Genomic DNA, 101,424 nt, shown 5'->3' with positions numbered 1-101,424 from the left:
CCAGTTTGTAGAAGTGGATGTTGATTTAGATGATGATGGTTATGATGAGGTACATAAGGAGGGAGATAATGAGGTAGATGACAGGGAAGATGATGAGGCTGAAGATGATGATAGTGTAGAAGAGGCTGAAGATGATGATAGTGTAGAAGAGGCTGAAGATGATGACAGTGAGACAGACATTGAGTTGATTGACTCCGAGTTCGAGCAGTCAGATGAAGAAGGGTTGAAGAGAGTCTTGGAAGAGGATGATAACTTGTTTGATAAACATGTAGTTGATGAAGAAAATGATGAATACAATGAAGAACCTGGTGAGGTTGACAGTGAAGACTACAATACCGACGATCTTGTAAGTCTTGATGAAGAATCTGATGAGGGTGAAGGTGTGAAAAACCGTAATCGCAGAAGAAAAGCTCCTAGATTTAAGCAGTTTAGAAGAGAATCTGATTTGCTGAAGCCAACATTTCATTTGGGAATGGAATTTACCAACATGGAGCAGTGTAGGGAAGCAATAAGGTATTATGCAGTTTCATGTGCAAGGCCATTGAAGTGGGTGACGAATGATTCGAATAGGGTGAGGCTGAAATGTGAAGGAGATAAAAAACAAAAGGTTCCATGTCCTTGGATGCTATATGCTTCTCATGTGGGGAAAGGTCCAAGTACAAGGATTAAGACATATGTTCCAAGGCATACATGTGGAAGGAGGCAAAGAACCAAGTATGCCACTTCATCATGGCTGTCTAAGAGGTTTGATGAGGAGTTAAGAGATAATCCCAAAATGAAAGTGACAGATTTCATGAAGTTAATAAGGAAACATTATGCCATAGATGTAACTGAGGCTCAAGTTTATAAAGCCAAGAGTTTTGCAAAAAAGAGAATTCAAGGCAGTATTGAAGAGCAATATGGTAAGTTGTGGGATTATTGTGAAGAGTTAAAGAGCAATAACCCTGGAAGTACTGTTATTGTGAAAACTGAATTGCAAGGTGAGAATCCTATTTTCAAGAGGATTTATGTATGTTTTGGAGCACTTAAAAAGGGATTTGTGGAAGGATGTAGACAAGTGGTGGGTTTTGATGGGTGCCATGTTAAGGGGTCTCATCTAGGGCAGATTCTAAGTGCAGTTGGGATTGATGGAAATAATGGGATGTATCCAATTGCTTTTGCGGTTGTTGAAGTTGAAAATACAGAGACTTGGGGTTGGTTCTTTGACATATTCTTTCAAGATGTAGGTATTGAAAATGGCAATGGATGGGTTTTCATTACTGATAAGCAAAAGGGTTTGGGGAATGCCCTTCATGCTTTGATGCCCAATGCTGAGCACAGGCATTGTGTGAGGCACTTGCACAATAATTTCAAGCTTGCAGGCCATACTGGTGCAGCTTTCAAGCAGAGGTTGTGGGCAGCAGCTAGGGCAACAACAATACCTGTATTTGAAGCTGAAATGGAGCAGATGTTGGGTCAATCTCAGGCAGCTTATAAGTGGCTTCAGGAGAGAGCAGCTGCTCATTGGAGTAGATCACACTTTAGTACAGTCCCAAAGTGTGATATACTTCTAAACAACTTGTGTGAGTGTTTTAATGCTGCAATTCTAGAAGCAAGAGATAAGCCCATTGTTACTCTTTTGGAGAGAATTAGAACCTACTTGATGCTTAGAATGGCTAGACTTAGAGAGACAGTGTGGCCCCATGAGGTTGGTCCAAGAATATTTGGTATTGTGGAGAAGAATTCAATTGAAAGTGGCCACTGCATAGCTTTGTATGCTGGTGGGGGGAAGTATCAAGTTAATAGCATGTTGGGAGCTATGTTTGTTGTGGATTTAGAAAGGCATACATGTACCTGCAGAAAATGGGACTTAAGTGGAATTCCTTGTCCACATGCCTTGGCTTCAATAGCAAAGAGTGAGCACAGCCCTCTGGATTTTGTGCATGCACTTTACAAAAGGCCGGCATATGATAGGGCTTATGAGGGCTATATATCTCCAATGCCTAGTCAAGCATATTGGAGAAAAATAGGGCATGTACCTATCAAGCCACCTGTTTATCGCATCCAACCAGGAAGGCCCAAACTTAGCAGAAATAGAGAAGCTGATGAAATACCAAAAGGGGCAACAAAACTTAAAAGGTATGGCATTGTAATCACGTGCCGCAACTGTGGACAAGAAGGTCACAATTTTGCTGGCTGTCCCCAACTTCGACAGGTTTTAATTGTTCTTAATTTGTTTGTTTACATATTTCCTTTTGTTGAAAATGGCTATGTTAACATGTGATTGGACTGTTTTTACTATATTAACATGTGATTTGTTGTTCTTGACAATGAAGGGGCAACCTAGAGGTAGAGCAAGATGCGGTAGAAGGGGAAGAGGAGCTGTGAGGGGAAGAGGTGCAAGGGGAAAAGGAGCTGCAACTGCTAATGGAGATGTTGATACTACAAGTGTCAATGCAAGTGGAACAACTGCAAGTGGAACAACAACTGTCAGAGGTGTTAAGAGAGGCAGAGGTGTTGTCGGTGAACAACAACAAACTCAGGCCAGACCAAAGTTTAATGTAAGTACTTGGATTATTGTGGTGTGCTTTGAATCAATCATTGCATTATTGAAGGCTTAAGGGATCTATGCTTGGAACAGGTGAAAAGAGGAGCTCAGGCCCCCTATGTCATAAGGAAGACCAATGTATTTGCTGATTCACAAGCTGGCCAAAGTTCACAAGCTCCTTCAGGACCTGCCCCAAGGTCACAAGCTCCTTCAGGACCTGCCCCAAGTAAACAAGCTCCTTCACAATCTGTCCCACATTCACAAGGTCCTTCACAACCTGCCCCAAGGTCACAAGCTCCTCCACAACCTGCCCAAAGTTCACAAGCTCATCAAGGTTCAAGTTCACAACCTCAACCTATGGTAACTTCTCCAAAAAGGCCTAGGTTAAAATCTCCAGCAAAACGAATAAGGCCATGGAGAGTTTAGTCAGTAATTTGAAGTGAATGGTTCAAGAGTTGTTATGTTTATTTTGGTGTTCTAGATCATCTTGGTTTGCAATCTATTTGCTAGTATATTGTTGAACTGATTTTGATATGAAGTGAATGGATGAAGATGTATTTTTGAAACAGAATTTGGACAAGCTTTTATGTAATCACATGTGAATTCAAATGTTGTATATTTTGGCCTTTGAAGTGCAGTTCATTTGGTGTGATAGTTACTATTTCAATGGTCAAAATGACAGCTTGCATTTTCATTCACCAAAACAGTTCTTACATTGTCAATTACACACCCTTTCTTACCCTTACAAAAAGTCAATCACCCATCTCTTTCTCACCATTACAAATTGCCAATTACCCATCTTTCTAACCATTACATAATGCCAAGCACTCATCCCTTTCTAGCCCTTACAAAATGCCAACTACCCATCCATTTCTACAGCTGCCCATTTGTGCCTTTATCTTCATTCAAAATCAAGCACAAAATAACCCCAAACATGTACAATGACACCCAAAACCATGGGTTTTTTAGCTTCGAATTCCCTTTCTTTTTTTCTGCTTCCAAACTGTTAATTCTCCTCAGCAGTCCTGGAATTATTTGCTTAGATCTATTGCACATAACAGGGTCACCCCACTCCCACATTTGACAACGTTTCTGCAAACACACAGTTTTCAAAGGTGGAAATTCAAAACTGCAAATTTGAAACCCAAACTTCAAAATTCAACTCCCCTGTGCACAAACATAAAATCTTCGTCCTGGATGTGAAGAGGTCCACGAAGTCTGAATTTTTGCAACCTTCCCACAGTAGCAGACCTGTGATGGCAACATCCATGGATTGCCATCTTCCAACTCTGAACTCCCTCTGTGTGCGTTCGTCCTCATCTATATATATATATATATATATCTCTCTCTCTCTCTCTCTCTCTCTCTCAGCAACCTTCAATTTCGTTCTATTCCAACCTTCGATTTCGTCCTTTTTTCCGCCCAATTTCCGGTCCCTTTCTAACCGATTTCCACCAATGTGAAAGAGAAGTGCGAAGTGTGTGAGAGAAGAGAGGTTGCTAATTCAACCCGCGCCTAATGCCGAAAATAACCCTCAATCAAGCGTCAACGTGGGTCAAATAGACGGACTAATGGATGAAATGTTCGAATTTTGATGGTGGGGGTAACATTGATAATAAAATTTAATTCGAGCCTTTAATTCGCTAAAAAAAAAGGTCAGGGGGTAAATTGAGAATTATGTACAAGTTAAGGGGGGAATTCAGCAGAATACCCAAGAAAGAAAAAGGTGCATCTTTTTGTCCTATTTTTTTCTTTGGGTTTGTTTTCTTTCCCTATGCACTGATCAAACGATTGTGTGATGATAAATTCTTAGAATATAGTGTGCAGTTATCATCACAAAATATAAGTTATAACAAAAATTCCCTGCCCTCACATTCCTTGCTAGCCACGCCCTCAGTATATTTAACACTCTTTGAAAATCCTGATCCAATTTGGTACATTCAATTTGAGTTTGGTTTTGTATCACACCACTCTCTTCAATTCGCTTGATCACCGTTTCTGTTTCATGGCACTTCCTCACCTTCCGTGCTTGCCGCATCATCAGGATATCTAATAGTCCTTGAAAATATTGATTCAATTCAAAAAGTTTGTTGGTATATTCGTACTTTTTGCATCTAGCTTGCTTGGAGCACTTGCGAACGAGTTCTACACCCTTCTCTATTTGTATTTTAACAAATTCTAAGTCTTGGTTCGGGAGATTCAGCTCTGCTGTCCCTATATATGGCCTTAAGAAGTCTAGCGTCAATTTTATATGTTGGAGGGGGCATTTGAACATGTTATTCTTGTGTTTCACTTCTACAACGGTATCGAACATCACCCAGAATAATTCTCCTACAGTTTGCCCATGCACTTTGGTTTCTTCTTCATTACTTGCTGAAAATTCTTGCACATTCCCTGCCGTTTGCACTCTCAGCAAATCTAAGAGTCTTCTTTCCCATTCATCTTGTTCATTGTCCGAAAGCGAGCACTCCTTAACATCCCTTGCTTCTTGCAGCAGCTTTAGCGTTTCTAACAGTATGGTGAGAGACTTATTCAATGGGACAAGTTGGTCCATGTAACTAAGCTCTGTGTAGTTGCACCAATTGTACCAGATGCAACAGTTCCATAGACTAACAGGCTTTGATAACTTGACAAGAAGCCTTGTGCCCTCCTTCATTTGTCTTCCAAGGCTTTCTAATTCGTCTTTGAACAGACCCAATTTGACGTTGTTTTCATCACCCATCTGTTGGCTAATACGTGGTAGTAGAGAATCTAGTGTGAATTTGAGATTTTTGAGAAGGGGTTTAAACTTCTCATTCAAAACAGTCCTCCTCTTGCCCATCGCAACCTACTATCTAATCCAACGGCAAGAAAAACAAAAAAAATCAGAAAACTATATACTCAGTTTCAATCTAGAGCTTACTCGTACACATTGTTAGTGATTAAAATTGTGCTAAAGTTTGAAATAAATACTACTTCAAACCCTAGAATTACAAGGACTTCTAGTATAAAAATGAAAATAACAAATCCTAGCATCACTAGGAGAAAATTAAACTCTAGGAATCCTAGTCCAAAAAATAAAATAACAAACCCCACCATCACTAGGAGGAAATTAAACTCTTGGATGACTAGGAATGACAGGACCCGACCCAATTTTCGCTTTGGAATTCGAGCCAAGTCCGGTGCGTGTCCGACACCTGGCGAATGTCGGGCACAAAAGACCTTTTTACACCTCTTGCTTCAAATTTTCTTTAAAATTCCCTTAGACTTCTGCCGAAGTTTCGGCAGAGTCTCCCCTGTATTTTGACCAATCCCAAATTTTTCCACCTATTAAACAATCAGTACATCCATTCCAACAGCCAGAATATCTCAAGTAACAGATCTCATCTCCAGTTTTCCACTAATACTAGATATCAGAGCATACTTTAAAGTTTTCAAGTTTAAAAGATTTTCTACAAACTCTACCTTGGTGCGGAAGCTATAATTGGCCCGGTGGTGGATCTCGCGTACTTCTACAGCCTGGGGGCGAAAACAATTTGAAGATGTGAGTGGACCAAACATAAGAATTCTTGAAAACAGTTTAACAATCATAATAACCCCCACTATAAAAATTGTTAAATAAACTGAATACGTACATTCCATTTAAAGCCTTCTAAACTCAAAGCCTTCCATGTAAATCATAATCAGGCTCGATAAATTTTATTCAAAAGCACTGAAATCAAAGCTTGTATAAAACACTGAAATCAAACTTATATAAAAGCACTGTACTCAAACCTTGTATAACTGAACAAAACTGTATAAATCTATCAATGCCTGAAAAATTGGAGAAGCTGATATAAAATAACTGAAAATCATAATTAAATAAGAGAAAACCCAAAATCCTTTGAAAATACCACCTATTTGTACCCCTGTCATAACCGTCAATTCCCTGGCAGGTCTAGGGCGTCACACAGGCTACCCGAGCCGCAAACTGGCGAAATCAGGGGACTATGATCAGCCTGTCCCGCCGGCAGATTCCTCGATGACACCAAGTCGGCTCGAGTCGCTCTGGCAGGATGCAGGGGACCGTAGTCAGCCTGATCCGCAATCTGGGCAGGTCTCGGGGACACAGAGTCAGCCGAGCCGCAATCCTGGCAGGTCTCGGGACACCAAGTCTGCCGAGCTGCAAATCCTGGCACTCACGGTCCGAGCGTCCCCGAAACTCGTGAGGCAAGTCAAGTGCACTGACTAACTGAAATCGGACTGGATGTCCGCAGACATCGGTCCAACTCTGGGTGTTGAAGGAAAATGGTGATCTTCCTAGTATAATTTCAATTCCATCATAAAGAAACAGAACGTGTGTGTTTGATTTTGCAGCTGCTCCCAAGTCCAACCTCAGGGTGCCTGCGTATCCTTTGCAGGAATCAAGCCACTCGTAGTTCAAAGATTCATGATGAATAAATGACTCATCACAAAACGAAGAATTTGAATGGGTTTGATTGAGGAGTTTGAGTGAATTTAGCTGAATAAACCAGGGATTCGATATGGAAATATGTTTGGGATGGTTGCATCTAGATTAAATCTCTAGATTGCCTACGTACCCTTTTAAAGGGATCAAACCAACGTAGTTCGAAAATTTAGAAATTAATGGGTAAGTGTGGCCCAATAATTTAGAGTTGGTGTCTTTGAGACGATTTGGAGATTTTCATAGGTAGATGACCTATGGGAAAAAAAATTAGAAATTAATGGGTATGTATGGCCCAATAATTTAGAATTTGTATATTTGAGATAATTTGGGGATTTTCATAGGTAGGCATCCTATGGGAAAATTTTGAAATTGACGGGTAAGTGTGGCCCATTAATTGAGAATTTGTGTTTGAGATATTTGAACTTAATCTCATTGGAATTTCCATGGATGGATGACCCATGGGGAAATTTGGATGGTTTTGTACCACTTTCCTTTTTATCAATGTATTAGAAAATTAATGAGCAATTTTGATTAACCCACTAATTTTCTAAAATTGACATTATTTGCAATTAGGCCCAAATATGGCTATGAGGGTTGTTGAATTAAACCATTAACCATATGATAGAAATTTTGGGCCTTAGGAAATTTAATGGGTAATTATTTGGGTTACCCATTAATTATATGAGCTTCTGAGAGTAAATGAATAATTATTCTCTGACAGCCCATGATCCTATTTTGGGCTTTTGATGTTTGTTGATAGTTAGCCCATGAGCATGGGGCCCAAAAACAAAATCTGGTCCAGCAGGCGATTAGCTATCCAACTTTTTACAGGGTTTGTTTCCAAGTAAAAGTCAGACCTTGCAATCCTATCTTTATCTGGAATACTTGTGATCAGTCCAAATTGAAAACAAACACTGTTACTGTTCAATCTTTAAAAGAAATAATATACAGTCTTTGCAAACAAACAAAAAAAAGAAAGAAAGCCAGAGGAAAGAAAAAAAAAAGAGATTGCCGCAACATCAAAGAGGTATCAAATTTTTTTTGTCTTTTTCCGCCTTTTTCTTCTCTGCAACAGCATGGTCTTTGTTTTTTTTTTCTTCCCATTTCAGCAAAGTGGCTGACGCCACTTCTCTTTTCCCTTCTCTTTTATTATATTTTTTTTGGTTGACTTTTCTTCTTCTCTTTCTCTGCAACACCAAGCCTTTTTTTCTTTGTTTTGTCTTTTCCTTTCAACTTCAACAAGGTGGCTGACGCCACCTTCTTCATGGCCCTTTTCTTTTTTTTTTCTTTTGCTTGTATGCAAACAGCACCAAACCCTCTTCCCAATTTCAGCAAAGTGGCTGACGCCACTTTACTTTTCTTTTCTTTTTTTTTTTGTGTTGACTTTTCTTCTTCTTTTTCTTGGTGGCTGCTTCCTCTTTTTTTTTTTGTTTTCCTTTGTCTGCTTGTAACCATTGTGGTCTGGTAAAGGAAGGGAAAAGATGGTTTAAAGGAATGGAGGGCTTTGGGCTTGCTCCGCAAATTGACCAGTATGGTTGTATGGTTGATCAAGCACAGTTTATTTTTATTTTGCTGTGAGATTAAACCCTCGGTGATTTTGTTTGTGGGTTTTGTACCCAAATTGGATTTGTGCTCTTGAGAACCCACTGAATGAGTTTTATGCCCAAAAATGGATATATCATTTAGGGTATTTGTTTGAGGGTTACACACCCATAATGGATTTTGTATCCAATATTTTGCATCCATTTCAAAGGATTCTCTTTTGCTCGGCAGAGCTTTGTTAAACAGAAATCCTCTCATGGATTTGTTGTTCATGATTTAAGGGTAGCCACCCATTATGGATTTATCATCCAAGAGAATGATTTTAGGGTTGCCACCCAACAAGAATTAATTGACAGGATCAATCTACCTGTGAAAATGTCTCTTCTTGTATTTGTGCTCCTGCAATTTTCCTTCTGCAACAATTCTCTTCTTCTGTCGTCTTCTCCTGTTTTTCGGTCCTCCTCTCTCCTCCTTTTTTTTTTTTCTCTTTAATGCAGAATATTTATATTAAAAAATGAATAACCAACTCCCCCAAAAAATAGGAGCCACTCAACCCACTTAAACATTTCCATTGGTTGGAGACCCCCACCTTTTTCCAAACTTCCCCCCACCTTTTTTTTAATCCCACGTTCCAATGTGATTTTTTTTATTCCAACACTGGGTAATCACCAAAAATAAATGGGTACGAGGTGGTTTTAAAATAAATTCCTTTAGAAAAATCTGAATAATAACTGAAATCTCAAGTTGTGCTGCTATCTCATCTGATTCCAACCTCAAACTCTGTTTCTATAACTTGTAAATAAGCAGCACAGACTTATAGAACTGTTACTGTACTGATCATGTTCAGAGCCGTAACAAAACTTACTCAAGATCAAATAAAGAAATTTATTCAAATAAATTCATTTCTAAAAACTTATTTATATAAAATCAATACAAACTCATTTATAAAACTTATTTATATAAAATCACATCAAATCATTCGTGAAATCTGATTTATGAAAGAAAGTCCACTCACAGATGGTCCGAGCTACTTCGACCCTTCGAAGGTCTCTTTTGCAATCCTGTCGGGCTCCTGGTGCCTGATTACCCATAAAGATTAAATTAATAGACTGCTGACTAAAAAGAATTTCAACTAAACCCCCTGCTCCCGGCTCCTAGAAATAAGTGCATCTCCTTCCAAGTTACTCTTATGCCCTCGTTAACCCTTTCAGACACTTGGACCAGTTTTGGGAAGGCCCGACGCTCAACTAAGTGATAAACTGCCTGATCGGCCGACCCCGGACCCCGTGGGTCCACGATCTCTGATGGCCAATCTGGGCTTCCCTGAAGGTTCCTTACAGTGAGGGAACCGTGTTCTGAGAATTGGGTCTGAAATGGACGGTCGGATTAGCTAAATTGCGTTATCGCTTAAAATCCAAACCGTAGCCCCAGGATTCGCGATTCCAGAGTATCCGGGACTCCGATTCGCAATCCGTCGAATCCTACACGATCATGACATCGTGTAGACCGACATATCCAAAATTCAGCGCGATCCGATCATTTAACGACACTGCACCCACGGATCGCGAGATATGGAAAATCCGTTCGGGGCTCAAACGGACTCCGAATCGAGATCCGCAAAATCCCACACGCTCGTGACGACACAAGGGTCACAAAACTGCACAGAATTACATCACTACCCTCTCCCACGTGCTCCAGCGCGCAGGGCAGCTTTGGGTGTCCAAAGCGATTTCAGGTGGCCGAAAAATCTCGTAACCAAGACTCCAAACTCCTACCCTAAGTAAAACACCCCATTTGGAGTCACTTTTGTTCTTGGATAACCCCCAAAAAGTGACCAGAAATAGTAGTTTCGAGCAGCCGAAGTTCCGGCCAGATTTCAAGTCGAAAATCGAACCCCTTAGAGCTAAAATCGATCGAAACCCATATACCCATCAGCTAGAACACGAAAAATAGCTGAGAAACCATACCTTACTCGATTGATTTGGTGGTCGGAAGTGAGAGAACGAGCTCCCAAAAATTTTCAGAAAAACTGTTGGAACCAGCCTGTTCCGTGGCAGTTTCCAGCTACTACAGTTGCGGATGGAGGTGAGGAGGGCTAGGGCTGATAGAGGGAAGTGAGGTGGTTCGTTTGGGACCGGTATTGCCTGAAACGGTGGCCTGAGTTGGGAGAAATCGCTGTCTGAAGTTGGCTGGTCGAGATGATTCAAGAGAGAAGAAAGCTGGGTTTATAAAACTGAACTTTGAAATATTTACGGTTCTGCCACTGAGACTCTTTTGACCATAACTCCTTCGTTACAACTCCGATTCGGGTCTACTCCGTGTCTACGGACTCGTTTCGCCGTGCTCTACGCAACGCGTAATCGGAATTACCAAATTCTTTCCTGATCGAAAAGTCAACTTTTTCCCTATTAAAAAATGCGAGGGTAAAATTGTCTTTTTGCTAAAAGATATTTTCCTTACTTTTTAAGATATTTTCTTTCTTTTTTAGATATTTTGGTTTGGGTTATTACATAAAACCATCATTTCTTGCTCGTTATCTTTGGAATCAATCATCCAATCTAAGAGCTTCAATTAGACATCCGCAGCTTGGACTTCGACGACCCGTATCCCCTTAATTTGGTTGTTTGCTGCCTCCCTTGGTGAAACTAAGATCTCATTCTCATCCCTGGTTCCTTGCATGTTCATTACATCCAATCCAACTCTAGGTGATACAGGTTCAGTTACTGCAACCTCAATTTGATTTTGTACCAAATCACTCCTTTTGATTTGTTTGCCAATGCCTCCATATTCGTTGTTGAATCCAATGTCTCATTCCCATCCCTTGTTCCCCCGCACATTTAGAACATCAAATGCAACTCAACCCAATGTCTCATTCCCATCCCTTGTTCCCCGCACATTTAGAACATCAAATGCAACTGCAGGCGGTGGAGGTTCAACCACTTCATATGAACCTTTAATTTCGATTTGATCATTTGTCAATTGTACCACACAACTCCCTTCAACTAGCTTGACCCCTTTTTCTATTTTCCTTGATGAACCAAACTTCGCCAGGATCACATCTTGTGTTTCATGTTGTCACGCCCGATCCGAAAATAAAGGATATTCCAGAATCAGGGTACGTGAATTGAAATAAATAAATAAAATACTGAAATTTTAGTTTAAATACATTACCATTATATATATATTATAATAATTTTACAAGTGTACAAGATATAAATAAAAGTTGATCACTCTAAACTAATCCAACTTCTTTGGTTTTGGCTTTGTCTTGCCCACTAATTTATCTGAAAAACAAAATAGGTAAGGGATAAGAAAACCACCGCTCAGTGAGTAGATTATGTAAAATGACATGTTCGTGAGTATATTATGTAAAATGTCATTCAAGCAATGTTATTTTACACACTCAAGAAAAATATAAAATTAAAAAAATACACAATCCAAATTATATCACATCATTACTTCATATCGTGGTTATCCATCACTTTTTCATCGAAATCAACCAAAAAATTAACACACACAGGGGAAAAAGAAAAAAAGGTGAAAAATTAAATCAAATGAATTTAATTTAGTATTAGATACAAATTTGGAGATAGTTGAGCTACAAATTATGAACCACATTTTTTAGGTATGAAATTATTGACCACATTGACCGACATGTTTTTGTTATTCTTACAGTCGTCCATAGTTTTAAATGCATGGACACTATTTCATTTGATCTCATGGGTAGACAAATCAATAAATAGTGTTTTAACATTGCACACCAATACAAAAGAGAAAAAGAGAAGAACACAATGAATACATTTTTAGATTTGGATAGAATCATTGAATTATTTACATATAAACTTTTAATTGCTTAACTATTTGAGGGAGGATGATTTTATTTTCTTTCTTGTTGGAATGAGAACTTATCAGAGATCATTTTCTGCTCCATGTCCATTGCTTGCTGATTGTCTTTGGAATCAATCATCCAATTTGAGAGCTTTAATTGAACATTTGCAGCTTGGATTTCAAGGGCTCATTCTCATCCCTTTAATTTGTTTGTTTGCCGCCTCCCTTATTGAAACCAAGGGCTCATTCTCATCCCTGGTTCCCTGCATGTTCATTGCATCCAATCCAAATGTAGGTGATGCAGGTTCAGTTACTATAACATCAATTTGATTTTGTACCAAAACACTTCCTTTGATTTGCTTGCCCGTTCTCTCCATATTCGTTGTTGAATCCAATGTGTCATTTCCATTCCTTGTTCCTCGCATATTTAGAACATCAAATGAACCTTTAACTTCAATTTGATCATTTAGTAATTGTACCACACCACTCCCTTCAACTAGCTTGACCCCTTCCTCTATTTTCCTCGATGAACCAAACTTCTCAAGGATCACATCTTGTGTTCCATGTACGTACATTCAATACATCCAATGCAACTGTAGCTGATGGAGGTTTAGGCAATGCACAACTTACACTTACAATTTGATCATTTTGTATTAAATCAGTCACTTTCATTCGCTTGATCACAGCCTCTATATTATCCAAGAGTGCAATTAGCAAAAGATGTGAGAGAGAACTTAGTCTTCTTAAGTAATACAGAAGCTGTGATCAAGTAAAACTCATTAACTTTAATTCAAAATTAAAACTCCAGCTGGCCAAAAGCCCAAATGTACAGAGACATTTGAAGCCCAAACAAAGTGAATGGCCGAACGTCTGTGAAAACATCGCTACTCTAGAATGAAATGTTCATAGAGGGAAAAACAGATGAGGTTTATCTAAGCAGCCGATGTGGGATTGCAACCGCTTCATAAAAATGTAAAAACGATATGGGATTGCAACCACTCCCTTGTCCACCGGAAAACTAATCATCTCTGAACTAGAGAGAGACATCTGATATGCATCTTTAAATCTCTCTCTCTCTCTCTCTCTCTCTCTCTCTCTCTCTCCCCACCTTGGTCAATCTCAGATAATTAAATCCTCTCCACCCTAATCAGTTTGTTGAGCATGGTAGCAAGTTCTAATTCGTAATTAACTTAATAACATCAAGCATTAAAAGGATGTTTACTCATGAATTCGTCTTTTATCTTCTTATCGGTCTTATTTTCAATCCAAGTGATACATGCGATCTGGAACTCTACCTTCCTCTTTCAGTTGCTCCCTCTAATTCTTATCCATATAGGTTGAAGGATTGACGGTGCTGTAAACTACTATTTGTTGTTGCTGCCCAAAAAAAAGAGATTTGTTTTGTCAATTTCACGGGTTCTTCTTCCTTTTTTGTTGCACTTCTCATTCAAAACAGTCCCCCTCCTGCCCATGGCAACCTAATTTCTAATCCAACGCAAGAAAAAAAAAAAAAAAAGAAAATTATAAACTCTGACTCAATTTAGAGCTTACTTGTAAACATTCTTAGCAATAAAAATTGCGCTAAAGTTGATATAAATACTACTTTAAACTCTAGAATTACTAGGAATCCTAGTCAAAAAATGAAAATAACAAATCCTAGCATCACTAGGAGGAAATTAAACTCTAGGGATCCTAGTATAAAAACTAAAATAACAAACCCTAGCGTCTATGATGAAATTAAACTCTAGGATGACTAGGAATCTTTAAGAGATATTTAGTGATATACTCATTTCTAGCACTAATATTTTAAATAAACCTTACACAATTGAATTTCTATAATAAAAAAAATCCAAAAAAAAACCCAAAAAATGACAGCTGGCCTTAAGTGTTTGGGTATTTTTACGAGATTTTGGAGTTTGGCTTGTTTTAAGAAATTGATGGCGGTTTTATAATTTATAAGAAGTTAAAAGCTTTTTTGTTATGTTGTAAATGAGCTTTGGGTGTGTTTCTAAAGTCCATTTTTTATAGGGTATTTTTATAATTTGGGCCCCCCCATATTGGGTATAATAGTGAATCTCCCAATCCTTAATTGAAGTATAAAAGGGAAAAGAAAAAAAAAATCCAAAAAATCGATTGAATAATTAAGTGTTAGTTATTTTATTATCAAGTCATTCTCTTTCTTTGGATTAATAAAAAAGAAATTGTATTAGTCACAATTTTTGTTGTCAATCGGTTTCTCAATGAAATCATCTTTCACTATTTCTCCTTCCTTTTTCAAAATTCGAATCCTCCTCTAATTAAAATAAGTAAATCACCTCCTTTCTGATCAATAAAAAAAATTATTTATGATGTAATGAAGAGACCATAGAAGAGATAACGATTACAAATCTTTCTAAAAATCTTTAATAATTTATTAAATATAGAACGGACACGTATTTTCATATGCGCATGAATTTAATAGCATGGTAATTGAAGACTTGAGAGAAAGATGATATACACTAATAAAGGGGAAAAAAAATCATAATCTCATGATAATACAATTGTTTATACATGAAATAAAACAGTCAAGAACTCATGGAACAAAAAAATATTCATTAATAACCGTAAAAGCAAATTATGTACCAAAACAGATCCCTGCCTTTTCTTAAGGGAAAAAAAACTTACAAGAATCAAATGAATGTTAAGGCACTGCACATCTTGTGTGAACCAAATGTCTCCAGGATCACATCTTGTGTTCCATGTTCATTCAATACATCCAGGTCGATGCAGGTGAACTTCAGGCACTGCAGAACCACCTATACTTAAAATTTGATCATTTTGTATCAAATCACTCCCTTCCATTCGCTTGATCATAGCCTCTGTATTACTTAAGGAAACTAAGCTCTCTCTCACATCCCTTACTAATTGCACTCTAAATATATTTAACATTACTTGAAGAGATTCATCTAATCTAAGAAGTTTGTTGGCATATTCATACTTCTTGTAGCTAGCCCACTTACGAATCTTTGAGCACTTGTGAATGAGCTGTGCACCCTTCTCCATAAGTGTTATAAAATTCCCTAGTTCCTCTTTTGAGAGATGCAATACCTTGTTATATTCTACTATCTCTTCTATAAATGGTTTTAGAGAGTCTATCGTGGATTCGAGATACCCGAGGATGCGCTTAAACATCCTAGTCTTGTCCTTCACTTGTATAAAAGCACCAAAGAGCACCCCAAACGATGTTCCTAGAGTAGCCCCTTCCACACCATTCCCTTCACTCCGGTCATGCCCCATCGTTTGTGTATTATTGCTTCCTGAAAACTCCCTCATATTTGTTTTTTGTTGTGCTCTCAGCCCGGCTTCCTCTTGCACTTTCTCTAAATCAGACAATCTTTTGTCTAATTCATCTTGATTGTCGAGGATTTTCCTAGCCAAAAGCAAAAGACCAGAAAACATATTCTCTGTTTCAATCTAGAGCTTACTCGTAAATATTGTTAGTGATTAAAATTGCACTGGAGTTGAAATAAATACTACTTCTAACCCTAGAATTACTAGGACTCCTAGTCTAAAAACGAAAATAACAAATCCTAGCATCACTAGGAGGAAATTAAACTCTAGGAATCCTTTTCAAAAAAGGGAAATAACAAACCCCAGCATCACTTGGAGGAAATTAAACTCTAGGATGACTAGGAATCTTTAGGGCAAGTGAGTAAATCAAAATAGAAATGGGGAATTAAAATAGAAAATCAATTGGAAGTTCAACTGAAGAAACATGGCAACAGAAAAATCAAACTGCGAGACGAAATCTGTCTTAACTTGAATTAAAAGCTTTTGGTTTTACTGTTCTGTTTATTTTCATATCAAATCATAATCTCATGATAATACAATTGTTTATACATGAAATAAACAGTCAAGAACTCATGGAAGAGAAAAAAAAAAACAAAAAAATATTCATTAATAACCGTAAAACAAATTATGTACCAAAACAGATCCCTGCGTTTTCTTAAGGAAAAAAAAAAAATACAAGAATTAAATGAATGTTAACAAGGAAAAGAAATAAAGTCACCCCAGGAAGACAAAATAGTACATTAATTAACAGCTATTTTCTTTTTTTCTATCCACCTCTTCTTGGCATTCTGAATTTCTTCTTCCCTCATCCTCAAGAGTTCGAGAAGACATTGATGATACTGCACATCAATAGCAACAAGCTCCCCCTTCAGCTCATCATACCGATCTTTGTCCACTAGAGACAACTCAGATAAGGAGCAAATGCTTGACATGTCAGGGCATGCGTCATTCATAACAACAGAATCACCAGAACCAGCTTCATAGCTCTTCTCCTTGAGTCTGGCCTGAACCATACAATCCGGACTGGAACCGTACCTATCTGAACCTGTGCAGCGTTCATCAGAACTGTACTTGGCCGATTCTGAAACGTTGACATTACATGAGGCAGTAGGGACGCCATACTGGGCTGAGCAGGCTGAGGTATCTGAAATCATTGTTGCTTGGTTATCTTGGTCTTCTGCATATGCCAATGGTGACAGAATATTTTGATGTGCAGGTTGATCCCCACATGAACTGTTAGCTCCACATGATGAACTTTCGGATGAAGGTTTCCAGCCTGGTACAAGCTTCATAATCAATTTGTCAATTAACTCAGCTATGACAGAGATATCTTCGTGTGAAAGATCAAGTTGCTCAACCATTTCCCCAGCAATTGACATTGCAGTATCAGAATCAAGATAGAACTTAAAATGGATATTCCTCACACGACCTGTATAGACAAATAACATTCAGGTTCACTTCATGAAAAATAAGGGGAAACAATTAACCCATTTTCATGGCAGATGCACTTACCACAGGTATCAGCAATGCGCAGAGTTAAAGAGACGGTAGTATGCGTATTTTGTTCAGCTCTTAACCTGAACTCATTATTCTCTGTGAACCTCCAAAACTCCAGAACTGAAGAGTTAGAAGTTTCATTGACACTTTTCCTACAAGATCCAATAGAAAACTTCTGGTCGTTAGTATCTAGGTCCATAGGGCGAGCTTCGGGCTGTGGCAAGTTCACCAACTTGGGCACAAGATTGGGTAGTTGCGAAAGATCACAACTACGCTCCTTCAAATTGCGAAAGTTCACCAACTTAAGCTGTTGTGCTTCTTTTGATTGTCTGTCATTAAGAAAGAGACCTTTTTTGATATGCTACTGAGAATCTATTCTTTAAAATGAAATGAATAGACGTTTACTTGTCACTAGATTTTGGATGAAATGAGGAATAAAAGTTTAGCCTTCGTGTAAGTTGAAATGAAGACTCAATTCAAACTTGATTAGCCAAGGGAAGGAGGCAAGTAGTTGTTTTCTGTTTGGTTGAGGGTTTTTATGTTCTGCATTGTATTGATTTGGTTAATGCCTATATTAACCTTGTTCTGGATGTGACTATGATAAGAGGATTGCAAGAACATGACTTGATTCGACTATTTCTTTTCCTAAATCATAGGGTAGAAATGGTCGAGCCTTTCTGTTTTCACACGCAATGAACATTACAGTTGGGCCGAAAGAAGACAGACAACTCATGACTGGTCTGCACACTGTTGCTGATGTCTCCTGCTGTGACTGTCGTGAGGTGCTTGGTTGGAAGTACGAACGAGCCTATGAGGAAACGCAGAAGTACAAGGAAGGGAAATTCATACTTGAGAAATCAAAAATCGTCAAGGAAAACTGGTAGTATGTGTGGAGGCTTTTAGTTCATCTGTCTGCATGTCAAATGTAAGTGTATGGGATGCTCATGCTTCTATTCATCTTGTTCAAGAAATCTCATCAATTGAAAATATCAATTATTGTTCCTTATTGTGCATTCATTTCGTGTTCCTCGTGTGAATATTGTATTGGGGATGATTGATTTTGTTAATAAATTGTGAATAACTCTCAGTTTAGCTTATGGAATAAAATTTGAAATTTTGCGTACAATTTTCTGCTCCACTCATTGCATATGGAATCTTCGTGTTTCAATGGATGCCAATGGGTTTTGCACTTCAACAGAAGTTGATGATTGAATGTAGAATGAAGGGAAATAAGAACAAGAATTTGCTGATGAAGAATTACAAATTTGTGCTGGATAGGAGAAATCTGTTGCTAGTTAGGTGTTCCCGGGTGAAAGGAAATCACCACGAACACTATATAAACAAAAAATCTATAAAGCAGATCCTTCTTCTTCACTTGCAAAGTGTCAAAGTTCCACTATCAAGAACTCGAGGTTAAAAAGGGATTCTGCTTTAAGAGGAGGGAAAAAGAAGGGAAATTTGTCGTGAACTGACTACCGCTAACAAACCAACATATAATTACAGCAGATATAAACCTAAAAGCAAATGGATTTACAAAAGTTAAAAAATGACCAGAATCAAATGAATATTATAGAGCAAAAGGAAATAAAAAACACCCTAGCAGGAACATGGTACACCAGTTAACTATTTTCGGTTTTGCTGTGTACCCTTTCTTTGGAATTTGTCCACAAGAGACAACTCAGACAAGGAACAAATGCTTGTCAAATTGAAAGTTTTCTACTTATACGAGATAGCAGACTTCATTGCTGAGCTACTTCATGAACCATACAATCAGGACTGGAACCCTACCTACCTATCTGAACCTTTACAGCATCGATCAAAACCGTACGTATCTGATCCTAAACCTCTAACATTCTTGGCATCTGAAGCAGAAGCACAGTTGGATGCTTGCTCGTTTAGTTCCTTTCATCAATACGCAGATGCCGAGCCCCTTGATACGAAATTAATTCAGCAAAATGCTGCAGGCTGTACCCAATGCTGCAGTCTTTGTTGTCTTCCATTTTCTCTTTCATAGTAAGATTTCTCTCTTTCTTATCTTCTTTTATTTCTTCCATGGCTACTGATATAAACTCTGTTTTACGAACTATCTTCCTCAACTTAGTCAGTATTACCATTGGATCCAACTGTCCAAACACTGTTAGCTTTTGGTTCTTCGCATCCCAACTAATCGAACTAACCCCTGTTCATCCAAATAAACAGAAAAATGAATGGAAAATACAAAAAGAAATTATTTGGAATGCTTTGAATATTGAAGCTCCTCAAACAAAACTGAGCCAGAAAAGTTAGAATTATACCCCTTATGGCACAGACAGCTTCCGTGACTTTCTTCATTTTTTTGTCATCAGCACTCACCTTCAGTTCCAACTTCTGGTGCAAATATATCTGTGTAGACTTGACAGGATTGCCAAGAGGAAACTAAATTGAAAGAAAGAGAGCATGTTAAAAGTTGGAAAAGCACCTGAGCCATATTGTTAAGACTTAAGAGTAAGAACACAACTACACATACGAAAAGTAGAAATTTTAGAAGTAAGAACACATGAGGTATAATAAATCTTAGATAGATGTTGTGCATTGCAAACTAGGAAATCACCTTTGTCCCAACATCCCTTGAAACATAAGAGCTTCTATCTCTTGCGGTGGATGCAGAGGAATCATGAAAATGAGCCATCGGGTTAGCATCTTCTGAAACATGAGAGATTTTGTCTTCCAGGTAGGATGTGGAGAAATCACTAAAGTAAGCAGTTGGTTCGTCATCCATCGCTGTGAAGGAAGGTGCGGGAGAAACACATATCAGGTCTTCATCCAAGCCAACTGTAACCGTTGAAGATACATATTCAATCACCTCATTTTCAACATCCGGAGCTTCAAGTGTAGGCAACTTAGGTTCACCTATTCCCATGTCAGTTTGACCTTGTACATCTCCACTACCTTCAATTCGCTTCACCCCAACCTCTATTTTTGCTGCCGAATCCAATGTCTCCTTCACATCCCTTGTTCCCTGCACACTCAATCCAACTTCAGGTTGTGGGGGTTCAAGTACATCACATGAATCTTCAATTTCAGTTGGATGATTCTGTAATTGTACCGTACCACTCTCTTCAATTTGATCAATCAACTTCTCTATTTTACTTACGGAAACCAACCTCTCCCTCACATCCCTTGCTAATTGCACTCTTAATATATTTAACAATCCTTGAAGCGATTCATCCAATCCAAGAAGTTTGTTTGCATATTCATACCTGTTGTAGCTAGTCCACTGACGAACCTTGGAGCACTTGTGAAGTAGCTCCACACCCTCTTCCATTTGAAATCTAACCTTTTCTAATTCCTCCTTTGGGAGATTCAATACCTTGTTATACGCTGCTATTTCTTCTATTAGTGGTTTTAACGAGTCTAGCGTGGATTTGACATCTTCGAGAGGGCGTTTAAGCATCATAGTCTTGTCCTTCACTCGCGCAACGGTATCAAACAACACTCCAAAAACTGCTCCTAGAGTAGCAGCCCCTCCTACTCCGCATACTGGCGCCACTTGATGCCCTCCATTCCCTTCGTTTCCTTGCTGTACCGTCGTGCCTATGTTGCTTCCTGAAGACCCTCTCACATCCCCTGCTTCCTGCTGCACTTTCAGCAAATCTGACATTCTTCTTTCCAATTCATCTTGTTTGTCATCGATCTTCCTAGTCAAAAGCAAGACCTCCTTCACATCCCTTGCTTCCTGCAGCTTCAATATCTCTAACAGTATTCTAAGAGACCTATCCAAGTCAACAAGTTGGTCGCTGTAACTGGGCTTTGTGCAGTTGCAGCAGCTGCCCCATGCATAACAATTCCACATACCATTATTTGACAGCTTCCTAACAAGCACTATGCCGTCCTCCATTTGTCTTTGTAGGCTCTCGATATCGTCGTTCGGGAGGCCTAACTCCACATTATGATCTCGTATCTGTTGGACGATGCGCGGCCGTAGAGATTCCAGAGTGAATTTAAGATCTCCAAGGAGGGGGTTATACTGCAAAACAGTCCTGCCCATCGATTCCTTAACGACATCATACAGCGCTCCGAAGAGTGCTCCTATGGCAGCCCCTCCAACCAAAGCCAGTGCCATGGCCACAACAACAACAATAACCCAGCGGTTTTTTATATATGCTACAATCTAAACTTACAGAACTTTGAACAGTTTCAATGTAAAATCCTGATCTACCTTATTGGCGATCAATTCAGACCAGTTTCGCTCAAATCCAGAGGCCTTGATTAGCTCCTGAAGCTAACATGAATCTTGTGGGTCAAGAGACCCCCTCCAGCCTCCCCGGTTTCTTGTTGGACTCTCTTTCTCTTGATTAGCTCCTAAACCGGTTTCTTGTTGAAGCTAACATGAATCTTGTGGGTCAAGAGACCCCCTCCAGCCTCCCCGGTTTCTTGTTGGACTCTCTTTCTCTTGAAGAAGCTCAGATCTCAGAAATCATCAGAGGTAGTCAACTGGTCTCCGCTGTCTGGATTGGTACCGAATCCAATGTTTCAATATCCTCACACCACTTAACAGACATCTAACGGTGTTAAACTTCCACTTTATTATATATATATATATATATACATATATATATTTACTTATTTATTTATTTTGTTTTATTGTACATGTGTACTCCTCTTATTGGCTACCTAGAGAGATTTGTAATTAATAACTCGATAAAAATTGCCACTTTAACTTTATCTTTGGCTGTAACTATGTTAGTTAATGGATTTTAAAATTTTGGTGGCATGTTACCACTCTGAAAAGGTGTGATGTGTTGGAAAATAAACAGTATGTAGGAGGTTATGGAAATTTTTCGTTGTAATTAGACTAATAAAGTTGAAAAAATGTATTAAAAAAATGGATTCGGCTTCGGACTAAACCGCCCAAACTAAATTGAATTTGGGACTTAATAGTTTGCTAATGCAGAATTACATATATATATATATATATATATGTGTGTGTGATTTAAAAGCCTGAAAATTAAAGCAAAAGATCAAATAAAATATTTGTTTACAGCAATTATTTTCACTTGCTCTCTCTCTTTCTCTCTCTCTCTCTCTCTCTCTCTTCTTCTTTCTTCTGATTTTTGGTTTTTTAGCACACCACTCTCTCTTCAGTTCGCTTGATCAATGACACCAAGCCTTCCCTCACATCCCCAGACTGCTCCCTCACATCCCCAAACTGCCTCTTCACATTCCCTGCCCTCACATTCCTTGCTAGCCACGCCCTCAGTATATTTAACACTCTTTGAAAATCCTGATCCAATTTGGTACATTCAATTTGAGTTTGGTTTTGTATCACACCACTCTCTTCAATTCGCTTGATCACCGTTTCTGTTTCATGGCACTTCCTCACCTTCCGTGCTTGCCGCATCATCAGGATATCTAATAGTCCTTGAAAATATTGATTCAATTCAAAAAGTTTGTTGGTATATTCGTACTTTTTGCATCTAGCTTGCTTGGAGCACTTGCGAACGAGTTCTACACCCTTCTCTATTTGTATTTTAACAAATTCTAAGTCTTGGTTCGGGAGATTCAGCTCTGCTGTCCCTATATATGGCCTTAAGAAGTCTAGCGTCAATTTTATATGTTGGAGGGGGCATTTGAACATGTTATTCTTGTGTTTCACTTCTACAACGGTATCGAACATCACCCAGAATAATTCTCCTACAGTTTGCCCATGCACTTTGGTTTCTTCTTCATTACTTGCTGAAAATTCTTGCACATTCCCTGCCGTTTGCACTCTCAGCAAATCTAAGAGTCTTCTTTCCCATTCATCTTGCTCGTCGTCCGAAAAGCTAGCACTCCTTAACATCCCTTGCTTCTTGCAGCAGATTTAGTGTTTCTAACAGTATGGTGAGAGACTTATTCAATGGGACAAGTTGGTCCATGTAACTAAGCTCTGTGTAGTTGCACCAATTGTACCAGATGCAACAGTTCCATAGACTAACAGGCTTTGATAACTTGACAAGAAGCCTTGTGCCCTCCTTCATTTGTCTTCCAAGGCTTTCTAATTCGTCTTTGAACAGACCCAATTTGACGTTGTTTTCATCACCCATCTGTTGGCTAATACGTGGTAGTAGAGAATCTAGTGTGAATTTGAGATTTTTGAGAAGGGGTTTAAACTTCTCATTCAAAACAGTCCTCCTCTTGCCCATCGCAACCTACTATCTAATCCAACGGCAAGAAAAACAAAAAAAATCAGAAAACTATATACTCAGTTTCAATCTAGAGCTTACTCGTACACATTGTTAGTGATTAAAATTGTGCTAAAGTTTGAAATAAATACTACTTCAAACCCTAGAATTACAAGGACTTCTAGTATAAAAATGAAAATAACAAATCCTAGCATCACTAGGAGAAAATTAAACTCTAGGAATCCTAGTCCAAAAAATAAAATAACAAACCCCACCATCACTAGGAGGAAATTAAACTCTTGGATGACTAGGAATCTTTAGGGCAAGTGAGTAAATCAAAATAGAAATGGGGAATTAAAATAGAAAATCAATTGGAAGTTCAACTGAAGAAACATAGCAACATAAAAATCAAACTGCTGAGGCCAGAGCCGACCTTGGCCCAGGGCTACCAGGGCTACAGCCCGGAGCCCAAAGCTGAGAGGAGCCCAAATTACACAAATGAACAAGGAAACACCAATGAACAAGGTTTTTTTGATCGAATAATTAAGCATATATACTTTGTGTTTGTCATTTTAATATCAAATCATTCTCATTCTTTGGATGAATTAAAAAAAATTAGAAATTGTATTCGTCACCATTTTTGTTGTCAATCGGTTTCTCAATGGAATCATCTTTCACAAACTACCTCTTAGGTATTTGAAAGGAGTCAAAATTCGAATTTTCCTACTTCAATTAAAAATAAATAAATCATCTCCTGATCAATAAAAAAAATATGAAACACATTTTTTTGGGTAAGAAATTATTGACCACATTGACCGACATGTTTTTGTTATTCTTACAGCTGACCCCAGTTTTAAATGAATGGACAATATTTCATTTGATCTCATGGGTCCAATATGTACATGTTGGCCCAAAAGTTCATGTCCCGTCAATAGGAAGATCTCAGGGAAGAAATCAAAGGCCTAATTCATTGAATTTAATTTTATCAATTGGATTGATTAATAGACATATACTGTTACATTTAAGTTCTTATTTTTCTGAATTTTGTTTCTTTATTGAAAATAATTCAATTGTGCAATCGACTTGAAGTTTATCTTCTATCTTCTTCTATCTTCTTCTATATATAAAGGAAAAGATAGAGAATGGTAAAACATTCAAAATACCAAAAAATGTCATTGGTTAATGCAATTAAGAATTGAAATTATTAATTAAATGATAATAATATGGTAAATTCACACTTTTTCATATTAAAAAATTAAAATTAAAAACAAAATAAGATAATGGGTCATATTTTTATAGAACACAAGTACCCATTATATTTTTTAATTCTAAAATTAAAAATAAATTAAATAATAAAAAAACTAATTGGCACAAGCTTGAGAGGCTAGTATATATAAAGCAAAAGACAGAGAATGGTAAAACATTCAAAATACCAGAAAATGCCCTTGGTTAATGCAAAAATGAAGAATTGAAATTATTAATAAAATGTTTTTTATCACAAAATGTCCCTGACGTTTGCGAAACTATCAGATTGCATCATTAAAGTTTTTTTTTCTATCACTCATGGTCCCTAACGTTAATATAAGTGTTCTTAAATAGTCCATCTGTTAAAAAAACTGTTAAATTCATGGATATAATCGTCAAATCAATCCAAAATTATAAAATATTTCTCTCTCCCCTCTTTCTTTTCTATTTCCTTTCCTTCTCTCTTCTCTCTCTTCTCTCTTCCTTTTTCTTCTTTCTTCCTCTCCCCGAGTTCAGTCTTCTCTCTCCTCTTTCTTTTTTATTTCCTTCCCTTCTCTCATTCTTTTCTTTTTCTTCTCTTTCCGCCAGATATCTTTCTCTCTTTCTTTTCTTCTCATTCCCTTCTCTCTTTCTTCCTCCCCGAGTTCAGCCAGCACTCTCGCTATAAGTTTAATAATCTAAAATCTAAAACTTTCTTCCAATTGAACAAAAGGGTGGTACATTAGTTTACAAAGGAATGCAACAAAAACTATTTTCCAGCAACTGTCTTAGAATCGCTCACAACCCGAGCAAAGTAAAGCGAATGTCAAGATCTCAACTACGATCTTATTTCCATGCCCAAAGGAAAAGCTATAATCTTATATTTTCTCTTCAAGGCAAAATTTTGAATCTACTTAGCAATAGACATAATTTCTGCAACTAAATAGTACTTGCATTTCTCACTAAGATAATTGAACTTACCGCGAGAGTGGTGGCTGAACTCAGGGAGAGAAAGAAAGAGAGAAAAAAAGAAAGAAGGGAAGGAAATAAAAAAAGAAAGAGGAGAGAGGAAGAAAGAAGAAAAAAAGAAAGAGAGAGAGAGAGAGAGAGAGAGAGAGAGAGAGAGAGAGAGAGAGAGAGACAGAAAAGAGAAGGAAAGGAAACATAAAAGAAAGAGGGGAGAGAGAAATATTTTATAATTTTGGATTGGTTTGACGAGTATATTCCTGAATTTAACAGTTTTTAACAGAGAAACTATTTAAGAGCACCTATATTAACGTTAGGGACCCTGAGTGATAGAAAAAAACTTTAAGGATGCAATCTGATAATTTCGCAAACGTCATGGACGTTTTGTGATAAAAAGCCTTAATAAAATGAGGATAATATGGGTCTTATTTTTATGGTACTTATCTACCGATTTTATCTTTTCTTAATTATAAAATAAATAAATAAACAAAACAAAACAAAAAAGAAAATCAATTGACACATGTGTGAGCCTGTGCCAAGGGGGCTAGTATATATAATACATATTTTTTATTTTTTTTATGAAACTTGAAGTTTACATATTAAACCACAATAGAAATGAAAATTAAAATAGAAAATCAATTGGAAGTTGAACTAAAGAAACAAGGCAACATACAAATCAAACTAGCCTCATTAATCTACAAGTCCTGACTTATTCCCAAAACAAATCATCTTCACTTACTTGGTCCTGGGCCTCAAGACACAGCCTCCGAAGATTCTATAACCCAGGAAATCCATCAATTCCTTTGATATAAGGTGATTGAGTTTGTGTTGTTCGCTACTCTATGTTCTGAAAGGGCAAGTCTAAGACAGGCATGTACGTGTTGTTGCTGCTACTACCATAGTTGTGTGTCCCTTTATATGTGGTAGTCACAACCCTTGAGTCATGTGATGTTCAATCCACATGTTTTTTCATTGGACATCCTCGAAATACGCATTTGTAGCAGCTTATACAGATTGGAAAACAGCAGAAAATGTTGACTAAACTCAGTTACAAGGTTGCAATAATATTATCTAAGCAATAGTTAAAGGTCAGGAGTGTGTCCTTGGATTTGGATATCCCATCAGTTCTTTTTGTCCATATTTCTTCCAGCTATATCCATCTTCCAGGATATCAGCTTCACTTATTGTATGCACCACAACTCTGGGTTCTTCCACAATTCTACCCCCATAAGCTGATGAGGTCTGATCACTTACATTTTCTGCCTTGATACAAAAGAAAAAAAAAATAACCATTCTACTTATTCAATTTTGGCTATATAACATATACACAATATTCCCAATCAGAATTTTATGAGGTTTATCATCTTTTGGCCTCATGATCATTTTTATCTTCAGCTCCTCCTAAACTACTGGGCAGTGAATTTTGTTCCAAATCATCCACTGTACTTGAGGCTGAAGAATCATCCTCTTCCATGATAAGATGCTTATCTGAAAAGCTTGCGGAACTGTTTGGGGAGAAGCTGTGTGGTGGCTCAAATTCAGTTTCAGATGTAACTCCTGAAACCACGTTTGAAGAACGCTGAAGGCCAAATTTCCTTATCGCTTGTTGGAATGAGAAATTATCAGAGACCATTTTCTGCTCCCTGTCCATTCCTTGCTGGTTGTCTTTGGAATTACTCATCTAATCTAAGAGCTCCAATTGGACATCCGGAGCTTGGACTTCGACCACCCCTATCTCCTTAATTTGCTTGAGACTCCCAACATCCTTTGAAATAGAAGAGCTTGTATTTCCTGTAGTGGATGCAAAGGAATCATGAAAATGCGCCATCGGGTTAGCATCTTCTGAAACATGAGAGATTCTGTCTTCCAGGTAGGATGTGGAGAAATCACAAAAGTAAGTAGTTGGATCGTCATCCATCGTTGTGGAGGAAGTTGCAGGAGAAACACTTACCAGGTCTTCATTGTCGAATGATTCGAAGGAGTTTGCGCGGGAATGATGAAAAAGAGTCATGGTGCCTTCATCATTAATTGATTGCAAATAATATGGAGAACCAAATGTCCGAAATTCAGATCTTGATGTCATCAGAATCTTGTAATATGATGTTTTGAAATGATCAAACTTGTCAAGAATGAGTTCTGATCCACGCCAAACATCATCCAGGACCAACAGTGAAGGGTGTTGTCCTGTTTCCTTAAGAAATACTTGCAGCCACTTAAGTGCAATTATGTCTTCTTGCAACTCAAGTATCTGAGAACCCTTATGTTCAATTTGTTGATATAGCTTTCGTACAATAACGCTCAAATTGGGCCTTTTCGAAACACGAACAAAGAAGATACTCTTCTTGAATATATCTTTAACTTCCTTATCTTGACAAATTTTTTTTACCAATGTGGTTTTGCCGCATCCCCGAGGCCCTATTAGCACAAGCGTTGATGCCTTATCCTTAAGAAGCTTCCTCTTCAACTCCCTTAATAGCACATCCAAGGTAACTGTAACCATTGAAGGTACATATTCAGTCATCTCATTTTCAACATCCGGAGCTTTAAGTGTAGGCAATGTAGGTTCACCTATTCCTCTGTCAGTTTGACCTTGTACATCTCTACTACTTTTGATTCGCTTCACCCCGACCTCTATTTTTGCTGCCGAATCTAATGTCTCATTCACATCCCTTGTTCCATGCACACTCAATCCAACTTCAAGCTATGTTACATCACATGAATCTTCAATTTCAGTTGGATCATTCTATAAGTGTACCGTACCACTCTCTTCAATTTGCTTGATCACAGCCTCTGTATTACTTACGAAAACTAAGCTCTCTCTCACATCTCTTGCTAACTGCACTCTCAGTATACTTAATAATCCTTGAAAAGATACATCCAATCTAAGAGGTTTGTTGATATATTCATATTTTTTGAAGTTAGCACACTTATGAACCTTAGAGCACTTGTGAATGAGCTTTACCCCCATCTCCATTTGTATGGTGAAATTCTTTAGTTCCTTATTGGGGAGATGCAATACCTTGTTATATTTTGTTATCTCTTCTATTAGTGGTTTTAAGGAGTCTAACGTGGAGCTGAGATATCCAAGGATGCGCTTAAACATCTTAGTCTTGTCCTTCACTTGTATAACAGCACCAAAAAGCATCCCAAACACTGCTCCTAGAGCAATTCTTTGCACACCATTCCCTTTAATTCATTTCTGCCATGTAGTCTGTGAATTATTGCTTCTTGAAAATTCCCGCCCATTCCATTCCTCATGCACTCTCAGCGCGGATTCCTGCTGCACTTTTAGTAAACCAGATAGTTTCTTGTCCAATTCATCTTGTTTGTCATGAATTTTCCTTGCCAAAAGCAGTGCCTCATTCACATCCCTTATTTCCTGCTGCTTCAATATTTCTAATAGTATTCTAAGAGATCTGTCCAATTCCACAAGTTGGTCTGTATAACTAGGCTTTATGCAATTGCAACAATTACACCAGATGCTGCAGCTCCACATACTAAGTTTTGATAACTTGACAACAAGTTTTACACCCTCCTCCATTTGTTGTTGAAGGCTGTCTATTTCTTTATTTGGGAGACCTAATGCCAAGTTAGGTTCTCCTATTTGTTGGATGATCCGTGGTTTTAGCGAGTCTAGAGTGAACTTGAGATCTCCAAGGAGGGGTTTGAACTGCATAACAGTCCTGCCCAAGGCTATCTTAACAACATCATACAAGGCAGCAAAAGCTGTTCCTAGAGCAGCCCCTCCAACTAACTCAAGTGTCATGATTGTGTTCACAACAAAACTACCAACAACAACCAACAATACAAAATTCAGAAAACTTGTATTCGTTTCAATCAATCTAAACTTTACCAACCTGATTAGTGGTCAATCAGTTTCAGATGAGTTAGACTCAAACCACTAGGTAGTGAATTTTGTTCCAAATCATCCACTGTACTTAAGGCTGAAGAATCATCTTCTTCCATGATAAAATGCTTTTCTGCAAAGCTTGCGGAACTATCTGGGGAGAAGCTTTGTAGTGGCTCAAATTCAGTTCCAGATGTAACTCCTGAAACCACGTTTGAAGAACGTTGAAGGCCAAATTTCCTTATTGCTTGTTGTAATGAGAAATTATCGGAGACTATTTTCTGCTCCCTGTCCATTTCTTGCTGGTTGTCTTTGGAATTACTCATCCAATCTAAGGTCTCCAATTGGACATCCGGAGCTTGGACTTTGACCACCCCTACCCTTTTAATTTGCTTGAGACTCCCAACATCTTTAGAAACAGAAGAGCTTGTATCTCCTGCAGTGGATGTAAAGGAATCATGAAAATGCGCCATCGGGTTAACATCTTCTGAAACATGAGAGATTCTGTCTTCCAGGTAGGACGTGGAGAAATCACGAAAGTAAGTAGTTGGATCGTCATCCGTCGTTGTGGATGAAGTTACGGAGAAACACGTACCAGGTCTTCATCGTCCAATGATTCGAAGGAGTTTGCGCAGGAATGATGAGAAAGAGTCATGGTGCCTTCATCATTAATTGATTGCAAATAATATGGAGAACCAAATGTCCGAAATTCAGATCTTAATGTCACCAGAATCTTGTAATATGATGTTTTGAAATTATCAAACTTGTCAAGAATGGGTTCTGATCCAGGCCAAACCTCATCTAGGACCAACAGTGAAGGCTGTTGTCCTGTTTCCTTAAGAAATACTTGCAGCCACTTAAGTGCAATTGTGTCTTCTTACAACTCAAGTATCTGAGAACCCTTATGTTCAATCTGTTGATATAGCTTTCGTACAATAACGCTCAAGTTGGGCCTTTTCGAAACACGAACAAAGATGATACTCTTCTTGAATATATCTTTAACTTCCTTATCTTGACAAATTTGTTTTTGCCAATGTGGTTTTGCCGCATCCCTGAGGCCCGGTTAGCACAAGCGCTGATGCCTTATCCTTAAGAAGCTTCCTTTTCAATTCCCTCAATAGCACATCGAAGCTAACTGTAACCGTTGAAGGTACATATTCAGTCATGTCATTTTCTGCATCTGGAGCTTCAAGTGTAGGCAATGTAGGTTCACCTATTCCTATGTCAGTTTGACCTTGTACATCTCCACTACCTTCGATTCGCTTCACCCCGACCTCTATTTTTGCTGCCGAATCTAATGTCTTATTCACATCCCTTGTTCCCTACACACTTAATCCAACTTCAGGTTGTGAGGGTTCAAGTACATCACATGAATCTTCAATTTCAGTTGGATCATTATGTAATTGTGCCGTACCACTCGCTTCAATTTGCTTGATCACAGCCTATGTATTACTTACGAAAACTAAGCTCTCTCTCACATCTCTTGCTAATTGCACTCTTAGTATACTTAATAATCCTTGAAGAGATACATCCAATCTAAGAAGTTTGTTGGTATATTCATATTTTTTTGTAGTTATTCCACTTATGAACCTTAGAGCACTTGTGAATAAGCTCTACCCTCATCTCCATTTGTATGGTGAAATTCTTTAGTTCCTCCTTAGGGAGATGCAGTACCTTGTTATATTCTGTTATCTCTTCTATTAGTGGTTTTAAGGAGTCTAACGTGGAGTTGAGATATCCAAGGATATGCTTAAACATCTTAGTCTTGTCCTTCACTTGTATAACAACACCAAAGAGCATCCCAAACATTGCTCCTAGAGCAGTTCTTTGCACACCATTCCCTTCAATTCATTTCTGCCATGTAGTCTGTGAATTATTGCTTCTTTAAAATTCCCGCCCATTCCATCCCTCATGTGCTCTCAGCCCGGCTTCTTGTTGCACTTTTAGTAAATCAGATAGTTTCTTGTCCAATTCATCTTGTTTGTCATGAATTTTCCTCGCCAAAAGCAGTGCCTCCTTCACATCCCTCATTTCCTGCTGCTTCAATATTTCCAATAGTATTCTAAAATATCTGTCCAATTCCACAAGTTGGTCTGTATAACTAGGCTTTGTGCAATTGCAATAATTATACCAAATGTTACAGTTCCACATACTAAGTTTTGATAACTTGATAACAAGTTTTATACCCTCATCCGTTTGTTGTTGAAAGCTGTCTATTTCTTCATTTGGGAGACCTAATGCCAATTTATGTTCTCCTACTTGTTGGATGATCCGTGGGTTTAGCAAGTCTAGAGTGAACTTGAGATCTCCAAGGAGGGGTTTGAACTGCATAATAGTCCTGCCCAAGGCTACCTTAACAACATTATGCAGGGCAACAAAAACTGTTCCTAGAGCAGCCCCTCCAACTAACTCAAGTGTCATGATTGTGTTCACAACAAAACTACCAACAACAACCAACAATACAAAATTCAGAAAACTTGTATTCTTTTCAATTAATCTAAACTTTACCAACCTAATTAGTGATCAATTAGTTTCAGATGAGTTAGACTCAAACCACTTGGTAATGAATTTTGTTCCAAATCATCCACTGTACTTGAGGTTGAAGAATCATCTTCTTCCATGATAAGATGCTTTTCTGCAAAGCCTGCGGAACTGTCTAGGGAGAAGCTGTGTAGTGGCTCAAATTCAGTTTCAGATGTAACTCCGGAAACCATGTTTGAAGAATGTTGAAGGCCAAATAACCATTCTACATATTCAAAAATCGCTATATAGGACATATACACAATCCCAATCAGAATTGTATGAGGTTTACCATATTTTTGCCTCAAGATCACTTTCATCTTCAGCTTCTCCTAAATCTATGACTGGAGAGTTTTGCTCAAAATCATCCTCTCTAATTGAAGCAAAAAAATCCTCATGCATCGTGACTGACTCAGTTTTCGGGTTGGACATTGTTGGGAATGTGAAGAAGTTTGTATTGGTTGAGAGGTTGACTCTCTTATAGAATGAAGCTGAGGATGGTTGTGACCTCCCTTGTTAACAATTTCAGACATCTGTCCATCCAATGATCTATCAAGGTGCTTCTTCATTCGACAATTGGGATGTGTGCACCTGTAATAAATACGCTTATATTAATTACCTTTCACTGATTTTTGCTCATATTTTCTCCAATTGAACCCATCATCTAACGTTAGTTCACTGACATACTGAGACAATTGAGTGCAATATGCATACAATCAAACTTTGGAGCACTGTTAGGTTTGCTGCTCTGCATATTTCCAAGGATTGTCGCAATGTTTGAGGAGAAGCCTTATAATTACTCAAGTTCAATTTTAGACTTAACTCCTGAAACCATCATCCTTGCTCGTTATCTTTGGAATCAATCATCCAATCTAAGAGTTTCAATTAGACATTCGAAGCTTGGAGTTTGACGACCCTTATCCCCTTAATTTGTTTATCTACTGCCTCCCTCGGTGAAACCAAGGTCTCATTCTCATCCATGGTTCCCTGCATGTTCATTACATCCAATCCAACTGTAGGTGATGTAGGTTCAGTTACTACAACATCAATTTGATTTTGTTCCTAACCACTCCCTTTGATTTGCTTGCCCGCTGCCTCCATATTCGTCGTTGAATTCAATGTCTCCATCCCATTCCTTATTCCACGCACATTTAGATCATCAAATGCAACAACATGTGCTAGAGGTTTGACCACTGCAGATGAACCTTCCATTTCAATTTGATCATTTGGTGATTGTACCACACCAATCTCTTCAACTGGCTTGACCCCTTCCTCTATTTTCCTTCATGAACCAAACATGTCCAAGATCACATCTTGTGGTCCTTATCCATTCAATAAATCCAATGTAACTGTAGTCGATGGAGGTTCAGGCACTCCACAACAACCTATACTTACAATTTGATCATGTTGTATCGAATCACTCCCTTCCATTCACTTAATCACAACCTTTGTATTACTTAAAGAAACTAAGCTCTCTCTCACATCCCTTACTAATTGCACTCTCAGTATACTTGTACTTAAAGAGATTCATCTATTCTAATTTGAATAATTGAAAATGTTATGCATGCAAGTTCAAAAAACATTTACTTGTTATCCAAAAAAAAGCCATTTATAAGGTTGTAATAGTATCTAACAATTAATACTGCTTAGGACTGTGTACCTTGGATTTGGATTTCCTTTCATTACTTCCGTTCCATATTTCTTCCATTTATACTCATCATCCAGGTTCTCAGTATTACTTCGTGTCTGCACCAGAACTCTATGTTCTCTAACAATTCTTCTCCCAAAATATGATAAGGTCTGATCATTTGCATTTTCTACCTTCCAATAAAAGAAAAACCATTCTGCATATTCAAAAATTGCTATGTATGATATATATGTTGATGATTGGCTCAAAAATAGTCAAAAGCAAAACTGCTTTCGGCTGGCAGACATCTTGCGATGCTTTCGGCTAGCAGACAAATTGGAGACAAATTAATGGCTAGCATTGATGGCTTACTTTTACCTTTTGACTTGTGTGTTTTGCTTTTGCCGTTGGGTGGTTGAAGAGCAAATGTTTGGCTTATAAAAGGGAACATGCATTTGGGAAAAATAAAAAGAGAGCGGAAAGCACCGAGAGTTGATGAGAGAAGAAAGAAGTTGGGAGAGAGAAAAATAATAGTTTGGGCAACTAAGTTTTTGTTGCTACTGTTGGTTATTTTTCCCTCTCTAAATTGTACTCAATTTGTATCCCCTTTATATTCTTGAGTGTGTGAGCTTGGGTATATTTGGGGCTTGGGTTTTCTGAGTGGTTAAACACTATTGTATTCTCTCATTGATTATAGTGAAATACTCCGTTGTCTCCAAACTGGATGTAGGCAATTGCCGAACCAGTATAAATCTTGGTGTTGTTCTTGTTGATTATTTTGTTCAATTTTTCTCCTGCCTGTTGTTATTTATTTTTCACTCGCAGTTGGTTGACGCTTCCGCACAACAATATACACAATCCCCAATCAGAATTGTATGAGGTTTACCATATTTTGGCCACAAGATCACTTTCATCTTCAGCTCCTCCTCAATCTATGATTGGATAGTTTTGCTCAAAACCATCCTCTTTAATTCAGGCTAAAGAATCCTCATGCATCGTGACTGACTCAGTTTTCGAGTTGGACATTGTTGGGAGCGATAGATCGAAGATTCTATGTGAAGAAGCTTGAATTGGTTGAAAGGTTGACTCTCTTATAGAATGAGGTTGAGGATGGTTGTAACCTCCCTTGTAAACAATTTTTAGACATCTGTCCATCCAATTATCTGTCAAGGTGCTTATTTGTTCGACAATTAGGATATGTGCATCTGTAATAAATACGGTCATATTCATTACCTTTCACTGATTCTACCTATATTTTCTCCAATTGAACCCATCATCTAACGTTAGTTCGCTAACAAACTGAGACGATTGAATGCAATGCATGTAACCAAGCTTTAGAGCATGGTCAGGTTTGCTATCCTGCATATTTCCAATGCTTGTCGCAATGTCTGAGGAGAAGCCCTATAATTACTCAAGTTCAATTTTAGACTTAAGTCCTGAAACCATCATTCCTTGCTTGTTATCTTTGGAATCAATCATCCAATCTAAGAGCTTCAATTGCACATATGAAGCTTGGACTTCGGCTACCCTTATCCCCTTAATTTGTTTGTCTACCGCCTCCCTTGGTGAAACCAAGGTCTCATTTTGATCCATGGTTCCCTGCATGTTCATTACATCCAATCCAACTCTAGGTGATGTTGGTTCAGTTACTACAACATCAATTTGATTTTGTACCTAAACACTCCTTTTAATTTGTTTTCCCAATGCCTCCATATTCGTTGTTGAATCCAATGTCTCCTTCCCATCCCTTGTTCCCCGCACATTTAGAACATCAAATGCAACTGCAGGCAGTGGAGGTTCAACCACTTCACATGAACCTTTAATTTCAATTTGATCATTTGGTAATTGTACCACACCAATCCTTTTAACTAGCTTGACCCTTCCTCTATTTTCCTTGATGAACCAAACGTGTCCAGGATCACATCTTGTGTTCCCCGTACATTCAATACATCCAATGCAACTATAGCCGGTAGAGGTTCAGGCACTGCACAACAACCTACACTTACAATTTGATCATTTTGTACCAAATCACTCCATTCCATTCACTTGATCATAGCCTATGTATTACGTAAGCCAACTAAGCTCTCTCTCACATCCCTTATTAATTGCAATCTCAGTATACTTAACCGTACATGAAGAGATTCATCTAATCTAACTTGATCACAATTATTTTGATCACAACCCTTAAGTCATGTGATGCTCGCTCGACCCATTTCCTCATTGGACATCCTACAAATGCGCATTTGTAGTGGTTACTACAAATTGGAAAACAATTGAAAATGTTAAGTTCAGAAAATATTTGCTTGTAATTAAAGCCCTTCACCAAAACCCAAAAAAAAAAAGAAAAAAAAAGGCTTTTATAAGGTTGTAATACTATCTAAGCAATTAATACTACTCCGGACTGTGTACCTTGAATTTGGACTTCCTTTCAATATATACTTTTGTTCCATATTTCTTTCATTTATACTCATCATCTAGGTTCTCAATATCACTTCTTGTCAGCACCAGAAGTCTAGGTTTTCTAACAATTCTACCCCCAAAATTTGATGAGGTTTGATTGTTTGCATTTTCTACCTTCCTACAAAAGAATAACCATTCTACATATTCAAAAATCGCTATATATGACATATACACAATCCTCATCAGAATTGTATGAGGTTTACCGTATTTTGGCTTCATGATCACTTTCATCTGCAGCTCCTCCTAAATCTATGATTAGAGAGTTTTGCTCAAAAGCATCCTCTCTAATTGAGGTTAAAGAATTCTCATGCATTGTGATTGACTCAGTTTTCGGGTTGGACATTGTTGGGAGTGATAGATCGAAGATTTAATGTGAAGAAGCTGGAATTGGTTGAGAGGTTGAGTCTCTTGTACAATGACAATGAGGATGGTTGTGACCTCCATTGTAAACAATTTTCGTAATCTGTCCATCCAATGATTTGTCAAGGTGCTTCTTCGTTCAACAATTAGGATTTGTGCACCTGCAATAAATACGCTGATATTCATTCCCTTTCACTGATTTCTGCCCATATTTTATCCAATTTAACCCATCATTTAACGTTAGTTCGCTCACATACTAAGACAATTGAGTGCAATGCATGTAATCAAGCTTTGGAGCATCGTCAGGTTTGCTACTCTGCATATTTCCAAAGCTTGTCGCAATGACTGAGGAGAGGCCCTGTAGTGACTCAAGTTCAATTTCAAACTCAACTCCTAAAACCATCATTTCTTGCTCGTTATCTTTGGAATCAATCATCCAATCTAAGAGCTTCAATTAGACATCCGCAGCTTGGACTTCGACGACCCGTATCCCCTTAATTTGGTTGTTTGCTGCCTCCCTTGGTGAAACTAAGATCTCATTCTCATCCCTGGTTCCTTGCATGTTCATTACATCCAATCCAACTCTAGGTGATACAGGTTCAGTTACTGCAACCTCAATTTGATTTTGTACCAAATCACTCCTTTTGATTTGTTTGCCAATGCCTCCATATTCGTTGTTGAATCCAATGTCTCATTCCCATCCCTTGTTCCCCCGCACATTTAGAACATCAAATGCAACTCAACCCAATGTCTCATTCCCATCCCTTGTTCCCCGCACATTTAGAACATCAAATGCAACTGCAGGCGGTGGAGGTTCAACCACTTCATATGAACCTTTAATTTCGATTTGATCATTTGTCAATTGTACCACACAACTCCCTTCAACTAGCTTGACCCCTTTTTCTATTTTCCTTGATGAACCAAACTTCGCCAGGATCACATCTTGTGTTTCATGTTGTCACGCCCGATCCGAAAATAAAGGATATTCCAGAATCAGGGTACGTGAATTGAAATAAATAAATAAAATACTGAAATTTTAGTTTAAATACATTACCATTATATATATATTATAATAATTTTACAAGTGTACAAGATATAAATAAAAGTTGATCACTCTAAACTAATCCAACTTCTTTGGTTTTGGCTTTGTCTTGCCCACTAATTTATCTGAAAAACAAAATAGGTAAGGGATAAGAAAACCACCGCTCAGTGAGTAGATTATGTAAAATGACATGTTCGTGAGTATATTATGTAAAATGTCATTCAAGCAATGTTATTTTACACACTCAAGAAAAATATAAAATTAAAAAAATACACAATCCAAATTATATCACATCATTACTTCATATCGTGGTTATCCATCACTTTTTCATCGAAATCAACCAAAAAATTAACACACACAGGGGAAAAAGAAAAAAAGGTGAAAAATTAAATCAAATGAATTTAATTTAGTATTAGATACAAATTTGGAGATAGTTGAGCTACAAATTATGAACCACATTTTTTAGGTATGAAATTATTGACCACATTGACCGACATGTTTTTGTTATTCTTACAGTCGTCCATAGTTTTAAATGCATGGACACTATTTCATTTGATCTCATGGGTAGACAAATCAATAAATAGTGTTTTAACATTGCACACCAATACAAAAGAGAAAAAGAGAAGAACACAATGAATACATTTTTAGATTTGGATAGAATCATTGAATTATTTACATATAAACTTTTAATTGCTTAACTATTTGAGGGAGGATGATTTTATTTTCTTTCTTGTTGGAATGAGAACTTATCAGAGATCATTTTCTGCTCCATGTCCATTGCTTGCTGATTGTCTTTGGAATCAATCATCCAATTTGAGAGCTTTAATTGAACATTTGCAGCTTGGATTTCAAGGGCTCATTCTCATCCCTTTAATTTGTTTGTTTGCCGCCTCCCTTATTGAAACCAAGGGCTCATTCTCATCCCTGGTTCCCTGCATGTTCATTGCATCCAATCCAAATGTAGGTGATGCAGGTTCAGTTACTATAACATCAATTTGATTTTGTACCAAAACACTTCCTTTGATTTGCTTGCCCGTTCTCTCCATATTCGTTGTTGAATCCAATGTGTCATTTCCATTCCTTGTTCCTCGCATATTTAGAACATCAAATGAACCTTTAACTTCAATTTGATCATTTAGTAATTGTACCACACCACTCCCTTCAACTAGCTTGACCCCTTCCTCTATTTTCCTCGATGAACCAAACTTCTCAAGGATCACATCTTGTGTTCCATGTACGTACATTCAATACATCCAATGCAACTGTAGCTGATGGAGGTTTAGGCAATGCACAACTTACACTTACAATTTGATCATTTTGTATTAAATCAGTCACTTTCATTCGCTTGATCACAGCCTCTATATTATCCAAGAGTGCAATTAGCAAAAGATGTGAGAGAGAACTTAGTCTTCTTAAGTAATACAGAAGCTGTGATCAAGTAAAACTCATTAACTTTAATTCAAAATTAAAACTCCAGCTGGCCAAAAGCCCAAATGTACAGAGACATTTGAAGCCCAAACAAAGTGAATGGCCGAACGTCTGTGAAAACATCGCTACTCTAGAATGAAATGTTCATAGAGGGAAAAACAGATGAGGTTTATCTAAGCAGCCGATGTGGGATTGCAACCGCTTCATAAAAATGTAAAAACGATATGGGATTGCAACCACTCCCTTGTCCACCGGAAAACTAATCATCTCTGAACTAGAGAGAGACATCTGATATGCATCTTTAAATCTCTCTCTCTCTCTCTCTCTCTCTCTCTCTCTCTCTCTCTCTCTCTCCCCACCTTGGTCAATCTCAGATAATTAAATCCTCTCCACCCTAATCAGTTTGTTGAGCATGGTAGCAAGTTCTAATTCGTAATTAACTTAATAACATCAAGCATTAAAAGGATGTTTACTCATGAATTCGTCTTTTATCTTCTTATCGGTCTTATTTTCAATCCAAGTGATACATGCGATCTGGAACTCTACCTTCCTCTTTCAGTTGCTCCCTCTAATTCTTATCCATATAGGTTGAAGGATTGACGGTGCTGTAAACTACTATTTGTTGTTGCTGCCCAAAAAAAAGAGATTTGTTTTGTCAATTTCACGGGTTCTTCTTCCTTTTTTGTTGCACTTCTCATTCAAAACAGTCCCCCTCCTGCCCATGGCAACCTAATTTCTAATCCAACGCAAGAAAAAAAAAAAAAAAAGAAAATTATAAACTCTGACTCAATTTAGAGCTTACTTGTAAACATTCTTAGCAATAAAAATTGCGCTAAAGTTGATATAAATACTACTTTAAACTCTAGAATTACTAGGAATCCTAGTCAAAAAATGAAAATAACAAATCCTAGCATCACTAGGAGGAAATTAAACTCTAGGGATCCTAGTATAAAAACTAAAATAACAAACCCTAGCGTCTACGATGAAATTAAACTCTAGGATGACTAGGAATCTTTAAGAGATATTTAGTGATATACTCATTTCTAGCACTAATATTTTAAATAAACTCTACACAATTGAATTTCTATAAAAAAAAAATCCAAAAAAAAACCCAAAAAATGACACTTATTGAATTTAATATTAATTATTAAATTACTTTGATGCCCTATTAAGTGTTTGGGTATTTTTATGAGATTTTGGAGTTTGGCTTGTTTTAAGAAATTGATGGCGGTTTTGTAATTTATAAGAAGTTAAAAGCTTTTTTGTTATGTTGTAAATGAGCTTTGGGTGTGTTTCTAAAGTCCATTTCTTATAGGGTATTTTTATAATTTGGGCCCCCCCATATTGGGTATAATAGTGAATCTCCCAATCCTTAATTGAAGTATAAAAGGGAAAAGAAAAAAAAAAATCCAAAAAATCGATTGAATAATTAAGTGTTAGTTATTTTATTATCAAGTCATTCTCTTTCTTTGGATTAATAAAAAAGAAATTGTATTAGTCACAATTTTTGTTGTCAATCGGTTTCTCAATGAAATCATCTTTCACTATTTCTCCTTCCTTTTTCAAAATTCGAATCCTCCTCTAATTAAAATAAGTAAATCACCTCCTTTCTGATCAATAAAAAAAATTATTTATGATGTAATGAAGAGACCATAGAAGAGATAACGATTACAAATCTTTCTAAAAATCTTTAATAATTTATTAAATATAGAACGGACACGTATTTTCATATGCGCATGAATTTAATAGCATGGTAATTGAAGACTTGAGAGAAAGATGATATACACTAATAAAGGGGAAAAAAAATCATAATCTCATGATAATACAATTGTTTATACATGAAATAAAACAGTCAAGAACTCATGGAACAAAAAAATATTCATTAATAACCGTAAAAGCAAATTATGTACCAAAACAGATCCCTGCCTTTTCTTAAGGGAAAAAAAACTTACAAGAATCAAATGAATGTTAAGGCACTGCACATCTTGTGTGAACCAAATGTCTCCAGGATCACATCTTGTGTTCCATGTTCATTCAATACATCCAGGTCGATGCAGGTGAACTTCAGGCACTGCAGAACCACCTATACTTAAAATTTGATCATTTTGTATCAAATCACTCCCTTCCATTCGCTTGATCATAGCCTCTGTATTACTTAAGGAAACTAAGCTCTCTCTCACATCCCTTACTAATTGCACTCTAAATATATTTAACATTACTTGAAGAGATTCATCTAATCTAAGAAGTTTGTTGGCATATTCATACTTCTTGTAGCTAGCCCACTTACGAATCTTTGAGCACTTGTGAATGAGCTGTGCACCCTTCTCCATAAGTGTTATAAAATTCCCTAGTTCCTCTTTTGAGAGATGCAATACCTTGTTATATTCTACTATCTCTTCTATAAATGGTTTTAGAGAGTCTATCGTGGATTCGAGATACCCGAGGATGCGCTTAAACATCCTAGTCTTGTCCTTCACTTGTATAAAAGCACCAAAGAGCACCCCAAACGATGTTCCTAGAGTAGCCCCTTCCACACCATTCCCTTCACTCCGGTCATGCCCCATCGTTTGTGTATTATTGCTTCCTGAAAACTCCCTCATATTTGTTTTTTGTTGTGCTCTCAGCCCGGCTTCCTCTTGCACTTTCTCTAAATCAGACAATCTTTTGTCTAATTCATCTTGATTGTCGAGGATTTTCCTAGCCAAAAGCAAAAGACCAGAAAACATATTCTCTGTTTCAATCTAGAGCTTACTCGTAAATATTGTTAGTGATTAAAATTGCACTGGAGTTGAAATAAATACTACTTCTAACCCTAGAATTACTAGGACTCCTAGTCTAAAAACGAAAATAACAAATCCTAGCATCACTAGGAGGAAATTAAACTCTAGGAATCCTTTTCAAAAAAGGGAAATAACAAACCCCAGCATCACTTGGAGGAAATTAAACTCTAGGATGACTAGGAATCTTTAGGGCAAGTGAGTAAATCAAAATAGAAATGGGGAATTAAAATAGAAAATCAATTGGAAGTTCAACTGAAGAAACATGGCAACAGAAAAATCAAACTGCGAGACGAAATCTGTCTTAACTTGAATTAAAAGCTTTTGGTTTTACTGTTCTGTTTATTTTCATATCAAATCATAATCTCATGATAATACAATTGTTTATACATGAAATAAACAGTCAAGAACTCATGGAAGAGAAAAAAAAAAACAAAAAAATATTCATTAATAACCGTAAAACAAATTATGTACCAAAACAGATCCCTGCGTTTTCTTAAGGAAAAAAAAAAAATACAAGAATTAAATGAATGTTAACAAGGAAAAGAAATAAAGTCACCCCAGGAAGACAAAATAGTACATTAATTAACAGCTATTTTCTTTTTTTCTATCCACCTCTTCTTGGCATTCTGAATTTCTTCTTCCCTCATCCTCAAGAGTTCGAGAAGACATTGATGATACTGCACATCAATAGCAACAAGCTCCCCCTTCAGCTCATCATACCGATCTTTGTCCACTAGAGACAACTCAGATAAGGAGCAAATGCTTGACATGTCAGGGCATGCGTCATTCATAACAACAGAATCACCAGAACCAGCTTCATAGCTCTTCTCCTTGAGTCTGGCCTGAACCATACAATCCGGACTGGAACCGTACCTATCTGAACCTGTGCAGCGTTCATCAGAACTGTACTTGGCCGATTCTGAAACGTTGACATTACATGAGGCAGTAGGGACGCCATACTGGGCTGAGCAGGCTGAGGTATCTGAAATCATTGTTGCTTGGTTATCTTGGTCTTCTGCATATGCCAATGGTGACAGAATATTTTGATGTGCAGGTTGATCCCCACATGAACTGTTAGCTCCACATGATGAACTTTCGGATGAAGGTTTCCAGCCTGGTACAAGCTTCATAATCAATTTGTCAATTAACTCAGCTATGACAGAGATATCTTCGTGTGAAAGATCAAGTTGCTCAACCATTTCCCCAGCAATTGACATTGCAGTATCAGAATCAAGATAGAACTTAAAATGGATATTCCTCACACGACCTGTATAGACAAATAACATTCAGGTTCACTTCATGAAAAATAAGGGGAAACAATTAACCCATTTTCATGGCAGATGCACTTACCACAGGTATCAGCAATGCGCAGAGTTAAAGAGACGGTAGTATCCGTATTTTGTTCAGCTCTTAACCTGAACTCATTATTCTCTGTGAACCTCCAAAACTCCAGAACTGAAGAGTTAGAAGTTTCATTGACACTTTTCCTACAAGATCCAATAGAAAACTTCTGGTCGTTAGTATCTAGGTCCATAGGGCGAGCTTCAGGCTGTGGCAAGTTCACCAACTTGGGCACAAGATTGGGTAGTTGCGAAAGATCACAACTACGCTCCTTCAAATTGTCAGTTGCAAGGAATGGATCTTTCAAGAGCTCTGTCGCAGTCAATCTCATAGATGCTGGAACTAGACACTTCTCTATGAACTGCTTGACTTGAGGACTTTCCACTTTACTGAGTGAAGCAGGCTTTATACCCTGAAACAAAGTTATGAGAAACATTAGGCAACTGCTTAGTAAAACAAAAAACTGGAGGAAATTCATAATGCAGGCGATCAGAAACTTACCGAGGTAACCTTCCTGTAAATTTGTGCTGGATTTTTACATTCGCTATAAGGGTATTCACAAGTCACCATTTCTAACATGCACATGCCAAAAGAATAGATGTCGACAAGTTCATTGTATTCCTCATCATAAAGCTCTGGAGCCATGAATTCCGGGGTGCCAATTACGCTATGGGCAGTAGGCTGCTGCATGACTATCGCCAACCCAAGATCTCCAATTTTAATTTCTCCATTATTTCCATTAACAAATACATTGTCACACTTCAAATCTCTATGAATAATTGGAGGATTGTGTGAATGCAGATAGTGCAAGCCTCGAAGAATCTGCCTTGCCCAGTTCTTAATGGCCTTCATATCAACATTCTTATGCTTCCTTCTGTACCTAAATCCAGACCAGTGGCAATTAGTATTTGGTAATGTAAGCCACGTAAAAACATGAATTGCTATAAATAAAAAAAGTCGGCGAAACTCACTGCCTTAAACTCCCGGAAGTGAATAACTCTGTTATCATGTTGATGGTCTTGTTCTTATCATCAACCCAAGAGTTATAGAACTTAACGATGTTTTGATGTTTTAATGACTTCAGAAGATGAACCTCCGAATACAATCTTTCAAGCTGTTCTGGCGACTGCAGAACATCCTCAATACTCACTTGGCACCAGGCTACTTCTATTCCTTCAACCTCATCAAATGCCTTATATCTACATTTTACAGAGCATACAAATAAGTTCAAAAATAAATTTGCAAATGAGAAAATTCTGAGAACCTTAGAAACCAACAAGAAAGAAACCAATTCAGAAAATGGTTAGAGAAGCATACACAGTCTTGAATGCTCCCCTCCCCAACACTTCGTCATACTGGAGGAACAAACACAAATTCATATAAGAATTCTATCACCAAATCAAGAAAAAAACAAAAACAAAAAAAATCAAGCAAGAAGATGAAAAATTCTATCCTAAAACCAACACCATGCATTTACAAACAAACAATTAAAATTCTAAAATTAGAGAGTCAAAAGAATTCGAAATTGGTACCCGCAAGTATTTCCCAGTCGGATCTTTCTCCACAACGCCGCCATCGTCACAATCAGATTTTCCACCAACCAAACCACTACAGGAATCCATAACGAAAACAATCTCCCCAAAGAAACAACTTTGTTTGTTCTTCAGAGCGAAAACACAGAAAACGATCCTCGCAAATCCTATCAAAGCTGCTTGCTTGTACCCCCAACCGGAATCAGAAGAAGACGGTGTTCAGAAAATGCCTCGCAAGCCACGGAGTACGAATCGACCGCCGATCGAAGACGAAACCTGCAGCCGATAAACCACATATCCCTGAATTCCGTACCCGAATTCCGGTTCGCGACCGAGCTCCACATTGTTAAACCTATCCGAGACTCAGCCATGGCGCTCTCTGCATCATTTGGGTTCGCCACCAAATCAAGAAACGAAACCCGAAATCCTTAAAAACCGCGAGCAGGGCCTAATTGGGGATGCGGAACCCTACAGAAACCCTGTAAACGAGAAAGCGAGCAACGGAGAGAGCGAGAGAGATTGGAGAGGGAAGCCTAGGGATTGGGAACGAGGGAAAGGGACGAAGGAGAGGTGTAAATGTAGGGCTGGGGAAGAAGACATCGTTTTGTAGTTGGTTTAGGATTTTGGGGATTTTGATTGGTTTGGATCGAGAGATTGAGTCCTTCTATGATTAGATGGTACACGCTGTCCTTGGGTGGGATTTGGACTTGGAAAATAATTTTTTTTTTTTGGGGGTTTTTTAAGTTTAATTTAGAAATTAGGAGAGTGATTAGGGAAAGACAGCTCAGCTAGGAGCGTTGTATTTTATTTTTATTATTGTTTACTTTGACGTTCTAGAAAACCTCCCTAAAAGAAGAAACTAGCATTCTTCTAGCTGGCACTATATATTCCAGATATTATTTTTTGATAAATAAATTCAAATTAAATAAATGTATAGGGTAAAACTTGAAGATGTGTTGATAAGTGATAACTTTTGTGGTGAGAAATTAATTGGATTTTGAGGAATATGTGTATACTCATTATTATACACATGTATGTAGGTGTATAATATGTGAATAATATAGTTGTGTTAAAAAACGAGTATGTTTTCATAAAATTGATTAGTGTGCCAAAAAACGAAAGTATTTTTTTAAAAAGGTACATATACGCAATTTTTTAATTTCTATCTTTTCTGATACATGGATTAAATGACGTGTGCAACAAGGCATAATGCTTTTCTGCACATGGTAAAATTTATGTATTTTTCACACGACGGTAAATGATTTGATGGCCTTGTATTTTGTTTGAACGTAAATGTCTGCACATAGTCCACTCATGCAATTTCTAATGTGTTTGACCTTTTGTATATTTCAGAATATTTGTAAACATTATCCGGGAAAATGGGATAATTAAGCATTTTGTTGACGCTGTGTGAAAATATTTCAGCCCTGATTTCATCATCTTAAAATGAAAGATTACTCTGCTTATGCGTGCATTTTGCTGCAGCCAACGTTCCATTGCTATCTAGAGAGGGAAAAGGTAGATGAGGTTAAGACCAACTTGATTTCCGAGGCCAGTAGTTTTGGGAAACAATCATCACAACTCACCAAACATCACAAACGAATCATAAATCACATCATACAAATGAATGAATGGTAAAGCTTATTCAGATTTTCAAGTCTATATATAACATATAGTCAGTAGTATCATTATTTCAACCCCAGCTTCCATTTTATGGCCGCCTTGTTTGAAAGAATATGCAATCAAGACAAACTACACATCCACCAAGGCAAGACAAAAGAAGAGAAGAGGAGATGGGAGAGAGAGAGAGAAAGAGAAAGAGAAAGAGAGAGAATGGTATCACATCATCTATCTTACCTCGTCATATCATTGTTGGTTCTAATAAAATGGACATAGTTGCTAGTATATAGAGATGCAAAACGGAGTAACCCTACTACATTTTTAATAACACTCTCTGCATTAAACTTCTCTAAGAATTCAGCTCCAGAAAAAGGCTGGCCTGAGGATGCAACCCGGCTTCTTTCAAGGATAACAACAGCTTCTCCGGTCCATATACCACTCGAGGGAAGTTAGAAACCAGACTGTAATTCTCCACATCTAAACAACCCAAAGAATCAACATAATCATAGAGAGTTTGGATTTTTGCACTACTGTCGAACCTCCTTTCCTTCCGTTCTCCGGTTGGGAACCTCACCACAACCTATTTGTTCAATTATAATTCACAAGCATGCATTAATTACACACGGAACTCAACATGTAAACATATGATAGTAGTTATCTGAAATATCAATACATTCAAAAGATACAAGAAAATGATAAGGGGCTAATGCACGAGGGATTACTTGTGTAACATTAGGTCCTTTTTCAGGTTCAGAACCAAGCGACAAGGCTTTCTCCTGCCGCATCCTAGCTAGTGCAGCCTCTTTCTCCGCAGCTTCACGTGCTGCTCTTTCACGAGCCTCTTCTTCTTCCAAGCGCTTCCTCTCAGCTTCAGCTGCTTCTCTTTCCAGACGTTCTTGCTCTTCCCTCCTCTGGTTTTCCCTTGCCTGAAGCAAAGGAAGATAACAATGAGGCAATGGGAAAATAACAACAACCTAAGAGCTTTATAAAACCTAAGTTTTTTGTCTGTGACGTGAAAGGGCAAAGGGAGCATGCAATTAGGTTAAACTTTAAACATACTTGATCAGCTTCAAGTGCTGCTCTATAAGCAGCATCTTGCTCCTCCCTTAAACGAATGTTGTTTCTCCTTTCTTCTGCATCAAGCCTTGCTGCAACAAGAACAGGTGCACTTTCTTCAACCACTCTGTTCAATATTGCGAGCATTTCTTCAGGAGACTTGGGCCCCTCAACCTGCCAAACAAGACAAAGATACTCATTAAGGATAAAATGAACAACAAGAAGTTGTCATCATTCATATCTAGTTACCAGAAAGTTGAAAGGAAAATAGGGAAATGGAAAGGAAAAAAAATGCACACACATCAAAGTCAAAACATTATCATATACACTAAACCCGCTTACAAAACGTCATGTTTAAGATGCATAAGGAAAACATGTTAAAGGTAAGGCATTAAACAAAACGCTCATACCAAGCTATGGACGTGCAGAATTTACTCGGTAAGAGCTTATTTAAACTCAAATAGCTCAATTACAAATTTTCCATCCACCTAAAGTCCAAAAAGAAACAAGAATACAACAACAACAAAACATAAAAGATTTAGAGAGAGGGAAAAAAAAGGACGAAGAATAAGAAAGCTAAACTACAGGAATAGGTTGATGTCCAACCCCGTTTCCACTGTTGACCATTAACAAACCACCAAATTATCGTGTTTCTGCTAAAATTACTCATACCAAAGTGAACATGCTAAGCAATGTTTCCATGCAAAGTTTCTGCTAGCATTACATGAAAATGGGATGTTTGTAGCACTCTGAACAATCCGAATAGGGAAAGCCAATGAACTCAACCCTTAGTTCAATAAAAAGACACCGGTTTGTAACATTCCCAGTTAAACCCCAGAATCACTACTGCTGACACCAGTTAACTCATTTACAAGAAACAGAAAGGAGTCACTAAAATGAGTCAAACGTGTTCTTTCAGTATGTCATGCTGATAACCGATGAGATAACCACCCAAATTGGAACTTTATCTCTCGAGAGAGCTAAGAAACCTTCATTTTCTAGCTTCAGTACGGCCTAAAAAGATACAATGACATACATGCAATAATTGCCATTCCTAATTAAGCCTACAGAGCTATGAATTTCGTATAAATAATTCTAATACGAAAAAAAAACAAACAAACAAAAAAAGCAAGCAAAGAATCATTTACCTGTTGAAGCAGCACGATCCTCTGGTTCGTGGAGGCCATAACGACGGCACAAAAGGGGTATCTTGAGGCCTTCAAGCTATTACTCATCTTAAAGCCTTCACTGGCCCGAATGCTCCCTCCCCACGACACGAAATTCTCGTTGATAAACGCCACCAAGGTCTCGGAGCACAGAGTCCTCTCACAAAACAACGGCGTATCAGGATGGTCCGGCGAGTGCAAGTACACGAACATCAGCTTGAACGAGTTCCTCGACCTCTGCAACGCGTCCATAAACCCTTCGCTTACGAAATTCGGCCTCCTCGTCCCGTAATCCCTCTCGAAACTCGCCACGAACTGCATCGCTTCATTCGCCACCGCCGACACCGACACCAATCGGGCCGAAGACTCACCGTCCCGACCCGACCCGATTCCAATCATTCCGAGAGAGTAGGAGAGCACTCCGCCCGCGGCCCACAGTCCAAGACCAATTGCGCCGGAAATCAACCCTAAACTACCAGAAATTACGGAAATCGGCAGAGTGATGATCTTCCAAGCCAAACCGGGTGCTGCGACAGCATTTGATGACGGTCCAGATGGATGCGACGGTTCTCCGCGATGAGAAACGGAGTATAGACCACCGCCGCCACTGCCGTCGGGGACTGTGGAGGTGGTGCCGGAGGCTGGATTCTCCGGCGAAGGTGTGTGGTTCGTCGTGGTGGTTAAGGCGGAGATCGCGAGCTCGAGGTCCCAGCCATGGGCGGTGAGGATCTCCACGCACAAATCAGGGTCTTCGAGGCCTGTGATCGCTTGAAAATACGCTAACTTGTCGTTTACATCAACCATCTCTGTACGGTTAGTGTTGCAGAGATTGGTACGAATCGAAAAGAGAGAGAGAGAGAGAGAGAGAGAGAGAGAGAGAGAGCGAAGAACAATACGACGACGTTCTTGGAATGTTCGTTCTCCGAGAGAGAACTGGGGGTTTATGGCATCCACAGGGAGAGACGGAAGGTCATATAGGTTTGGGTGGGATACCAGAAATAACCCCTACTTCTTAGGAAAATAACGAAATAGCCATACTCTAGGAATTCGAAAATAATAATTGATGTGATCTTCTTTCATCCCTTCGAGCGGAAAACCTTGTATGAAACTTAGTAGAAAATCTTGTATGAAACGGAAATAGAATTAATTTCGTGAAAAAATTATCACGCATGACATACAGTTGTTGACCGTCCCGTTTCATGTAAGCATTTCTCGCCTTGGCGGGTTGGGAAGCGGACTATGTAACTGCCAGGATTAAAGTACCCCCACAACGTCGTTTCGCTCAGCCTAATAAATTTGTTGGAAATTTTGTCGGTGAAAATAAAGAATTTTGATAACCCAGTGAAAACAAAAGTTACTGATTTACAGCTCCTAGTTGGTAAAACTAGATAAAACAAGTCTAAAATAACTGACTGCAACTGCATTAGCCAACTATACAACTGAACTGTAACTACTCTACTAGGAACAGCTGCTTGTGCTCCTCATACAACAGTTAACAGATAACAAGATGCAAAGAAAATACAATATCTTCTTTTTTTTCACTTGATCTCCTGAATCAAAACCTTGCTTCTTGGTTCTGCTTTCTTGTCCACTTTCCCAGGCCTTGAAGCAGCAGCTTCATAATTCAAAGCCGAACCTTTCTCTGCCTTTACAATGGCTGCCAAGGAAGACCAAGCTTCCCCAGGTTGCTCATGGACCCAACACATGATGAAATAAATTTTCCTCTCGGCCAGCTTCAGCTTACTCCTAATTTCAGCTCTTCTCGACTTTCGTGGTTTCTCTGATTTCAGTTCCCTCTCCCCAGCCTGAACCATCCTCTGCAGATCACAAAGCAAGCACAACAAAGCAGGGGTTCCTAACGTTAATAGGGTTATTACATCATCTATAAGACCGAGTCCAAATTGCAAGCCACCCATCTGTCTGAAAGCAGGAGAGCAGGTTTGTTCCAGGCAATAAGACAGAGCTTCCAGGACGGTCTCTGGTTGTCCACCTTGGCCCAATACAGAGGACACTGACAGTAGTACCATGGCTGATCCTGTGGTGTCTGATAGCCAATCTCCATTGTAAAGACGGAGTGTGAAACAGTAGCTATATATAATGTCAACCAGATGAACAGCTAAGGTTGGTGATGGCTTTGTAGAACTAAGCTTGCTGACTGGAGGCAGCGGGGTGTCAGGCCCAGGTGGAATCTCACTCGCTTGATTACTTTCTAGATCATCTTCTGTTGACATTGATTCCTCCTCATTGGCAAGCGGTTTGATAAGTTGTGTTCCTTCCTTGCTGAATGTTATTGCTCTGGCAGAAGGCTTCAACCACCATGGATCCCAAGGCTTAATCATCTTGCTTAGTTCACCGGATACAACAGCTTTTTGGAATAGTTTCTTCTCTTCTGCAGATAGATCATCAAAACTAACTTGACCTCCTGCAAATATTAATGAGAATCAGCTGGTGTCAGCATTAGGAAATAGCAAGTAGCTCAGAGAACGGATAATTCGTAAGACATTAAATATACAACTTTAAACTAAGAAGTGCAAAAAATTTCTATAACAGATTTGAAATGTAAAATCAGAATGAATGAAAGATAGGAAAGAACTTGAGCGCCAGAAACTAAATACATCATTGAAAAAGGATAGACAGGAGTGTACCAGAAAGCACTTTTTGAATGGTCCCCTCAGACAGAGTAGAACCTGCAAAAAAATATTGAAGATTCTGGTCAGCAATCCAATTTGCTGAAAGAGAAAAAGAAAAACACTAAAGGGCTATAAGTTTAACATGAATGTATTTTAGGAAGTCTATAATAAAGTGAAAAACTAGCCAGTAGCCCTCATTAGGCTTCAGTGATCCTTAGACCAACTACGAAAACTATCACTCTTCACCCCAAGGATACTAATCAGCAATTTTATCTAAAGGCCAACTTAGGCTTATTGCATGCATAATCAATAAGACCCGGTTCAAAACTGCACCGGAGCTGCTTTTATTCTATGTACTCAAATATTGAAAAACAATCACTGCTCAAGTAAACTTGCACATAGCATCAACAACACAACAATCAGTAAGCATAGCATCAATCAAAATCGGCATATTCTTCCAGCCACCCTCAATCCCCAATAAACATGTATACCGAGACCGAACTCTAGCAAACCCTCAATCAGAAACTTCCCTCTCCCTAAGAAACTACTACTACCCTACTATCTTACAATGCATGACATGCAAAATCCCAAGCATACAACAAAAGGTTCATTGAAGTTGAAAGCCATAAATTTCAAAGAAAAACAAGAACACCAATAAACACAAATAATAAGCCATACCAGCTTCATCATCATCCATGGCATCAGCTTCTTCTTCAGAATGAAATCTTTTCAGTATGTCCAGCATTTTCTGTTTAGTTTCGTCGTCCGGTCCCAATTGCCCAAGCTCCCCCTCCACATTTTCCCGCATGAACGATTCGGTGCATCGAAGATTATGAGACTGCTCAACAAAAATTGCAAAACAATTAAACACAACACCAAACTCCAATCTCTGTAAATTACTAGAACAATAAAAAGCCTACCTTGTAGCAGTGCAGAGAACAGTATCGAGAGTTGCAGCGAGGGCATGTGTATTGTGAAAATTGCTTCTGGCAACTGCATTTAGAAAATCAAAAATACTTGTATCAAATCAAAATGGGGAAAATTCACACAAAATTAACGAACTTTGAAAAGAAAAGAGGGGTGGGGTTGGAGAAGCTCATACACGTGGCAGACGATTCGGGAAGGTGGGTCCAAAAGAGGCGTGGTGGAGGGTTTTTCAGAGGTGATAATAGGCTCCGCCATGGCCAAAGCTGTTCAAGCTTCGAAGGGTTTTGGAGTCAGGGACGAAGTGAAGTGAACAGAAAGGACCGTCGAAGACTCAAGAAAGTTGCCTTCTTTTTTGGTCATATGGGAATGGGCCTAAATGAATGAATGTGGACTAAGCCCAAGGAAACGACATGTCGTTGGATGCGAAGTTGGAAAGTGTTGTGTTTCTAGGTTTTGTGCAATAAGCATCGCCTGTGTGATCCTAACCCCAACCTAAAGGGATTGAAAAGCTTGGTTTTTCGGTGAGCAAACAAAGCTGGGTCTTTGTGTTTTTATGGTGACTGATGAAAATTTGGTCTCTTTGATTCGAATCAACGGCACCCAAAAGAAAAATACTTCAATTTTCACCGTTCAAAACAGCGCCATTTCAACTTCGACAAAGGCCGGTGTTAATCACATTAATTAGTTGATGCGGTATGTATATATCAGCTACCACATCATGTGATAGACAAATGTGGTAAGACTAGTATTATTCTTATTGGCACGTTTGATATCTTCCTAGTGAACATTACACCTTTCTTTGCACAATAATCTCTTCTCTTTTTTTTTTTTTCTTTTTTTTTTTTTGGATATGGAAATGTATTTGTCCTTTACAACAATTTCTACCCAGGAAAGGAGATTTTCCTTGTATGATCAAATAGCAAACTTTGGGGAACAACAGGTGACATAATGTGTTATAAATATGAAAGCATAATGCTATTACATGTACACTAGTGATAGTTTGCCAGAACAAGTCCAGTAGCCATATGCATTCAGAATCTCAGATCCAAATATACACACTGAACAAATAATGATTTTCAATTGACAGATTTCAATTGGGGTCCAAGTTGTTAGATTTGTATAACTTTACATCATCTCTTCAGTATTTTCGCCCCTTTCCGTAAATCTGCCAAGAACTTTATATAAATTCTAGACCCTCTGAAGGGCGCCCTGGTGATCTGGTACAACTTTGTTAGTAGTCTGGTTTTGATTAGTCTTCCTATCGTTGACGGACTTGAATTCAGCCAACCCTGCTAGTTCTTCAACTGCACTGACCATGCCTTCAATCCTTGAAACAATTTCAATCAGTAAAGAAGCTAAAGTTACAAGTGGAATTATTTCCATGAGAGGAACTGCCTTTTTGGGATCTTGCTCCGTGCTCTTGTTTTCGGGACATTCAGCTTCTTGCAGTGGCTGTGGAATGAACAAAGCAGGGAGAGATTTTAAGTCCTCTTGGAGCTCCAGCACTGCATTGTTCATTTCTCCAACTAGGAAATCTATTGTAGATGACTTCTTCATTGTCTTCATAATCTTTGCAAGCTCTTTTATGACCATTGAAGAATCAGAGCTTACTTTTATGGCAATGTTGCTGATATGCTTCTTTGTGAACTCAGGGGCCTGTTTATTCAGATGAAGTTGTTCAAGTTAATTGAGTCAATGTTGCATTGCTGACATATTTCGATGTGGAACAATAATTTGGTTCAGAATATAACTCGTAGAAAAATACCTCGTTTTCAGAATTGACACAACCATTGAGGGCCTCGATGCAATAAGCGCAGTCACGCATTGATGCCCCGATTTTGAGGTATTGTTTCCATGGATGCCTAAAGTTGAAGCGGCCATGTGCAGGCTCCCATCTTGCAAAATTGGCCTACAAAATACAATGCCACTGTGAGAAAGAGAATGCTTTAAGTAACTCAATAAAACCAGGGAATTATGTTCCTGCTACATACCATGGCTTCTTCTGTTCCCTTTGAACTTAGAACACATTTGTAGCCAAGCACTTTTTTATCAGATTCTTTGTCACTATCAGCTAAGCCTCCACTATCATTGAAATATTCAGCAACACAACCTGAAAAATATAGGGGCACTTAATGTCACTGACATTGGCCTAAACTTAACCGCAGGTTGGTATTTTATTTAATGAAAGCAAAAGTGGGTGTTTGAATAAAGTACATACCATCTAAAGAACCGGCAAGTTTGTCCATGTTGCGAGTGATAAGCATATAGAGTTCCTCCCCAGCCCAAATAGGGCAAATAACCACGGTTATGATTATGCACAAGGAAGTCCCAATGATGATGGTGGTGAGTCTTTGACCGGCCATATCCATTAATTTATCCACCCGGTAACCGGATACTGAAACTAAGCTGAATGTGAGGATGAAGATCATAATACCGTAGTCGAATCTGATTTTCACAGATGGTATAAATCGTGAGAAGGTTGCTGCAGAAGCTGAAGAACAAAAAAACAATAATAAGAAAAATAACCCATGAAAAGTCTTCTCTATAGCTAGTCACAATTAGAGAACATTAATATATAATATAGGACTACATACCTAATAAGAAAACTGAAATTCCAGTAATGAAAGGCTCAAATTCCTCTCCGGATCGGTTTGCAATCCAATGGATGCCTATGGCAAGAAAACCAGCAAGAAAAGTTCCACAAATTCTGTTTATGCTTTTACATAAAGTTGCACCTGCATTTTAACCAGTATGAAATATTTAGCTTCAGGTAAGTCAATAATTTTACACATGCATATTTGTTGAACTCAATTGGCTTAAAGATCGTGACAAGGAACTTACCAACATTGTTTTCAAAAACAACCACAACTGTCATAACTGCCCACATGGCATTTCCTCCCACACCTTCATACAGTGGCCTCATGTAGTAAAAAAGTGAGACAACAGTGAGGGCCATCCCTACCTTCAGGCAATGAATCACTTTTCTGGGCTCATTATGTCCCAAGTCCCAAGCTTTCTTCAGGAACTTCCACACTTTCAAAACCAACCCTCCAATCAGACCCTTCAAAGCAAGCCAGGCTATTTTGGCAAACCCTGCATCAGGAGCCAATGCTTCAGATGACCCATCTGCCATTGTTATCCTCCACTCCCTTCCACTGGCCACTTCCTTCTCCTGAGCCATTTTGATAATGACAACAGAAACAAAACCAACTTTGGGAGCTGCTTGATAAAACTTAAGCTGCCAAGTTGTCAAGTTGCCAAAGTCCTCAAGCTCTCATGCAGAGGAATTGTTAAGTTTTGGTGAGGAAAGAAGAGTGACTATTGGAGTATATATATACTAAGTGGAAGTTTGGTATCTCATAGTGGTCTGAACTAAACAAATAAGCACATATAAACAATAAAAAAAAGTTTTCCAATGGCATGACAATGTCAGCAGCAAGAAGCCAATGCACTTCTTTTTTTTTCATATTGGGTAGGTCAGGTTGGGACTCAAGGACACATGTTGATCTAGAAATTTCATTAATCCTTCCCTCTCTGTTTTCTCAGAACAGGTAAAAATGCATTTCAATCTTTTAGTCCCACAGTTCTTTACAAATGTATCCAATTAGGCCTTTTTCATCACTTCTTAAACCAACAGAACTGTGTTCAATCTTGGAAAAGCAGCACTTTTTTTTTTAATACAAGTGTCTGCACCAAATTGCACTGAAGAGTCAAAACTGATATTTGGATATGGTAGAATTATGTGCAAGGCACGTGTTACTTGTGCTGCAAACTTAACCGTCCAGCTGCAATATTTGATTTTTCAAGTGGAAACTTACCGGATGTAATTAGATTAGTATCAACATATGGGAAGTGCCCAATTTGATTTGCAAATCTGTATACATATTGTTCTAGTAAATATCTGGCATTTGCATACACGTGTGCTTTTCATTTTTCATTCCCAGGAAATTCTGCAAGTACACTGGTACTTAAAAGCTTCCTATTTTTCCTTAATGCCCCAGAGAGAGAGAGAGAGAGAGAGAGAGAGAGAGAGAGAGAGAGTTTAATGGACCTAAAATCAAACCTTCATGAAGAGGTGACATATTATTGTGTCCTAAATTCATCAAAAAAGTGAAAACATCAGCGCACTATCATGTGTGATCAACATCAATGTATTCTTACTAATATGCAAGTGTTCACTGTTGATGTTTTGTTTTAAGTGGAGCTTTGATCAGATTCCTCTTTTGTTTTTCCATGGATAAGATAATTAGGAACCAGCACTCAAAGAAATTAATATTGCTGATATTATAATATCATGAACTCTCTGCTACTCTCTGATTGAACAACTGCAATCACATATTGTTCTCAAAGTCCTTTTCTTCCCAACTAATTGCATATGCAGCCGTCAAGAAAATTTGTTTTTAACCTTGTTTTCTTCCCTCTCTGCATTTCCCAAATCCCATTTCTCTATCTCATCTTTTTAAAATCAAGCTCCAGGCATCTGTATGTCTCAGTTTCTCAAAATTGCTCCAGCTGTTTGACAGAGACAGGACAGAATTTAAGCCCCCATTTGTTTAGAGAGAGCTATTGTTAGACCTGTAACCAAGCAGTTGAGTGACTAGTACCGTAGTGGAGAACCCAATATGGGACTAGAAATGTTAATATATTTTATTGTGGGTTTAATTTTGAAATTGAAGGCAAATTAGGTCATGAATAGGACCAAGAAAAGGTGGGGCAATAGATTTAAAACTGGGGCTGCATTTGATTGTTTGTTGCTGATTTCATTTGAATGGAAAGAGCACTTATCTCTTCACACTGGAGCCTTTCCACTGCTGCATGCACTGCTTTGAAAGGCTAATTCAACTATCACAAAAAGCATGGCTTTGCCCTACAATATCACCAGATTGATTATCATGTACATTTTAAAAGAAGCAGCTGTCTTACCAGTGCCCCCATACTTTACCGAAAGCTGATTAAGACCTTTCAAACCAAAGTTCAAATGCTTTATTTAAACAAAAACAAAAATTTCTCCAAGTTTTAGTCCTTTCTGCTTATATTTGCTACATTGATGTTGTACTTATAATCATAATTACGTAATTTTTACGCCGTAATTGTAATTAGCAGACAACCAATATTCGCTATGACAAAATCTTGCCTAACTTTCAACTGTACCAGACAGAAGTATATATATTTTTTAGCCTTGAAGGGTTCATAGTGCATGATGATTGATTACCACTATATGGTATATAGTATGCATATTAGGTGTTCTTTGAGATATTGATTCTCTATTTGTCCCTATATACTAAACTTTAATACAAGAGCAATGTTGTAGATAGTATGTTACGTTGTTAGATTGTCAATCGTGACACATATTTGAATAACATTTCATATCATGAACATTCCAGATTGAGAGGATGTCAATTGGTTGACAAAAAAATATTTCCCTTTGATACGAATCACATTATTACAAATATAAAGATTGCCGTGTAATGTCGTTCTCATTGTAAATGATATGGTGGATCCTAATTCCTTATATTCTGTGTATGAGAGAGAGAGAGAGAGAGAGAGAGAGAGAGAGAGAGAGAGATGACAACACTCCATTACTATATCAAATATTAAGCCACAACATAAAGGCCAAGAAACAGATCAATGGTTAGCCTATTACTAAATGGTTTAATTCTCATCAGGTTGAAGATATAAACAACCAAAATACAAAACCTTGCCTAAAAAGCCTGTCCTTTCTTATTGGGAACTAGAGCAACAAAAAGAGCACCTGCAATTTTGAAGGTGTATCCTACTCTCTACTAACAATATGCACACTTCACACCTACTTCCAAAGCTGGATAAGCCAAATTCCTCTTCTTTCGTGACTTCCTCCGTTACCAGAACACCTATCATGGCATGTCCTCACAAGTAAATGCTCAAGGTATTCCTGAAACTGTCGTCCCAAAGCCGATACGATAAGCGTCTCATGACAAGCTGATGGGAGGAGGTAAACTTTGTTGTTGACAACTATCCAATATAGGAACTCCGCTATCTACGATATTAGTCGGCAGATTGGTTGGATCAACCACATTGTTTGTTGTTTGCTGAAGAAGACGGAGAAGGGACCAGAATACATCTATCCTTGTTACATGCCTATTTGCCTGTAAACAAAGTTTAAGATTAATATCTTGGTAAGAAGAGAATAGAGAGGAAAGCTTAAAATTCATTTTTTTCAGAAAGTAAGTATAATAAATTTCCATCAATATAAATTATGGGAAAAACTCTCTAACATCATTAATATAAATCTCACTTTAGGTTTACCTCAACAATAAATCGTGCCCATATCTTATCCTCTCGACTTTCCATCACCCCCTTCAAAATATTTAACCCAAAGCCCCGGATTATGTCTGCTATCTCAAGGAAGAAACCTTGTTCCTCACAAAGCATCTGCAACAGAAACAATAAATATTTCAGTCAGGAGGAGAGATCAAAACATTAAGGTTGACAGAATACTCATGCCTTTTACATACCTCAATAAGCATTTGGCCAGGTGGACTAAGGTCCTCAACTATTATAGGGCAAACCACTGTTTGACCCTCGACTGCTAATGCCCATGTATTACCAGCAGATCGGTTGTTGTTGTCTTTTAGAACCACACCATTCTCCTTGCCAATTAGCTACAAAATCCATCCAAAATATTGTCCCATTAGTTAACAAACATCAAACATATTTGGCTTGTTCTGTATATAACAGAAATAACTAAATCAACTAACCTTTGGCTCATGAGCCTGTTTAAGTTTATCTGCATATTTCGTCACGCTTTGCAAGAAGAGCATGTATTTGATGGTTCGGTCCAACAACGAATCTATGCTACACTGTTGCATCAACCAAACATATGAATGTCAAAAACTTCACTAGAAACACACTGTACAATCTGCCAATATGAGAAAATGGTTTGTATCTCTTTCAAGAAAAAATTCCAAAGAATCAAACACTTTCCCATCTTATTATCTATTGAAAGACAAAATAAAGATCAAGTACCTTGCCACCACTGGGGATGATCCCTCTCAACTCTTTCATACGGTCTTGGATCTGCTGACGATCCTTGGGCCTTGGTCGAGTACTCTCCCCAGGCCTTGCCCTTTTCCTGGTGGTCTTTGTGTGTTCCTCAGCCTGCTGTTGTTTATCTTGTGCAGCACTTCTAGCGTTGACACTATAGCTATCATCAATCCATAAACCGACCTGTGATTTTGGGAAAAAATCTTTCTTTGGTACAAGACTGTTTGTCTTGTCCAGGTTATACAAAGGCTCCGTTGAATGCATGCTCCCACTAGAGCCAGCAAGCCTTGCAAACTGAACCTGGTTACTGTTCACAGATGAACATTCTGATTTCCTTTTTCGGGTGGTGGATGAAAGGTCCTCTAGACTGCTTTTAAACACGGAGCTTGTAGTAGTACTTATACCAGTTAAAAGCTCTTCCAGTCCTAATTCCGAGAACAACCCTTTCCGAGGAGCTGTCATGGAACCAACTTCTGGCTCTGAGAAGCATTTGGTCAAAGCAGTACCAGTGTTCAAGTAGCCACCACTGGCTGCCGGCACCATAATATCTTCCCAACATTCCCCCACTTGATCGCAACCAAAATCTGGTCCCAAACCATCAAACAAACCATTTTCAGCGTTCTGAATGAATACAGAATTCTCATGTCCACCAGCATTGAAAGGATTTGTAATGGAACTGTGCATGGAATTATCTGGATGTTCGATTGGAGCATCAATGAACCTATCACCTTTAACCAGACCAGATGACCCCGAAGTACTTTCCATTACTTGTGAGAGGTCATCATTCAGTGTGGTTGCCATTCCATTGATGTTCTGTTCTGGTGAAGCAGCAAACCACTGGGAAAGATCATCCACCTGGCAGAATTTAGAGATATTTGTAGTAAAATCAGTTGGGTTAAACTCCACTGGGAAACCATGCAGAGAATGCTGGTTATCCATCTGATATCCACAGCTGCCTTGAATAGGCTTCGCTAAGTCAGCCAATGAAGTGAATGTTGATTCCATCTGAATATTCTGTGCTGTATTTCTGCAAGATTCATGAGAATCCTGAACCCTAATTTCAGATGTCAACTGCGGGTCGAATGAAGTCAAATAAGAAGACTCAGTACTCCATGTGCTAAACCAAGGGGTTTTATCAGCTGAGCCAATGTCATCAGATGATGTAGAATGTACATTCATTGCAGAAGTATCGTTTCCTCGGAGCTCTTTAAATTTATCACCAAGGGTCCAGGTGACATCTCCATTATAGGAATTCCCAGATGAAATTAAGGAAGCAAACAACTCATTTAGATCATTAGTACCATTGTTCAAACATGATGGAACATTTTCCAAAGGAATAAGCCCATCAAGACTTTCCATCTCCCAGAACAACCTTCTTGTTTCATCCAAAACTTCAGACCGCTCCATAATCTGCAAAATGTAATAGCAGTATTGTTAGGAAGTATTCAACCATGCTATACCCCATGATGGATATTTACACAGAGGTTGGTGTTACTATACTGAAAGTACAATATACGAACACCAAATCTAGATTTTGGCAACCATGGTCTCATTTGAACATAAGAACGTTGACATGTCAAAATGAACATAATGCAGAAAGCTGAATCCCAGTTTGATGTTTCAATTCAACTACCTTTTTGGTGGATCCGAACTGAATTACTCCTCGTGGTTCAACAGAGATTGTCGCAATTGTCTGCAAATTAAATATAAGTGTCAATAAATATGACTTATGGATTGATGAAGAAATGTACACAACAAATATTAGCTTTAAAAGGCTGTGAAAGGTAAAGAGTTCACATAGATTTATCATAAAGTTCAACTACTCAAGCTTCTTTTCAATAAAGAAAAACGGATTGAAAGGAAATGACGATACCTTTATACCAGAAGAAAATTGGCACCTGAGCTCAGAATCATCCTGTAGAATGGCAGTAAATATGCAGATAAGTAAACAAATAATCACCATTTCCCGGGGAAAAAAAGAAGTTATGAATATATCGCAAAAATTTGAGCAATTCCACCAGAACTGTTATGGCCTATTAACTTTTAAGTTAGTTAACAACTGAAGAACATACCTGGAACATATCTTGACTTTCAAGAGAATTGCATGAACTCCATTCTCCGCTAGGAGCATCTGAATGCATCCACCGGTGCTTCCCCGTGAAAGCCGTTTGCCCAATAATACTGTTTTAAACAACAACAACAAGAAGATCAGCCCTGTTATACATTTGTAATGCTTATTTTTTAAAAACAAAAGTAATTTTGTGGGGAAATTTTGCTTTCAAGTTTAATGGATTCTATGATGGGGAAAAAGAAAACAAGATATTGGAATTTGGAAAAAATGTGGTACAATATTGAACTTACCCTTCTCCAAGCATGTGGACCTGCGGAAGCATACTGTCCATCACTGCTCCCATGTGCTCTTCATAATATGCATCTCCCATGGTCAACAACCTAAAGCATTTCGAACCCAGAATTTTTTATGAGAAAAACCTCGTAAACAGCCAATTCATGTCAGATTAAAACCATTAAAAACCTTAAGAATCCCAAATATCAAATCTGAGTTTCAATAGAAGCTTGATCTCACAAAGGAAAATGTAAAACAGCTAGCATGCAGAACATAAATGACTAATATTTGAAATGAAAACAAGAATAACAAGTAAATTTGAACATTTCAAACTCTCATTTGTTCTACGATTTCATTCTACATGTAAAAAGAGACTTGTACCCTTTTTTTCCCACAAGAAGAAAGACTGTAACACAATAGGGGGTGGGTAAAGTGAAATGGTGAAGAAGGAAAATGCATCTTGAAAAAATAAACAGAGTCTAAGTTGGAAAAACCAAATTATATAAACAATAAATCAGCAGCCAAAGGAGAACGGAAGTATTTTCTTTCCAAAAAGGAAAAAAAAAAAAAAAACTTACATGGAATTTCTCTGATCAAAGCGCCAGAAAACCCCATAAGACCACCCATTACTAACACAAAGACTCTCAAGTGTCTCTCTAATCACAGAACTTTTCCCAGCTTCACCCATTGCACTATCCAAAACCACCTAAACAATCCCAAACTTCACCAACCCAAGCCCATAAGAGGACCCTGGTCCGAGTCAACCAGTAAGCAGCTTGACTCAGTCACTCAGTCAAGAACCCAAAAACCCAAACTCTTACTTCGCTGTAATTTATTTTGTCCTTGAACATGAACAGATTAAGAAAACCAAAGCCAGTTGCTCTCTGCGGAGGCAAACAAAACAAACCAAAGGGATGACTGTTGGAGAACCAAAGAGGGTATTTTTATCAAAACTACGAGTGTTAAGTTGCCAGAAATTTTAGAAGCTGAAAAGTGGTCGGTTTAGAGAGTGAGAGTTTAAGATTAAAAGAAAGGTTTTATATATATATAGAAGATGGTGGTGGTTTGCTTTGCTTTTCTCTCTCTCTCTCTCTCTCTCTCTCTCTCTGTGGTCTCTATAAATGTTGGTTGTATTATTGTCTTTATGAAACCTCCAAAAATGAAAATGAAAATGAAAATGAAAATGAAGACGAAAAAGAAATCTGATACAGTGCTCCGAAGATGAAGGGGAACACTGAGATCTCGGGTATTAATTTACTGTGTTAATATCTCTGTCTCCTTCGAGGCTTGGACTTGCCGGTGGCTGGTCCCATTGGTCCGCCCAAATCCCTTTCAGTTGGTTTACCGCCTATAGCCGGTAATTATAGTTGATTTTCTCGGAAGAAGCTTTTCCAATCACAAGAGATGTTGAGATGTCGTGAGATATGAGAAAATGGAGAGGAAAATCCATGGGTTTTATTGCATAATTATTGGGAAATTTCTGGTTTAATTTTGTAATTTACTCCTTAAATATAAAGGTGTATTTATTTTATTTGACAGATGGCGGATTTGTATTGGAGGAATTGATTTTAATGCACCAAATGAGTGAAAGAGTATTAATTGTTAGAGAATATTGTGAGCTTAATTAACCTCTAAAGTCAGGTGATTCTATATAATAAGGGGATTAATTTCTTATGTTGTGTGACAATCATAATGACCTTCTTTTTTTGGGAAAATTATTTTACAATAAATTTTTCAAAAACCAATATAGCTAAAGATTTCAAAGCTGATTGAAGCAATGGCAATGTACATATGGAAAATCTCATTGGGATTTGGAAGGTGATGACATAGAGCTATTGCCCATTACAAAGATTTGTTGCATCTAAATCAAATTCCCATTGTGAAAGCTTGTATGTAACTATAGTGATTAAGAGAAGGGGTGGGTGTTTCTACCGAAAATCCATCAAATTTGGTCGAACATGATTGGCCGGTCTGACTTGGTTTGGCTTTTCTTTTATATTTTTAAATGTTGGTGCAAAAAATCGAGTCAAATTTCATAATATAAAAATCATGAGAGACCAAATCGAACCAGACCTAGTTTAGAGAGAGAACGAAAGATTAAATAAAATATACAAAATTAGAGAAGATTACCCGAAAACAATTATAATAAAAACATAAATATTTCCCTTTTTATGTACTACTCCGTTTTTACATCCCTTTGCCTTATTTTGAAGAAATTTCTCAAATTAATTAGACAAAACTATAAATGTTAGAAGTTTTTATATTTTAATTTGAATTCTAAAAATGTGTGAGAATCAAAATTTTATCATCAAAATAGTAGTAATAATGTGCTCTACCACATAAGTTCATTTTAAAAAACTATTTTCCGACTAAATTTTCAATCTATCAGAAAAATAAAAGTAAAAGGAAAGTGGTTAAAAATAGTTCCAATTCGAGACAAACACATGGAATAACTCATGAGATACCATGGTCAGCATCAAAAGCCACAACAACATACAAAACCAGACGTCCTTATCTCTGCGAACTCTCAAACCAACACACACAGAGACACAGCCTACTAATATTCACTGTAATGGCAATCATATTATTCTGCAAATTCTCCTCTCCCCATTATTACTTCTATAAATATATATAATACATATATCTTTTTCAATGAAAACTTATATAAATATATTTATACATAACATATGAATAGCAAAAGCTCGTTGCTATCTTGCGCCACCCTCCCTGGGTTTTCAGCCCTAAAAGAACCCTAACCAGTAGCCACCTCAGTAGATCACCATGCTTGTGTCTTGCGCAAGTTAGTAACTTTGTAACCATGGACGGTGCCACTTTATTTATAGCATCCCTTCTCTTTTTTTTTCTCTCTCTCTCTCTCCTTTTTTTACGTTTCATATATGAGGTTAGGGTTTTGAATTCACATTTACAGTTTTCTGTATTTTTACTTTTTATTATGTTTCTCTGCAAATAATTTTGTGCATATTTTACGTTAAAAATTATGTTTTGTCTAGACCCGTATGAATCCTATACACTTGATTAACAACTTTTTCAATTGAACAAAGATAAGATATGTAAATTGATGTATATGAAAAATGATCATACCCGTATTATTTACTTCATGATTATAGCCTTAACAATGTACTACAAAAAAAAAAATTGATTACAATATTACAAGGGAAAAAAATGAAATAGTTTAATTATGAATAAAATGGATGAGAGCTTCTGTTTTTACATCCAAAAATAATCTACACACCATGCTTGTCAAACACAGCCGTTGCCCAAATTAGCCTCAATCTGTAAATTAAGGAAAAATCTCGTTAGAAAGAAAAACACCATTAAATTAAGAGCTAGATAATACACTTCACATTGATCAATTGAATCCATTGCTACTATATGACCGCAAATGTGTATAAAATACTTATAATAATAAGCTTTTATTTTGTGGTCACAAAAGTTACTCATTTATAAAAATAAAAAAAAATAAAAAAAAAGATGATAGATAATGGGACGTTGCTTGCTGGTGAAGAGTAGTGGTGGCTCTAATCGAAAAGTGGTCATCGCCGGAGCCCGAAGATTTGGGCCAGAGAATATTCCGAATAGAAGAGTGAGATGTCGGTGGGCCCAGTGGAGGTCGGGGGGGCCCTACCCTCGGGAAATGTAACATTATAGAAGGGTCCTAAAGGCAAAATGTGAGTGGGGTGGTCCCCAAGTTTAGGGTTGTGGGGTTTGTAGGGATCATTTTCTGATTTCACCCCCTGCCAATGCCTCCCTCACCCTCTCGTTTTTTACAACTACTCTAGTCTCCTACAAGAGAAATACCCAATAATTAATTGGCAATTGTCTTCAATTTTGATGAAGATGTAATTTGAATTCCATCAATTTCATTCTAGTATCAAAATCAATGATCATGAAAATGATGTACATCATCAACGGTTCATGGTACATCCCATCTTCAAGTACCAAGTGTCAAATATCAATGAGGTGAGAGTATTTCTAACTTGTGTGTATTTCTCACCAATATCATTGTTGGCATGAAACAAGTTCAAAGAGAGAGAGTTATTCTAGTGTACAAGTAAATTTTAAGTATTGTCGATTGTATATTACTATGTGTTTAACTTTTTCATCACATTATATGTTTATGCGTCTATCTCTCTCATCACGTGATGAGAGAGATATAGACTTATAATTATATATAACTGATTGTATAAAAGAAATACAGTCCACATATACGAGTAGAAGGAGCTTCATCACACTTTTCAAGTGGTGGGAATTATGAACATGTCCATGCTCACATCATTTCACAGATCAAAATAAGGGTCATGCGAGCATACTAGCCTTGTATGAAGTTAATAATACAGTGTGGCTATGGTGGTGTGTGTGTGTATGAACGCAAGAGTACTGTGGGTAGGTATACAAAAAGCAAACATTTACGGCAGTAAATAAAGAAACTTACAACCCTCCCTTACATTGATATCCCTTAACTGCATGGTTCATACTTTTTTTTTTACCCTGTCTCCTTACACACTTGGGTTGAAGCTCATTTTGCTACATATAGACAGGTGTAAATGCATTTCTTGGGTAAAAAGAGAAAGTCTCATCCAATACGATTTTCCTCTCTTCATAATTCGTAGCCTTTTCAATCTGATACATACATAGCTCCATATAAATATATATTAATTGGTGAGCCATCCCCTATATCATATTAGCAACCTGCACAATTTGTTTTTATGTCCCATAGGGCTAGCTCAGTGATTTCAGTCCATAATTGAATTTGATACAGCTAGCTAGCTGATCAACCAAAGCTAGTAATTGAAATTTGAAGCAACTCTCTCTCTCTCTCTCTCTCTCTCTCTCTCTCTCTTTGTAGGGTATCCAAGGTCCAAACTCTAAAAGCTTAGGGGGGACATCCATTATTCTTCATAGTAAAATTATGAAAAGAGAGATCAATGTTGGTGCACAATTGCATTAGACATATATATGTGTATGGGTCCCCATGCATATATATCCACAATCTCCTCACCTAGTCTGAGAATCTTGACCTTGCACACTTCTACTATTCACACTACACCACAAACACCAAATTGGCAAATCCCTTCTTTACTCTTCTTCCCCAATTTGGATCTTTCACTCTCTTATTTCATCCAATCCCTACCCTCCATCCCTATTGTACTTACCCAATTAATAAGGACCACTTTCACTTTTTTTCTTTTTATGTTATTTTTTATAAAGAAAATTTAAATAGGATTTCATTGTCACATACATGATGAGTAGCGCACACGATCAAATTAAAACATGTCGTGTGTTACATGTTTTTATTTATAATTTAGATTCCGTAACACATGTTATATTTTAACATCACAATGTCTGTCAGTTATCTTTTACAACTAATAAATCACAGTCAAAGCTTTTCTCCTCTTTTTCTTCTTGTCATTTACCCCTTAATTTGGTTCAAACAAAGCATTGCATGATTGAGAGTCATCCACTAGGTGTATTTTTTCTTCAACATATTCATTTTGGTGTTGATATGTTAGTTAGCATTGTCAATTATAAGGTCTCTGGCTTTAAACCATACTTAGCTAGCAACCCAAATATTGTGTTAGTGGGTGGGTGTGTCAGAGGGAGGGGGTGGGAAAGAGACCCACAAGTGATTGCAAGGGCACAAAGTTGCTCCAATTTTCCCTTAGCATCACCACCCTTCGATCTTTATCAAGCAAACTCCATAATTTTGTCTCCTCAAGACAACACACGCTTCATCATAGCCGTTGAGAATTTAAGTCAACGGCATAAAAAAGTTTGGCTTTTACATCTTTATTTTTTCTGCTGAGAAAAGGGAGAGGAATTAAAATCCAGCACTAGGATTTGGATTGTTGGCTGTTTTGCTCTTTATCTTCCCCCCTTTTGGTTTATAAAGAACAAACAAAGCCTGCTTAATTGAGTCGGTGACAGTATGGATCAAGTGAATTAAAGGTTGTGATCCATATGATGATGGAATTTATGATCAATTTAGATCTCACTTAAAGTGTTTAATTATTGTGTCATGCTAAGATTTTACAGTTTTAAGCTTTATTTTCTTGGGAAAACATGCTTTGTCCTATGAAAAAAAGGGCAGGGGGCCCTAGTTAAGGGCTACTGGACAGAAATCATTATTCATAGTCATAATTTATGTTCTCTTACAAATAACAGTGGCACATGTGTTTGCAATATATTTCAAAATTTCTCAAGTTTTGACTTGCATAATGAATTGCAACAATAATTCAACAATACATAGGCTCCTGCAATAGATGGACATTATTTTTCAATCCTAGCTATCTTGCAATAACTTGAGTATCATATAACCCCATTTTCCCAAAATTCAAACTATTTAGAAATTATTGGACCTTCTTATTTTTTTTATTTTAGTACAATCGATAGTTTAAATAACATGATAAACAAGTTCCTTTTCCACTGAGCTAGACGCCCTTGACAGAAATTATTGGATTTATTTGTAGCTAGCAGCAAAAGGTTCTGAATGCCTAGTGAAATAGCAATCAACATTCTTTACCACTTTGTCAACTATGGGATGATTCTTTGCTGCAGAGAACAGCACACTAGTTTGCTTTGAATTGTAAGTTTGACCCATATTAATTGTAGTTTAGTAGCACTCACTAAAGAATACTTAAAATAAATAAGTTATCATTTTAGATAATAACATGTACTTATGCTAGATTCTCTTCTTAGAAAGGCTGAAACTTTTTTAAGATCTAATTGGATCCTTTAGAAAAGCTATAGGTGAAAGCAGATTTTTTGTTTTCATTTAGGGTTTTAACCATGTTCTAATTTACATCAACTTGAATCTACTGATGATTTACACACAATTAAATATATAGACAAAGTGTTCAATCATCCCCTCTTTGTTGTGTTCAACCTCAAGTGAGAAAAGGAAGAAGGGTTTTTTGTCCTGGTTGAAATCTTGTCTTGGATTTCCTCTTGGGAGAAATCAAATCATACAAGGAATCTCAGTGCTTTAATGGAAGCTTTAAGCTGACAAAAGCAATTGAGAGAGAGCTGCCACATAAGCTTTATAGTGTCCAATAAAAGTGCAACATAAATAAATGGGGCAATCTTTATAGCCTCTCTCTCACGTTACCATCCCAAAGAGAATACAATGCCATATGAAGTCAATCAAAAACTCAGAGAGCAAATCTCTCTGGTTTTCGAAAACCCTAGAAATATCCCATCCAAATCAATTTCATAAGCACAGAACTGGCAACATGTCGTTTCATGTAGTTAGGTTATGGGCATATGTAGGGTTTCGCAGAGGAAATGCGTATTGAGAGGTACCGGATTTGAAGCTAGAAGTTGAGAGACCATATCAAATGCTGCATTGATGTGTCTTGGTAGGTTGGGAAAGGCAGCATTATGATTGCTATATATATTTGTGGTGTCTGGGTTTTCTATATTCTTTTGTTCACGCAACCGCCAACCAAAAAGGGTAGAGGCAGATAAAACTGTGGGCTGTAAAACAGTAAAAGTTAAAATTACAGCAAAAAGGACTTTGTGGTCAGTTTGCATTTGGGTTAGTGCCTGATGTGCATCTATAAAATCATGGACCCTCTAAGTGTAGGTTACACAGCCTTCAGTGAGGTGGAGAATACTGTGGGGGACTCAGAAGAGCTACAGAAGATGAGGTGGTACCATATGTATTGTAGCATAGCTAGCTCCCTTGTCATTACCCTTTTTTTCTTGTTTTTTTTTTTTTCTCCTTTCTTTCTGCATTTTGGGATTTACATAATGAATATTTAATGTCGGTTTACTAATATTGTTTGACTGGTAAAACCTATTATAGTGAATGATTCATTCAAACTTTGGGTAAGGATATTTCATAAGTTAAACAAATACCAACAGTACATTTTTCTAAATCGGACATAAGTTAAGTATGAGTAGGCTCCGTAACGTATTCACGTTTAAAAAAAATAGTACATGAGTAAAACACGACATAATCTCATTCTTACAATATTTCAACTTAAATTAAAAAATTGTTATTGACACTTTAGAATAATCATCTCATACTGCTCATTCAAAATTTCTGCTCTATATTAATACAAAGAATTTTACTAATGATGGAAAGACTTCTATACTACTTTTTAAATATGAGAAAAGACTTTTATATTTAGAGTTCGACTCTCAGCGCTTACTTTATTTTTTTCTGTGAATTTACATAAGTACATTACTAAAGTCTCAAAAAAGTAGAAGAAGATAGAAATTAGAAAGGTGATTAATATGAGTATGATAAATGTAAACAGTATAAACTACTATCCAAACCCCCACACACACCACAGGAGCTAGCATCGGATTTGCCTTTGCATTTATTAACAAAAGCCCGAGAGCTTAAAAACCCATTGCGCCACCACTAATGACCCAATCATCATCATATTGATGCAATCAAGAAGCTGGTCTCTCTTCCTTTCTCCCCTCCCTCTTCCTCTCTCTGCAACTGCGAGCAAAAAGGGAGGTCCAGCTACACCCCCACAGCAGGTCCCCCCAAAAACGTGGACCCCACCCATCGATCGAATCAAACAAACAAACAAAAGCTCTCTTGGCCCTTGGATTTTTATAGCTCTCCTTTTACCCGATTACCCAAAACACCAATCCGACAATCATTTTTTTCCAATCTCAAACCACACTACTGTTTTTCACCAGAGAATGTCTACAAAACCACCTTTGTGCCTTCGGCTCAAAGCCATATGCATTTCTAGCAATTTGTATTTTATTCATTAATAATACTATGATTGCTGCCGGATAAGATTAATATATGAGTGCTAATTATTATTGTTATACGGCTGTGGGCTATGAAAATAGAACAGTAAAACTATATATCATAATTTAATTACGTTGGGGGATAATGGGTTTCACATGAAAGTGGCTATGAATTTCAAACTAGGCTCATTATAAGACTTGGAATTTGAAAATTCTATATTGGAGGGTGGAGAACAATCCGAAAAATAAATAAATTATTCTATTCATGGGACTTATCAAGTTCTTGATAGAGCCCTAGTGTAATTATTGTGATGATTAGTAATAAGAATAACAAAGACTAGTTCTAGTTGTCTTAGTGATTAGTCTTTTAATTTCGTGTTTATCAAAATTAACGGTTCACGAAGTATAATAATACGTTCATTGAAATGAACGATTCACAGTCTTTCACGAAACTTAATAACGATGGCATATGGACCAAGTAAACTCGTAAAGGCCAAGTAATATAGCTGCATATGTGTGGCATTTTCACTTGTGGTACTACTGGGTTTCCTTCCATCAGCCACTAAAAAAGCCTCTAGATGCATGGACCATTTCACTTTGGCATCGAAAAACACATAGATTCTCTTACTCAAGGGGAAGACACGTGGCCGGCTGATAATATTGATGGACGCGTCAATCAGACGGCGGTTATTTTGAGGGCCAGTTGCCGGTGATAAGGGGAACAAGTAGCCGGACGGTTCAGATGCTTTTTCCTATCTTTGCATTCTAATTAGTCAGTCAGTGTGGTCTGGGGCGCGAGGGTGTCTCGCTGCTGGGCTGGTGGGGACCACAATATAGCTTTGCCTAGGAGAGATAGAGAGAGGATGTGGCCCCGCGGGACCTGTGGATGCCACGTCATGTGACATGCTGGGTGGAATGATGGCCCTGTCAGGTATGATGATGTGATAGACGTAATCAACTTCAGCTTTTTCTGTTGGGGGTGTCTAGTTTTGTCTTTTTCCAGCTTCATTTAATACGTGTCTTGTACTTCTGCTTCGCACGTGTGAAATCTTCTTCTTCTTCTTCTTCTTCTGGGTAGCTGCGAAATGGGCTAAGGCCATGATTTTTATTGGACATAGTAAAATTGCGTTTGATAACAATAGGCCCATAAACTAGTGGATTGAGGTGTAGCTTTGAAAACTTCTATGGACACCCAATCCTACAAGTAATTTTTCAAGGCCCATAGTTGCAAAGCCACGAGTCGATAAACATAACAATGAGCAATTCTATCCGGCGCAGTGTGTGAGGCTCTAATTGAACTCATGATGTCCTGTTTATCGAACAATAGTTGATCTTAGTAGGTTTTCACTAGAATAGAGCCGACTCTAAAAAGAAACAACTTGTGAGATTGTATAGGACTCCTAAAATCTCAAAGACAGCCGTGCACTAAAGTTCACGTCGTATTGAATAATATTTTGCAAGGTAGTACATTCATGCAAATTCAATACCTTTGGTTGAGCTGATACATAAATTGATGACCCAAGAGAAATACTGACCTTATATTTATTTAAAAAAACAAGGTCAAAACAAAAGAAGAAATCATTATTTTCATGAAAAATAAAAGGATGTGATTATGGTAGGAAGCTAATTGGGCTGAGTAAGAGGAAGACGACAACAACGTTTTCCACCAGCTGGGTTGGGAACACATCAGAGGGCATTAGGGCTTTAGGGCTTAATATCCCCATGTCTCTACACACAGAGCCACAATCCCATGCGGCCTCGCATTCCCTAGCACCTAAAGGGCAGCGATCAAGGGAGGAGGAGAGAGACATGCCATGGGGGTCTGCAATGGAATGAAAAGAGAGGTGGAGGAAGATGAGAAGAACAGCAAGCAAATGCTGAAGCTTGAATGAAGCCATGACTACTTCCTTATCAGGTTGACTCGGATCTTTGGCATTAATTAATCTACTATAACATAAACTCCAACAAGAGACTCCTAATTAAATGCAAGTATCAACCTCATATCATAACTAGTATTTGCTTTTGTATGGTTTGAACTTTTTTTTTTTTTTTTTTTTCGGAAGACCTTTCCTATTGAAAGGGGCGATAACATATTAAACTCACACACACAACACAGATGGTAGGACTCAAATCCAGGACCTTGACTGAATGAGTAAATACTCCAAACCATTACACTAGTAGTGGGTCCTTTGCGTATGGTTTGACCTTTAATTGGAAAGGTTGGGCAGATTTTTCATTTAATATGGGAAGATCCCTTATATTTAATGTTGAGTCTCATTCAAAATGGTATCGTAGTATTTCTCTTCCCAATATCGGAAGAGATTTCAAGATTCAATAACATCTTTCCTATTAATAAGAAAAAAGAAATTACAATGCAATAAAGATCCCCATTAATATGATATTTGGGACATTAGAACCAGATTAAGGTGCACTTAAAATTCAATAAAAACATCTATCTATTCCATGCACAATTTGTTAGCACTAATGAAATCTTTTGTGAGGGCATGCATGGATGATCATTATCACAAAATAAATAGATATTTTCCCAGCTCTCTTTAAATGTTGTTTATTAGTCTATCATGCACTTCACGCGTGTTCGAAGTTTTTAATTAACTTTTTTTAGTGTTAAGAGCACGATTTGTTAAGAAGAGTGGAAATCAAAGCACACACAAAATTTTGAACTTAATAGTTTGGTTAGCAATTTGCAATTGAAACGTTTGTAGATCAATGGCTAACAACATACTCAATTTCGACCAGGACATTTGGATTGTATTATCTCACTTTCTTCCTTTCGAGCATGCTTTTGGGGCATAAACTTGTTCCTTTTGTTAAGCATATTTCTGGCTTCTACATTAGTATACAGATGGTCATTTCCCTAAAAAGAAAATAAAATACTTAAGGAATTAAAAGTTTGTATGTAAGTACATATAATAATCCAATGATTCCACCTAAATCTAAAAATGTATTCATTGTGTTCTTTTCTTCTTCCTTTTTGTATTGGTGTGCAATATTAAACAAGAAACTTGTAGTTCAAATAATTAAAGGTATTTATACCTACATCCGAAGTTCTCTGTTCGATTCTCGATCTTAATATCTAGTAGAATTTATTTTTTTAAATGGTGCACAATGCTAGGATTTGAGAGAAGTGGTTGAAAGAATTTTCCTGAGGGAATCAGTCACTTAATTAAAAGGAAAGCTAAACATAGGATAGAATCGCGAGGAGCAAGTGGGTATGCAAATTGCCAAGTTGCTGCTTGGATCCAATCAGATTCCTATAACCCCCGTCTCTACCAATCATTCGCACCCATTTTAGGGTAGTGAACCAAATTGTGTCCTATGTTTTCTTGTAAACAATTGCCCTTTGGAATGTATATTAATTTGCTCTGTGTGCCTTGTGTTGTTGTGCAGAACACCATACTAATTAAAATCAAACAGAAGGTCATCTTGGTCATTTAATACTTTTGGGCCTTCACCCCAAAGCTCGTTTCTCAGCTGTTCCAGCTGAAGCTCAACTCAAATTCAGCGCTTGTAAGAAACCTAAAATGGAGGGCTTCCTCTGCGCTCTTTTAACCTTCTAAATTGCGGCAAAATTCAGATTCGGCTATTCACAGAATCACTGCAGATCCCTTTTTCTGCAGTTAAAAGCTTGAAACCATTGCTGCGGTTGATAAAATTAGGGGTGAGTTGTTTGTTTTTGTTTTGTTTTTCAGAATTCCCAATTTGAAAAATAACAAAAAATAAATATTTATTTCAGGACAACAGTAAAAATTGGGACTTTGAATATTATGTTCCGAATGGGTTTTTATCAATTTGTCATCTTTATGTATGAGAATTCAAGAATTGTCCCTTTTTTATTGGAAACATTTTTGGGGTTCAGTTCTCAATTTGTCTCTAGGTCTCTATTATCATTACAAGCTTATAGTATCCAATCAGTGATTAGTTAATTGCTTTGAATGAATGGTTTAGCTTCAGTAAATTTTCTGTGAGCTTTGTTGAGATGACCCTGGGTTGTTTGTTTAATTGAGGTTTATTTTGTAGTTGCACTAATCTTCTTTCTTGCTGGTGGTTTTGCTTGTGGTCAATTGGTGATGTAGACAATTCAATGCATATAGGCAAGTTAATATCTATGGATCAGCTGTTGTTACTGCAAATTCACTTTGCGAATTTTCGATCTCGATACATTTTGTTGATGTTTCATAGATAATATTCTTGTTCAAACAGTTCCAAGTTTGCCAATTATTAATCTCTTTTCCTGTCATTTAGAATTTCTATGGATTGACTATCTATATCCAAATCTTGATTTTCAGTTGAAAACCACTTTGAAAGTTTGCTCTTTTAATTGTTCAAAGCATGAACCTTGTTGGCGCACATGGACACAGCTTTACAGACCAAGCCTTGTAGATTTGGTGATAAGAATACTAGTGACATTGTTATATGCTTGAAGAATAGAGAAGGGATACCGAAACGGTTCTACAGCCATTCCTCTGTTCTCATAAATAAGAGCAAGTACTTTGCCAATAGGCTTTCTCATCCAGGCTCTAATAATTGCATTGATATTTATTGCTCAGAGGTTAACTATGATCACCATGTCAACCTGTTGAGGCTTCTGGATCTTCCAACAGACTCAATTTTGGACTCATTCGACTCTGTGAAATCTGCCGTTGGTATTCTTCAGTTAGCCGTTTTTTTCCAGTGTGAAGAGATTGCATGCTGCTGCATCCAGTACTTGGAGGCTGTTCCTTGGGAGGACAAAGAAGAGGAACTTATCCTAAAAGCAGTTTCCAAATTGGGTCCAAAAGCTATGCCCATATTAGCTAGGATCCAACCTGTTGATTTAGCTGCCACCAAAGATGTTTTTATCTCAGCAGTTCGCATCGCCACATCCATTGCGGGACCATGTCCTCCATTTGGCAACGAGCTTAAAACGTCTGCTCAGGAACAAGTTGAATTCATGTTAGGAGAAGATGAGGATGCACCGTTGGTCACAGCCGATGAGGAAGTAAAATCAGTGTTGAGAATGGGCCTATCCCAGATTTATTCATCATTTGAAAAGGAATTGTCTTCCCTGCTTTTGGAGCCTGACCTTGTGTCCGAGAGAGCAGAGGAGAAAATATTGCACAGCTTATGTGACCTTGAATGGATGTGTAACATACTGGGGAAGATGGATTTAATGAAGGATTTTGTCTCCAACTGGGCTGAAAGCTCCAGTAATGTTTTAGGGGTAGTTGAGAATAATAAACTTGATTCTTTTATGTGGGGTTTGAAAATAAAGCTCATAGAAATTACTGCTAAAGTCCTGGAAGCAGTTGGCTATGGCAATGTGATTCTTCCAACTCCAATCCGGTTGACATTACTAAAGACATGGCTTCCTTACATAAGGAAGATGAAGCCCCTTCTGGATTCAAAGGGCAGTCAGGAGACAGGTTTTCCATACAAGATGAGTGAAGACTTGTGCCAGAGCATAGAAGGGGCCATGGTGACCTTGGTACTGGCATTGCCGTCGAACGATCAAGCAGACATTCTGGCAGACTGGATGGGAGCCGAGCAGGTTCGGTATCCCGACTTGAGTGAGGCCTTTGAGGTCTGGTGTTTCAGAACAAAGTCTGCAAAGAGAAGATTAGTGGAGGGCTTGGATGGGGCTGGCAATGCCACTGTTAGCCTCTGAAAGTTTTTGCTTGCTCACTTCTTCTTATATGTTGTAAAATTATTCGGTTCATGATGTTATTCATGTAATTTGACAGAATTAAGCTCCTTTCAAAGAATTGAGCTTTATTTCCATGCAGTTCCCAAGCATTACAAGTTCTGTTTTTTCCCCTTTTTTTATTGTTTATGAAGATATCACAAGTAATATTATGTAACTTATTATTTCCCATATGTGGTTAATTATAAATTGATTTTATTTCCACGTGTTTATTTTATACTTATTTGGGTTTTTTTTTTCCTCTCTCATTTTTCAATGGTTTAAAGGAATAAAATAAAAAGTAAATTCTTTCAAGGATATTTTCAAAACTCATTAAAAAGAAAAAAAGAAAAAAGAGGAGGATATTTTAAAAGAAAAAAAGGATATTTCATTCTAAAACTTAATTCTAGGTGGGGTCAGCGTATTTTTGGGTCAATAACGCTACGGGCACCAACTCATTTACCAACTTTTAGATACCAACACATGTGGCACATGACATGGCAACCCATGTCATCTGTCATCTCATCTATTTTAATTACATAATTTGTTATATAAATAAAAGAATTTCACACTAAAAAAAAAAAAAAAATATAACAAATTATGTAATTAAAATAGATGAGATGGCAGATGACATGGGTTGTCATGTCATGTGCCACATGTATTGGTATCTAAAAGTTGGTAAATGAGTTGGTGTCCGTAGCGTTATTGTTTTTGGGTGGGGTAAGAAAATGCATGACAATTAGGTGGAGGGGTCCATGGGTCCCTTTCGCACCAACTTCATCACCGACCGTTAATATTCATCAATCATATTCATTCGCTCCGATCTTATAATTTTATAATTTCCTAATAAAAAAGAAAAAAGGAAAAAAACACGCCAACCCAAAATCTCCGAATCTCAATCTCTCCTGCAAGGCAACTTCGCGAAAATCACAAATCGGGTTGTTTCTGATATTCTCTTCGGTGATGATGAGCTTCTCCTCCTCCTCATTATCACTCCCATCATCGTCGTTGATCTTAATCTTCATCTCATAGTCTCTGATCAATATTGTTTCATCCAAAAAAAAATATTCGAAAAAATAAAAAAAAGAAATCGGAAAATGTATGTGACGGCGGTTCGAACGACGGATCTGAATCGGAACACAGAATGGTTCACGTACCCTGGGGTTTGGACCACCTACATTCTCACGGTCTTCTTCTCGTGGCTCGTCGTCCTCTGCCTCTTCTCTTGCTCGCCTGGCATGGCCTGGACCATCGTTCACCTCTGCCATTTCCTCGTATTCTCTCTCTTATTTTCTTCAGTCTTTGTTTTTTCATTTGCTTATTTATGGATGAAGCTTAATTTGCTTAGTTTTCCTGTTATATACGATTGTTGTGCTGGATATGGAAATTTTTTGTTTGAATTTGGAGGATTAGGTTTCCTAGTTAGCTGGAAATTTTGAATCTGAATCATTAGGGTTTGATGTGGATGATGGAAAACTCATTAGCATGAATGAATATTGTGAAAACATTAGCAGAATCAACCACCATATGTAATCCTGTTTTAAATTTTTTTAAATTTGGATCAAATTGCGTAGTTTGGTCCTGCTCCTCCTGCTTAATCCCACACAAAGATGAGCAAGATTTTCAATCCTCTCGTAGGGTGGATGAGAAGAAACTTTCATGTTCAGTTTTGTAGTGGAGATGCGGTAAACTTATAAAGAACGATTAATTATAACTCCAAAAGAACTGGATTCCATATGTAGGCAAGAAGAATGAAATAAATATAAAATACTTTATGACTTCATTGTGTGGACTAATCATGTAATTTTAGACACACAGTTTCAGTTATTTAATGTCAGGAAAGTTAGATTTAGTTTGGCAAGGATCAATTTGTGGATTCTAAAGCGCAAATTTTTCGAATCATTATGGAAAATGGATTATTTGATTTTTGTTGAGGAATATGGATAGACAGTTTGCTTCCCAGGGTTATTGAAATAGCACACTTCGTATTGGTAGATGAGGACCTTATGTGGTTCTAACGACCCTTAAATTGAGTTGAAATTAAAGCTCTTGTCTATTTAGCTGGTGCTGATTTTATGTGATAAGTGTCCTGTTATGTGTTTTCTTGTGAATGGTAAAAAGTTGATGTCTTTCTGGAGATTGATCAGTTCTCTAATATTCTTTGTCCACTTTCTGACCCATATAGTAGACTTGATGTCTTAGTAGTCTTATTGATGACACTTTTAGTTACTTATTGTCATTTTTTTCTCATTGTCTTTACGTTTTCCTTCAGGTTACTTATCACTTTTTTCACTGGAAGAAGGGAACGCCATTTGCAGATGATCAGGGTATCTACAATGCGCTTACTTGGTGGGAGCAGATAGACAATGGCAACCAACTCACTCGAAACAGAAAATTTCTGACTGTCGTGCCTGTTGTGCTGTAAGTACTTTAAGTTTGCTTTATAAGCCTTCCAGATTGAGATTGGATTTTGAGAATGCAAACATGAAATGCATTCATTAGATGGACCATCATTTGTACTCTCGTAATTCTATCCCCTACCCTTTTTAGGAATGCAAATAGCAACCATGTAGCTGTGATTTTCACTCCTCCACAAAAGTGGGGGAGTGCATAGGAGCGTGTATAGCTCTGCTCTCATAAATTATAGAATTTTTTCCAATGGTCCTCATACATAGATCCCTTATACTACCTAGTGAAATATAAGTAACTATACTAGAAGTCATCACCTAAGGGACTTAAATTGAGTGACAATGTATGTAATTGCTGGACTCCTCGCAACTCCTGAAATCAATAGTTCATCCAAGTGAATGCTGCCCTTAAATACATTGCCCCTCACTTGTCCTTCAGTTTAAGCCCCTTAGATGAGCACTTCTTTATATGGTCAACCATTGAGTTTGCTTCAACATTGCTGTTATACTCGTGTCAAATTTTTGCTGGTTAGACTTATTTTGATCTTGTGTATAAGTCTTCCAGTAAGACATTGACGGAATATAATTAGCTTTTTGTTGGACATGTGCTGCTGCTGTACTGAATTTCCTTACCTCAATCTCTTTTTCTTACCCGTCATCCTTCCTTGGCAGGTACTTGATAGCCTCTCACACAACAGACTATCAAAATCCAAATCTCATCTTTAACACCCTAGCAGTTTTTGTGTTGGTAGTTGCAAAGTTCCCAAACATGCACAAGGTTCGTATATTTGGTATCAATGCTGATCACTGATCTGTAAAAGATCAAGTTTGACTATAGTTTTCTTGGTCTTTATCATATTGGCCTTCGAACGTAACGCTAAAATCCCTGTTGAAATGTTGAAAATGGAAACAATGTATTATTTTTTTGAATGAAGTGAAATTTTTACCCCCTCCTTCTCTCTGTTACATACCAGATGACTGGCAAAACGTCTGCATTTGATTCTCTCTTTGTAAGAGCTATTTTTGCTGAATTTGAGTGCTCATTCCTCGTTATTTATTTCCAGATGGAAGAATTTCCCTTTTATTTCCCCATGATTTAGATTCTCGCAAAATTTTATGGTGTATTTTTACTGTGGTCATTATGAAGATGGAAACTCGACCTGTCTCCATCTTGGTTCTGTTCACCGCAACTCTGTATGGTGCTATTGGGTTGACCACCCACTCAATTGGTTTGGGCCAAAATGGGATCATTGAATTGAAATTTCCGGACTATTTTGTACTATTTTTCCATTCAATTAGGTACAAATGACTGTTGTCTTCTCCGTTATAACCTTTAAGCCCAAGTCCCATCCCAGAGGGTCGTCCTAACGTGTTTCGCTACATTTCGAAAGAGAAATTTGAATTTGGGATTTCATATATTCAAAGGAAAAATGTGGCCATGAACATTAATGGTTCAAATGAACTCCTATTTGACCCAAAACCTAAATTTCATCTTAAAATCTCCCAAATTTTTGCCTTCTATTTGCTCATAACGGTTCATTTTATTGTACTACTGCGTGATGTTAGACATCTTGACTTTAGACAAATTCTGTGGACATTGTCTTGCCACTTTTCAAATAATAACAATTTTTCATTTTCTCCCCATTGAAATTCACGTGTTATTTTGATATCAATTCAAGGATAACTTATGTGAAACGGGTATATGTATTATTCCTAATTGTCTCTTTCAACTCTTTCAATACCAATTGGGATTTTTTTTTACATGAAATGGATATATGCACTATTCCTCTCTGTCTCTCAAGTCACGCGTTATTATAAATAAGCCTCTCTCCTCAATGAGGTTGAAATTTTGAATTCCTTGAAAAGTGCCATATAGCGACATGGTGATAATTCTGTTTGATCTGACTGGCTATATTAGCCTATGAGATTATGGGATTATAGGTTTCCTATTAGATTTGGCATGAAGAAAAAGATGAATCTATAGGGCAGGCAGAAATTTCACGCATTGCCGAAAACAAAGGATACTTTCTTGTGGTTTTAACTTTTCACTGAAGAAAAGGTGTGAGATAATTTCATGTCACCTTTTATTTGTTGAAAAAAACCTAAGCACAAAAACACAAGAAGAAGAAGCCAAAAGACAACACAACAAACAGATCCATCAACAACCATTCAGATCCAGTTTTCATCTTTTTCTCTACCTCTTTTTTTTCAAAAAAAATAATAACAAAAGCAGGTTTTTTTTTTTTTTTTTTTCTTTCTATAAATAGGTTGAATGGCCAATAGATTATTTTGAAGCTAGGTTTCATTCTCGGTCATTGTCATTTTCAACTTGGAGGACGACCAAAGCGATCTGATATTGTGGGATTTTCCCAAACAGCCCTTGGAGAAAGCTAAGTTGAATTTGAACTAGTTATAAAATAAACCGTTAAAATTTGGCTGGAAAAAGACCTCCATGATAGTGTACATCTAACAATTTGCTAGGTTATTATTATGCATACTCAAGTGGCTTACAGCAAGGAACCAAAACACAAAATATATATAAAAAAAAAAGAAAAAAAAAAGAGAGTCTAGATCTAGATGGATCAACTTAGTGGGGTGTATTATTCTTCCTTTAGCACACTTGCCAAGGGGAATGTTTGTGGGTCCCAACCAAGACCAAGGAAAGAAGGGTTTGTCAGATTTTTCTCAATCTTTCACTTGGACAAAATAAAATAAAAAAGAGGGGTGGCATGGAAGCAATGATCGTTCCTGGAAATGAAGACTGTTTGGATATAGTCAGTAGGTAAGCTTTTGGTTTGAGGCAGGTTTCAGTGGTTCTAATTTGAACATGGGAAGCTGCTTTTTTGAAGAGTACTTTATTACCAAGTCATGTGGAAGAATCAGAGGATTCTTACCTGGCTGCATATATCTCTAGCTAGCTTTTCTTCTCCCACTTGCTGCTTCTTCATGGACAGATCCCTGTGTAATGGCCGGAAGAATCTATGTACTCTGAATAAGACCTTAAACTAAATCCTGCTAAGAGAACATAAGATATAGCAGATGCAAAACATCCACTGCAACTCCACATTAAATAAGCTTAATTAGCTTTAATTAAGTAATCAAGTCTCTAATATTTCATCCATCATGATATATATATATCCTTACAAATGAAGTTGCACATTATACATAATTATTTATTGTACCAAGCCAACCAAGGATCATACACATTACAGTGGGAGCGGGCTGCCCTTTGCTTTCTAGTGGTGAGAGAAGAAATTACATGAAATCAAGGGCACATTCATACAGTGCATGCCTCTTCTACTCTTTGCTACCCTAAAAAAAATCTGGGCTGGTCTTGATACCATAGCTTCTATATCCTCACAATAAGTCACCCATTTTTTGAAGCCAATCTAAAATAATAAGCTTCAAAAAATAATCCACCATGTACTACTTCAAAGAGTAAAGAGAATTCCAAGCCAAAAAGAACAAAGAGAAGGCAAGGCAAGGTGATAATTAAAAGAAAACCCATGTATCCTATTCTGTTAGTTATGAAGAAATCCAAACAAGTCACCCACCATGAGAGATTAACAATGAGTTTAAAATCAGAATTAAAGAAGAAGAAAAAAGAAAAGACCCCATGATTTTTTTTTCCTTATCTTCTTATTTTAATTACCATGATCCTCCTCCTAACATTCCTGTCCAATACCCAGTTGAGTCTCCATGCTCCTTGTTCTGCTCAATCCCTCCTCCAGTGCTTGAAACTTGCTTCAAATCTTCAAATGGGAACAAAAGCCTCCCACTGCTCTCTTGAACACCTTGCAGACTCCCATATCCACTTCCAAGCCCATCCAGGGAAAAATTAAGTGTTGGCTTGAAATCCTGCATAGGGAACCCAGATGTGGTGCTATATACAGTGTTGTTGTTGTGGTTGTTGTTGGGGTCTGGAACTGGCATAGGCATGAAGGAATTCAAACCCCTTGAAGTCAATCCAGTGAGAAGCTCCAAAGCTGAGAGGTGAGATGTTGTGGTGGTGGTGGTAGAAGATGGGGAAGAAGCAGAAATATTGATGTGGTTCTGCTTGTTGCTGTTTTCCATGTTGTTGTTGTTGTTGGGCAATTGATGATGTTGTTGATGATGATGAACCAAATGGTCAGAGATAATATTCCTGAAATCTTGATTAGTGGCTGGAAAAGTCAGGTTTAGATCTTGGCCTTGATTAATCTTTGGGTTTTGGGGTTGTATCAGATCAGGAAGCCTTTTGGATGCTGAAGAAGTAGAAGATGTTGTTGTAGAAGAATTAGCGGCTGCTGAAGAAGATGATGATCTCTTGTTCTTCCTTGAACCTCCCCCAACTGGGATGTTTCTGAGGGACCCACCTTCAGTCCAGTACCTTCTACAAGTCTTGCAGAAGTACCTGGGCTGTGTGAGGCTGTAGTTGTTGTAGTAACAGAATTTGGTGTTGGTTGAGTTGCACCTTGGACAGTTTAGGGCTTGTTCTTTCTGAGGTCTTGCCTTCCTCTCTAAATTATTGACTGCTGCTGCTGCTGCAGGCTTAGGGCATGTATTTGTCACTATCTCTTCTATTGGTTTCACCACAATTCCCTTTAAAAAGCCAAGAAAGGGAAAGGATTTCAGATCAAACAAAAGAAAATGAATAATCACCTAGTACCACTGGAGAATACTGTAAATTTAACGAAGATGGAGCAGAAGGACAAGCAAAACAAAACAAGAGAGCAGCTGCTTTACACTTTTTCAAAATTATAACAGGCAACAGAAGAAAAAGGAGAGAAACAAAAACAAAAGAAAATTGGGGTCTTTTTTCCTTTATCACCTAAACAAAAGGTAAAGTGAAACACCATGTTGAAGAACTGATAAAAACTAAATCCAACTGAGAGTGGGGACTTGCACTGATCACACCATCATCTTTACAAAGGAGAACCCAAAAGGGCCATTCATTTAAAGAACAAAAAGATCCCATACAATAAATAAGCTTCTTGTCTAAATTATTCATGGAAAGAGAGAAGAAGAAAAAAGGGTTGATGATGAAAAATGAAAATCTATATCTATATACCTGTGGCCACTGAGCAGTATCCATGGCTGCAACAAACTGGAGTACAAGAGGAGCTAGCAAGCAAGAAGAAAACTGTTATCCTCAAAAAGAGAGAAAATTCACTTTTCTTGAAACTGGTTACAAAAGCTGGAAAACAAAAAAGAAAGAATGTTTGTGAGCGGGTTTGTGTGTGGACGTTCTGTGTATGTATGGCCCTTGCTTTATGTGTTGGGTGTATGAGAGAGAGAGAGAGAGAGAGAGAGAGAGAGAGAGAGAGGTTGCTTTGTGTAATTTTATAATAGTAGTAATATTCTTTTCATTTTTAAGTATTTTATTCTAGACATCCGAGAAGGAATATTTGTCTGCAGATTTAGTAATTTAATATGATGGTCTTGCACAATTTAAAATAAGACTTTGTGCCTTGTGGGTAGCTTTGGATGTACTGTACAGATACATATACATCTCTTGGTGGTGGCTTTTCTCTTTTCTGACCAGAAAAAAAAAACAAAAAAACAAGGCCAAGTCAGATTTCTCTCATTTCATTCAATCATCTTAACCCCAGTTCTTCTTATTTGTAAGCTGCTTTTTCTGTTAAAAGATAAATAATGTTTGTTAGCATGCATTGTTCAGAAAATGGACAATCTGGATGTCACATACATGTTCAAGTTGAATTGGGTTTGCTGATGAATAGCTAGCTATTGAGCATACACATCACTTTACTTGAGAGACAACCAGCAGACTCCAATAATTTCAATATCATACTGTAAAAACCCTTTATGCATGAAGCATCCAAAATGACTCAGCATTCATTCCATGGCATGAATGAATATGGCAAAGCCCTGTTGCTAGTGCTACTTGCCACATGGGCTCATAACAGACGGTTAATTAGCTAGAATCAAGTAGCTCAGTGACAAATTTAATCATGTTAAGACTTTTTCTTTATATAGACACCAGGAATTACACTGTCTTTACTTAACTTTGGAATTGCTTGTTTGAATTTTTTTACAACTTTATGTAACTTTGATATTTCCTTTGTTTATACTGACAGTCATAATAAAAGCCTTCTCTGATAGATTATTTGTAATAAATTTGATGCCAAATTTGATGGCATTATGCAGAAAATATAGGTATGAAAAGCGACTTGACTACATAACTACTGGTTTAGAGGTTTTACATATTCTCCTGAATGCCGACTTGACAAAACCCCATCTCTTTCCAAAAATGACTCTCTAACATCATACTTGTTCTACTATTTGACATTATTAATGCAGGAGATGTATTTACACTTGAATTAAAGAACCATTCAATGAAATCCCTACATTCAACTACTTCAATTTTGAGTATTATGATGTTTTGGTCCTATTTTTGAAAAGTGAAATTTGTTGTTGCATTTGACTATTAACGAGCACTAGTACGCGTTGCGTTGCTACCAATACATTTCATTGAAAGTCTTAGGAATTAGGATGAGTTTCTGACTAGGTTAATTAGTTTAACAACACGCATGCACTAAGTAAATGTCATCAACGATAGATAGTTGTTGAATATTCTAGAAAGTAAAAATAAGTATTAATGTTGGAGTGAAATAGACTACTTCATGTTGCTCTATCTCTCTGGCTGAAGTGAATCAGTCCAAAGTATGACACACGTACGTCTACAAAATCTTTTCATGACATTGAACTCAGAATAGCACTGATCATAAATCATTATCATTTGAAAATAAACGATTACAAAATAATCTCTTGTATTCAAAGCATATATATATTTATATTATGTTGCAGATCATTCGCGATCTCATAGTTTAATGCAAAAAGAAAAGTGAAGGATGATGATGATAACCATATTTTAAGCACATCAATTAGCCAGAAATTACTTCTATCAAATGTTGCTAAATCCAAAAGCCAAAAAAAAAAAAAAAAAAAATGCATTTTGGAAGCTCAACCAAACCGAAGTACCAAACATTCCCTTAACCCTGCACATGCATTATTATGCATAGCAGACTCAGCCGTTGTTTCACTTGTCACTTAAGATTCCAAGGGGTCTGTGTTGGTTAAGTAAACGAGCGACACGTGGACGATGCACTGAGCCACTGACATCTAACTTGAATTGAAGCTGAATGATTGAACTTGAACGGCCCTGATTGGCTGGGCTCTTCCTTGTCATCATGGCCTTGATTGATGAAAATGGGACCCTCTCTGCCTCTCCATTCATCAATCATGTAGGACCATATGATATATATTTCTTTTCTTTCTGAACACATCTGGTATGACATTATTAGAATACCTAATCATATTTCCACAATGGCCCCCACCTAATTCTACTTCAAATCCCTTTCGGTAGTACTAAGTAGAAATTTCTTAAATTTTCAGGTGAATCGCGCTACGCATCTAAGTTTAATCATACATATAAACAAGAAGACTTTTTTGTATTTACGCTTCATACATCCCCTCTTAATGCATGAATTTCTTGTTTGTGTATGGTCGGACATGTGACATAGTTCACCTACTAAACTAGAGAATTTCTCAAATACTAGAGACATTAATTAGTATTTCATTTGTTTTTAGTATAGTTCTATAGGCTCTTAACATCGACACATGGAAAACACCTATTGATTTTATTAATATACCTCACCTACCGAACTAAGGAATTTCTCAAATGTACCAAACACCAATTAATGTGATAGTGTTTTATTTAAGTCTATAAGCTCTTAACATAGACACGTGGGAAACATCCATTGGTTTGATTAATACGTTAAAAAAATAACTTAATTAACTTAGTAAATTAAAGTCTAAACCTCAAAAGTAATGACAATTTGTCCTACTCTGTCAACAAATTATCCGTAAATTGTATGAAAAAGATTATTTGTACTTGCATGGTTGTCCCCTTACCATTTGAAGTCTAAAGACATTTTCATCACTTCTGAAAGTGTTAGGTAAATAAGGGACCTTTTTTGTTTGAACAACTTTGAGAACTATTTATTCTTTTTTAATATATATATATATATATATATATATATATATACACTAGATTAAACTTTAATAAGTTTTAAGTGCAGTGATCTACACTTTTTCCTCTACAAATATACGTGGCTATTACTGTATAGAGTTGCAGTAGACTACAAGCAACTGTACCATATCAGTACCGTTGGCAAAACCGGCGCGAATAGAAGCCGTCAGATGTGGAGGCATCTTCAAAAGGCAGGCCCCACACCCCAGAAAAAAAACAAAACAAAAAAAAACCTTGGCATGGTGCCACGTGTGCGGTGATGTTGAAGCCAAAAGCACAAGAGCCATGGCCAGCCATTGAAAATCTCGTCTAAAATTTTGGGCGGTGGTGGAGCGTTGTAGGGTGGGACCCACGTCATACATGCGCATGCCCATCCATCATCTCCAAAACCCTACCAAGGAAGAAAAGAATCCCAATCGCAGATTCAATAAGAGCCGTCCATCTGATCAAAAAGATCAGAAAATTCGTCCCAACCCAACCCGCCATACGCCTAACCTAGGATGATGAAGATGATGTCACGTGAGTGGGTCCCCATGTTGACGTGGACCGCATGTGGATAGTGCGCCACACGTCAGCAAAAGGGGTTTTAGGAGCAACTTGGACGATGACTTTGTCATACACAACACAACACATTTACACATCACTTTCAAAACCTCCTCTCCCTCCATATATACATATAATATTAATACATGGTCAAAGTGAATATGTTTTGATCAATGTGAACTCATAGGATGATTCCCACCGTCCGATTTGGCCAGGCCTCCTTCCATAGTAGCTTGCAAGATTTTGTTCTGGACCCACTAAATCTCAGTTGAATTTACACCAACTTCCATCTTTGTGCTTCATGAGCATACATATGCGTGAAGTTATTCTCTAACAACATCTTTAATTTGGGATATATTTTCCAACTGCTATTAAATTATTCCTACCTATCCATATACGTGAATGAGATGCATAACATAACATGGATTTTAAGTTGGAATGAATGTAATTTATTAACTTATGAGTTACTCGCTTACGAATTTACCTTAGCTTATTTAAAATTTGAGAAATTAAATCTTAAAACTTAAATTTGCAGCAGTTTATTGATCGACCAGATGAAATGAATATAAATTTGCATTAGTCTATTAATCAGCGGTGCATCTAGATGCCTTTAGCCAAAATTCAAAAACTAAACCCTACAACTTAAGCATTTGCATTGATTGATTGATTGATTGACAAATAAAAAAAACATAAAACTTGTACTGCCCATGTGACGGTTTTAACCTAATTTATGATTGTTCCAATCAGCGATTGACTATCTATAAATGTGGTTTCTTAATTTAAATGAATGGAATAATTAAGGTAATTGCAAAAGAACTTAGGTAGTGAACACAGTGTTGAAGCACGAGAGGGTGGCGTGGAGTTAGTGCAACATCAACACATGACCAAATTTTGGTGCATATGGGATTCAATAATTAGCTAAGCAAACGGGGGGCTTAAAAGCACAAGGGAGGGCAGGCCATTCCCTATATGTAATGACATAGTGAAGGCCGGCGTCTAGCCAGGCCAAACCTCAAAGGGTCCAAGCCACCTACATTTCCCAAAACAACCAAAGTTTGCAGGCCAAGCTTACGCAACTTCCATTAACATACATCTATATTTTTTTCTGGTTAACTTTTGCAAGTGATCCACGTGCCCTCATTCACATGTGAAGAAGAAGGGGCTAAAAATCATGTAAAACAACAAACTTTATAATAGCCTTAGTTGGAAAAGATTGAGGTATCAATTTTTAATTAACCTAATGGTGTGTTTTATATATATATATATATATATATATAGAGCTTACATATATAAACCCTAAACCCTATATACTTATATATAATGTAATAATTTTGTGAATGATATATTTTAATTTTGATCACATATATAATGCAAGACACATATTTGTATAAGATTATTTGTAAGTAATAATGCATGCATACACGATCGAGTACGCACAAACACAACACAAGTGCATTTGATTTGATTTGAAAACTTTGAATTGGAAATTAATGAACCAACACTACTTGCTTTCTTACCGGTAAAAAGATACTCCTTTATGCAAACAGTTTAACATATATGCAAAAATAAATCAACAAAAACACGAAAAGAAGAAAAACTTCTGCACACATATTACACTGCTATTGATAAGAATGTAAAAACTCCTACTTACTTGATAATATGATTTAATTTATTCATTTGGATACATGAAATATCTGTATAATAATATTTTAGATGGGTGGGTGGGTATGACTCTTACACCAATATTCGTGGGTGCTAAGATGCCATGAATAAGTTAATAACAATGAAAGATATCTGCCCGTCATTTTAAGTCAAACATAAAAGAATTATTATGTAACATGTGTGTTTCTTGTACGCGTAAAATTTTACTTCTATTTGTAAACAAGTGCAAAATATTCTTCCTTTCTTGTTTCCCAAATTACAAGCATCCATGAGTGCCCTATTATTTAGTAGCCGGTATTCTAAATTCAACCACTACAATGTTAAATTTCAAGATAGGCGTGATCATTAATCAGTAGAAGGGTATAGTATTCAAAATCAACAATAGAGGGACGTCGAGTGGTGAAAAATTGTCGATAATGACACCACAATACTAAAATTAAGGACACGTTTGAGAGTGATTCTGGATTGGTCAAACTCACTTCTACAGAGAATCACTTCTGTATGTATCACTTTAAGTGGTTTTAAGTGATTTTATGAAGAAGCACGTGTGAAGTGATTTTCCTTGAAATCGCTTAAAATCACTTAAAGTGATTATATATAGTGCTTCTCCGCATAGCTCCTAGAATCATTCCCGAACTAGGCCTAAGAATCATTTAAGCCATTCTTTAAAAATGAATTAGAAAATTTATAGGGATCGCCTTGAGTCACCGATAAGGTGGTGACGGGCCTAGACCATGAGAGAGGTAATTTGAGTACTTAATTGACAAACTTGTCAAAGTTCCACTAATTAGCTAGGAACACAATTGCTTATAAATCCTAATGAACCACAAATCAACTATAGCGACTATCCAAGTCAACTACTAACTGCAAGGGCTAACTATGATGCAGACATTGCAACCATATGAAAGATTGAAGGGTCACAAAATCAAGTATTTTTGAAACAATCACCACTTAATTGGTTGGTGTCTAATGTCTTCTAGTGTGTGTGTACAGAAGGAGGGCCTCACCACCGCACTAAACCTAAAAAGCCTCCAAGAATGGAACCCCATAGTCTCCCTAAATAGGGCGCAGAGAAGTGCTACTTTTGGACCACCACATCCTTTTTGTGGTTGCTGATTTTTCTGTAAGCTTTCGGCTTTCCTTCTTCTTTGGGGTTTAAAGGGACGTCGTTACATTGAAAAAAGCCTTGTGTGTTTGTATTATTGTAATTTCGTGTTTGTCGGTTTTCATTGTTGTTATGAACGTTTACAATTTCTCAATCTTAACCCTAATGATTTTTTATATTATTATTACAAGGAAGAGGTGGGTTTATACAAAATATTCATTGGATGTTTGAGGTTTCGAACATTTGCTCAAATAGATGGAGGTGGAAGAGCTCAATGAACTGAGCTATACCTCACTGGCTTAACCCTAATGATCTTTAGTGTATTTTATTTGGTTCTTTCTTAGCTTTATTTTCTTGGGCCTCTGGCAACTTGGAAAATGAATTCTAGCAAGACCCAATTGCATCTTCTCCATAGTTCGAAAGGCCTTGTAAAGTCTGCCAATGTACTCTAATTTTAATTTTTAAATTATTTATAACATTTTACTGATTACATTGCCGATCATATCTTCCTCAAAAGTGAAACTCAAATGCGTTATTGAAGCTCGAGCTATTGTCGAGATATGATCAATAATGTGGTATTTTCGAAAGAAAGCAAAAAATGTTGTAGAAAAGGCCCAGGACTGCTAAGCCAGCTTAGTGTACAACAGGGGCAGGGCCTGCATAAATGTTTTGCAACGTCTGAGCCTATTGGTTATTTCTTTTCTGGGCCATTAGAATTGGAGAGGCAAGATTCTATTCGTTGTGTCTTCCAGTACCGTCCACAAAATCATTCCCGCATCAGTGAGGGAAAATGGAGCTAATTACAAAATACAACTCTAATAAAAGTTTGGGATTCAAAAAAGGGCCTTCATTTTCAATTTTTTTCAGTGTGTCATCATACACACAAAATAATGAAATTGATAATTTTCATAAACTGAGGCTGCCTAAGAAATTAATTGAGATCATCTTAAACGAAGGTTGAAAGGGGATTGGCGCTTATTCAAATGGCATTGATTATTATTATTATTATTTTTATATAAATATTTCTCATTTGGAAAGAACCAAAGGTTCAAAAGGTCTCATGGCATATGTTTGACTGCTTCAAACCCACACAAGAAGTTTGACAAAAGAAAAAAAATAGCAGAAAATAAAACAAATGTATAATAATTTATCCATATTTCTTTTTTGTATGTTTTTGTGTAATTTTTTAAAAAGTAATTTGACCTAAAATCAAAGTAACAAAATAACTTAACCACAAGGTGTGGTGTGATTGGCAAACTGCCACCTACCACCTTCAACTGGCGAGCTATCTAGTGCCTCAATGGCAGGGGTTAGAAATTCGTTGAAAGTATTTTGTGATCAGGAACGAATTGAATTCCGAGCGAGAATTAATCCTATCATTCGAGTGTGGGGACATCTCATGTTATTTACAAAAGAAAAGAACAAAATAACTTTATTAAGAAATCATTGTTGTCTGCCTCTTTATTATTGGTTTTGGATGGAAGTGGCCGGTCATGCTCATACATTTGTTTAATTATTTTTTGGTGACAAAGTTTCATTGCCTAAAAAATAAAAACTATTGAAAACATGAAATAAAAACAAATTTTTTTTTGGCTAACTGTTAACCTAATTTGCTTCAACTTCACGAGAACTTGACCTTTCAAAGTGGGCCCGTTGTTAGAAGAACTCTCAATTCAAAAATCTCGACCAAGACTTCGTAGTCAATAGGGGGTGTTGACACGCGGGACAGAATGAGCTCCTTTTTACTAATCCAGGTTCGTCAACTCCATCTTTTGTTGAATTTTTTTTTAATAAAAAGGGTTGAATACCTTTTTTTTAATCATTGAATTTGACACGAAAATTTAATTTCGTTACTGTGAAATTTCTTTAGCCAAATTGATCATTGCGTTTCCTAAAATTTATAATTTATAAACATTTCTTTATTTTTCGTTAAGTGCAATTATTATTCTTATTATTGTGGTCTTCTTCCTCAAACTCAACCAATTATGGTTTATTGGAAAAAATACTGAGTTAAAAGAAGAAGATTGAATGTGCTTCTTAAAAAATAAAAAATAAAAACAGCATTTAACGGAAGGTAACTGAATACATTTTAAATTTTAGCAAACATAGTGACCAATTTGACTAATTTTTTTCTCAATGACCAAATTGAATTTTCGTATAAAATCCAATAACAAAAAGGTATTTAACCCTTTTTCCTTATTCATTCTCATGCCTTCCAACCTACATTTTATGTACGTGTTGGAGCTCTCATTACACAACTAGTTAGATAATTATTACATACTTAATTTAACATATGCACCGATGTGTCATACATACCTTATTTTAAGAGAAGGGATACTTGTTGATTGCTTTAGTAAGTTTAAACATTAAACAATAGTACGGTGTTGTTCATTTCAACATTTGGACGGTTGAAAATTTGAATTAACAAAGTTCTTAGAGGCTTCAAGGACAATCACGCGTATAATTGTTTACCTAATTTTGCTATATGAATAGCTCTATTTTATTTTTAAAATAATTCAACGTTATTGAAAAGTCATTTCCACTTCTTTTTTTCCAACTAAAGATTCTAGAAAAAGAAAAAGAAAAAGAAAATATGAAAGTGCAGACACTCCTCCTCATGCTGTAATAATTGGAGGGAAAAAGACGTCATTAGTAAAAACCAGAACTAAAACCCAAGACCCAAACCCAAATCCAATCCCAGAATTTGGTTAAAAATAAAACAATAAAAAAATAGAACCGTGGTCATTGGAAAAAGGGAACTCAAAAGAGTTAAAACTAAGTAAAACAAAGACCACAGTTTTACAAAGGTTTGGGGGATCCGTTCCGTACCAATCAAATTGTATCAGACAGTGTGGATGAGCGAGGAAGATAGAGAAAAAAGACACACAACACAACGCAAACAAGGAGCACCTTCCACTCTCTTCTCTTCTCTTCTTGGTACGGGCGCACAAACCGAGGCAAATTTTTGCCCTTTTCTCTGTCTTGTCTATTATTTTATGTTTGTTTCAGTGTATTAGTTTATTTCATTTGTTTAAAGTTTCATGTTGTGAGTATTCTTTGCTTCCTCAAGTGGGAACTTTTGCTGATGACGGAGAAAGGGAAATTAGAAGGGGTTGAGAAAGTGGAAATCCCTATGAGGGATTAGATTTCTGGGGTTTGACCGAAGTTTGGTGGTGACCCAGGTGAGCAAAACTGTACTTTTTTTTATTGTGATTTTCATTTGGTTTTGGAAACAATCTGTTGGGTTTGGCTTCCTTTGTTCTTTTTTCTGATTTGGGTTTGCGTTTTGTGAGAAAATCATATGTTTGGACTGAAGATAGGATCATTTCAGGATCTGTGTTTTTTGTTATCTAATTGTGAGGTTAGAACAAAATTGAAATTTCTCATTGTTTTTAGTTTTTGACTCAGGATCTCATGGGTTGAAAACAAAGAGGGGAAAACAGTGAATTGATGGGGAGTTATAGTGAAGAGCGTGAGGATCAATTTTATGATACCCGTGAGGACCTGTCTTCTGTTTCGGATTGGGGTTCAGATGGTTGTGATGAATTTAGTTCTAGTACTTCAGGTTTCTTGAGGTATGATGAGGTTTGGGCTAAGAACCTGGATAGTGTTCATGAGCGCCGCCATAAGTTCCTGCAATGGATGGGTTTAGATTTGAATCGGAATTTAATCATGGAAGAAGAAGCAGGAGATGACTGTGCTGAAAAAATTGAACTGAGTATTGATAGAATAAAAGAAGATAGCTGTGTGGTGTTGAGAACTTCGGGATTGGAAGAGGCGTCTTGCTCAAGCCAGTCCACAGCATCTGCTCTGTCAAATGAAGCTCGGGAGTCCCTAGGAAATGGTGCTTTGGATGAGAATTTTGGATGTGCAGTGAGGACTTTAAATCAGAGAATGGATATCATTGTGAATGAATTGGGTCAGGATGGAAGGCTTTGCAGATTAGGTCAAGTGGGACTAAATCAATTGGTTAGTGTTGAGGAGATTCATACAAACCATGCACCAGCACCATCTCCTTCAATTCAGCAATTGTTGCAGAGAGAAGTTGATAATGCTAGGTTCTTTCTTGATGCGAAAAAGAAAGTTAAAAGGGGATGGTTAAGGAAATTAGGAATTGGGATGTGCGTTGTTGATAAACATGAGGCTGCATTGAGCCCCATCAGTCTTAAATCTGCATCAGGAACAGGTATGCGAAGAGTCCGAGTTTATCCAAGTAAAAAACGGACCAAAGAACTGTCTTCACTTTATGCTGGGCAAGATTTTCCTGCTCATGAAGGTACAATTTTGTCCATGAAGTTCAGTCTTGATGGGAAATACTTGGCAAGTGCTGGTGAAGATGGTGTTGTGCGCGTGTGGAAGGTGATCGAGGATGAGGGATTCAACAAATTTGATATTTCTGGTGATCCTTCTTCTTTATACTTCAAAACAAATCCGTTTTCTAAGTTAGACTCTCCAAATGTGGATAAAGATAAGGCACAGAGATTGAGATCATCGGACTCAACATGTGTCATTTTTCCTCCAAAGATATTCCGTTTATTGGAGAAGCCTGTTCATGAGTTTCGGGGACACAGCAGGGAGGTCTTAGATCTCTCATGGTCAAAGAAAGGGGTTAGTATTGGGTTTTATTCCCTATTGCAATTTTTCTTTGCCCCAAAGTTTGTTTTAATCTACTGAACTTGGTGAAACTAATCTTCTCTTTGTCTTCTTTGTGTGTGCTGCAGTTTCTGCTCTCATCCTCTGTTGATAAGACAGTTCGTCTATGGCAAGTAGGATGTGACAGATGCCTGAGAGTTTTCTCTCACAATAATTATGGTGAGCCTTGCTACTTGTTTGCATTCTTTTACAATGTAGTGAATCAATAACTTGGTTTATGCTGGTTCTCTATAGCGTTATGTTCTCAATTCTCTCTCATTTTCAAGTAGTTCTGCAATGATTATCTAAAGCTGTGATACTTGTTGCAGTGACATGTGTTAATTTCAACCCTCTGGATGATAATTACTTCATCAGCGGTTCAATAGATGGAAAAGTTCGCATCTGGGAAGTTATTCGTTGTCTGGTTGTTGATTATATTGATGTTCGTGAGATAGTCACTGCTGTATCTTATCGTCCTGATGGAAAGGTCTGTTGGAATTTTTTGCTTGACAATGAAAAATTAAGCATGAAACAAACTGGTTTTGTTTATATGACTTTGTTATTTGATATTTGCAGGGAGGAATCGTCGGTTTTGTGACTGGAAACTGCTGTTTTTATAACATCATAGGTATGAAGACCTAATAGTGAAATTTTCTTAATAGCATGCTACCATGGCGCTTCTAATTAAAACCAGATTTGTGAAACCTAATAGTAAATTGGGAAATCCTGATAATTAAATGCTTTAGTTTCTCCTTATCTTCCCTGCAAATTCTGTTAACATGAAATGATTTTCTTGATATGTTATTACATGATATATATATATGTTTTTTTTTAATAAAAAAAATCTGGCCTGATATTTCAAAATGTCTAATGTTAGATCATTATATGCAACTTTCTGATTTAGTGTTTGAGCTCTTAGCATCCTTCTCTTGCAAGGCAATTTTGTACAGGCGAGATCTACCCATGGGCTGCTAAGGCTTGTGTTAATGTTTTGTCTTATTCTATCTGAGTAGTTCATGATCATGGTTTCAATTTTTTCAGATAATCATCTGGAGTTGGATGCTCCGATAAGCATACAGGGCAAGAAGAAGTCACCTGGAAAACGGATAACTGGCTTTCAGGTGGTTATGGACAATTGGTTATGTTATTTCTTCCATTTTCACTTCTTTACTTTACTGCAGTATACTAATGTAATATGATTCCCCAGTTTTCTCCAAGCAACCCAAGCCAAGTTATGGTGACTTCTGCTGATTCAGTAGTCCGTGTAATTTATGGGGTTGATGTCGTCTGCAAATTTAGGGGTATGTGTCATCTCTTCTTCTTTTATAAAGTTATTGTTATTCCCCACCCCCAAAGTCTCCTTCGATTCTATCATTGATTGTTTTTATCAATTCTCATTAGGTCTTCGAAATGGTGGAAACCATATGTTAGCATCTTTTACCTCAGACGGAACGCACATTGTCTCAGCAAGCGAGGATTCAAATGTTCGCATCTGGAACTATAATAGCCAGGACATGACCTCTTCACGACCGAGGAACATATGGTCTTGTGAGAGTTTTGTGTCCCACAACTCAATGATTGCTATACCTTGGAATGGTGTGAACATCATTCCAGGAACACTTCCATCCCCTAGATTCACTGGGGACATGCCGGGAAGTTGCCTTGATAATCAGCTGAAGCATCTCAGTTTCGATGAGAAAGTAGAACAGAAAATGCACCTCTCTTCACCCGATTGCTTCTCTTTGGGTCGTGGGTTTTTGTTGGAGGCCTTGCCAAAGGGCACTGCAACTTGGCCTGAGGAGAAACTTGTAAATTCTAGTCCGGTGGCCGTCTCCCCAACAATGTGTAGATCCGACTACAAATTTTTGAAGAGTGCTTGTCAGAGCATGTCTGGTCCTAATTTGTGGGGCCTTGTGATCGTCACTGCCGGCTGGGACGGACGTATTAGAACCTACCACAATTACGGTACACCTATTCGTCGTTAAAATCCCCAAAGACGGACAGTGATTATGCATCCTTGCAATCACCGCTGGTATTGGCTAAATAATTCTTGGTGCTTGTACAATGCAGTATCATTGACAGTTTGCCTAGTGTGCACCCTTGAAGTGCACCCTTGAAGATTACCAAATGTATTGTAGTCCAGTCAGGTCATGCCAGGCGGCAACAGTGATCCAATTCACCTGCAGTCCCACCAGGTGTCCACAAGCGGCTGGTGGAATTGCTTTTTTGTATTGGAACATCTTATACAAGTAAAATTTATATGATTCTTTAATTTGTTGGTTTTTCAGCGCAGAAATTATACTGAGTTTTATGTGGCAGGCAGTTAATCCCCTAGATTAGGAGATGTGTATATCATATATTTTTACAAGTGTGTATAATACAGGTGTCTGTGGGGCATCTTCTGTTCTGAAATCTTTGCACTCAGAAACATTATTGTATGTCTTCTTGACATTTCATTAATGAAATTAAATTTTGGGTGGTTTGGGTGGTTGCTCTTCCGTCTCGGCTAAATGCTCTCCCTTCGACTTCTCTCTTTTTAAATGCTCTGCTGCAGTAGAATCTGTGGCTTTTAAGGGTGGTGGGCGGCTGTGATTGATAGCGCTCTACTGTACTAAGAATGATAAGCACTCATTAATTATGATGGGGGAAACAGAGGCTTCAGAATGACTTACTTGAACATTAGAATGTCACAAGTGTGAATAATTATGAAAAATGGGGAGGAGCTGCTATATCAGTACGTTAGGAGGTTGAGAGAACAATTTTTAAAGCTCATAGCTAAGGGGTGGGAGGACTATAGACCAAAAGTGTTTTCAGATAATTCAAAGCGTTCGCATTGGATGCTATTTGAGTAGATTAATTGTCATGCATTAAGAAGAATGAAAGAAAGACAAGTGTGTTGAAATGTGAGCTTAGGACAATGAAAGAGCATAAATATGGTGTGGAATGTAATGTAGGGCACCACATGCTGCAACGGTTATGATCTGCTACTAACTACTTAGATATGCCTGCAAGTGAGAATGATGTGGTATTCAATGAGAAGCAGTCTGGTTTGGTGAGAGGTTAGAGATCCATTTCCATTTGCAATAACATATTTATTTTAATTTGCTTCTAAAATTAAGAGGCAAGTTGAAATAAATAAATATTTATATGGTGTGGAATAATTTAATTAATTGAAATATTTTATATGGTGTGCCCATATATTTAAAATTTATATTTATAAATTATTTTTTTATTTATTTATCATGATTATTTACTCAAATTATCCTCAAACTTATACTCGAGTTGTATTTTGGTCCATCAACTAAATTATTTGTCCACAAACTCTTTATTATTCATCGAATTAGTCCTACCCTGACATTTTTTGTCAAATTAAATCATGTGAGCAGCACATGCTACATTTTTAGGGTTAAATAGGACTTTTGATAGCTAAAAAAATAAAAATAAGTTTTTTGGAGAAAAAACAAAACAAAAAAACCTGCAGCGCCATCTCTCCTCCCCTTCGTCTCCCCCTTTCCCTCTCTCCCCTCTGCCCTATCTCCCTCTATACTCTCTCTTCCCTCTTCACTTTCCCTCTGTTCTAGAGAAGGGCTCCATCCTCACCGCCTCTTCACAGCGTGCCTAAAGCCTTTTACGCTTGGAACGCCGCACCACTCTCACCACCATATCATCACCAGCAATCCTTACGTCACCGTCTGCCTCGTCGGAGCCACCGTCGCTCGCACGCGGGTCATTTTTAACTTTGTTGTTGTTTTGTCGGGTGCGTTGCAGATATTAGACCAGACATGACTTCCTCCAATCAAGCCTCCATTACTCATCCTCGATCAAAGCCACACGGATCAGTTGACTCTCCAGCAATTAGCAGATCCTCCCTCTTCAATATTGATTCATTTTCAACAATCAACTGTTGGCGAGTCTTTGTTTGACATCAACTTCTTCCATGTTTCACTTTTTACCATAAAACTCTTACGGCAGAGATGGACGTGGGGGAGGGTTCTAGTGGGTTTTTATTTTCATTAATTTTTAATTTTTTGGTTTTTTTTTTTAAAATAATAATTATTTTATTTATTTTATTTACCACTGGGCATTTCAGTTTTTAGTTTTCTGATTTTTATAGCATTTCATCTAGATTTTAATTAATTAAGGGTTAACATTTTAGTATAAATTGACGATTTTAATTCTCAAATTAACGGTAATATTGACATAATGTAACAGTATGACCAATAGACCAATTAATAAAGAATTTGTAAACTATTTAATTAAGAGACCAAAATACAACTCGAGAATAAGATTGAAGACGAACCCTATTTATCATGAAGCAAATCCTCTTTGGTGTTAAGGATGTGCATGTCAATGGCATGGACCCACCGCATGTCTGGAAAGAAACTAGGGCAAACGAAAAATGCAGAACTTATGTGACAAGCTTTTCTTTTTAAATGGTGACAAAATTTCATGAGGAGCACATGTAACACATCTTCTAAGAATTAAATGTGAATGAAATACATGACAAATGTGATTCATATCATAGGATTGGATAAAGCAATGAAAGTCTAGTATAGTATGTACCCTATGTGACGTGTAAGTTTTGGTTGCAAAGAAAAATATAATAAAAAATGACATAAATTAACATTTATATGTACAAATAATTCATTAATCATGCGGTGAGAGATGCATAGATACGCAAATTGAGATTTCGTTACATGTAAATTATTCTCCAATTAGTCAATGAGGAAAAGTATGAAAATGCACTTGTGGCATTTCTAGAATTAATGTTCACAATGTCACAACAATGCTCATGGTATAAAATCTGAAGAAGGTGGTGTGGTCCTCTGTCTTGAGAGTCTTGGTTAGGCTGAAGCAGAGAGTCTTTGTCCTCCATAAAATGGGCAGAGCACCCTGTTGTTCAAAGGTGGGTCTGCATAGAGGTTCATGGACGGCCAGAGAAGACGCATTGCTCGTTCAGTACATCCAGTCCCATGGTGAAGGCCATTGGAGTTCTTTGCCTAATAAAGCTGGTAATTTATTTATTCATTTAGTCTAACAGCTTCTTTGCTTCTTCTTCCTTTCTGTTCTGGTCTTATAAATTGTATTGTAACAATTGGTTTATTGGGTTTTTTTTCCTTCTTTAAATTCTTGGTGTGGAAAATGAAGGGCTTCTTCGATGTGGGAAGAGCTGCAGGCTAAGATGGATGAACTATCTGCGGCCTGATATAAAGCGAGGCAACATAACTCCTGAGGAAGATGACCTAATTGTGAGGCTTCATGCCCTTCTCGGCAACCGCTGGTCTCTCATTGCTGGAAGGCTTCCTGGTCGAACTGACAATGAGATCAAGAATTACTGGAACACCCACATCGCCAAAAGACTCAGAATCCAAAAAACCAGCACTCAAGAAGTTGCACCAAAACCAAAATCAAAATGTGTCCAAGCTGAGGAGGCCAAGAAAAGTGATGATGACCAAGAAAATATTGGTGCAACAACAAAAAGGACCAAACTTCATCTCCCAAAGCCTACTAGGGTGTCTCCAGTTAAAACCCCAGTTGGGTCTTTTTGTGATGGAGAGGGAGATCATGAACAAGAAGTTGGGTTTTATGATGCAGAAGTTCCTAATTATTTTCATGCGTCTTGGTCTGATGATATGAAGAAGGAAGACGATGATTGTTTTGGGGAGGGCTTGGTTTGTGGTGAGAATGTTGAAGATTGTTATGACTTTGTTCAAGTGTTTGACCCTGCCAGGAGTCAGAATTCTGAAGAAGCTGCTGCAGCTGCAGAAAGAGTTGCTATGACATGGAAAATCTGTGGGGAATATGAGCAGGATCTCAAGGCAGATCAAGATCATGGTCAATTGGAGTCTTTTGTTGATTCCTTGCTGATTTGAATGTTTCCAAAAATTAGAAAAGAAAAATTGTAGGATATTATCAGTATGTGTCAAAGTTGGTTTTTCAATTTCATTTGAATTGTAGTGTTTCTTAGTCTTGAATATTGACTGAAGCTACCTTAGCATTTTGGGTAGATTTCAATTTCATTTGCCAAAAAGGCAGAGTTGCCTTTCTGTTTCTGTTACAAATTTATTTGTAGGTATGCCCAATAATTTGATCCTACAAACAGCCAACTAGGTAGAAATAATTTGGCTTGCATGCACAAGTCCGAAAAGCTTCAAAATGAGTCGTATCATAATTGAATAAGAGGGCAATTTTGGAGGAGGCCTAGGGGTGTAGGTTTCCCTAAAAAAAACAGAGGCAACTAGTGTGAGCAATTTTCACAAGGATCCCATAATTGAATAGCGATTTGGAGGCTTTTTGTGTAGTCAACATGCTATGCTGCATTGTCTGTGAATGGCAAAAGAAATGAAATAATTGAGCTACATGATGGCATGATTTGCTGAAAATAGGACATGAAAATTAACTCTTGGAAATAAGAACATGTTGCTCTCTTTGTTGCACAATTTTTTTTAAGTACAAGCGATAGTTTAAACTACAGGAGATGATGATTTTTCACACATAGGCACAACTAAGATACAATAGCAGTTCAAACTTGAGACCTCCAATCTACAAAACAAGACCCTTTTTCACTGAGCTAGACTCCATTAACTTTTGTCGCACGATTTTAGTTTTACCACCCTTTTGCATTGTACAAATAGGTTGAGTGGAGTTTTTTTTTGCATCGTCCATTTAATTTTAAAGAATTATTTACTTTGTAACGTGTACAACGTGCCTGCAATTGTGAAAAATAAAATAAAATCTTACAAGTTTTCTGGGTTTTTATTTTTAATCATTTGTTTGACTTGGTAGTGGGTACTACCATCACATGATATGATTAACTTAATAGCAATACCCATTTAACTTACCAAAGCGACTTGATGGATACAGCTTAAAGTAGTAATTGTTTCCTTGTCCCATTTCAATGGCTTTATAGCTTTTCTCAAAACTGCTCCACATTTATTTTGGATTGTTTACTGAAATCGAATCTAATTGGGAGGTTAATCAATTGCAAATGTGCAATTAGTCCATACCATCCTATCCACATGGCTTTGCCTTTGTTAAGCTGTTAATAAATTGGGTTCCCACATTGATTTAAAGTTTAGCCCAAAATAAACCAATGAATGGTGGTCCTGGAGCAATGAAACCTCAAAGTTGAAATTATTGCAACTTTGCTAGAATTTAAAATTTGTAACACTAGAATGAAAATTATTGTGTCGTACTAGAACACTAGTGTTACTAATTTATGTATAAGAGCATCTTCAACCGATATGTCAAACGTGCCACATAAACATGTAACAGCTAGAAATAACATCTCACATCACTCCAACCGATGTGTCAAAGCTGATGTGGAATGAAGGCTAGAAGTTGAGATGTTATTTTTGACATCCCAAAAGCAAAATGTCAAATAAATATTTTATTATTTTTTAAAGATAGATAGCTATTACTTTCATTTATTTTTTTTTC

General features: G+C 37.3%; 11 protein-coding genes across 15 annotated transcripts; 4 read left to right on the top strand and 7 right to left on the bottom strand.

Moving 5' to 3' along the window:
- Positions 1–16,241: 16,241 nt before the first annotated feature.
- Positions 16,242–45,079, bottom strand: LOC117628562 (serine/threonine-protein kinase WNK8-like). Of its 3 annotated transcripts, XM_034361047.1 has the most exons (7): positions 44,421–45,078; positions 44,206–44,243; positions 43,860–44,087; positions 43,390–43,768; positions 43,112–43,300; positions 17,166–17,379; positions 16,242–17,082 (listed from the first exon to the last, which is right to left on the bottom strand). In XM_034361047.1, exons 1-7 carry the CDS (start codon positions 44,508–44,510, stop codon positions 16,394–16,396), a joined length of 1,827 nt encoding a protein of 608 aa, XP_034216938.1. In that variant the 5' UTR covers positions 44,511–45,078; the 3' UTR covers positions 16,242–16,393. The 3 variants fall into 3 exon arrangements, with proteins under 3 accessions (XP_034216938.1, XP_034216937.1, XP_034216939.1); XM_034361046.1 differs by lacking the exons at positions 16,242–17,082; positions 17,166–17,379 and adding an exon at positions 42,011–42,814 and having other exon boundaries at positions 42,898–43,300; positions 44,421–45,079; XM_034361048.1 differs by lacking the exons at positions 16,242–17,082; positions 17,166–17,379; positions 44,206–44,243 and adding an exon at positions 42,011–42,814 and having other exon boundaries at positions 42,898–43,300; positions 44,421–45,073.
- Positions 18,680–21,648, bottom strand: LOC117628561. The gene is made up of 3 exons (XM_034361044.1): positions 19,741–21,648; positions 19,445–19,565; positions 18,680–19,329 (listed from the first exon to the last, which is right to left on the bottom strand). Exons 1-3 carry the CDS (start codon positions 21,250–21,252, stop codon positions 19,046–19,048), a joined length of 1,917 nt encoding a protein of 638 aa, XP_034216935.1. The 5' UTR covers positions 21,253–21,648; the 3' UTR covers positions 18,680–19,045.
- Positions 45,080–46,044: 965 nt separating the features above from the next.
- Positions 46,045–49,227, bottom strand: LOC117628456 (plant UBX domain-containing protein 10). Its single transcript, XM_034360914.1, has 4 exons — positions 48,245–49,227; positions 47,100–47,270; positions 46,763–46,966; positions 46,045–46,620 (listed from the first exon to the last, which is right to left on the bottom strand). Exons 1-4 carry the CDS (start codon positions 49,064–49,066, stop codon positions 46,390–46,392), a joined length of 1,428 nt encoding a protein of 475 aa, XP_034216805.1. The 5' UTR covers positions 49,067–49,227; the 3' UTR covers positions 46,045–46,389.
- Positions 49,228–49,577: 350 nt separating this feature from the next.
- Positions 49,578–52,173, bottom strand: LOC117627812 (zinc finger HIT domain-containing protein 2). Its single transcript, XM_034360060.1, has 5 exons — positions 51,995–52,173; positions 51,813–51,885; positions 51,571–51,730; positions 50,908–50,949; positions 49,578–50,684 (listed from the first exon to the last, which is right to left on the bottom strand). The coding sequence occupies exons 1-5, from the start codon at positions 52,072–52,074 to the stop codon at positions 49,801–49,803; spliced, it is 1,239 nt and encodes a 412-aa protein (XP_034215951.1). The 5' UTR covers positions 52,075–52,173; the 3' UTR covers positions 49,578–49,800.
- An 834-nt stretch (positions 52,174–53,007) lies between these two features.
- Positions 53,008–55,000, bottom strand: LOC117629360 (aluminum-activated malate transporter 10-like). The gene is made up of 6 exons (XM_034361918.1): positions 54,661–55,000; positions 54,414–54,554; positions 54,038–54,310; positions 53,811–53,929; positions 53,585–53,728; positions 53,008–53,475 (listed from the first exon to the last, which is right to left on the bottom strand). Exons 1-6 carry the CDS (start codon positions 54,998–55,000, stop codon positions 53,008–53,010), a joined length of 1,485 nt encoding a protein of 494 aa, XP_034217809.1.
- Positions 55,001–57,375: 2,375 nt separating this feature from the next.
- Positions 57,376–62,296, bottom strand: LOC117626938 (transcription factor bHLH157). The gene is made up of 10 exons (XM_034358765.1): positions 61,765–62,296; positions 61,204–61,293; positions 60,915–61,023; positions 60,716–60,757; positions 60,476–60,535; positions 58,825–60,252; positions 58,557–58,658; positions 58,314–58,460; positions 58,105–58,230; positions 57,376–57,944 (listed from the first exon to the last, which is right to left on the bottom strand). Exons 1-10 carry the CDS (start codon positions 61,872–61,874, stop codon positions 57,768–57,770), a joined length of 2,391 nt encoding a protein of 796 aa, XP_034214656.1. The 5' UTR covers positions 61,875–62,296; the 3' UTR covers positions 57,376–57,767.
- A 10,967-nt stretch (positions 62,297–73,263) lies between these two features.
- LOC117628781 (BTB/POZ domain-containing protein At3g05675-like) lies at positions 73,264–75,794 on the top strand. 2 transcript variants are annotated; one of them, XM_034361304.1, is made up of 2 exons: positions 73,264–73,601; positions 74,230–75,794. In XM_034361304.1, exon 2 carries the CDS (start codon positions 74,292–74,294, stop codon positions 75,585–75,587), a length of 1,296 nt encoding a protein of 431 aa, XP_034217195.1. In that variant the 5' UTR covers positions 73,264–73,601; positions 74,230–74,291; the 3' UTR covers positions 75,588–75,794. The 2 variants fall into 2 exon arrangements, with proteins under 2 accessions (XP_034217195.1, XP_034217196.1); XM_034361305.1 differs by having other exon boundaries at positions 73,334–73,601; positions 74,272–75,794.
- A 614-nt stretch (positions 75,795–76,408) lies between these two features.
- On the top strand, positions 76,409–79,063 carry LOC117628724 (ORM1-like protein 1). The gene is made up of 3 exons (XM_034361232.1): positions 76,409–76,876; positions 77,875–78,023; positions 78,683–79,063. Exons 1-3 carry the CDS (start codon positions 76,700–76,702, stop codon positions 78,819–78,821), a joined length of 465 nt encoding a protein of 154 aa, XP_034217123.1. The 5' UTR covers positions 76,409–76,699; the 3' UTR covers positions 78,822–79,063.
- A 1,525-nt stretch (positions 79,064–80,588) lies between these two features.
- Positions 80,589–83,296, bottom strand: LOC117628529 (dof zinc finger protein DOF4.6-like). Its single transcript, XM_034361006.1, has 2 exons — positions 83,061–83,296; positions 80,589–82,591 (listed from the first exon to the last, which is right to left on the bottom strand). Exons 1-2 carry the CDS (start codon positions 83,082–83,084, stop codon positions 81,659–81,661), a joined length of 957 nt encoding a protein of 318 aa, XP_034216897.1. The 5' UTR covers positions 83,085–83,296; the 3' UTR covers positions 80,589–81,658.
- An 8,871-nt stretch (positions 83,297–92,167) lies between these two features.
- Positions 92,168–96,271, top strand: LOC117627281. 2 transcript variants are annotated; one of them, XM_034359279.1, is made up of 9 exons: positions 92,168–92,289; positions 92,423–92,534; positions 92,761–93,960; positions 94,074–94,164; positions 94,314–94,471; positions 94,561–94,612; positions 95,026–95,105; positions 95,192–95,285; positions 95,386–96,271. In XM_034359279.1, the coding sequence occupies exons 3-9, from the start codon at positions 92,803–92,805 to the stop codon at positions 95,967–95,969; spliced, it is 2,217 nt and encodes a 738-aa protein (XP_034215170.1). In that variant the 5' UTR covers positions 92,168–92,289; positions 92,423–92,534; positions 92,761–92,802; the 3' UTR covers positions 95,970–96,271. The 2 variants fall into 2 exon arrangements, with proteins under 2 accessions (XP_034215170.1, XP_034215171.1); XM_034359280.1 differs by having other exon boundaries at positions 92,168–92,534; positions 92,749–93,960.
- A 2,518-nt stretch (positions 96,272–98,789) lies between these two features.
- Positions 98,790–99,999, top strand: LOC117627282 (transcription factor MYB1-like). The gene is made up of 2 exons (XM_034359281.1): positions 98,790–98,996; positions 99,133–99,999. The coding sequence occupies exons 1-2, from the start codon at positions 98,864–98,866 to the stop codon at positions 99,855–99,857; spliced, it is 858 nt and encodes a 285-aa protein (XP_034215172.1). The 5' UTR covers positions 98,790–98,863; the 3' UTR covers positions 99,858–99,999.
- Positions 100,000–101,424: the final 1,425 nt, after the last annotated feature.

This window comes from Prunus dulcis, chromosome 5 (assembly GCF_902201215.1).
Source record: "Prunus dulcis chromosome 5, ALMONDv2, whole genome shotgun sequence".
In the NCBI taxonomy this organism is placed as follows: Eukaryota; Viridiplantae; Streptophyta; class Magnoliopsida; order Rosales; family Rosaceae; genus Prunus; species Prunus dulcis.
The sequence above is the reverse complement of the archived record's forward strand: the minus strand, read 5'-3'. Positions and strand labels throughout refer to the sequence as shown.

What these genes read in the sequence shown, in the direction of transcription:
- LOC117628529 (XM_034361006.1), bottom strand. Translation starts at nt 83,084, where the DNA reads ATGGATACTGCTCAGTGGCCACAG. An exon ending in ATACTGCTCAGTGGCCACAG is followed by an intron (nt 82,592 to 83,060) that starts GTATATAGATAT and finishes GGCTTTTTAAAG; the next exon opens with GGAATTGTGGTGAAACCAAT.
- LOC117628781 (XM_034361304.1), top strand. Translation starts at nt 74,292, where the DNA reads ATGGACACAGCTTTACAGACCAAGCCTTGTAGATTTGGTGATAAGAAT.
- LOC117628562 (XM_034361046.1), bottom strand. Translation starts at nt 44,510, where the DNA reads ATGGATTCCTGTAGTGGTTTGGTTGGTGGAAAATCTGATTGTGACGAT. An exon ending in TTTACAGGAAGGTTACCTCG is followed by an intron (nt 43,301 to 43,389) that starts GTAAGTTTCTGA and finishes ACTTTGTTTCAG; the next exon opens with GGTATAAAGCCTGCTTCACT. An exon ending in GCGCATTGCTGATACCTGTG is followed by an intron (nt 42,815 to 42,897) that starts GTAAGTGCATCT and finishes TTGTCTATACAG; the next exon opens with GTCGTGTGAGGAATATCCAT.
- LOC117627282 (XM_034359281.1), top strand. Translation starts at nt 98,864, where the DNA reads ATGGGCAGAGCACCCTGTTGTTCAAAGGTGGGTCTGCATAGAGGTTCA. An exon ending in TTCTTTGCCTAATAAAGCTG is followed by an intron (nt 98,997 to 99,132) that starts GTAATTTATTTA and finishes TGGAAAATGAAG; the next exon opens with GGCTTCTTCGATGTGGGAAG.
- LOC117628456 (XM_034360914.1), bottom strand. Translation starts at nt 49,066, where the DNA reads ATGGTTGATGTAAACGACAAGTTAGCGTATTTTCAAGCGATCACAGGC. An exon ending in GGATCGTGCTGCTTCAACAG is followed by an intron (nt 47,271 to 48,244) that starts GTAAATGATTCT and finishes CTTGTTTGGCAG; the next exon opens with GTTGAGGGGCCCAAGTCTCC. An exon ending in CAGCACTTGAAGCTGATCAA is followed by an intron (nt 46,967 to 47,099) that starts GTATGTTTAAAG and finishes CCTTTGCTTCAG; the next exon opens with GCAAGGGAAAACCAGAGGAG.
- LOC117628561 (XM_034361044.1), bottom strand. Translation starts at nt 21,252, where the DNA reads ATGGCACTGGCTTTGGTTGGAGGGGCTGCCATAGGAGCACTCTTCGGA. An exon ending in CAAGGGATGTTGGGACAAAG is followed by an intron (nt 19,566 to 19,740) that starts GTGATTTCCTAG and finishes CTTTCAATTTAG; the next exon opens with TTTCCTCTTGGCAATCCTGT. An exon ending in AGCTGTCTGTGCCATAAGGG is followed by an intron (nt 19,330 to 19,444) that starts GTATAATTCTAA and finishes TTGGATGAACAG; the next exon opens with GGGTTAGTTCGATTAGTTGG.
- LOC117628724 (XM_034361232.1), top strand. Translation starts at nt 76,700, where the DNA reads ATGTATGTGACGGCGGTTCGAACGACGGATCTGAATCGGAACACAGAA. An exon ending in TTCACCTCTGCCATTTCCTC is followed by an intron (nt 76,877 to 77,874) that starts GTATTCTCTCTC and finishes GTTTTCCTTCAG; the next exon opens with GTTACTTATCACTTTTTTCA. An exon ending in ACTGTCGTGCCTGTTGTGCT is followed by an intron (nt 78,024 to 78,682) that starts GTAAGTACTTTA and finishes CTTCCTTGGCAG; the next exon opens with GTACTTGATAGCCTCTCACA.
- LOC117627812 (XM_034360060.1), bottom strand. Translation starts at nt 52,074, where the DNA reads ATGGCGGAGCCTATTATCACCTCTGAAAAACCCTCCACCACGCCTCTT. An exon ending in GTTCTCTGCACTGCTACAAG is followed by an intron (nt 51,731 to 51,812) that starts GTAGGCTTTTTA and finishes TTTGTTGAGCAG; the next exon opens with TCTCATAATCTTCGATGCAC. An exon ending in CATGGATGATGATGAAGCTG is followed by an intron (nt 50,950 to 51,570) that starts GTATGGCTTATT and finishes ATTTTTTTGCAG; the next exon opens with GTTCTACTCTGTCTGAGGGG.
- LOC117629360 (XM_034361918.1), bottom strand. Translation starts at nt 55,000, where the DNA reads ATGGCTCAGGAGAAGGAAGTGGCCAGTGGAAGGGAGTGGAGGATAACA. An exon ending in AATTTCAGTTTTCTTATTAG is followed by an intron (nt 54,311 to 54,413) that starts GTATGTAGTCCT and finishes TTTGTTCTTCAG; the next exon opens with CTTCTGCAGCAACCTTCTCA. An exon ending in GTGTCAATTCTGAAAACGAG is followed by an intron (nt 53,476 to 53,584) that starts GTATTTTTCTAC and finishes CTGAATAAACAG; the next exon opens with GCCCCTGAGTTCACAAAGAA.
- LOC117627281 (XM_034359279.1), top strand. Translation starts at nt 92,803, where the DNA reads ATGGGGAGTTATAGTGAAGAGCGTGAGGATCAATTTTATGATACCCGT. An exon ending in TCTCATGGTCAAAGAAAGGG is followed by an intron (nt 93,961 to 94,073) that starts GTTAGTATTGGG and finishes TGTGTGCTGCAG; the next exon opens with TTTCTGCTCTCATCCTCTGT. An exon ending in TTTCTCTCACAATAATTATG is followed by an intron (nt 94,165 to 94,313) that starts GTGAGCCTTGCT and finishes TACTTGTTGCAG; the next exon opens with TGACATGTGTTAATTTCAAC.
- LOC117626938 (XM_034358765.1), bottom strand. Translation starts at nt 61,874, where the DNA reads ATGGGTGAAGCTGGGAAAAGTTCTGTGATTAGAGAGACACTTGAGAGT. An exon ending in AGTTCGGATCCACCAAAAAG is followed by an intron (nt 60,253 to 60,475) that starts GTAGTTGAATTG and finishes TACATTTTGCAG; the next exon opens with ATTATGGAGCGGTCTGAAGT. An exon ending in TCATCCCCAGTGGTGGCAAG is followed by an intron (nt 58,659 to 58,824) that starts GTACTTGATCTT and finishes TTGATGCAACAG; the next exon opens with TGTAGCATAGATTCGTTGTT.